Source organism: Spinacia oleracea, chromosome 1 (genome assembly GCF_020520425.1).
Source record: "Spinacia oleracea cultivar Varoflay chromosome 1, BTI_SOV_V1, whole genome shotgun sequence".
Taxonomy (NCBI): domain Eukaryota; kingdom Viridiplantae; phylum Streptophyta; class Magnoliopsida; order Caryophyllales; family Amaranthaceae; genus Spinacia; species Spinacia oleracea.
In genome coordinates, this window is record NC_079487.1 from 119,132,505 (window position 1) to 119,276,683 (window position 144,179).

General features: G+C 36.3%; 14 protein-coding genes across 21 annotated transcripts; 12 read left to right on the forward strand and 2 right to left on the reverse strand.

Annotated features, from left to right (window-relative positions):
- Positions 1-486: 486 nt before the first annotated feature.
- On the reverse strand, positions 487-4,675 carry LOC110800204 (cytoplasmic 60S subunit biogenesis factor REI1 homolog 1). The gene is made up of 5 exons (XM_022005501.2): positions 4,393-4,675; positions 2,706-3,287; positions 2,434-2,603; positions 932-1,150; positions 487-838 (listed from the first exon to the last, which is right to left on the reverse strand). Exons 1-5 carry the CDS (start codon positions 4,495-4,497, stop codon positions 667-669), a joined length of 1,248 nt encoding a protein of 415 aa, XP_021861193.2. The 5' UTR covers positions 4,498-4,675; the 3' UTR covers positions 487-666.
- Positions 4,676-19,639: 14,964 nt separating this feature from the next.
- Positions 19,640-28,990, forward strand: LOC110800193 (protein KAKU4). 4 transcript variants are annotated; one of them, XM_022005488.2, is made up of 11 exons: positions 19,640-20,014; positions 23,211-23,278; positions 23,849-23,922; positions 24,300-24,364; positions 24,462-24,592; positions 25,103-25,273; positions 25,823-26,003; positions 26,241-26,293; positions 27,348-27,399; positions 27,830-27,911; positions 28,389-28,990. In XM_022005488.2, the coding sequence occupies exons 1-11, from the start codon at positions 19,753-19,755 to the stop codon at positions 28,705-28,707; spliced, it is 1,458 nt and encodes a 485-aa protein (XP_021861180.1). In that variant the 5' UTR covers positions 19,640-19,752; the 3' UTR covers positions 28,708-28,990. The 4 variants fall into 4 exon arrangements, with proteins under 4 accessions (XP_021861180.1, XP_056697955.1, XP_021861178.1 ...); XM_056841977.1 differs by having other exon boundaries at positions 24,300-24,355; XM_022005486.2 differs by having other exon boundaries at positions 19,642-20,014; positions 26,241-26,320.
- Positions 28,991-33,697: 4,707 nt separating this feature from the next.
- On the forward strand, positions 33,698-35,234 carry LOC110800196 (F-box/kelch-repeat protein At3g06240-like; the record flags this gene model as incomplete). Its single annotated transcript, XM_022005491.2, has 1 exon — positions 33,698-35,234. A coding segment is annotated over one exon (1,128 nt), but the record flags the coding sequence as incomplete, so codon positions are not given.
- Positions 35,235-35,875: 641 nt separating this feature from the next.
- Positions 35,876-37,069, forward strand: LOC130465644 (putative disease resistance protein RGA3). Its single transcript, XM_056834484.1, has 2 exons — positions 35,876-36,379; positions 36,440-37,069. Exons 1-2 carry the CDS (start codon positions 35,876-35,878, stop codon positions 37,067-37,069), a joined length of 1,134 nt encoding a protein of 377 aa, XP_056690462.1.
- A 79-nt stretch (positions 37,070-37,148) lies between these two features.
- LOC110800208 (putative disease resistance protein RGA1) lies at positions 37,149-41,772 on the forward strand. The gene is made up of 3 exons (XM_056841988.1): positions 37,149-39,099; positions 39,201-39,393; positions 39,591-41,772. The coding sequence occupies exon 1, from the start codon at positions 37,156-37,158 to the stop codon at positions 39,073-39,075; it is 1,920 nt and encodes a 639-aa protein (XP_056697966.1). The 5' UTR covers positions 37,149-37,155; the 3' UTR covers positions 39,076-39,099; positions 39,201-39,393; positions 39,591-41,772.
- A 4-nt stretch (positions 41,773-41,776) lies between these two features.
- Positions 41,777-43,200, forward strand: LOC110800197 (F-box/kelch-repeat protein At3g06240-like). The gene has a single exon (XM_022005492.2). It carries the CDS (start codon positions 41,780-41,782, stop codon positions 42,857-42,859), a length of 1,080 nt encoding a protein of 359 aa, XP_021861184.2. The 5' UTR covers positions 41,777-41,779; the 3' UTR covers positions 42,860-43,200.
- LOC110800209 (disease resistance protein RGA2-like) lies at positions 42,732-48,093 on the forward strand. 2 transcript variants are annotated; one of them, XM_056841980.1, is made up of 3 exons: positions 42,732-42,871; positions 43,660-43,773; positions 45,055-48,093. In XM_056841980.1, exons 1-3 carry the CDS (start codon positions 42,865-42,867, stop codon positions 48,081-48,083), a joined length of 3,150 nt encoding a protein of 1,049 aa, XP_056697958.1. In that variant the 5' UTR covers positions 42,732-42,864; the 3' UTR covers positions 48,084-48,093. The 2 variants fall into 2 exon arrangements, with proteins under 2 accessions (XP_056697958.1, XP_021861201.2); XM_022005509.2 differs by lacking the exon at positions 42,732-42,871 and having other exon boundaries at positions 43,654-43,773; positions 45,028-48,093.
- A 209-nt stretch (positions 48,094-48,302) lies between these two features.
- LOC130471720 (F-box/kelch-repeat protein At3g06240-like) lies at positions 48,303-50,961 on the forward strand. Of its 3 annotated transcripts, none has more exons than XM_056842000.1 (2): positions 48,303-48,440; positions 49,488-50,959. In XM_056842000.1, the coding sequence occupies exon 2, from the start codon at positions 49,488-49,490 to the stop codon at positions 50,316-50,318; it is 831 nt and encodes a 276-aa protein (XP_056697978.1). In that variant the 5' UTR covers positions 48,303-48,440; the 3' UTR covers positions 50,319-50,959. The 3 variants fall into 3 exon arrangements, with proteins under 3 accessions (XP_056697978.1, XP_056697971.1, XP_056697974.1); XM_056841993.1 differs by having other exon boundaries at positions 48,332-48,440; positions 49,438-50,961; XM_056841996.1 differs by lacking the exon at positions 48,303-48,440 and adding an exon at positions 49,248-49,381.
- A 5,123-nt stretch (positions 50,962-56,084) lies between these two features.
- Positions 56,085-57,245, forward strand: LOC110800206 (F-box/kelch-repeat protein At3g06240-like). The gene has a single exon (XM_022005503.2). The coding sequence runs from the start codon at positions 56,085-56,087 to the stop codon at positions 57,243-57,245; it is 1,161 nt and encodes a 386-aa protein (XP_021861195.2).
- Positions 57,246-75,462: 18,217 nt separating this feature from the next.
- Positions 75,463-77,001, forward strand: LOC110800205 (F-box/kelch-repeat protein At3g06240-like). The gene has a single exon (XM_022005502.2). It carries the CDS (start codon positions 75,618-75,620, stop codon positions 76,782-76,784), a length of 1,167 nt encoding a protein of 388 aa, XP_021861194.2. The 5' UTR covers positions 75,463-75,617; the 3' UTR covers positions 76,785-77,001.
- An 8,325-nt stretch (positions 77,002-85,326) lies between these two features.
- Positions 85,327-85,737, forward strand: LOC110800199 (putative F-box protein At1g31072). The gene has a single exon (XM_022005494.1). The coding sequence runs from the start codon at positions 85,327-85,329 to the stop codon at positions 85,735-85,737; it is 411 nt and encodes a 136-aa protein (XP_021861186.1).
- Positions 85,738-85,751: 14 nt separating this feature from the next.
- Positions 85,752-87,872, forward strand: LOC110800200 (F-box/kelch-repeat protein At3g06240-like). Its single transcript, XM_056842007.1, has 2 exons — positions 85,752-86,524; positions 87,543-87,872. Exon 1 carries the CDS (start codon positions 85,782-85,784, stop codon positions 86,430-86,432), a length of 651 nt encoding a protein of 216 aa, XP_056697985.1. The 5' UTR covers positions 85,752-85,781; the 3' UTR covers positions 86,433-86,524; positions 87,543-87,872.
- A 223-nt stretch (positions 87,873-88,095) lies between these two features.
- LOC110800201 (uncharacterized) lies at positions 88,096-91,189 on the reverse strand. The gene is made up of 2 exons (XM_022005496.2): positions 89,821-91,189; positions 88,096-89,714 (listed from the first exon to the last, which is right to left on the reverse strand). Exons 1-2 carry the CDS (start codon positions 91,187-91,189, stop codon positions 88,096-88,098), a joined length of 2,988 nt encoding a protein of 995 aa, XP_021861188.2.
- A 45,718-nt stretch (positions 91,190-136,907) lies between these two features.
- Positions 136,908-138,546, forward strand: LOC110795128 (F-box/kelch-repeat protein At3g06240). Of its 2 annotated transcripts, XM_056842014.1 has the most exons (2): positions 136,908-137,665; positions 137,767-137,942. In XM_056842014.1, the coding sequence occupies exons 1-2, from the start codon at positions 137,169-137,171 to the stop codon at positions 137,792-137,794; spliced, it is 525 nt and encodes a 174-aa protein (XP_056697992.1). In that variant the 5' UTR covers positions 136,908-137,168; the 3' UTR covers positions 137,795-137,942. The 2 variants fall into 2 exon arrangements, with proteins under 2 accessions (XP_056697992.1, XP_021855802.2); XM_022000110.2 differs by having other exon boundaries at positions 136,910-138,546.
- Positions 138,547-144,179: the final 5,633 nt, after the last annotated feature.

Below are 144,179 nucleotides of genomic sequence, written 5' to 3' on the forward strand. Positions count from 1 at the left end.
GTAACACAAGAATCCTTCACTTTGACATCAAACCAAACAATATTCTCGTATGAAATATGCCAGAAAGTAGATAACCCAATTTTGATCCAATTGAGAATTAAGCTAACCAATACTTGGATGACTAATTTTACAAAAGTAATTGTTTTTGTTACTTTACCCTAACAAAATTATGCAACCTAAAGCTTACAGAAAATAGATAACCCGATTTTGATCCAAATTAGCAACCGAAAAACTAATTTTGCTAAGTGCAGAGTAATTGTTTTTCTTATAATTATAGAATAGACTATTGACACGTATTTGATTCGACCTAAAAAAACCCAAACCGAACTTTTTAATGACTTGTTGCCTGAATAATCCTGAATCATAATTCATCCTTGATCCATATGACCCATCCATTAGTACATGCACAAGAAAAACATAAAGCCAATAAAACTCTAGGAATACTCTCTACACATCTGCAAGCTTCATCGCAACACAGGTATGAAATGACATCTAAGTACTCTGTACTCGTATTAAGTAGTTCTTATAAATAAATCCACCGCTATAGAAGTCGAAAAATTACACATCAAAGGGACTTGCGAAATCACTGAATTCATAATCAGGATGTAAAAATATAGAGCATCTTTTAACAAAATGCTACAAAAGTATGTCTTCAACAAACAAAGACTAATATGGAACATTGTTTGGAAGATTACGAAGTTTGTTGCTCTTCATGCACATCTTAGTCCGCATAGCATCCACCCCAGATTTGCTTAAAGATCTGTTTATCTGTTTCAACACCTTCATTCTTATAGTTCGCTCCTTCGATTGCACAGTTGTCAGACCCATGCTCTTGTACCTGGAAAACGAGAAAAGGAGTTTCAGGGAGGAACGGAAAAGAGAAGTAATCTATGAGAATCTCAATTGATTAAAAAGGTTTTGACAAACAAACCTTGCGGCTAGCGCCATGGTAATAGCCATATCATTTGCAGGAGCAGGACGTGGTTTTTGCTTGTAGTAGCGCAAGAATTCTCGTGATCCGAGTATCTTTGCAGATACACCACTGTCAGTCTTGCTTTTGATGACAAGCTCAGCCCCAGCACTTCCAAGTTCAATAGAATCAGCTTCATCATCGACTGCAATGAGCTGTTTCCCATCCACATCCATGAAGCTACCAAAAACGAATAAACTAGATTAGCATTTAGCAACATGAAATAAAGGAAAACTAATTAAACAAAAAACAATGCTAACAGAATCTATGACAGTTCTTGATCCACAAAGTGACACTGGATGGAAGAAGATGAGGGAAAAACATGGAAGAAGTGGGGTTCTTAAGCAAAAGGTACAGTCGAAAGGAGTGGGACTTAGAGCCCTTGTAAAAATATTTAAAAGCATTTGAACTTTCAAAATCCACCATTAATTTTTCCTGTCTTAGATCCCGTAACCTTCCTCCTCTGTCTTTCCCTACACTAGTTCAGTAAAAAAATTCTTTACGTATTAAGTCCCCTTTCTCATAAAATATTACATCAACTGTAATGACAAGTGGTTGTTGCCTTGTTGGACATAGTTGTCTTATGGCAACAGGGCCAGTTCACATATTTTAAGGGTTTTGATCCTACTCCTCCTTAATCAACAGAGCCACTAAGGATCATTACAGAACTTTTAATGACAGCACAATAAACTTGGAACATAGGGTGATAAGTAGATAACCAGTCAACCACTTTAGAGTCAACATTTTCATGGAACACTTTTGCCTCCCTCTCTGTCCTCTTTCCTCCCTTGGCTCCTATCTCTAAGTCACCCACTTCTTCATACAATCATACACACCTGCTGCGACCCAGTGATCTCTCAGTCTTGAATTCATTTCTTTCTAGGAACACACTCAGCATTGCAGTAAAATTACTAGGAACACACTCAGCATAATTTAGTATCAAATCTTTATATTCCATCTCATAATCTAATTCTCCTTCCTTTAAGCCACCAGTTTTCCTTCCTTTCCAGGTATTTCATTATTGCTAAATTCAGTATCTTCTTCCCATAAACTTCTCAGTGGCCTAACTGGTCAACTTTTTAAAAGATGTTCCTTAGAAATTGTGAATATAGTCACATTTTTTGCTCATGTTTGATAAACTGGTGTGTTTCTGCTAACGATATCTACTTAACTACACATTTTTTTGACCCATACCCTTAATGACCCCTTTTAAACCGCCCTTGACCTCCTCCTAGCCTGCATAATCCTTACACTAACGATTTCCAGATGCCCGCAACCAACTTGCCCTGTGCAAATCCGTCCAAAAATGAGGCCTACGGCCTACCTGTAATTTCTTTCTTCTCTAATTCTCCCTTCTTTTTACCTTAGATAAGTTTCTACTTCTAGACCTCAAAAACCCACCGGTCAATCTCAAGTGACAGTGGTATTGAAAATAAACTAAATGCTGCTATAGTACGGAGTACCTGCTGCTATAGTCATAAAATTCTTCTAATTCCACCTCCTCCTCATCACCTCCATCGCCATAACGGACTTTGCAGTGACTTTTTGCTTCCATGTGCTTCCTAACTGCCTCCAAGCTGCTAAATGGTTGACATCTCTCATTGCAGTACAAGCATAGGAAATCCCTTTTCACCTTACAGAACAGAACAAATAGGTCAGTAAAAGTAAGGTAAGAATTAGAAGAAAGAGAGAAATATTTGTGAAAAGCCTTGAGAAAGTTGTAGCAGCTTGTTACCTTAATCCCAAGATATGTAAGGAAACCCTTAGGATCTTTCAAATACTCGATATCAGGAACGAAGAATCCATGTTTTTTGTGCATATGAACCATACAACTTTCTACGGATTTGTTATCCAAGTCACACATAAAGCAACAAGCTGGGTCCAGCTCTTCAAACTCATCTTCTTCCTCACTATCAGTATCAGCCGCAACAGCGGAATCCCCATTCATATTCATAGTTGTCCGTGAATTAGTAGCCTCATCAACCATGTCGTCTTCAGAATCAACCTCTTCCCACTCACTTTCATCACTCTCCTCCAGTCGTACATCTTTTACAGGAGGAGGTCGTGCTGGGACACGGCGTGTCAGTGGTCTAATTATGGCATTGTCTTCATTTTGAACATTATTCCCCTGGGGAACTCGCATGATGTGACTCTTAGACTTGAGGTGCTGAGCATGAGCCTTAGAGCTTCTATAACCCTTGCCACAAAGTCCACAACTGTAAAGCATGGGGGTCTCAGTTAACTTTTTCTTTTCTTCAGCAATTGCAGACAGCCTTGCCATAAATAGTGCTTCTGTTACCCCTGGAACCCCAGCAATCTGCAACATAAAATTACCACACAACAGAAGATAAATAATTAGTCAGAAATATACAAAGAATTGCATGAAAATATATTATCACTAACTTCCATCAATAAACTGGACATCATACAACGACATTGCAATCTATTGCTTCTATCATGGAGCTGGCAACCTAACGCAAATTCACATAATAACAACTTAATAATCTGAGGAAAGTTACCTCCTTTAAGTATACAACAATATTTAATATAACCTCTTATGGCTGCACGGATGTTCCACCAAAAGAATCACATGACATAACCACATAACACTATGGTTCCTATAAAATCAGAAGGGTAATTAAATCCCGGCCCATGCTATGACGAGTTTGGTAAGGTGAAGGTTTACCCAGGGGATAAGGGACAAAAAACCCCAAAGATGAGGCAGGTGAAATCGACACAAGGCCTAGCTAGAGAAGTGGCCGAGTGGGTAACTGCTAAAACTCCACCTCTCCTAAATGAGAAGATATAAACATGATAAAAACACATCCTAAAATCTCCGTCACGCCACGGGAATCGTGTAAAACTTAAACCTCAAAAACATTTTTCTTACCTATGCTGATCATAATCATGGTAGTATTTCCACCACTTAAATAAAAAAAAACTTCATGATTGTGGATTACTTTATCTTGTGAGTTGTTTAATTCAGCTTAATAATAATAACTGGTGCTGGAGCTGGAGGCCTCTAATGTGTTTCAACCCAGAATAAAACACTAGAATAAAAGCAATAAAACCCTAAAATTGAAGCAAAACTGGGAATATCATATTTTCTGACTGCCAGCTAACATAAACAGGTCCAGTAATCTCCGATTAACCAGACTAGGTTTCGGTTAATCGAACAAGCAACTATGTGTAACAAGTCTAAATCCATGGACATGGGTAATAGTTTGATTCATCTAATATTTATTCAACTAAATTAACCCAAAGCAAGGGCCAGAAACACTCGACATATATTACAACAATTCACCAATTCAATCACGCAAACAATCAAATTAAGCAAGAACCCAGTAAAATCCATCAAAAAAAATTAAATAAACCAAAAGAGAATCAAAAAAAAATTCAAAAAAAGGTGAATTGATTGATACCTTTCGTTTGAGGTTGTAACGGTGCCATTCAGATTTGTAATGAAACTTCTGATCCAAATCATCGTCGAATTCTTTGTTGCAAGCGTTGCAGGTAAGGCCAGGCATTGTAGATAAAGCTAAATTTGTTGATTTAGGGTTCCAAAATCGGTGATTTTTCAGATGGAGGCCGCTTATATGACTATGTAAAGTCGTGAGAACGATATAAATAGATGACGACCTTGATTCATGTAGTATTTGAATTTCTAGTTGTGTAGGAAAGCCAAGGACTAGTCGGTCTAGACTCTAGTGTTTGTAGTCGGCTATTCGACTTAACGTCCAGATGTTCGCAAGCGCAAACATCAGTCTATGTAACGTGTAATTATTAATTAACTATCCTTCCTTTCTTGCACAAATTCTTATTTTTTTTACAAGTGGTGTATAATAAATATTGTACACTGGAGTAAAATTGACTCAAAATTAATATTGTACATCGGAGTAAAAGTTGACTCAAAATAATTAAAAATTGACTCAAAATTAATATTGTACACCGGTGTAACAAAAGTATTTTGAGTCAACTTTTACTCAGTGGCGTGTCCAGGAATTTTACTTAGGGTATGCAAATTATGAAGCCCAAAAATTAATGGTTGTTTTTCGTTCTCAAAAAGTACTACAGAGAGGAATAAAGAGCAAAAAGGAAATTAAAATCAATTTATGGTTATAGTTGGGTTTGAACACAAATCACTTGGCCACATAAGTATTGAAATATCACCTTTAACCATCAAACCAAATCAATTCTATGATGCATAGCTGCTTCGAAATATGTTTAACCTGATGCAATCAGGGTATGCAGGTGCACACCCTTGGTGTATGTTAGTTTCGCCCCTGCTTTTACTCCGGTGTACAATTATTATTTACACCACTTATAAATAAGAATTTGTTAGCTTACTTTTAATGTCTTTTGAGGGGTATCGTACTTCCTGTTTCGGTTGATTAACATAGTAAAACATATATAGTGTGAAATGTTTTTATTGGAAAATAAATTTTAATGAAAGTCTCTTTGGTGACAATGAATTCTTGCAAATTCTTAATACGTAGTAGTAATTTTTTTTATATATATAAAGGGTCTTTTCTTCTTGTTTTGCTTAGGACCCATAAAATGTTAGGACCGGACCTGCATGTGCTATGTGAATTTAGAGGAATAAGATGATTTTCTAGGCTGTCAAAAAAAAAAAAATGATTTTCTTAAAGTCAAAGATGGAGATCAAGAAGCTATCATGATTTTTAGATTTGGTTATCGTAAATCAGATGTAATGAAATATTTTGTGATTACAAGGTGTAAACTTGCCTTACTACGTGAAGACTGAAGAGTTTGATATTTCAACCTGCCTAAAACATATGAAAGATTGATTACTACGGGTGTTTGGTTAGGAGAGGTTTGAGTGAAAAAGAGCTTTTTGGGTGAATTAGAGGTTTGACCTTTAGAAAAAGCTAATTGAGAGTGTTTGGTTAGAAGAGGATTGGAAGAGAGTTTTGGGGTGAAAAAGCTAATTTTAAAAAAGTTCAATATAGGAGCTTTTTGCAATTAGAGGTTTGAGAAAGTGGATGAAAATGACTATTTTGTCCTACATAATTACAACCACTATCAACCTTGGTACCCTACATATTTTTCTCATAAAAACATTACTCACACTTTCTTTTTCATTTCACCCTATTTACAAGATTCGTTTTTTGTTGTAATAAATTTTATAATAGTACTTTTAATCAATTGGAGTATATTGCAATCATGCTTAAAATATCACTAGTAATATCTCTCTAATTGAAAATATATATTATTAAAAAAATTAAATTAAGATTTTTTTTTTAAAACTGTTTATTTTATTTAGTCAATGTTTATTAGAAAAATATAAAGAGAAAAAAAAATTAACACAATAAACTATTTGTCTAATTTTAATAAGAAACAAAGTATGTCAATGTCCTTAATGGTCATTTTACATATTAAACAGCTAACAGCTATCAACTAATTTACCAAACACTTTTACACAAACAGCTAATGCAACCAGCTAGTCAAAATCAGCTAATGCAAACAGCTAACCGCTAACAGCTAGTCAAACCAGCTAACAGCTCCTAACCAAACAGGGTCGTACTTCTTTTTTTTCTTTCTTTTGGTAAACCAGATTATGTGGTTTTGTTGCTAGCTTTGAATTAAATGGTCATATTTCTCATCTTTTTATGATAATTAAAATTTTATAAATAAAGACTATCTTAAAAACAAATTGACGAAATTTGTAATTTTTATTAGGCAGGTCATTAGACCAAATGCATCCTTGATAAGTCAAGTGTAAAATAATTTATCTCGCGTTCTTCCCCTTCTTCCACATCACTTTCCACTAACTTGACATACCTTCTACTTACGGCCTATTACCCTTCTTTTCTCTACTACAATGTTAATATGATGTCATACTCTATTTACTACATTATCAACAAATTAATTAAATAAAAAATAATAAAGCACGATGTACACTACATTGCAGCAAGACGCAATCAAATTAAATACAAAATAATAAAAAAATGTGAAAATTATGTTGATATAGGGGGGAAATATCTGCCATGCGGTGGAGGTCGGACAAGTGTTGACCCATACTTATGTCAATTTTGTAGAGCTTTGTTCCAGGCAATTGAAACTTGCCCCTCCTCGTCGGTCAAGGTTGGTGATGCTCTTAGAATCAAAATTTCAAAACAAAATTGAACATAATTAAAGGGGTTGTTTCCAATATCTATACGAATATTTAATAACATGCCAATTTAAAAGAAATCTAGAGTGCCACGTGACCCCCTCTAGAATTTTTATTTTTTTTAAACAAAAAAAAACCTTTGTTTCCTCCACCTTTTTACCCGTCGTTTAGCCCAATCTTTCTCCTGGCATTTCATTCTTTTTGTAGTGAAACAAGGAGCAAATATGTAAATTCTATTGTATTTTTTAATCGTTCCCTATTACAATTGTAATCCCCCGTAAATTTATAAATTTTATAATATATATTAACGTACATTATTTATATTTAAATAGAATTTATGAATTTTAAGTAATAAATATATAATTAACGTATATTTATTTTAAATCAAATTACGTTCTAAATATTTAACGATTTTAGAACTTTATTATATATTTAATGTATATTTAATTTTATTTAAATATATCCTAAATATTTTAACGGTTCGTGCAATCAAGAATGATTTTAGAATTTTATGTTGAAAAGAATTTGAATTACGAAATACATTGGAATTTGGAAAATAATCATAACCGGTTTTGGATTCAAACAAACTCAATTCTAATTCCTAGCCCAAGTTGACAAAGCCCAAATAGATAAACCCAAAACTCCCCACACTTGTTGAGTTCACGTAAAACAAAAGAAACAAAAGCCAAAACCATTCCCTTTTCAATTTCACGTGAAAATCAAGCACCAAAAACCCTCAACCCTCATCCTCCCAATTTCGTGGAACCTGCTTCCTCTTCCTCCCTTTGCTCAGCCGCCAGCCAGCAGCCTCGCTGGACCACCGTCACTGCCACCAACCTCCTGCCGCCAGTCCCCTTCGCCGTCGGTACCTCTCCTTCTCTTCTCTTTCGTTCTCCTTTCTCTTCTCTCTCTTTGCTTCATTCTTTCCTGTTATTGAATTGCAGCAACCACCGCAACGACCCCCGCTTCCCACCAGCGACCAACCGCGCCACCACCGACTGCCCAGTACCGGCCCCTGTTGCCGCGTCGCGTCGCCCAGTGGCTGCAGCCTCCCTCCTTTCTCTGTCACGCACGAAATCGCAGCTCCCTCCCTTCTTGCTTCTTGCGTGCACAACCACCACCACCCACAAGCGTCGCCAACCTCCGCGACCGCCTGCCGCCGCCGTGATCTACCCGCCGGCCAGCCTATCTCTCTTCTTTAATTCTTGGTTATTTCTTAAACCCTAAGTTATTTAAATGTTTTAATTAAGTTTATTGATTTTTGTTTATGTTTCTTGAATTAAATTATTAATCTTTATAGTTAAATTATAATTTTCAGATTTGGTATTGATATTATAAATTAATTATTTTCAGTTTTGGTTGATTAATACATAAATTAGGGTTTAAATTAGTTTAGTGATTTAATTCATGTTTATTGAATTTAAATTATAAGTTATTATGATTAAATTATATTTTCAGATTATATAATATGTTTAAATAATAAATTCAATTTTCAGATTATGCGATTACATTGAAGTAATGATTTCTAATTATTAAAGCATGAATTTTTAAGGTTTTAATAGTTTTAAAATCATGGTATGATGTTTATGAGTTATTAAGGTTATTGTTTTTATGATTTTAAGCATATTAATTATGGTTTGGCAAAGTTTTAAACTATTTTATATTGCTGGAATTTTGAAAAGGGATGCTTTATTGGACTTTATGATAATTGGTGATCATTAGTGTAGTAATCACTATTCTAGGAAGTTAATGAATTAAGTTTCGATGTTGGGGAATGTTCAAAATATGTTTAGGATGTATTTAGAATACTTTAGTATTGCTGTAAATTGTTGGATATTGATTGGGGAATTTTATTGGTTGTTTTTAGGCGGAGAATTCTTTGTAGGCGATTTTTGAATTCGTTAAAGTGGCCTATCAGTTTGTTTACACAAGGTACGTACATACCTGTGTGCTTGGATGTGTGTTGTATTGAGAATATGATGAATATATTTATGAACTTGTTTATGTTGGAATTTCATGTTCAATGTCGTTGAATTAATGCGTTGAGCATAGAACTTTATTTATAAGAATTGAATCATGTTAGCATGGAATATGGATGCAAGCATGTTGGTTTTGTGGAACTTCATATTATTTAATATTGGTTTAGATCTTTATTGATCGTTGTTCCTCTTTAGATTTTCACTACTTTATAAGGGCCGAGGACCTTGTTTGGTAGTTGAACCTTATACCTAATAAAGGTTTTTAAATATGGATGAAGGAAGGATTAAAATAGTTGGAATTGGCTCTTGGTTGAATGTTGTGATCACTGGTTTATTTCAAAGATAAAAGAAGTTGTGTTTACTTGTTGAATATAATATTTATGTTTGATGAGTCATAACCAAGTATTAAAAGTTAAGTCATGTAAAGTGAAACTGAGTAGCAATAGCTTTAGACAGTGCACGTCTAAAGTGACGGACAATCAGGAGTTGGGGTCATGGGTCGCCTATGGCTTTTTCTGGGGCCGGATTGATCACCGGTTCTATTTTTATTCAAAAGTCCCTCGATATCGCAGGTCATTGGGGTTTACGGAGTCGCGCCCGTACCTCGTCTTCCTTAGTGAAGAAGAAGAAGTTTCTAGTAGACAACTCAGTCCATTGACTATTTCAATTAAAATAATGTTAATGATACAAAGGTCTAGTTCAGTCAAATATAGTTTTCAAGTCAATATATTTTGATTATCCTTGCTTATGTTTTATTTAGTATCATGTTAGGATTGTTCGTTTAATATAGAATCATGTTAGGACTATTATTGATTTAGTATGTAGTACTCAGCTTTGCTGATTACGTGCTTTTGCTTGTGCATGTTGATCATGGCTATGCCTTATTGATCCTGTGATGACCCAATCTTTGGTGAGCAGTCTCTAAGGATCAATAAGCATTGTCCATCTGCAGGTTTGAAGATGTTGCATCATTGGGATCGGGAATAGAGAGCTTGTATTTAGTTTTGTTTTGCTAAGTTGACTTGGGTTTGTTTAATCGGACTTTAAACTTGTCGTACTATTTATATTCCCTTATTTTCTTTTATTGGTTTTTGGGATTAAACCTGTAATCGATTATTTATAAACCTAAAGTTAGTTTTATGTTTTCCGCTGCAAAATTCTGAATAAGCCGTTACGTTTTCACACGGGCGATAATGCCTTGATAATTCTCTACGTTTTATATAAAAGGTTATTTTAGAAAAGAGAGAATTGTCGGGGTGTTACAACAATTTCCTCTGATCTTTCATAGTTCTCCTCCTTCCTCTTACGATTTCGCTTTAAGGTTTTTTGCTTATATATTTTTTTGCAAAGCATCAAATTAAATTGGATATGTTTCTCTGTTAGTTTGGATCCAACTATATTTTCAAGTTCTGCAATTTTTATTTCCTTTTCTCTCGTGAGTGTTTGTGATTCTCTCCTCTCATGCTTGATGTTTGCTAAGTATTGCTTTCATTTTAGAAATTGGGTACGGTTTAGAGTAATTATTACAACTATCATACTTCTCAAAATTGGCAGTAATCCTGAAACTTCCTGGCTTTTCTTCTATGATTGTTTCAGGTAATTGGCTTGTATTTGTAGGGGGGAAACATAAGGTTTGGTCGAATTTTCTTTTTCCTTTCCGATTTCAGGTAATTTTGATATTTTCAAAAATAAGAACTTTGTATTTGTTACTCTTGAATTCATATATTGAGGAATATAAGTATTATTTTCCTCTTCACTTTTCCATTTTTCTGAAGTAATCATGCATGTGTTTCTGGTGTAGTACTCATCCGAAGTGAATTGAAGTTCGAAAGAAATTCATATGAGGTAAGAGGCCATGTTTTGTTTATGGGCTAAATTCAACAGTGGATTAGTCACTTCATATTTGTCTCGTTTTGCTTTATTGAAGGAAGCCCAGCAGTCTAGGAAATAGAATGTTTTCTATTTATTTCAGTATATTAGCCTAGCTGTCAGTTTTGTCCTGTTATAGCTAGCTGTCCTGGGAATGTTGTCTTTCTTTCATTGGTTAGGTAATGAGTGGCTGATATCTCTTGGGATTAGGGTTGTCCATGCTATAAAAGGACCATGTACTTCTATATTGTCGTTGATCAAAAAAATGAATGAGAATGACTGCTGAGCCATTGCCGAACAAAATATCAGATTCTGTAGATGTCCATTATGCATAAATGTTTTCTTGGTATCAGAGCCAGGTTCGTTTTAAGCTCTCAATACTTTCCTTTTTTTCTGGTAAAATTAGTGCATTAGTTGTAACATCAAGCATATGTCATCTTGGGTAGAAATCTGCAACTTTTCAAAACTTGAAGCTTTATGTCATATTAATATTACAGTAATTGTTAGGTATAAAGTCTGCATCTTTATTGTTGTTTACTGTTAAAATAGTAGTATTATGGCTACAACAATAGAAACAAATAGTCCTTTATACCTACACACATCTGATGGAAATAATACCATCACTGTGGAAAAGCTGCAAGGACCAGCAAATTTCAGATCTTGGAAAAGGTCATTTGAGATAACATTAGGAGCCAAAAGAAAACTTGGTTTTGTTACTGGTGTAGTAAAAAGACACTCAACAGATAAGGTGAAGCAAGAAGCATGGGATACATGTAACGACATGGTAATATCATGGATAATAGCAAATGTGTCAGAACCTATAAAGAAATCTATTATGTTTCTGAAAGTGGCATCTCAGATATGGAAACAACTCGAACAAAGATTTTCTGTCACAAATGGGTCAAGAAAATACAAGCTTAGTAAAGATCTCTATGAAACTAAGCAGCAAGGAAAGTCTATCACAGACTATTACACCAAGATGCAGGGTTTGTGGGAAGAACTAGAATCTCTGAACAACTTTCCACCAATCACTGCTGGAACAACATAAATAGATGCATTCTTCTCTGCCTTGAATATGCATTAGGAAGAACAGAAATTGTTTCAGTTTCTAAACGGCCTTGATGAGGTATATGGACCTCAAAGAAGCCAGATGCTTATGATTAGTCCATTGCCTACAGTTGAAATGATTTGTAGCATTCTGCAACAAGAAGAGTCACAGAGAGAAGTGTTAAAAAATGTGAAAGAAGAAAGTGACTCTCTTGCTATGTTTAGCCAAGGGAATGATAGCACCTGTAGTGCTTGTGGTAAGCAAGGTCATAGTAGAGAGAAATGTTGGACTGTAATTGGATATCCTAGTTGGCATGTGAGAAATCAGAAGGATATAAAAGGAAAAGGAAGAGATTTCTCAAACAACTTTGGTAGAGGAGGAAGAATAACAAAATGGAATAGAGGTGGTAGAACTGGTAGAGGTGGTGGAAAGATGGCTGCAAATGCTCAAGGCGCAAGTGAGTCAAGCTACACTGCTCCAGTTACAACTCAACAACTTGAACAATTATTGAGAATGTTGCCCGTTTCATCCAGAAATGCAAATGCAGGTTCAGATACAGAATAAGAACTTGATATGAGTTATGCTGGAATTGTTAGTTGTTATCATGCTGACACCACAAGTACGGAGTGGATAATTGACTCGGGAGCTTCAGAACACATGACAGGGTGTTTTGGTGTACTTATCAATCCTTTGAGTATGAAAAAAGACTCAAGAATCAACTTACCTACTGGTGAGACATCCATGATATCACACAAAGGAACTGTTGCACTCAAAAACAACATTGAATTGAAGAATGTCCTTCATGTCCCTGCTTTCAAGCATAACCTGCTATCAGTACAAAAATTAGCTCAAGATAGTGGTTACAAGGTGGATTTCCATGCTGGATTTTGTCTAATTCTGGAACAAGGAAATGGAAAGGTAAAGGGAATAGGCAAGGCTGTGAAGGGTCTTTACTACTTGATCAATGAACCATTGAACAACATCTTGGAGTACCTAAAGAGCTGCATACAAGATATAGAGAAAAAACGCAGCAATACTCAGAATGCAATGAATGCAAATGTTCAAATAAGTCTTCCTGCAACAATCAATGCAAGCAAAACTGCTTCAGATACTACATTGTGGCATCACAGGTTGGGGCATGCACCTTTGGAAAAGATCAGTAAGATTGAAGGCTTGAAGGGATTTAAAAAGGAGAAAAGCACCATTTGTCTCACATGTCCCTTGGCAAAATTTACAAAACTTCCTTTTAAGATGAGTGAATCTAGAGCTAGTCAATTGTTTGAATTAATTCACATTGACATATGGGGCCCTTATAGGATTTCTACGAAAAGGAATCACAGATTTTTTCTTACGATCGTAGATGACAACTCAAGAGTGACATGGGTTCACTTGTTGAGGTACAAATCAGATGCATTTGAAGCTATCAAAATTTTTGTCAACATGGCAAAGAATCAATTTCAGAAATCAGTAAAGACGATTAGATTAGATAATGCTCTCGAGTTTGATGATAAACATTGCAAACCTTTCTTCTCAGAGTTAGGAATCACCCATCAGACCTCGTGTATAGACAGGCCTCAACAAAATGGTAGGGTGGAAAGAAAACATCGGAACATCCTGGAAATGGCAAGAGCTCTAAGGTTTCAGGCATCTCTTCCTCTGAGTTTCTGGGGGCATTGTGTGATGGCAGCAGTTCATATCATCAACAGGCCTCCTATTCCTCTACTGCAACATAAAACTCCATACGAGGTACTCTATAAAACTAAGCCTAAATACGATCATTTAAAGTCTTTTGGTTGTCTTGCAATGGCTAGTAATCCTAGTAGAACACATGATAAATTCTGTGCTAGAGGTGTCCCATGTGTATTTCTTGGATACCCTCAGAATCAAAAGGGGTATAAGCTCTTGAATCTCACTAACAATGTGACATTTGTTAGTAGAGATGTGAAGTTTTATGAGTCTATTTATCCTTACAAAACCTTTAATCCAAATTCGAGTAAGGATATAGTTGACTCTAATAAACAATCAAGTATTACTCATGCTAGCACTTGGGTGGATGATGAACAACATAATGTGTATAGGGATCGGATGAGGAATCTGAAGAGCAAATCCCTGACCCCTCTCCCACCTGTTCAAGTCCTAGAAACTTCATTCCTAAAGGTGCAGGACAACACTCGAGCCCTAGAAATATCAGTCCTGTTCAGATAGAACACACTGATAACATAGAGCAACCTATGAATCCTGTAAATGAAATAAGAAAATCTAACAGAAATCACAGACCACCTGCATGGCATGGTGATTATTACACTGCAACTTTTGCTAGCCTCGGTTACCCTCAAAAAATAGAGAAAGTGGTCTCAACTCTAGCAACACAAGAGTTTTCTTGTTCTATGACAGAACAAGTTAAGAAAAAGGACCCTAAACACTTTAAAGAAGCTGTGAAGCACTCAAAATGGGTTAAGGCAATGAATGAAGAGTTAGACGCACTTGAAGAAAACAACACTTGGGAAATAACTGATCTCCCCAAAGGAAAGAAGGCTATAGGAAACAAATGGTTGTATAAAACCAAACTACATAGAAATGGAACAATAGACAAGAACAAGTCTAGACTCGTAGTTTTGGGAAATCATCAGAAACACGGGATTGATTATGACCAAACCTTCGCTCCTGTTGCTAAAATGACAACTGTGAGATCTTTGCTTGCTGTTGCTTCTCTTGAGGATTGGATAGTACATCAAATGGATGTTAAAAATGCTTTCCTCCATGGTGATTTGCAGGAAACAGCCTACATGAAAATGCCAGCAGGATACAGAGGAAAAGGTCAAAGAATTCAAGTCCGACAAGAGGGGGAGGAATGCTACATGCCTCAACCTAACAAGGTCTGCAAGCTTATGAAATCTTTGTACGGCCTGAAGCAAGCGCCTAGACAGTGGTTTTCTAAACTCAGCAATGCTTTGAAAGATTGTGGGTTTGAGCAATCCAAGTGTGATTACTCCTTGTTCACTAAAACAACAGGAGATGTCTTCACTACAGTGCTAGTGTATGTTGATGATCTTATACTAGCAGGAAATAACATGGAAGCTATCAAAGAAACAAAGCAATTTCTGTCTACTCAGTTTCACATGAAAGATATGGGAGAGCTAAGGTATTTCCTTGGCATTGAAGTAGATAAAACATCTCAAGGATTCTTTCTTTCTCAAAAGAAATACGTGATGGAATTGCTAGAGGAATATCACATGAAAAATGTCAGGCACTTGAAACTACCTATGGACAGTCACACCAAGCTTACAGCTGATCTTGGAGATGCTCTACCAAAACCTGAAGTTTATCAAAAGCTGGTGGGGAAATTAATATATCTCACTATAACCAGGCCAGACATCTCATACACAGTGCATGTACTTAGCAAGTTCATGCATTCTCCCACTACTGTTCATCTACAGGCTGCCAAAAGGGTGCTTAGATACCTCGCAAGCTCTCCTGGTCAAGGCATTTTACTGGAAAATCAAAGCAGTGCAAAGCTTACTGCATTCTGTGATAGTGATTGGGCAGGTTGTCACACTACGAGAAGGTCTACATCTGGCTTTTGTATCCTACTCGGGAAGTCTCCTATTTCATGGAAGTCAAAACGGCAATCTGTAGTTGCAAGAAGCACAACTGAAGCAGAATATAGATCCATGGCATTAACTGTTTGTGAGGTTTTGTGGATTAAACAACTCCTGAAAGACCTTGGAGTCTCTAATTTGGGGTCTATTCCTATTCATTGTGACAATCAAGCTGCTTTGTCAATTGCAGTCAATCCTGTTAACATGAAAAAACAAAGCATGTGGAGATCGATTACCATTTCATCAGGGAAAAAGCTACTGAAGGCATTATTTGTCCTACATATGTACCATCTGCACATCAAATAGTAGATGTGTTCACCAAACTTCTTTCCACTCAACAACATCAACACTTATTGTCCAAGCTGGGAGTTCAGACTCCAACTTCACTCTCAGCTTGAGGGGGAGTACTGAAGGAAGCCCAACAGTCTAGGAAATAGAATGTTTTCTATTTATTTCAGTATATTAGCCTAGCTGTCAGTTTTGTCATGTTATAGCTAGTTGTCCTAGGAATGTTGTCTTTCTTTCATTGGTTAGGTAATGAGTGGCTGATATCTCTTGGGATTAGGGTTGTCCATGCTATAAAAGGACCATGTACTGCTATATTGCCGTTGATAAAAAAAATGAATGAGAATGACTGCTGAGCCATTGCTGAACAAAATATCAGATTCTGTAGATGTCATTATGCATAAATGTTTTCATGCTTCAATTCATTACTTTACTTACGGGTTAATCTGGATTACTTCATAATCGTTTTCAATTATGCTTTGGTAATCACTATTTCCTAAAAAAATTAACTCGGAGTTAAGAGATCTCATCTTAATATTTCAACTTTGTAGTATATTGAGTAACGTGTATTGAGTATGTTTAATTACTGTTGATGATCTTGATTGGTGATATTGAATGAATCATAATGATATTTGTTTTCTTTTTTCTTTTCATGTGACAAATGATTGGAATAAGTTAAAAATGTTGTACATAGTACAGTTGGAGCGTTGGACTTGTGATGTCAAAATAAATACGGTAGAACCAGTGTGTATATACGTGTATTATGTGATGAGAAATTAAGTGGGTTTCCTAAACTCTGTTCTAACTTTTGAGTATAAGAGAAAATTGTAGTGTAACTTCACCTGCATTGTCCCAATTCATAGATCACGATAGAAATTGACCTGTTGGACTCTATTCAACAAGCTTCATACTTATTTTGTTGCATGCTACTTAGTATGTAATAATGAGTTGTTCAGTTGTTCTACCATCAAACAAGAAACGATATGAAAGTTAACCTATGTCTAGTAAAGGCAAAGGATTCTACCACCCTTTTCTTGGGTTCAATTAATTAATTTTGAATGAATCATTTAATTAATTGAAATTTATTTTGTTCCTAGGTAACTCACTGTCTCCCTTCACTTACCTGATTCATTTTATATTAGTATCTTTATTTTAGTTTATTATCACCGTGAATCAATGTTAGGTAAAAGTTCAAGAACAAGAAAATTAGCGCTCAAAACCATAAAATTACCATATGGTCTGGCGAAGCCGATTCGATCTGGAGGATGTGGAAGCTCAAACCGTTTAACGAACCGGTTTATTTTTGGGTTAGTTTGATTCAGTTGTGTTTGTTTCCCTTATTTTTTTTCCCATGATACAAAATATTGTCTACTACAGAGAAGGTGACTTTTCAGAAAATTTGTGTTTAATTGATGAAATATTGAAATGGATAACTGTCACTTGTATAATATAATACATAATGTGTCAATAGAAATATGAAAGAAGAAGAAAAATTCACTTCATTCTTCACCACTTGATAACGTAAGTTACTCCATTGTAGCGTAAATATTGGATTTTATTCTCATTCACATCAATTGTAATTCTCAGGTATGTTTGTCATGTTTGTTGCTTTCGTGCTTGACATTACATGATTTCTTAAAAACTTATAGGAGCCATAGAATATGTGAATTCATCAAGTACAAATAATTAAGTAATTCATTAATCAATTTCGGGTGATTTCTAATTGGTCTATCTTAGTGTGATAAGTATTGCTTATGTGAATCTGTGGTTCACCTTCAATCTTTACTTCATAAATTAGTGTCAGGGTCGGGTTTTAAATCTTTATATTTTATAAGAACACGACTATTGATTGGCTTTGATAGTGGTTATCATTTGTAGAGTTTATAAATGCTTTTGGCTATCTTGGCATGATAAATTGTCTGCAGAATGATTATTCCAAATTTTTTTCTTTCTAAAAGTTACTTTGTACTCTTTCTCTAACCAAAAAAGAGTCTCATATTTTTGTTGTCATTTTTTTTAATTTCTTTCTTTTGCATGGCATTCTTTCTCTATCGGTCCAATCTCCAACCTTCTTCCCCTTCCCTTTCTCATCAATTCACACTTCCATCTTCATTATCAATTTTTTTTTTTGTCAGATTTAAATTCCCCTTTCCTAAACTTGAAATTCTTTCCATTTATTTCCGCTTCCAATTCATTCAGGTTGTGATAGTTCAATCAAAATTAGATGACATGCTTTTCACATTGAAGGTGAATTTATCTGTTTCTTTCTACTTACGAGTTTTTGTAATGTTAATGTGTCATCTTGTGCTAAATGAACTGTTCAAATTACTAAAGTTTCTGAGGGTTTTTGAGGGGTATGGTGTGATCTTCATCATCAAGGGGTTGGTCATTGTGATTAAGCATCGTCTAAAACTTTGTTTCTAAATGATCTTATTTGGTAAAAAGTATATTTCCACTGCCTCTTATATGGGCACCCGTCTTGGATGACGTTGGAGTTCTAACGAATTAGTATAATTTCTGGGTATATGTTTGGTTTATCGATTCTTGGTATTTTTGATTTGTTGCCTTCTTATTTTCAAATGAAAAAAATGAGTGCAGGTGAAGAGAAATGGTGATGTTTCAATTTCGAAAATATTTGTGTTATAAATCTTAATTCCAATTGTAAGTAGCAATGTTGGGTTTAGTGGTAATTTAATCTTGGAATACTATTAGAATGTGCGGGTATATGACTTGGAATACTATTAGAATGTGCAGGATATTATGACTTTGTTCAACAGTTTTTGTAAAGAATAATGATTATGCATGAAGGAGTTAAGGTCTTTTGGATCCTCATATCCTATTATTGATCTTTTCATTATTTTTAGTCCTGATTGTTGTCAAATTATACCCGTGATACCTTTTTGTTTGAGCCTTGGCCATGAAAACTGTAATGTGCCGTTAATATAATAGGGTGAATTAGATTGAGAGGTTAAATTAGTGATTGTGTTAAATTAAATACCCACTCTTTTTCCAATAATGGTTCTCATTTCTTAAACTTTTAAAATGCTGAGTCATTTTGCAGAAGTACAAGTACAAAATTGAAAACTAATACATTCTTTTGCAGATTAAAGGGAAAAGAATAAGAGTCATCAACAACATAGCAAATGAATAGGTTTGTGAATGTGGAATGCAAGACATCAACAAGACAAGGATGAAATAATTTTTATCTAATGTTGGATATTGTAATCACATTAGAGTTTTTTAAAAATAGTTTTTCGATTGTACTAATCTGTTTGATTTTACCTATTATGTTAGGGATCACTTTTAAATAATGTAATACTCTGTATTAAAACTCTAATTATGTATTATACAAAGAATTTAGCTTTGATGTACACCTAACTATTAGACATATTAAAGAATTCTATGTAAATACTACAAATTATTACTCCGTATTCAATATAATGAAAAATTTCAAAAAATACCACTGTCTTTCATAGAGTTAATTTTTCCAACTTTTTTCTCCAGCAGTAAATTACAGCTTTTTATCATACAATTTGTATCACGAAAAATCGTGCATTACACGGGTATAAAACTAGTTTGCTGCATACATCGACCATACCTCCCCTTCCTAACTCCAAAATTACAAACAAGCCCCTTACCCCTCCACCCAAAAAATAAATAAATTCATATCCACCTCATAGTCTCACACCACACGCTCACCAACGGCTACATCAAACCCCCTTTCCAAAAATAAAATAAAAACAAACAAACAAAATAATTAAAATAAAAAAAATTAAATCTGAACTCCTGTTTTTCTCTCTCATCCAGAACCGAAAACCGTTGCATTCCGCAGTTGTGTTGTTTTTGTTAAAATTTCTCTCCTCCCAAAAATGGCGACCACCTCTTCCCGGCGAACCGCCGCCGCCGGAGGAGGCGTCGGCGGAAAGATAGTGAAGAACAGGCGAGTTCCAACTACTCCATATGCCCGGCCTTCTCCTGCGCCCCCTCCTCCGCCTTGCGACGACCCTGAAAACCCTAATTGGCTTTCCGGTTTGATTTATCCTGCAAAAGTTATTGCTTCTGGTGCTGGAAAGATTCTTTCGTTTTTCGGCAATGATTATTCGTCGTCGTCCTCCGACGGCGATTCTTCTGGTAATTTGATTTTGTTGAATTTTGAGGATTTCTTTTATTGATTTTATAGTAACTTTGTTTTGCTGAGATGAGGTCTCAGAACGGGGAAGTGAAGGTGGGGAGAGAAATTTGGATGTTTTGATTGGTTATATTTATGTTGTTTGATTTGCTTTTTGAGATGGTGTAATGTAATGTAGGAGTAGTATGATCTGGTGGTGCTATGATTGAAAATTATTGATTGAACATTGAGCAAAGAGATGCTACTATAAGATATAATGACTGGATATTGAATGAATTTATAATTTACTTTTGCTATTAAGGATTTCCATGAATTTTGAAAGGTTGTTTGTGGAACGTTTACATTACACCATGAATTTTGAAAGGTTGTTTGTGGAACGTTATTTATAATGAAAGGTTTTTTTGTTTTGCTGAGATGATTTCCATGAGTTTAGGATTTTTATTTAAGTGGTTGGGGGTTGTGATGCTCACGACATAAATTCAATCAAGATAGTGACTTTGCTAAGGTTAAGATTGGTTTTTTGACATTTGTGAAATGGGGCTGCTTGACTGTAGAGGTGGCCGCCTTGTCCAGTGTGTGGTTGGCTTGGCACAATGGCATGGAGTTGAGATTTTCAAACTTGGGATTTTTTTGGAGTGCATGCTCCTGAAGCTTAAAATCATGTACAACAAGAACTGGCTAGTGGGGATTATTATCTTTTAGGCGCAGTAAAGTGTGGATGGGAAATAGAAAGCAATGGAGAAGATAAGTATTTTGAGTAACAGAGTTAGGTATTAGATTTTCATTGGAATGATGGAATCTAGCAGGTGTAGTGCTTTATTTATTTATTTAAATTTAAATGATCAAACCTTTAGAAGATATAATGAGCTGTAACTTTTCCTTATTAGAGGATTAGTTTCACATAACTATGAAATTTGCATACTCAAAATTACAATGGATGCCCTTGGCTCTTGTGTGTAACTGTAAATGGGTTGAGTAGTTTTCAGCTTAGATAAAGAAGCAAGGTTGCGTTAGTTGTCAGTTTATCTTGCTACCTGTTACAATTCTGTAAGATTAGAGACCACAAAATTGCGTAAAGACACTGCACTTTACATTTATGTTTAATTGTTTTACGGAGTATTTATCATGAGAATGTTTTGGAGCCTGTGATGTTATTTGGAAAAGATTTGTCCCAAGCTCAAATTTAGAGCTGTCTTCTACTTTCTACTCTTTTTTTTTAAAGGCGGGTATATAGTGGGCTTTCCCCAGAATTGATCCCCTGACCTTGTGGACCAGGAGGGGGGGGGGGGGGGGGGGGAAGGAGGGGGACTCTTTTGTTTATATTTTCTCCCACTATATTTTCGTTTATATTATGCGGCTGAAGCTGTTTTACTCGAGATAGTCACACCACTAAGGGCCGTGGATCACATTCCATGCTTTGGTCAATGTATTTTATGAGAGGAGTGAGACATAGTTAATGAAAAAATTACGGATTTCACAAATCTAAAATTAGTATCCCGTTTGTTATATGGTAAGTATTTTTTTTGTAGGTTTTTGTAAACAGATCAAGGATTCAAAAAAGTAAAAACCTTCTAGTCCTTCTACCACCCCTGTTAAATGTATAACTGGGAAATTCTCATGTCAGGGGAAAAGATAAGGGTATAGTTGAACTAAAGCATATTAAAGACTTCATTGATTTTAAACACACTTGGCATAAATGCAAAAGAGAACTTTTAATCAGCTTATATGTTTTTCTGGAGTACAGATTTTGTAGGCATTTGTTTTTTTGTTTTCATTATAAATAAGTTGTTTGTTCATTTTCTTTATACTTGGGACCCAATTTGAAGTATTACCCGTATGAGATTATAGAAAAATCGTCTTTTTAGTTTTTTTTTCCCTAGCTTTCTGCAGTTTTTCTAGTCTTGTTCACAGCATGCTTCAACTTTCTTGGTGGTTGAGCAATCTTCGGGCAGGGGGTGGGGGGTTTAAATTGTCTAAAAGGTAGTAGTTGAATGTATTGATCCTGGTGAAGGTGAGCTCAGCATTCACCACAGTTAACTGCTCATTGGTTTGAAACTGGTTTTCTTCATGCCTTCATGGCAAATTGAATGTTTGATGGGCACTGGCAGAGATAATTCAAGTGTTCAGTCTTTTGGAAATTATGAGCAGAAGTTTGTTAACTGTTTGACGAGAATTTGGGTTACTTACGTGGGAACTTGACTTATTTATGTCGAACTTTTTTTCTTAGTTTGTGTGTGTGTGTGGGTGGGGGGGGGGGGGGGGGGAGATGTTACTAATATATTGTAATTTAGCTATGTATGACACACGGCTGCGCGTGGTGAACTAGACAATTTGCACTTTTAGTTGTGAGGTACTTTTTTATCTGTTTTTTGTGCTATTGGTGAATGTACGAGTAAAAATATGCATCGATGTTTCTCGTCAATGGATTTCTGGAAAACTGGTTTACTTGACTTATTTCACTAGCTTGTATCATCTGCTCTTTCTATTGACTACTTATGAAGATCTTTCGTACAATCAATAAGTGGCTGGTTATGGGTAAAATGTAAGTACAACTTTTTTTTTTAATTTTAATTTTTAGCTGAAAATTCTGGTGAGTAGGCTACTCTAGTGGTATGTCAATTGTTTTTGATTTGATTCCATTCTGCTGAAATGTTGACCTTTTATTATAATGTCAAGTGTTTGACTACATCGATTAATTTTGGCCAAAAGCCAATACTAACAATGTTAAGTGTATCTTTTTATTCTGTACTCAATAATTCTTTAGGTTACTCAGTACTTTTTATTTTAACTTTGGTTCTTTTGGCTGAAGTTTCTTGTATATTGTTGAATTGACGCAAGAATGTGCATTTCCTATTTAAGTGCCATTGATTAAATTCCATCTGATGCTTCCATAAGTTGATTGCTTATCACATTTAGTTTCTTCTGAAGGTGGATGGTTTATCCAGTTCTATTAATCTTGGAGCCCATTATCTTACATTTATATATGTTATCGTTCAAGTATGCCAGGGTATATTAGCATAAGTAAGAGTTAGTTTTTATTCTTCATTTACCATCATTGCTGCAGTGATCCATGTGGGATCTATTTTCCCTCTTTTAGCCGCTACTCAGTAGTACGATTGATTCTGAAGTTTGTTACGGTTGGATTCTTTTCCTTTGACTTTGTTTTGTAATTAAAATCATGACGTTTGTTTGATTTAGAAAATGATGATGACGAAGAGGACATTGAGAATGATGTCCCATTTCAAGAGGATGATCAATTAGATAAGGTAATATTCTGTTTAATTCTTTTGATTTTCATATCATAAGCTGTTAATTAGTTTGATCTAGTAATTTTATTTAGTTATGCTATGCAAGTTGTGTTCATGCTTGTTCATGTCCAGCTTTCGTTTCATCCGCAATTAAAGGTGTTTTTTTAATTATCGCAGCCTATGAGGGAGGGTTGTGAGGATTTAACCTTTATCAAGAACCCGCTAGAGCTTTGATTTGGTATACTTCCTTTTAAGGGTTTGATACTGTGTGCCATATTTCTTATAAGGTTTCTAAATTGATACTTGTGTGTGTGTGTGTGTGTGTGTGTGTTTGGTGGGGTGACGTTTGGGATATGGTATACGACAGTTGGTGATCAAATTTAGGTAAGTTCTAGCTTTAAGAATTTCTTGCTTTGGACCTGTCCTATGCTTTGCTGACTAGATCTATAGTGTGCAGCTTTGGATTTGAGTGGGTGCATTCTTTCTGTCAATTTTTTTTTGCTGCCTTTCATGAGTATTTGGCTACCTTTAGTGGTACTAAAATCTAGAGCTAAAATGAGAGCTGACATGTTGATTTTTGTTTCTAAGGTGCCGTCACCATCCAGCAAGAGTGATAGTAAACTTGCAATAGAACAGTTGGTGACCCAGGAGATATATTCAAGGTACTAAACATTTGGCGAATTTTGCTAATCTTTTCAATATGAAACTTGCTTGCGCAGAGCTGCACATGTACAATGTGTTTGGACTGGGTAATTTGGAGGGAAGGGAGGAAAAGTGAGGGATTCATCTTCCCTTGTTTGGATGACTTGGGGGTAAAGGATGGGTATGAATTGGGAAGGATCCATTTTCTTACCTTTTTTAATTAACCAAATCGTTCCAGTCGCTCTGGCATTTACAGCAGGATTATGTTGACTTTTGTTTTTGTCTTTTAATCAATTTGTTCAACTATTCTTTCTGTGATGGTAGGCATACCATCTGATTTTCTATAGTTCAACTTGGTGTTGTATGTTTTTGTCTGTTGATATTTTCCTCTGACCAGGAAAGAAGCAAATGAACTGATAAAGCTTGTCAGGTCTCGTATTGTGGGTAGCAATGGTACTTTCGGTAAACTGCTTTGCAAAATCTTTTATCCTCATAATTAACAGCAATTACTGAGATTTATATTTTTGTTTGGTATTCTCCTGATTTGTTTTCCTTGAAGGTGAAACCACTCCTAATATGCGAACCTCAGCAATTATGGAAGCGAGGAAATGGCTGCAAGAGAAAAGATCAGGCTCAAAGAAAAAGTTTGAGGATGAGCTTGATGCGTCAAATGTGGCGTCACCATCCCAAGTCAGTACCTCATCTTACAAAACTTGTTAATGGCTTACCTTGAAATGGTTGCACACTTTTACTTGGTTTCCTGGATGTTCAGCTTTTGTTTGCTGATTTTATAATTTAAATAAACATGTCTGCTTCTTGTGTATTTATGATTACTTTGCACAAGCATGCGTGTGATGTATGTGTTCTTTAGTGTCCTTAACTTAGATTGTTATCAGGTAACGAGTTACTATGTGGGCGTAGGTGGTTTGGTATACTTTTGCTATTTTGATGTTCCGGAGGCTGGGAAGTGCTATGGCGGATTGTTGTAGGACAAGTTACTCATTTAAAATGTTTAAGAGATACTAAAATTTGAGCACTTCAACTAGTTCAAGACTTGTTATCATGCTTTACTATACCGTCTATCTATATGCTATTACTTTATGTAAGAATTGAAGAAGTCGTCGTAAAATTTAAGTACTATTGATAGACTAATATCTTATTTTTGGCTAACATGCTGTTATTTTCTTTCCATTGAGCTAGATTTCCAGAAATGAGAAGGGCTCCCCTGTGGATATGGCAAGGTCATATATGCAAAATCGTCCTGCCTGGGCATCTCCAACTTTGAAGCAAGCTGAGGTTGGATCTTCATCACCATTGGGCAGGCTACATTTCAAGGAAGGAACTCCAATGTCAAACTTCCGCAGTTCTGAGGTATATACTAGAATCTTGTTAAACTCCTGTTTCCTTCAAAAGGAACTCACTGTCCCTCTTGTACGCGATTCCAAGAAGAATTCACTTATCTTAAACTCTCCGTTTCTTTTTTACACAAACCTGGGAAACTTTCTTCTGTATCCAATTATTTTCTGTTGCCACTTTGACAATCATAATTCGAGGATGTTGTGTGTAAATGTGTTTTCTTGAGTTTTCTCTGGATTCTTTAGGGGTGACTTTTTGCTTGAAGGGATAGATAGAGTTGTCAGGATTTTCTTTTTGGCTATTTTTTCATCAAGTGGCTACGGATCTTGTGTATCTTCTTTTCTCTTTAATGTCGGAGGCCAACAGGTTTTTGTTGTTGGGTTTCTAGTTTTTCTACATGATTGTTCTGTTGTACTGCTATTTTGAATTTTTCTTTTCTTTTTTACTATTATCAATTCCTAGTTCAGTTTTCAATTTAACAGAATTGCTATAATTTCTATTGAAAGCCAAGTTAGTGACATATAGTTTCTTCTGTTCTGTTGTTTTGTGGTCTATCACATGCAGCTGAAAAAAAGTTCTTTTACATCTGGTTCATGGAACTTGTTGGAGGAAATCCGTAGAGTGCGCTCTAAGGCTACTGAAGAATTATTAGCTGCTGCTCCGTTGACAAAGACCATTCTGTTTTCTCCTGAAAGTACTCTGCCTCGAGATTCCGTGTTGAATAAAGGAGTTGGGGAAGGAACAGGTCAGTTGAAAAACCTGTATTCTCTGGCATCTGAATATAGTGAAGCATATAAATTGGCATTAACTGCAATGTGATTGAATGTGAAATGTTTGGTTTTTTATCATGTAAGGAGTACCGTATTGGACTTTGTCTTTTGGACTGAAATAAATGTTTGGATTGATTTAAAGTTACAAAATCTGCTTACTCTGCTTTCCAAAAGAGATTTCAAGTTATACATAATTTTGACTCCATTTTCAGGCCCTGCGGAGTCTACACATGATAGGCCAGAAAATGTTTTGCCAGATGTTGAAGTGAGTACCCGTTACAGAGTCAGTCAGGTGTGTGTTTGATGGATCATGTGATAGATTGTTTTTTTGTTTTGTTTCCCCTTAAACAACTTTTTGGGGTGTGTTTGTGGGGTAGTGAAGGTGGTGTTGGAGTCTTTTGAGGGAAGATATTTGGCTTTCGAGAGAACTTATTCCTCTGTTGTACGAAGTATAAAATTGTCAGCTTCTGACGCGTTACACAAGATCTGGGAATTTTAATTCCATTTTTCTTTGATTAACACTCTTTAGATTCTTTAGATAAAGAAAGATTCATTTTGAAGGATCAATAGTCTCGAGCTGCTGTTGGAAATGCTCCCAAAATTATAGTTAGTGGGTTAATGGATCATGGGATCATGAGATCATGATTAATTTTAGGTACATGAATATTATTAGTGGGTAGTAATGGGTTAGTGGGTTATTCCATATAATGTAGTATGTTTTATGAGCCTATAAAAGGTCGTTTAATGTAACTTAATTAATTGGATTGAATGAAATAATAGTATAATTTTGCTACATTTCTTTCCCCTCTCTCATCTCCATTATAATTTCAACAGCTGCTGATTCCTAAAGATTAAAATGGAACTCTTGTCTCACTCTCACAATACATCACACTTTTCTCTCAGAGGGGAATATTATAAGATCCCGTTGTCTACCTACAACCAAACCACATGTAGCAAGAAAAGCATACTTCTATTGCACATTGGCCAATTCCGTTTTCTGTTCGTGCTTAGACTCACATACACTCTCTGTAAAACTTTAAAATGTTACGGGATCCATGCGTCACACCTCAACAATGCTAAAGAAATGGTTTTATGCAAAACAAGCAAATTTTTAGTTTAAAAATGTGTGGTACCCTGTGGCTGTCTTCCCATATACGCATCACCAATTGTATATGTGGTGTGGCAATATGATTTTATTACTCTTGTAGAAAGTAAGAGGAACTAATTTGACATAAGATTTGTGGAATTACATGTTCAAGATATGTTTAGATTCATGTACTTGTATAATTTTTAATTTTTATAAAAATTGTGTCCTGAAGGAGGGTGAAGCTCTTCAATCTGTGGAGCGTCAAGGATCCCAGGAAGATGCTGGTAAAAATTTTCTCTCTTAATTAATGTATTAATCATTACTTAGTAGAACAAAAACACTGTTGGATTATAAGGAAGGAAATAAATAAATGATGGGAAGAAGGCTTTGTTGGCTTGACAAGAAGAAAAAGGGTTGAGCAAGTGTTGTTTTTGTTAGGAAAAGATTACATAGCTGCTCATTTCGTAATCGTTATGATGATTTTAATTTTAAGGATCAACGAAATATAATACGTTTCAAGATTACGGAGTATCTTTTATCAAATATCATACCCTAGTTTCTTGAGTTTTCTCTCTCTACATTCAAACTGTGTCAGCTTTTAGAAGCTGCTCCCACTGTTCAAACTTTCTCCACCAGCCTTTTTAAAGTAGAGGATTATTGATAAGATGTATTGTCTGATGTCAGCTAACTCTTTTGTTATGTTGTATGTGTTAGAATTGGCACATGACTATGATGATGAAGTGAAGCATTTGAAGAGCACGACAGTAGAAAATGGTTATGGGTGTTCTGCATCTGGGTGAGTCAGGCTTCAATTTCTTGGGATAAACCTTTTATTAGTTCTGAAAATATACTTTCCTTCTCAAGGGGTAGCTCAAAATAGACTAAGGCACTTTGTTTGGTAGAAAGGAATTGGAAGGAAAAGAGAAATATGGTTTCCTGAATTTGGTTCCAAAAATTAAATGGGATTTGATGGGAAAGGAAGGGAAATGGAAAGAAAATATCATTAATAATTTTTCACTTTCTTTTCCTCCCATAATTGGGGGAATTTGGAACGAAAGAGAAAATTAAAAGCTGTCAAATCATTTTCCTTTCTTTTTCCCCTCACTTCCTTCCATCAAACCAAACGACGGAAAATAAATTAAGTTCTCTTTCCCTTCTTTTCCTTTCTCTTCCCTTCTTTTCCCTTCCCTTCTCTTCCTATACTAATGTTGTACCAAACAAAGCCTTAGGAATGAAGTCTTATCATAATACTTATACGTCATATTGTGGGCAGTTTTGCTCAAGGACAGGACACTACCAATGAGGCAAGGCCATCCGAAGGAGAAAACGGGAATCTGGTTGATTCAAGCCAAGTAGAACGGGATATTCATATGGAGGATAACTTAAACTGTCAAGAAGATGCAACTATTGACATCTCAACTGATGTTGTGGTGAATGGTTCTCAGAACAGCTCTAGCATGCAACAAGAGGAACTGTCGCAAAATTTCAGCCAGCCCGTCGGAGAAGATAGCCCGGCATCCAAAGTCAAGGTCACACAGAGGGAGCGAAAACCGAGAGGTTACACACGGAGAGGTAGAGGAAAGGGTAAATGAATCTGTGACTCGAAATTTGTAACTCCATTTGTAACATGTCTTGTATGCTAGTGTAGAAGTAATCTTAACACAGGTAGAGAGCAGAATTTCATAGAGTTTGAACTTTGAATCGTATTTGTAGCAGTAATTTATTTATCAGGCTCCAATCAGTCCAATCGCAGTGGGTTTGTTAGACCCTTTTGTAGGGGTAATTTGTATCGCAGTAGACTGCTTGAATACATGATGGTTTGTGTAGTTATTAGGATAACTTCCCACTTTATTTATTTATCAATTATTAGTCCAACATTTGCAGCTTGATCAACTTTTTAATTCCGCGAAATAGCCCGAGGTAAATATGCAGACAATGTTGAAAAATGAAAACGGGTTTATGTCCTTTGTACTATCAACGCATCTCACACATAAGAGCATTTTTAATGGGTACCTTGGTATGCCATATCAATATTTCAAGTAACAACATTTTCTAGCTATAACATGCTCCAATTGTTAGCAAATAAGATTTTTGTTTAACTTTTTTTTTTAAAATTCTATTCTTACGTTTACATTCCTAATAACTAGGGAAAAAAGTTGTTTTTTTCCAAGCTAATTAGCTTGGTAGAGCTAATTTGCTTTGTCTAGCTAATTTAACAAAATTGCTCCAATGGTTTAGCTGCTTGCTTGAAAGTTTTGGATATTGCAAGCAAGTAACTAAATGTAACCATTGGAGTTACTCTTATGGTAAAAAAAATGAAAGATTGAATTTGCCCTGTAAAAGAACTAATTAATGGTGTAGTATTTCAAGGTGATTTGACTGATTTCATACTGCTCACTTTTTTTGTGTACAAACTTTTAGGAAAGACGGTCCAACGCTTAGACCACTTTTATGCATGCACTTTATCTAATTAGTTAATCACCGAAACCAATTAGTTAAGTTTGAAATTCTATTAATTAAGCAACGAAACCAATTAGTTATGGAACCGAATCAATTAGTTAAGCACTGAACCAATTAGTTAAACAATGAAACCGATTAGTTAAACAATGAGATCAATTAATTAAGATTTTATGAATTTTAGTTATTAATAAGTTTATTCGAAAATAATAACTATTCGATTCAAAAATTTAACTATTTGTCTTTATACCTTAACTATTTTGTTATTTAACTAGTTATGATTTTATTATTTATAGTTATATTTTACACTAGTTTAGTTAGTATCAAAATAGTGGTCTAACTGTTAAACGGTCTTACACAAAAACTTTTGTTTTTTTTGGGACATATGCTAAACACAAGCTAAACTAAGGCAAATAAGAAAAGGATATAGAACCAACATAGAGTTGGCTCAAGTGGTAAGCAGCTTGATGCCGTTTAAGGGAGGTCTCGGGTTCGAGCCTCGCCGTATGCAGAAACTCTTGTGGGGAGACTCATTTCCATTTTAGACATTGATTACTTAGGAGTAACTCTCGTGTGAAGGGGCTCTTAAGTTACTATGCTTCTTATCTTTTCAAATTAAAAAAAAAACATGCATGCAATGTACGTACATAAGATATTTATTTATTCCCTCCGTTTGTTTTAATTGCATCACTTAGACTGATAAACTTGCCAATGCATCATTGACCATTAAATCTCTAATTTTGTATTTGTAATATACGTCCTCCGTTTGTCTCTATTGGCATCGCTTTGACTTTGACACACATAGAAGGGCCATTTAACCAATTTGGTAAAAAAAAAGTGGACGTTAAAATTAAATGGACAAATTGTTATTTACCACCTAAAAAAATAGAAAAATTGTTTTTTACCACCTAAAAAATTAAAACTTGTATTTTACCACCAATTTTTTTTTTTAAAACTTGGTTTTTACCATCTGAAAAATGGAAAAATAGATAAAAATGATATGTGGGGGCCACAATAACCGTAATATTTCTAATATGTTCTCTTATTCCACGATTTCATGTAAACTCTTATCTCTTCCACCGCTTCCTTATTTTCCATTAATTCACATAATTTGTCACCACCATTAGTTCACAAAATTGACAAAATTTAATGGAAATAAAGATAGAAGAGTGAGAAGGTTCAAGAAAATCACACATGGAGTACAAAAAAATGGAGAAAAATTGAATTAGGTAGCTACACATAAAAGTTTCATCTATTTTTTAGTTTTTAGGTGGTAAAAAATAAGTTTTATATTTTTTTTAGGTGGTAAAATACAAGTTTTAGTTTTTTTGGTAGTAAAAAACAAATTTTTTATTTTTATAGGTGGTAAAAAACAATTTGTCCAAATTAAATTGGAGGAAAATGAAGAAAAACACCGAAAAAAAAAATATTAGGGCGTGTGAGTCATGCGATTAGGTTTTCTAAATTACGATCGGTTTTGTGACTTATTCGTCGCCGTTGTGGGGTGAATTTACCAAATTGTCGCATGAGACACTTTTTTTTTTTACCAATTTGTTGCTTAACGTCCACCTTTTTACCAATTTGTTCAGTTGGCCAAAGTTGAAATTATAAAAATATATAATGTCACTTATCCAAGAGCGATTTCCGATAATAATGCTACAAGATTATAAAATTCCTGAAATGTGTTCCATTTCATTTTAATTCCCGTTCTACCGTCTACGTAGCTTGAAAGCCGATTTACTTTTTTTTTTTTTTTTTAAATTGGTCTACACAAAACCGCCAACTGAATCAACTGTTATATAATATAAACCGCTAATTGAATTGACGGTTTCCTTTCCAAGGAACCGCTATTTCAATTAACGGTTTACTTTAAATCATCTTCTTCCCTTCTACTGCTCGAAGCTCACTCACAAAACTTTTGATGAATTTATTTTTTTGGTGTTTGCGCCATTGTTGCATCAGTCATCACTGATAAAATCAATAGTATCTTGGATTTCATGTGATATCACTCACGCATAGGATGAAGTGGGCGCAGGTTCCGACCTTAGCATGCGGTCAATCACCACTAGACACTAGTTATTTTTTTTATTTTTTTTTATCAGAAACATACAATAAAACTTAGGATAATCTTCTCTCAAGACTGTATCCTAACTTATCTAAAGATAAAAAATAAGAAAATTTACTATCTATGTATGGATCAATTTCTTGGTGCGTTTGTATGCGATGACCTAAGGCGGCAACATAATCTGCAGCGCGATTGGCTTCCCTATAAATGTGACGGGAAGAAATACTGTCAAAATTATTCAAAAGTTGTTTGACATCATTCATCAATACTTATATCTTCCACGGGCATTGAGTTTTTCCCTGCAAAATATTTATGATTAATAAATTATCACCCTCAATGAAAACATGTCGTATATTTTTTTCGATGGCTAATAGAAGACTATTACGAAGAGCTGTAGCTTCAGCAAGAATCGGAGAGGATGTTCCAAGATTGTAGGTTCGACTAATAATGTTATTTCCTAAGTGGTCTCTAATTACTGCACCAACTGTTCCAGAGTTGTTACGAACTGACCCATCAAAATTAATTTTCACAATACCAGGGGTCGGAGTTGTCCAAGCAACTTGCATGGTACGTGGAGGCTTTGAAAGAGAATTATTATTAATGTTCACATCCAATGAATCGAGACGTGTACGCATATTCCATTCCGTAAGGATCCTGAAAGCTCTACTGTAGATGAGACAGGAGATTGTCTAAAAATGTGAGCATTACGTGTTTTCCAAATGCTCCAAATGGAAGTTATGATCTTTTTAGCCGGCAATGTTACATTATTACGGAGTTCACGGAAGAGAGAGAGAACAGAAGAAGATCGAAGATGAGTACCAAGCCATCGAACTGAGGCGTTTGCATTCCAATATTCTCTAACAACGGGACAGTGCAAAAATAAATGGTCTTGCGTTTCTCTTGAAATAGCACAAAAAGGCAATTATTATAAATGTTTATATGACGATAGGATAAATTATCCCGGGTAGGGAGGCTGTTATGCAATAATTGCCAAACAAATTTTTTTAACTTTGGAGCAATATCTAGCTTTCATATCCAAGAAAATTCCCACTTAGTGGGGGAACAAAAATTACGTGCTAGCCATGTAGCAGATTTAACTGTAAAATCACCATTACTAGAAAAACCCCAACAAGGTTCATCTGGTAAGTCAGTTACTGGTAAAGGTATTCCTTTGATAGTTTGCACAACATAAGGAGGGAGAATCAAAGAGAGGGCAGGAATATCCCATGTTCGATCATCTGTGATAAAATGATCGACTGTAAGATCTAGATTTTGGATTACAGAAATGTCTAAGTTCAAATGATTGACTAAGTTGATAGAAAAACACCAATTATCATTCCAAAAAAGGATATTAGATCCCTAGCCTATTGGTCCTACAAACAAATTAAATGCTGGTATGTGACGAATTCATGACGATGATGGTTGTTTAATGAAGATTGGTAAGCCTAACACGCCTTCGGAGATATCAAGGAAGACAAAATCGCCCACTTAAATGGCGGTTTTATTTTGATGTAAACAGCTATTTGAGTAGGCGGTTTAGTATGTATAACCGCTAATTCAAATAGCGGTTTATTTCAAAATAAAACCGCCTTTTGAATTGGCAGTTCATTGTTTAATCGGAAAAATAAAATATTTTCTCCGTCCCCTAATATTCGCACCGATTTGATCGGTGCGGAGTTAATACACTTGAATTGACTTATTAATTTAATGGGTGTTAGTTGATAGTGGGGTATTTTTTTTTTAATATGGTTAGTGGGAAATGTGTAAGGGGTGGGGGAGTGGTGAGTGATGAGTGTGAATTTGAATTTTTAAATGATTTTTTTGTAGGGAGTAGAGGTGTAGGTGGGTAAATAGGTAAGGGTGAGAAATAATATAATATTGATAAAAATTTCCATTTATAGAAACCGTGCAAGTATTAAGGGACGGCCCGAAAAAAAAAACGGTGCAAGTATTAAGGGACGGAGGGAATATTATTTTACTAAGTTTTACTTATGTGGACGATAGAACGGAAATTAAAATGAAATTGTGCATATTTCGGAAATTTTAGAATATTGTAACCTCGTAATCTGCTTCCCAATTATCTTGCAATTGGCCGATTTCGTTGCGTCTCAAAGCCATGGAAATCTCTTCTAACCCAACCCCACTTCATCAAAACCCACCTCGATCGAACCAAACATCTCCTCAAAGAAGAACAATCACTAATCTTTGTTTCCGATGATGATGGTTCGCTCTATTCTGCCCAGCTGAACAATGCCCACCACATGTTCGACGAAATCACCGTTTTTGCTACCAAGCTCAATTTTGATGATCACTACTTTTATCCTTCAAAACTTAGTGATGTGACTTCCTGTGATGGGTTGATTTTGATGAATGGATCAGGCAAGTCTGTTTTAGTAAACCCGACTACAATGGCAATCAAGGAATTACCTGTCTCACCTTGTACTCTTGAACCTAATGCTAGTATCACCTTATATGGATTTGGGTATGATACAGTTAATGATGATTATAAGGTTGTTACTGTTTCTTTTGGTGAATTTCAGCCTCATTGTAATGAAGCGTTTGTTAATGTTTATTCGGTAAAAAGGGGTACTTGGAAGAGTGTTGAGAGTTCTCCATATAATCATGCTGTTAATGGTCATCAGGTATCTGGGGTTTTAGTTGATGGATTCGTGCATTGGCTAGTTCGTAAAGTTTCAGATAAATCAGTTGTTATCGCGGCATTTGGTTTTGGGGAAGAGAAGTTCCATGAAGTTCCACTACCTAGTTCGGTTGATAACAACAACTTTGATTTTGCTCTTGATCTTCCTGTGGCGCTCAGAGGGTGTCTTTGTTTGATTCCTTCGAGTTTGTTTTTCGCAATTGGTGTAAGTAATGTCACTGATGTTTGGATAATGAAAGAATATGGTGTCGAGAAGTCTTGGACTAAAATCAAGATCCTTCATGATTACTGGGAAGAGTTTAAGCCTCTGTATTTGCTAGAGGAGAAAGAAGAATTGGTGCTAGTTAAGGTTGAGGAGGAGTCTGATGAAAGATTGGTGATGTACAATATGAAAGAAGGCACATTCAAGGATATTGTTGTTCGTGGAATTCCGTTTTATAACGGAACCCCACGTGCTGTAGCCACCTTCACCGAGAGCCTTGTCTCGCCTCATTGCTGTGAATTTGATGAGGATGCGAGAGAATTTTAAGTTCTACTTAAATTAGTTCCATGCTTTCTTCTTTAGTTCTTACATGGTTGTGTTAACTAAGTTTTTCTTACCGTCATACTAATGCTGTGTTAACTAAGCTTTTCTCATGCTAATGGTGCTAATTAGCGTTTTTCGGGTAGGCTAATCTAACTAGTGTTATGCAATGCTATCAGAAGGAAGTCCCTCCTGCTGCATGTCGAAGTTTAACCTGCAGTTCCTCCATTATGCTTAACTCCTATGATCTGGTTTGTAATGTTTCTTCAATTTCTAAACTATGTCTTGCTTTCAGAAACCAACACAGATGGTGTACGTGTGATCTACCAGTTGGGATATGGCTAGATGATCTATATTATAGGCAGCCATTTGCCCTATTTTGAGTAGTTAGGCTTATGGCGGCTTATCAGTCAGAAGTGGGGACCATGTCATTTTAGAGGGGTGGGGTGTAGTTCTGAAATTATTTGTTTAATAGAGTGGTGGGACATATGATATACTAATATAGATTATTTAATTAGATGGTGGGGTTGATAAGTTACTAAAAATGGCAAGTGTATCTCTTATAATTCACCTACATACTTTTATGAAAATTTGAACATTCAAGTCTTTGAAAAAAAATATTTGCACAAAAATTATGTACTTGAGTACTTCCAGTTAACCGAAATATAAGTTTTCTAATCATTAATTCAAAAGACAAACTTTTGTTAACCGAAACAAAAAAATTCCCCAATTTTCCGTGGCAGCTTGTGAGCCCCAGTGGGAGTATTTTTTTTTTGTATGACACAACTATTATTTAAATCTGGGCTACCTTTCAAGTTTAAGTACAATAGTTAAGAGTACTCCATAATATTTTTGTATGACACTACTAATCTACTACTTGTATTATTTAATTTTCTTTGCTTGCTTTTGATTAAGAATCTTGACATGAAATGCGGACATTCTGTCAGAATGGGTAATTGGTTGTTGGGTCTCATCTTTTTGAATTGGTATCTGCGTGTTCTGAACAACCATTTTCACTCATTCACTCACTCTTTCTCAATATTTGAGCAACTAAAAATGGACGTCGGAACAGTCATATCTGTTGCTCAAACATTGTTTGCAGCGCTTCAATGTACTCAGCTCAAAGAGATTTGCTCCATTGCAGGCTACAAAGCCCAACTTGATGGACTCTGTGCCACCATCACTAGAATCAAAGCCGTGTTCAAGGATGCTGAGTCCAAGCAACAGTTGTCCGAGCAAGAACAGTTGTATATTGAGGAACTCAAAGATGCTGTTTATGAAGCAGATGATCTCTTTGACGAGTTTGTCACTCTTGCAGAACGGAAGAAGCTTACTAAAGGTATCAAGGTTCGTGTTCTTTCTCTTTTTAGTAAGTTTGGTACAGCTTACAATATGGCTCAAGGTGTTAAGAAGATCAAGATAAAGTTGGATGCTATTGCTTTTGATAGTCGGTTTAACTTAAACATTGATCCTAAGCCTATCAGGAATAGAAGGCTTGAAACCTGTTCTTATGTGTATGAAGCTGATATCATTGGAAGAGAGCTTGATTTGGAGAAGATTGTTGGTATATTGCTAGATTCTAATGTTCAAAAAAATGTTTCTTTCCTCTCTGTTGGGTAGAAGGGGTTGGGTAAAACTGCTCTTGCACAACTCGTGTTTAACGATGATCGAGTCACAACTGAATTTCCAATGAGGTTGTGGACTTGTGTCGCCGATGAAAATCAAGGACTACTTGATGTAGAAGGGGTTCTTGGTAAGATTCTAGCGTCAGCAACGGGTCATAAGAAGTATGAGGGATGTACTCTGGATGGGTTGCAAAGCCAGCTTCGAGAACGACTTGGTGGTAAAAAATACTTGCTTGTTTTGGATGATGTATGGACTGAAAATTATGAACAATGGCATACATTGATACAATTTTTGATGGGAGGTCAAAGGGGAAGTTGGATTGTGGTAACTACGCGTTCAATGGAGACAGCAAGAATCATAGGAGACGTTCAAAGGCACGATCTGCAAGGTTTGTCAAAGGAAAATTCGTGGTGTTTATTTAAAAGGGTTGCATTTGGATCCCAACACGCAAGCCCTCGTGAAGACTTGGTTAAAATTGGTAAAGATATTGTTGTTGGATGTGCTAACGTCCCTCTTGCAATCAGAGTGGTGGGAAGTCTTCTTTATGGCCAAGAGAAACATAAGTGGCTCTCGGTTCAGAAGTCGGGATTAGCAAAAGTTAAAATGAAATCTTTCACATATTGAAGCTTAGTTATTATCAGCTTGAGTCCCCACTAAAGTGTTGTTTTGGGTATTGTGCGATCTTCCCTAAAGACCATCAGATTTCGAAGATGAAATTGATTCAGCTCTGGATGGCACAAGGCTATATTCCGTTAGATGATCATTTAAGTATGGAAGATGTAGCTGAGGAATATTTTTCGATCTTGTTGCAGCGGTGTTTCTTCCAGGACGTGAAGAAAGATGAATATGGTAGTATTGAATCATGTAAAATACACGATCTGATGCATGATGTTGCTCAAAAAGTCGTAGGGAAGGAGATTTGTGCAAATAGAGACGTGGATAAAAACGTTCGCCATCTATCTGTTTCTAACAATGAATCTACAAGATTATCTTCTACGAAGACCCACATACGTTCATATCTTTGTTTTTACATGAAGATGGATGAGCTTTCTGTTGGTGTATTACTGGCTAATTGGAAGTATCTAAGGGCTTTGGACTTGCAATGTTTACAAATAAAGAGTTTGCCGAGCTCTATAGGTGAACTGCTACATCTAAGGTATATAGACCTCTCATACAACCATAATCTAGAACTGCTCCCAAGATCAATTACCAAACTGCATAATCTTCAGACATTGCTTTTATTCATGTGTACTGATTTGAAAGAGTTGCCTAAAGATTTGTGTAAATTGGTTAATCTGAGGGTCTTGGATTTAAGTTGTTGTTATGAGCTGAGTTATATGCCAAGGGACATTGGTAAGTTGACTCGTCTTCACACGCTTAATGGATTTGTGGTGGGAGATACGAGATCAAACAGGAAGGAGTTGTTTTCTGGGCTTGAAGACCTGAAAGCTCTAAGTAACTTGAAAGGTTATCTTAAAATCAATATTCCCTTTATGAACACGAGCATAAATGCTGGCAAGAAAAATGTTGAAAGAGAGGGAGGCTGCTTGGCGAACAAGGAAAATCTGAAACATGTGAAGTTTCATTTCAGTAGCACGGAGGGTAAGGGAAGAGAGGAGTATGATGAAGCAATAATGGGAGAGTTGCAGCCAAACCCTAATGTCAAGAGGTTTGAGGTGCATGATTATCATGGTGTGAGAATGCCACGCTGGCCAATGGAAGATAACTTGGCAACCTTTCTCCCTAATCTTGTTCATGTTGAATTTAGGGGTTGTCCAAATTTGCAGTATTCAGGACAATTACTTTTTCCTCTATTGAAAAAACTAGAGGTGAGAATGTGCCCAAAACTAATAGTTATTCTGCAGTGTCCTGCATTGGAAGTCCTTACTTTGCTTGATTTCAATAAAAGATTGAAGATAATAGGAATGAGGAGGATAAATGGTAAAGAATCGGGGAATGAGAAAGAGAAATTATTTGGAGAGGCAAATCCTAGTGGTATTTCCTCATCTTCGTCTTCTTCTTCATTTTCTTATGATGGTCTCCCATTAATGGAGGTTACGATAGACCACGTGGCATGGCTTCATTCTCTGCCGATGGACACTTTTTTGGGTGTTGCGAAGCTGTTCATAGAGAGTGACAATGAGGTGGAGAGTTTGGGAGAAGCTAGTGAGGTGTTCCGTAGCTGTTCCTCTTCCTTGATATCCTTGAAAATTAAATATTGCTTCAAATTGAGGAGTGTTGTGTTTGGAGGATTAGAGCATCTCACTGCGTTAGAGGATTTAGAAATTACTCTCTGCAATAATCTGAGTCTATCAGAAAAAGTAGAGAGAGGGGATGAGATTTGCATGCCATGGAAATCCTATCTCCGCTCCTTGAAGTCGGTATATCTGTTCAATTGGATACAATACTTGACTTCCCTCGAAACCCTTGAGATTTGGGATTGCGAAAGACTGGAATCTGTGCCGAATTGGATGTCCAAACTCACTTCCCTCAAGGAACTTCAACTCCTGGACTGCTCAGAACGCCTCATGGATAGATGCCAACAATCCACTGGTGAGGACTGGTCTCACATTCAACACATACCTGAATTTGATTGCAGGCCAATAGACAGAAATGCATTCTTCTGGTAATAATTGTTATACTCCTCTAATAAGGTAAAGTATACTCACAAATTTCATAATTCTTTTTCAGTCTTTTTATTGTGTTATAGTGATGTATATTCATACGCTAATAATGTACAATAATTTTTCTGCAGTGTCAATTGAATGGCTTCACATTTGCCTGCGAGCTAGGTTTAGGTATTTCGTTATACTTATCAAGTCATCTTCCTGGATATCAAGAATGATTTGCAACAGAGGACTTTGTGATTACCCACAACAGCAGTTATTTCTAATGACTGCTGTAACATTTTCTAGAGAATCTGGCAAAATTCTGATTCATCACATATGGTTTGTACATTAACTTCTTTCCCACTCCAATTTGAAATTATGTATGAAAGATTATACAGATTAGCAAATGCCTGTATTAACTCTGAGTTTTTACAGTTTAAAACAACCAATAGGCGCCAGGTTCCATTGTGTTCTGATGGAACAATTACTTTATACTATAAATGACGTTAATTTCAATTTCATCCATTATTTTGCAGGTAGATTGACATTGGTGTGTAACAAAGCGAAGATTAGAACTACCATACCATACCATACCATACCTTAATTGATACTTCATGTGCAATTTATTCAACTGCGGATGCTGATTTATTGTCTCTGCAAAATATGAACAAGAACATGTACATATATATGTATGCAGGGGAAATAGCAGGGCAAGTCTGCCTTGGCAAAAACAGATACTTTTTCATGCATCAAAATCTTTCTGCCAAAGGAGGCTCGCCCTGCAATTCCTAACCCTGCACCACTCGAACGAGGTTTGATTAATTTGACTCGAGTCTCCACATCCATGCATGCTCGAGTTTCCACATAATTAACTAAGAGACTTAAAAAGCATTATTTATAACCGGATAAGAAAACTCGTGCTTTTGGATATGCTCAAGGAACAATTCCCAGGTACTGATATACTCACTGTTCACTGAATACTACTCAGTACTCACTATATTTCTTACTAATTTATCTTGATTGATCTAGTATTATCTATATCTTGATTATGCACTGAAATTAATTAGAATCTTTTATCATATGTCGACAATAATTTAGCAAATCTGATATCAAACACTTTTTTTTTTTTTTTTTTTTTCTTTTTAATATATATGTTTTTGATACTCATAATCTTTCATATTATTCCTGACTTTAGGCATCAATTAATCTTGTTTAATTACACCAAATCTCTGCCTTGTGCTTAAGGTGGCAAATATTGGAAGAGCCTTTTTGACCCTTAGTTTATTGAATGGCCGAAAAGATTAGTTGCCCAAGCCTAAAACTATGTTAACCTCGTTTGATTAGTTGCCTAATCAGGTATATAACCTTTTGCTTTTGGCTACTCAATATTTAGAAGCATTTTCTTGCGCTGAAATTTTCTTCTGTTGTTATGCTGTTAGCTAGACTTCCTGTTTAGGTTGGCTGTTATGGTTTTGTAAACGTAGTTATCCTATGAGATAGCTAGTTGTTATAACGGATGCAAAGAAAGATTAAATAACGTAATAAAGAACGCAGAGATTTAACGTGGTTCACTAACAATGTGTTAGCTACGTCCACAAGCAGAGGGGAGCAAAGATTTCTTGATATTGAGGAGTACATATTACAGAATACAACTAGATTATGGACTAGAGAGTTTATATACTACTCTGTAGACAGATGCGGAAAAGCCCAGAAACTAGGCCAAAAACAGATAACTCTAGTCCAGAATAACAGATACCGTAAAGCAGCGAGATCTCCATGGTGGTGCGTTGCAGTAAGTGGCTTGACCAATTCAAAACATTATTCTAACACTAGTGTAATGTCATATGATATGAGATAGAAGTTTATATGACTTAAAAAATCTACGGAAGGGTAGGAAATCTAAATTAGATATAAATAGAGGCTTATGCGGTATGGCCATGAATGATATTTCGTATGAGTGCATTGATTCTTGCAATATGTAGGCCACTACTATACTTTCTTTTAAGATGATTTGCAAGATTGTTTTGGTACATTATCACATAATGTGATGCAGTTGTCACCTGTGTTTTGTAATTCTGTGAGAGTTTCGTGAATCACGAGAAGCGTCAGTTGATGACTATTGAGTATTGACCAACAAGTATCATCTGCAGAAATGTCACGAGCATGTAAAAGTTAAAATGGCTTCTTTTGAATTTTACTCGACCAAAAACTGTAGAGAAATTATGATGAACCACGTTAAATCTCTGCGTTCTTTATTACGTTATCTGATATTTCGTATCAGTGCATTGATTCTTGCAATATGCAGGCCACTACTACACTTTCTTTTAAGATGATTTGCAAGATTGTTTTGGTACATTATCATTTATCACATAATGTGATGTGTTTTGTAATTCTGTGAGAGTTTCATGAATCACGAGAAGCGTCAGTTGATGATTATTGACCAACAAGTATCATCTGCAGAAATGTCACGAGCATGTAAAAGTTAAAATGGCTTCTTTTGATTTTTACACGACCAAAAACTGTACCCAATAAAAATTTATAGATAGGCAAAAGTTACCCGACCAAAAACTGTACCCCTTGTGATATTTAATCCAATCTTTTCGTATTCTGATTTTCCCCAGACCCCAATTTACCAATTATGTTTCCAGTTAAACAAACTTCTTCAAATTATCATGAACCCAGTTCAATTGTTAAACTTTGATTATCATAACCAGAAGAATTGAAAATGTTTCCTGAAGAGATTGTAGTTGACATACTCTTAAGGCTTCCTGCTAAATCCATTGGTCGATTTCGTTGCGTATCAAAGCCATGGAAATCTCTCCTTTCCGAACCCCAGTTCATCAAAGCCCACCTCAATCGAATCAAACAACACCCAACAACTGAAGAATCAATCATCTGCCGTCATTTCTATGCGCTGTATTCTACCCGGTTGAACAATGCCCACCACCTGTTCGACGAAATAAAGGGTTTTGCTACCAAGCTAAATTTAGATGGTCACTGCTTTGATCTATTCGATTTTCAATTCGCGTCTTGTGATGGGTTGATCTTAGTGAGGGATGTGGAAATCAAGCTTCTGCTAATTAACCCAACAACAAGGGAGGTTAAGCCATTGCCAGAGATAGACCCGTTGCTTTCTCCCGTCATTTTTGGAATTGGATATGATTCGGTTAATGATGATTATAAGGTTGTTATTGCTGGAATTTCGGATGAAGGTCTGATTTTCTTTATCTATTCTGTTAAAAATGGTAGTTGGAAGAGAGTTGAGAAGAATGTCCCCTTTGACCATAATGCTTCTTTTTTTAGCACGGGGGTTTTTGTTAATGGGTATATCCATTGGGTAGCTTATAAGAAAGATGTGTCTATTATTGCTGCTTTTAATGTCGCTGAAGAAAAGTTTTGCGAATTGCCACTTCCTAGTATAGCTGACATTAAGAAGTATTCAATTGATGATTATGATCCTGAAAAAGGGGAATTAGTGTTTCATATACTGGTTGAGCTTGGAGGGTGTCTTTCTGGGTTTCCTTACCGCATACCAACTAATGTGTGGATGATGAAAGAATATGGAGTCCAAGAATCTTGGACTTTTATCCCTATCAATGACTCTGACTCGGGGTTTAGGCCTCTATCTTTGTTGGGGAAGGAACAAATGGTGATGCTGATGAATGATGAGAAACTAGTGATGTACAATTTGGAAAAAGGTACTTTTAAAGATATCACAGTTCAAGGGATTCCAAGTGATTTTTCTGTTGGAATGAGCTTCATCGAGACCCTTGTCTCGCCTCATTGCAATAACGAAGCTATGTGACAAGTATGCATGGTATTTACATCTTCCTCAGGTTGCATCCTTTTTTACATGATTGTGGTTCCAAAGATTCTTGAAGACAGAGTTGCTGCTATTCTCCCATCAGAAACTTGTCATGTTTCATATTTGTTTGACTCTTTCGAATTTCCTTGCATGCTTTTTTTTTAATTTTTAAAGTAGAACATTGCCCATGGTTTCATGTCAGCTAAGTTATCCTGAAGCAATTTGCTTTGCTTTATTGTAATGATTCAGTTAACATCTGTAGAATGTAATTCTGCTGTAATGTTAGTAATTTGCTTTGAACTCTATCTTATAGTTGATATTGTCTTATGACTTGAAGGTGACTGGGGTTTGTGAATAATTTTGGCTTAGTACCTATGTAGTTCCTGTACTGCCACATGCAAAGCTAGGAAATCCTTTTCCAGCCCGAATATTTTCTTGGTTGGAAAACTGCAGTATTGTACTTTGTACATCAGATTTCTGAGGGATTGATTCTAAAACTGTGAGTGGAAGTATTAAGGAGAGGGAGGGAGGCCATTAGTTACTCTATTACAGGTCTTAACTAAGTATTTCTGCTACCCAGACCAATATTGATGATCACTGTTTTTCTTCATTCTGTGTCGAAATGGCTTCTTGTGATGGGTCAATTTTAGTTAAGAATGAACAAGAGAATTTGCTGCTCATAAACCAAACAACAAGGTAGATTAAAAAATTGTCTTATGATCTTGATGTTCGTACTTGTTTCACCATGGGGACTTAGGTATGATTTGGTCTGATGTTTATAAAGTTTGCTATGATTTCAGGGTTGGAGGGAGCTAAATGGAGATCCTTGTCTCATCTCATTGCAAAGAATGTTAGGTTTCGGCTACTAGGGAGTGCATTGTTGTCACATTGTCCTATCTCAAATTCTTATCAAGGTAAGAAAAGTTCAGATTTCCCATTCAAACCTTTTTTTTGGCAACTTAATCCTTGTGTTATAAGTGGATTGATTCTAGCAATATGCAGGCTACTACACTTTCTTTTAAGATGATTTGCGATTGTTTTAACCTGCTAACATGTTTATCATGTTTTTGTTTTAAGTTAAGGCTTGCAGAGGTAGTAATTCTTGTCCAGCAAATTCTTGCTTACAAAATTAGAAAATTGACTAGTAAAAACAAGAGTAGAAAATTTGCATTTTCATCCCCTGAAAAAGAAAAAAAAAAGTTCTACTTTTACTTTTGTGCTGCTTAAGAATGTAAATTATGAGAACGTTCTAGTTTTAATTTCTTGAATTTAGAATGTGGCCTGTTATATTGGGGTGATCTGAGATAGATATATGTGTCTTAAGTACAAAAGTAGTAAAACTTATAAACGTAGGTATTCCCCTCACTGTCTTTTGTTCTTCCTACTTTAAAAAGTTATTACTTCTCCAACTTTGAATGCGTCTTACAGTCCCTAATCCACCAATTCTGTAATTTTTCCACATTATTTGAACTTTTACATTGATACGGAGTAATACACTAACTTTGACTATTTCATTACTAATATATAAAAATCAAATATTTTTATGAAATATATCGATTATTCTCAATGTACGTATTCAATATTAACTTATTATAATTCTTATTAATAATTAATTAAGAATACTGTTAGTCAAAGATATTTCGATAATAAAATATGAAAAAACGAAAGAAGTGGGGACTATTTTAAGTTTTTAACTATAAACATACTCCATATGCTCACTATTGTGACTATTGTCACGTATACAGAGTACTATTTTGTTTTTATTGACATTATCTACTCTGTATCATATTACATTAAATTGAAAATTTACTTCACCTAACCCAGCAATAATTCAGTACTGTACGGACTGCACTATTGTGGTCTACATTTATCGTCCAAAACCATTAATAATTCAATACTGCATTAGCTAGTGTGAGATGTGGGAATACAATTTGTTGGTGAAATGTCACCAACACCATTTTCAGGAAATAAATTTATGGTAAAACTTTATTAGTTTAAAGACTTGACTCAGTTTGGTATCTTTGGACAGTTAATTAGTTACTTGTGAAGTTGTGAGTAACTGAGTATGCGACCTTTTGACCTATTCAAAAGTTCTCAACTATTAACAACTTACAACTTGATGTATTCAACTTCTTAACTATCTATCTCCTGTATTCTCTGTGTTTCAGTCCTTAATTAACCAAAAATGGACGTAGGAACCGCCATGTCGGTTGCTCAAACATTGTTTGCAGCGCTGCAGCGTTCTGAGCTCAACGAGATTCGCTCTATCGCTGGTTACAAATCCAAACTAGATGAACTCCGTGGCACCGTCTCTCGAATCAAAGCTGTGCTCAAGGATGCTGAGGCCAAGCAAGGGCTATCCGAGCAAGAACAATTGTATGTTGAGGAACTCAAAGATGCTGTTTACGAAGCCGATGATCTTTTTGATGAGTTTGTCACTCTTGCAGAACGGAAGAAGCTTACTAAAGGTATCAAGGTTCGTGTCCTTTCACTATTTAGTAAGTTTGGGACAGCATACAATATGGCTCAAGGTGTTAAGAAAATCAAGAAAAAGTTGGATGCTATTGCTTTTGATAGTCGGTTCAACTTAAACATTGATCCTAAGCCTATCAGGAATAGAAGACTTGAAACATGTTCTTATGTGTATGAAGCTGATATCATTGGAAGAGAGCTTGATTTGGAGAAGATTGTTGGTATATTGCTAGATTCTACTGTTCAACAATATGTTTCTTTCCTTCCTATTGTTGGGATTGGTGGTTTGGGGAAAACCGCTCTTTCTCAACTTGTGTATAATGATGTAAGGGTCAAAACTGCATTTCCTTTGAGGTTGTGGACTTGTGTAGCTGATGAAAATCAAGAAGTGCTGGATGTAAAAGGGGTTCTTCGCAAGATTCTAGCTTCTGCTTCGGGTCAGGATGACTATGAGGGTTGTACTCTAGATGGGTTGCAAAGCCAACTTCGAGAACTGCTTGATGAAAAGCAATTCTTGCTTGTTCTGGATGATGTGTGGACTGAAATTTACGAACAATGGCATACGTTGACCCAATTTTTGATGGGAGGTCAAAGAGGAAGTTGGATTTTGGTCACTACGCGTTCAGGGGAGACTGCAAGAATGATAGGGAACGGTCCGATTCACGAGCTTCAAGGGTTGTCAAAGGAAAATTCATGGTGTTTATTCAAAAGAGTAGCGTTTAGATTACATCACTTGAATCCTCCTGAGGACTTGGTCAAAATTGGTCAGGATATTGTTGAGAGGTGTGCTAATGTCCCTCTTGCCATTAAGGTGGTGGGAAGTCTTCTTTATGACCAAGACAAACAAAAGTGGGTTTCAGTTCAGAAGTTGGGTTTAGCACAAGTTCAAAGAGGCAATAATAGCATCATGCCTATATTAAAGCTTAGTTATTATCAACTTGAATCCCCATTAAAAAGTTGTTTTGGCTATTGTGCAATATTCCCTAAAGATTATGTGATGAGGAAGAAGACATTGATTAGCCTGTGGATGGCACAAGGCTACATCCCATTAGATGATCCTCAAAGCCCGGAAGATGTCGCTGAGGAATATTTTTCGATCTTGTTACGGAGGTGTTTCTTTCAAGACGTGCAGAAGGATGATGATGATGATGACAATGGAGGTGGTGGTGATATTGAATCGTGTAAAATACATGATCTGATGCATGATGTTGCTCAAGAAGTCGTAGGAAATGAGATATGCACGGGCAATACCATAAATGGAGTTGTGGATAAAAAAGTTCGCCATCTCTCTGTTACAAAAGGTCAATCTCAATCTGCATATTTTTCTTCTTGTAACACCCACATACGTTCGTATCTTTATGTTGGGGATTTCTATCAAGGCCAGAAGATGGACCAGCTTTCCGTGGATGCATTACTAGGTAATTGGAAGTATCTAAGGGCATTGAACATGAGTTGGTTACCCATCAAGAGTTTGCCGGACTCAATTGGTGAACTGCTCCATTTAAGGTATCTAGACCTCTCGTATAATGGTAATCTACAAGTACTCCCTAAACCAATTACAAATCTATATAATCTTCAGACTTTGAATTTAGTTGGGTGTGGAGGTTTGAAAGAGTTGCCAAAAGATTTGAGCAAGATGGTTAAGCTTAGGGCCTTAGATTTAAAAGGTTGTGATCAGCTAATATGTATGCCGAGATGCATGGGTAAGTTGACTAGCCTTCACACACTTACTTTGTTTGTGGTGGGAAGTACAAGTTCAAGTAGGAAGGAGCTGTTTTCTGGGCTAGAAGACTTGAAAGCACTTAGGAACTTGAAAGGTTATCTTAAAATCAAGATACCCTTAATGAAGACGGGTGCAAAGGTGGGTATGAAAAAGGATGGACGAGAGGGAGGATGCTTGGAGAACAAGGAAAATCTGAAAGATGTGGAGTTTCTTTTCTGTGGGGATGAGGGTGAGGGAAGAGCGGAGTATAATGAAGTAGTGATGGAAGAGTTGCAGCTACATTCTAATCTCGAGAGGTTAACGATGCGTGGATATCATGGCGTGAGAATACCACCATGGCCAATGGGTGACAACTTGTCAACCTTTCTTCCTAATCTCGTTCAAATGATGTTTACCAGTTGTCCGAAATTGCAGTATTTGGGACACCTACGGTTTCCTCAGTTGAAAAGATTAGAGGTGAGCAGTTGCCCAAACCTAATAGCCATTCTTCATTGTCCTGTATTGGAAGACTTAACTTTATATGATTTCAATAAAAGATTGGAAATCATACCTTCTAGTGGTATTCCCTCAACTTGTTCTTCTTCTTCTTCTTCTTCTTCTTCTTCTTCTTCTTCTTCTTCTTCTTCTTCTTCTTCTTCTTCTTCTTCTTCTTCTTCTTCTAATTCTTCTTCTTCTTCTTCTTCTTCTTCTTCTTCTTCTTCTTCTTCTTCTTCTTCTTCTTCTTCTTCTTCTTCTTCTTCTTCTTCTTCTTCTTCTTCTTTTGATGTTGGTCCTAAACTAAGGGATGTTAAAATAGACAACGTTGCTTGGCTTAATTCGTTGCCCAAGGATCCTTTTCAGGGTGGTGCGAAGCTCCTCATATGGGGGGACATGAAAACGGAGAGTTTGGGAGAAGCTAGTGAGGTGTTCCGTAGCTGCTCATCTTCTCTGAAATCCTTGATAATTATGGAGTCCAATTTGAGGAGTATTGTATCCGGAGGATTAGAGCATCTCACCGCGTTAGAGGAGTTAGAAATTTCAAATTTGTAATTGCGCTGATCTAAGTCTATCTGATGAAGTAGAGAGAGAGTATGGCATTTGTATGCCATGGCAACCCTTCCATCACTCTCTCCGCTCCTTGAAATTGATGTCACTCTGTAAGTTGGTAGTTATGCCGGATTGGATACAATACTTGACTTGTTTCGAAACCCTTTTAAATTGGAATTGCAAAGGAGTAGAATCCCTGCCGAATTGGATGTCCAAACTCACCTCCCTTAGGGAGCTTCGGCTTTGGAACTGCTCGGAACACCTCATAGAAAGATGTCAACAGTTCAATGGGGAGGACTGGCCCCACATTCAGCACATCCCCTCCATTGTAATCTATTAATCCGGCCATGATTGCTCGAGGTAAGCCTTAAGTATTCCTATGCTACTTTGTGCTTAAAATACAATTACTCCGTACTTTTTATATAAGTTACAGTTATTTGCTAACAGTATTTCCAGATTTCCGTCTTTCAGTTTAATTGATTTTTTTTTGACAAGTATGCACGGTATTTACATCTTCCGCAAGTTGCATCCTTTTTTACATGATTGTGGTTCCAAAGATTTCTTGAAGACAGAGTTGCTGCTATTCTCCCATTAGAAACTTGTCATGTTTCATATTTGTTTGACTCTTTCGAATTTCCTTGCATGTTTTTTTTTGAAGTAGAACATTCCCGATGGTTTCATGTTACTATGTTAGCTAAGTTATCCTGAAGCGAAGCAATTTGCTAATTGCTTCATTGTAATGATTCAGTTAACATCTGTAGAATGTAATTCTGCTGTAATGTTAGTAATGATTCAGTTGATATTGTCTTATGACTTGAAGAGTTGAAGAATTGAAGGTGACTGGGGTTTGTGAATTATTTTGGCTTAGTACCTATGTAGTTTCTGTACTGCCATATGCAAAGCTAGGAAATCCTTTTCCACCCCAAATATTAAAATACTCCATCGTGAGGTGTCAAAGAGTTTGGCAAGTATTAAAATACTCCATTACTTAGCTTTCCTATTTACTCATTGGTTAAGGTAACAAAAAAGTCAACTAAAAATTTCCTTTTTCATATGCTGTGTCGAGGAGTATATATATGCCTCGTGAGCTTTCGTCAAAAAGAGAGCCACATAATATTAACCCTATACACAATACCTAAACACAAACCCTAAATCCTATTAGAGATCTGAGCAGTCGAATTTAGAGGAGAATTGCGTTGATCTTGGGGGCGTTTATCACTTGAGAGCACTGGTAGTGTTCGCTTCTAAGTCGTCAGTGGCCTTCATACCACGGCACAATCATTGTAATCATTATCAATCAAGTAAAGTTATTAAATTTATCTTATTTATTTGATTTCAATAGCCTTATTTCTTACAGTGAAGTGGTCTTTAAATCTTGAATATTTCTTGAAAATGTCTGCAAATAAGATGGAAGAGGAAGAACAATCGAAGATGCTTCCAGAAGAGATGATAGTTGAGGTTTTATTGAGGCTTCCTGCTAAATCCGTTGGCCGATTTCGTTGCGTCTCAAATCGGTGGAGTTGTCTGCTAACCGAACCCCAATTCATCAAATCCCACCTAAATCGAATTAAACAACACCCAACAACAGAGGAACCAATATTTTTTTGTTCCCCTGATTCTGGCATCTTCTATTCTACCCAGTTGAACAATGCCATTGCCCACCACCTGTTCGACGAAATGACTTGTTTTGCTGCAAGACTCACTTTTGATGATCATCGCTTTTATTCATCACATCGTCCAGATGGTTCTTGTGATGGTTTGATCTTAATGAAGAATGATCATCTAAATAAGTTGTTTCTGATTAATCCAATAACAAGGGAGGTTAAGGAATTGCCGAGTTTGTCTTATGCTCCCGAATCTCATGTTAGTTGCAACACGTATGGACTGGGGCATGATTCAATTAATGATGATTATAAGGTGGTTATGATTTCTCATAATATGATTTCTCGTAATATGATTAAACCTTATTGTATGTGTGTTGATGTTTATTCTGTTAGAAATGGTACTTGGAAGAGAGTTGACAATTCTTCTTATGATCTTATTCTCGGTGAGGGTGATCCGGGATTTTTCATTGATGGGAGTATCTATTGGATAGCTAGAAAGGCTTCGGATGACTCATATGTTATCTCATATATAATGTTATTGCAACATTTGATTTTGGGGAAGAGAAGTTTGGCGAACTGCCATTTCCGAGTTTGGTTGACAGTGAGAAGAAATGTACCTGTATGGACTGTTTAATTGATGATGAAAAAGAACACTGTTAGAATGGTGGCGCTTGAAGGGTATCTTTGCGGGTTCGCTGATATCTTTGAGTCACTTGATGCTTGGATGATGAAAGAATATGGCTTCCACGAATGGACTAAAATGTTTCTCACTCGTGTCTCTGATCCAATGTATAGGCCTATATGTTTGCAAATTGTGTTGGCCATGCGTGATGAAAATACCAAAGAGAAATTGACAATCTACAATTCAGAAGATGGAACTTTAAAGGATATTGTAGTTGATGGCATTCCAGGTAAATTTGTGGTTGGAGGGAGCTTCATCGAGACCCTTGTCTCGCCTCATTGCAATAATGGAGTTGTGTGACAACTGACAAGTTTAGGCTTCAGTTACTAACTTACTACTAAGTACTAATATATAAGGGGGGAAATATCAGCTTAGTAATATGATGCATACTTGTTGCTTATTTTTGCAAAGTTTCAGAAACTTGTAGTAATGTTTTCGAATTTCCTTTGATGATTTTTTGTTTGGTTTAAACCTTGCCATGAGATTGTGATACTGGGCAAGTGCTGATAAATTTGTTTTATATTCTTCATATTAATGTAGTCATGCTAGTAATTTGGTTTGGTTCTCAGTAAGAATGTTATGGTATAAGAATAAGATTCATAACTCAATTTTAGCGCTGTACTTTGAATGCTTCTGGTAATTTTCGACCTCCTATGCTGCCACAAACCTGCTTGTTTGCAGAATCCCAGAGAAATACTTTAGTCTTTTACCTTTTGATGATCAACCAAACAAATGATCAATATATACAATCGTCGGTCTATTGTTACTTGTTAGATGATACTCCCTCATCCCGCAATACTCGAAACGGTCTGACTTTTTACACTATTCATATTATTCACTTTTACCCTATTTTATGTCAATTATATGAAAATAAATGTTAGTATACAATATATCGTTGGTTTCATCTTAATATGTATTTTCAAAATATTAATATTTTATAAGTTTTTATAATGTTAGTATACAATATATCGTTGGCTTCATCTTAATATATATTTTCAAAATATTAATATTTTATAAGTTTTTATAATATGTAATTAAAGATATTGGTGGTCAAAGTTGTGCATTGGAAAACTGTTCAGTCAAAATATTGCGAGTATACCGAGACGGAGGGAGTATTCACACCATGGGCCGTAAGTCGATCGTTCCCAATTTTAGGTATCTATTTTTTCACATTTCTAGTCAATTTTCTTCTTTGTCTTATCTAATGCTTTATTCATTTTGGGGTTTTATGTTCTATTTTGATGATACATGTTTTTGGAAAAAAACTGACTTTTGTGAGAAATATGTAAAACGTAATCATCATTAACGTTAATTATGTAAGTGGAGCGCTAAAAGCCGCCCCACATTACTCAAAACCGCCCCACTATTTTACTTTAATATCCTTATATAATGAAACTTTTCTCCCAAATTTTACCCCATCTATTTTGAAGAGAGAAAGTATCTTCATCCAAACCACCACCATACACCCATAAAAAAAAAATTATTTAAACCAAGCAATTTTATTTGTCAATAAGTACATTAATCAATAAATTAAAAAAATACTAATTTAATTTTGATTCCACAAACTTATGCATTTTAAGTTTACATCATGGTAGAGACTTATGCATTTTAAGCTCACACCATGGCATAGACTTATGTATTTTAAGCTTACACCATGGCATAGACTTATGCATTTTAAGCTCCTGCCATGGTACGAGCTTAAAATTCATAAGTTTGTACCATGGTACAAGCTTAAGATGCATAAGTCTCTTAATCTTTTCTCCGAAACAAATTACATCAAATTCAACAACAAATCAAAACATTAAATAGTATAGACTTATGAGTTTTGAGCTCCGACCATGGTATACACTTATAAAGTTTAAACTCCTTCCATGGTACGAGCTAGAAATGCATAAGTTTCTGAATATTTTTTTCCGAAAAAAAGTCCTCTTGTGAATTTGATGTTCCACCGGTAGTCTCGGCCATGTAAAAATTATTTCACATTATGTTTAGGGTGGGCGGTAAAAAGGAAAAAGGTAAAGGATAATGATAAATGCTAAAATAAGGGGGTAAATAAAGGGGGTATATGCAGGGCCGGTTCTGGGGGTGTGCGGGGTGAGCGACGGAACAGGGCCCCCAAATTTAAATTTCAAATATAGTGTAATTAGCTTCCTATAATATACAAAACACTGAAAATGGAGTATTGGTTAAGGTGTTGAGCAAATATGGCCACAACTAGGGTTCGAATCCCCTAAGTAATAAATTCTGTTTTGATTTTCCCAAATATGACAGCTGGTTTGACTGACTCCTTTCATTTCTAATATGAAGATTCCTAAATGTTTTTTATACGGGAACGTTAATACTCCGTTTCGTATGAGGATCCTATGTACGGCGCTAGCTAGTAACAATGTTCTTCGACTACTTTTTTTTTTTGGCTTTTTCACATTAAATTATTTTTAAGAATCCCATGTACAATGGAATACGAAAACCACCAATACATTCATGATTCATCCATTCTTCCTTATTTCTCATCCAAATATCGAAAAATCTTTCATATTCAAATTGCTTATCTAATCTCGTTTTCAGCGACTAAATTTTTAATGTTACCATGATATGTTGATAATATTATAGAGTGTTTCTCTCTCTAATTTCATTGTATTTTCAATTTAATTTTGCCAAAAATTTAATAAAATTATGCAAATTTTCATTAGCTTTTGCCCATATTTTTCTTAATTTACTTGTTGAAATTTTCATTAGTGTTTTTCTTTTTTATGTTTATCATTTCCACAAATTTTATTAATCGAGTGATATTTTTTGTTTAATAAAAACTGAATATTCGATTAAAGTGATAAATACAGGGCCCTATTTTGGGAAATTGCACGGGGCCCCATTGTCATGTTGTAATCGTAGCCCCGGCACTGGGTATATGGGTAAAATATTAGGGCGGTTTTGAGTAATATGAGGCGGTAAATAGTAAGCCCCTTATGTAATTAAATTCCATATTGGAGAATACTCCTACACATACAAAGTGAAGGTTATTATCTAACAAGGCAGGCTATTAGTTATATTATTACAGGTCTCAAGGTGATTTGTGATTTTGTTGTAGTGTTCACCCTTTGATTTTTCAAAATTCCATTCCTTTGATTATACTGCTATTATTGTTTAGACATCCATTTACAATTATACTTGTTGTCTTGATTGATTCAAGGTTTGTGATGGAACTTGTCTATTGGTGTACAAAGTATTGATGAACTGATGATTATAAGGTGATTGTCATTTTTGAACCCAATTAAATTGTTTTTAAGAGGTTTGTTTGTTAATGTTTATTTTGTTAGAGATAATACTTGGAAGAGAGTTATGAGTTCTTCATATATCTATGGGAGGGCGTCAAAATCGCAGCCAGGCATGTATTATGAAATACATGCCATGGGCTTGTTTGTAATTTCCCAGCCATTTTGAAATTGTTGAATAGTCAACCCCGTTTGCCAACTTGGATCCCGTTACTGCCAATTTTGTAATATGAATACCATTTTAAAATATTTAGCACCATTTTTGTGATATTAATACCACTTTATAAAATTTAGTACAAAACGAGTACCATTTAAGGAAAATGAATTTCATTTAGAAAAAGTTTAGTACCATTTTTGTAATACCTATACCATTTTTCTAATGAATTGCCAACTCAGCAATGCCAAGTCAGCACCCCGTTTTACAAGTGTACAATACCGTTTTACATTTCCCCCCAAAAATATTTACCATTTAGATTTACCTTTTTATTTGGAGTTGGCATGTTTTTGCAAATACATGCCTGGCATGTATTTGGACTTCCTCATATCTATGGCTCTATAATTTGTTAGCGGAATCTGTTGATGGGTAAACTTATACTTCCTCCATTTTTTTAATACTCGCAACGTTTGTTAGTTTCACGCATGCAATGCACAACTTTGATCATTTATAACTTAAATTATCTTTATGCAAAAATTATAAAAAGTTGATATTTTGAAAATACACATTGAGACGAATCTAACAAGATCCCACATGACTATGTTTTATCTTATATAAAAAACACTACGAATAGTCAAACTAGATTATATGAATAGTGGCAAAAGTCCAAACGTTGCAAGTATTAAAAAACGGAGGAAATATATTACAGTGCTAGAGTCCAAGTAACATAGCCTAGAATACCTTTGGATTCAGCAGCATTTGATTTTGGGAAAGAGAGGTTCACAAAGTGCCCTAGTGGGACTTTTTTGGTTTACTCATGGCTTCTGCAAAATTCTTTGGTTGATTTCGTTAGTATATTTTTCATGGCTATGTACATGAGTACATCTCTTCTAACCTAACCCTAATCCATCAAAACCCACCTCAGCCGTTAACCGTTAAAAGCTATATGTTACTGCGAGTTTTGCCGAACATGACCTATATTAATGTCAAGTTGTAAATCTAATACTCCAATCGTTTCAGATTATGTCACAGTTTAACTTTTTGCACTATTCATATACAACTTTCACTAATTTTTTACTAACCTGATAAAAACAAAATTTATTATGTTATACTAATACAGATATTAAGATATACTTTTATAATTACTTTTTTAAAAAAAATAAATTTTCGAAATATTATTTTCTTATGTTAATGTTCAAACTAGTGTTAATAGTGTACTGGTAGTCTGGTGTGTGCAAAGATTAACTTTGTCAATTGTCAATTTGTCATTATGAATCATACGGAGTACTCCGTATAAAGCATGGATACCACATTTGACCGTTGTACTCCGTATAGGCCACCGGGCATGTATAATTGTATTGTACAACACTCGTACATTATGGGTATAGGAAGGGTCTTTTTTAGGGATGTCAGTGGGGCGGGTTTCGTGGGAGACCCGCCCCGCATCCGCCCCAAGTAGGCGGGGATGGAGGTAGGTTTGGCGGGTGATGGGGCGGGGATGGGTATAAAATTCGTACCCGCCATGGGTGATGGTGCGGGTGTGAATTTTGTGTTGAACCCGCCCCATCCCCGACCGCCCCGCCCCATCCCCACTCACCCCGCCCCATCCCCACTCGCCCCGCTTTATACCCGCCGTGGGTGATGGGGTGAGTTTGGATTTATTTGCATCTTTAGGTGATAATATAAATTTAGGTGAGATTTTTATGTTTTTTGTTTGGATTTTTTTTGTTATGACGAGTATTTTTTTCGATTATATAGGTTACTTTAGTCATAAGGTATTTTTTTCTATAGTTAACTTTAATTACTCCGTACATATGGCAAATGTTTGCTAAATAAGAAAAATTAGGCGGGTATTAGCGTGGGTATGAAGCGGGATAAGACGGAGATGGATACCCAGTTGGGTGGCGGGGCGGGGATGGATTTTAGCTTACACCCGTTGGGGCGGGGATGGGGATGAATTTTGTACCCGCCATGGGTGATGGGGGATAGAGATGAAAATTTTAGGTGGGGATAGGGGATGGAGGGACCTACATCCGCATCCGCCCCGTCCCACTGACATCCCTTTTTTGTCCAATTTTCTTAACCCACCCAAGTTGGTAGGGTCGGGCGGAGTCGCTCGTAATTGAAATATGACCGAATCGAAGTGAAATTCCTTTTTGCAACTCACTTTAATTACCAGAAGTGTAAAACTTCTATTTTTATTTCCTTTCTTTTACTCATCTCATTCTCAACTCACTTGAATCAGTGAAGTGGTTGTTAAAGCTTGAATTGTACTTGAAAATGTCTGCAATAAAGATGGTACAAGAAGAACAATCGAAGATGCTTCCAGAAGAGATGATAGTTGAGGTTTTCTTAAGGCTTCCTGCTAAATCCGTTGGCCGATTTCGTTGCGTCTCAAATCGATGGAATTATCTTCTAACCGAACCCCAATTCATCAAATCTCACTTAAATCGAATTAAACAACACCCAACAACAGAGGAACCAATCTTCTTTTTTTCCCCTGATTCTGGCATTTTCTATTCTACCCAGTTGAACAATGCCCACAACCTGTTCGACGAAATGACTTGTTTTGCTACAAGACTCACTCTTGATGATCATCGCTTTCATTCATCACCTCGTCCAGATGGTTCTTGTGATGGTTTGATCTTAATGAGGAATGATCATCTAAATAAGTGTTTTCTGATTAATCCAACAACAAGGGAGATTAAGGAATTGCCGAGTTTGTCTTATGCTCCTGAACCTGATGTTAGTTGCAACACGTATGGACTTGGACATGATTCAGTTAGTGATGATTATAAGGTTGTTATGATTTCTATGTGTGTTGATGTTTATTCTGTTAGAAATGGTACTTGGAAGAGAGTTGACAATTCTCCGTATGATCATACTATCGGTGATTGTGATCCTGGAGCTTTTGTTGATGGGAGTATCCATTGGATAGCTAGTAAGGCTTCGGATGACTCGTATGTTGACTCAGATGTTATTGCAACATTTGATTTAGGGGAAGAGAAGTTTCGCGAACTGCCATTTCCGAGTTTGGTTGACAGTGAGAAGAAATGTACATGTATTGATTGTTTTTATGATGAGGAGGAAGAGCACTTAGCGTTTGTTACACTGGTGGCGCTTGAAGGGTATCTTTGCGGGTTCCCTGATATCATGGATAAATGTCAGTCACCTGCTGCTTGGATGATGAAAAAATATGGTTTCCAAGAATCTTGGACTAAAATGTTTCTCATTAGTATCTCTGATCCAATGTATAGGCCTATATGTTTGTTTGGGAAGAAGCAAATTGTGTTGGCGATGCGTGAGGAAAATACTAATGACAAATTGACAATCTACAATTCAGAAGATAAAACTTTAAAGGGTATTGTAGTTGATGGCATTCCGGGTAAATTCGTGGTAGGTGGGAGCTTCATCAAGACCCTTGTCTCGCCTCATTGCAAAAAAGGAGTTGTGTGACAAGTTACGCTGTAGTTACTAACTTGCTTTTGTTTTTTTGCAAAGTTTCTTGAAGACAGGTTGCTGGTATTCTCTCATCAGAAACTTGTAGTAATGTTTTGGAATTTCCTTGCATGCTTTATTGTTTGTTTGGTTTAATGTAGAACCTTGGCATGAGATTGTGATACTGCTCAAGTGCTGATGAAGTTGCTTTAGTATTCTTCTTCATACTAATGTAGTCATGCTAGTAGTTTAGTTTGTTTCTCAGTTTGAATGTCATGCTATAAGATTCATAACTCATTCTTCATACTAATGTTGTACTTTGAATGCTTCTGGTAAATTTTAACCTCCTGTGCTGCATGCCACATACCTGCGTGTGTTTGGAAAACCAGAGAAATACTTGAAAGTCTATACCGTCTGATGGTATGGTTTCGGTTTGCACATCTCATACTTCTCTATTGCTTTTGTCCCAACTATATATCATTATCCAGGAATCAGGACAATCTGGTTATAATGTTCACATTATGTCAATGAAACATAAAAGTTAGATATGCAGTTGTGTACCATGTATCCAACTTACCACCTGCTGCATCAACCCGTTAATCAGTTTTACTTGGCTGCATCGCCTGGATCTGCTAAGGCCATTTTTTTTTTTTTTTTTCCTTTTTCCTTTTTCCATTTTGTTCAGATTGACTGACAGATTCAGATGAGTTAAGTCTCACTACTGGCAAACAAGAATTCGATTAGGTCAGGCAGCTGGGTTGTTTTTACCGCAGGAGCAGCATGGTTAATACTTCCTCCGTTTCATTAAAAATTGCAATACTTTTAGTTTTGCCACTATTCATACACCAATTTCGACTATATATTTTTACTAATTTATTTAAAGCAAATGTTATTAAGTAAAATATCGTTGAATTGATTTCATTATATACTTTCATAATATTAAATTTTACGGTTTTTTCATGAAATGCCCCTGAGGTTTGCAATAATGCACCAAATACCCCTGCGCGTTTCAAAATTCATAGAATACCCCTATTTTTTCCAACTGTTCATAAAATACACTTGGACTTAACGTCCGTTAGTCCTCCGTTAGTATGAATTTACGTTGTTACCCTTATGTGGCTTAAATCCCATTCATCTGTATACTTTCTCTCTCTCCCACCCAACCCACCCAAACTTTCTCTCTCCTCCCACTGAACCAACACCACTCCTCACCCCGTCACCATTTTCGCCCCCGCTACCGTCGCCAACCTCAGCCAGGGTTTGATTTTCTCTGGTGCACCGTCGATGGCATCGGTGACCCGGTCAACTCTCTATCTCCTCCATTGGTGTTGTCGATGAGTGAGATTTCATCAAGGTGAGAGGCGTTGATTAAAGGGAGGAGAAGACGGCGAGAGGAGTTGATCCCGAAGCGGAGGAGAGAGAATTAGGAAAAATCGGGTTGCAGAGGAAGAGGAGCTTCCACCATCGTTGGGCGGAGATGGCGGAGGAGAGACAACACCAGAAACGTCCATGGTTGGCGTGGTCATGGTGGGTGAATTCGGCGGCGATTTCGGTGGGAGAAATTAGGGTTTGAGTCCGGGAAGTTTCGGTACAGAATTTCGAAGCTCTCAAGTAATAAGGCGGTTTTCGGATGTTGGAAGATCGCTTTCAATATATTGCAGTTTGCTTCGGAGGAGGAACTGTCGATTGAGAATTACACTGAACGAGGTGTCATTGGTGTCACAGAAGAGGTGGTGTCGTTTGCTAGGGATGTTGCTATCATGCTATGCATCCTGAGACTTGGATTGATTTCCCTTTGCCTGAGGATGACGAGGATGAAGGTTTGATTCAACTTTCCTTTATTTTTTATGTTAGTTATTCAAGTTGTGAGCTGCTAAATTGCCAATTGTGTTTTTATCTTTGGTGAAGAATTGATTTATTAGTGTGCATAGAAGTGATAGAACACTAGTGTTATAGTTGATTGAACTCCTTGCTGGTTGTGATATCGATTGCCATTTCGTTCGATACAATAATGGTGAAGAATTTATTTCTTTATTTCATAGATGAATTGTGCATCTCAAATTCCTAAACATCATTATATCATGTCTCTGAACAACACTCTGAAGCTCAATATCAGTTAAAGCTCTATTGTGAAGCTGGTGACATAAACACGATTCAGCTGCAATAGATTATCAGATGAAGGTTAAAGGCGGAATATTTGAAGTTATTACTTTGGTTTGCTGTTGGAATTGGGACTGCAAAACTAATTTGCGTTCTACTGGTGTGGTTGTTTCTATTTAAGGGTGGAAATGGCTCAAGCAAGGTAACCAAGAATGTGATGCATTGTAGTACAAGAGTGATTGTAAATGTTCATTGCAAGGGTATTATTACCGGCTTACTTTGAATTTTCAAGAGCTTTTATAGACTTTCAAATGTAATGGCAATGGCAATATAATCAGAGTTTTTGTAAAGCTACTCTGCAAATTAATCGGCTTTTTATGGAATTTAATTCCTATTTATTGCTGGAAATTTGTTACAAACTGTACTACTTCATTGCTAGGAAAATTAGAAATTCAAACTAGCCGTTGAATTCAAATTCTGCAGTTTTAAAGGAGTTTGGGTATTTGGTGCAAAGAACTTTATAAATAGGTGTATATTATGCAATAACTTTATATGTAGGTGTATTTTATGAATTATAAACATGACTTAACGGAGGACTAACGGAAAGTCATAATAGGGGTATTTTATGAACAGTTTGGAAAAATTAGGGGTATTCTATGAATTTTGAAACGCGCAGGGGTATTTGGTGCATTATTGCAAACCTCAGGGGCATTTCATGAAAAAACCGTAAATTTTAAGATTTTTTTAGAAAAAGATAATTAGAGATAATTATGGTTAAAGTTGTGTCTTGGCAGGACGTACTAGTCAAAGTGTTGCAATTTTTGTTGGAATAGAGGAAGTATAGTTTTTCAGTTATTGCCTTTTAGTTGAGGCCGTTGAAGGCTGGACGGCATGCTGCTAGGCTGCTACTATATAATCTCTTCCGTGTGTAGTGTTAGTGTGTGACTGGTATATATGTAGCTTAAAAGTTTGCTTGTGCATTGATGAGTTCCATAGAGAAATGCGTATGGACTGTCAAACTCGTTTGTTTCCTTTTCTAGTAGATGAAGTCTTAAAACTGATAAATGTGATGTGAAATTTATGCAAATGCAGTCTGCATTGGAGAAAGAGAAATCTGAGAGTTCTGCACTTGTGTCAAATTCAAGGAAGTGTTGCTAGTAGACCTGGTAAAACTGACCGGACCCGAAAAACCGACCCGATTGACCCGAACTGTAACCCGAAATTGATCCGAAACAACGACCCGAAATTAACCCGAAAACCGAATAGACCCGACCCGAAACCGAAACCGACCCGGAAGAGATTTGACCTGAAATGACCCGATACCCGAACGACCCGAACCGAACTTCACCCGAAACCGAAATAACCAGAACCGAAAATAACTGTAAATTTTAAATCAACCCGAACCGATCCGAACCGAAAATCTAAAACCGACCCGAACCGAAAAACAACTAAAATTTACCAATTAGTTTAAATATAAGTTCCTATTACTTTTTCATATTATAATTATTTAAATTTTTTATTTTTATTATTATTATTATTATTATAGAAGCGATTACACAAAGTTGGATGGGAGCCTAGCCACTAATTGGGCTCCGACACCCTTAATCAAAGCAAAACACAAACGATGAAAAAGAAAAGAACGAATGTTAGCAGCAGCCGTGTTACTTTGAGCAACCCGTGAGACCCTAGACATGAACTCGATGGCATCACTCCCTAGTTCTCCAAAGGTGGAGAAAGCAAAAGCGATAAAACCATATCCGTTGCCTATGCACTTCGCTTCATACTTCTTCTTCTTCCTGGCAACAGCATTAGCGACAGCAACCCCAGGAGCAAAAGCATCAACTCCTGGCCCGGTGAATGGAGAGATACATGTGACATCTAAGCATAGAGTAGACGAGAAGGTCTGCAGGACGGAGATCTCTCCCTTCCTCAGACAGAAATCCCAAAGGCACCTCCTTCTGCACAACAACCCCAGCCTGTGAACAGATATCCCCTAACACATCTCGAACCAAGTTATGGCAGAATTTCAGGCCAACATCATTACCACAATGCACTGCGTGATCCCCGAAACGATCTATGATTTTCGAAGAGCAGCAAGGACAAGTAAAGTCAGGAGGGAACATAGGAATCGCAAGGCGATAACACAAAACACACCTGAATTATCTTGGGTGCATCGTCTACCCTAACCCCTCAATAGGGAGGGCTCTCAAGAAGTCTAAGGAGTGTGTCGCTCGGTTGCTAATGAGTATAGCCTTTTCTCTGGAACTCGGGTTGTGCTGTCCCATCATCTTCGTCTCTACCATATCAAAGTACACTGTAGCCAACTTTTTCATAAATGGGGGGGCTGGTACCACACGGTAGAGATCGAGAGGATCGAACTGACACAAATCCCGAAAGCTATTTAAAGCTAAATCACAAGCAAGGCCCAAAACAGAGTCACCACCATATATGCCCAAACAGTCTGTTCTGGAGACCATGAGACTGGAGACGCGAGGCAACAAAAGCATATGCGGAAGAATCCTGCGCGGTGTAAACCCCGAAACCACCTAACAGAAAAGGTAGAGTGGCACACCGCCACTGCCAATCTCCAAAACCCGCACCACCATCCACAATAATATCCTGAAGAACCCTCCTTAAGGCGAGATCCTGAAGAACCCTCATTATTATTATTATTATTATTATTATTATTATTATTATTATTATTATTATTATTATTATTTTCCTTTTATTAATTTATACTCTTTTGTGTTACGGGGAAAAAGTTTCAATATTATGATAATGTAAAAAAAAACATAGAATAACGATATGTTAGTTTCGTAATTCTTATCTTCTTTTTGGCTCATATAAAAAAGATCATTTAACAAATGATAAGAAAATAATGGAAATAAAATCAACATTAGCACATGGTAAAATAGATTTAAAAATCCTATCTTCAAAAATTCAAGATTTCCATTTTGACATAAAATATAACTTATCAGATAAAAATTGATAAGTAACTAAGCAAATGGCCAAAGTCATAGGCAATGTTCTATTCTAACTAGCTTATATCAAAATATTATGTCCAAAAGTGATACTAGAGTAATTAGGGAGTATTATATTTGTACATGTCTCAATTCTCGCATTCTCGATCGTAAATTAATAGTAGAACTAGTCTCGTGTTCAGAGTATTGTTTACTATAACTCTCATACCATAAACCATTAACTTCGAACCGTATACGCTTAAGTCTAAACCCTTAAATTTTTTTAAATAATAATAACATTATAAATAATAATAATAATGTTTGACCACCAAAACTAAAGAGAAATAACCTGATCAAAACTCGAAACCCAAAATATATGTTCCAACCCGAAAAACTCAATCTAACCCGAGAAACCCGATCCGATATGAACCGATCTGATACGACCCGATCCGATATTGAGCCGATCCGATATTGACCGGGAATTTTGACCAGAACCAGACCCGACCCGATTATAAAAAACCAAAGTGACCCGAAACCCGAAATTAACCCGACCCATACCCGAAACCGACCCGGGAAAAAATAACCCGAAAATGACCCGACCCCAATGGACACGACCCAAATCCGATCCAAACGACCCGTTTACTAGGTCTAGTTGCACTACAAGAAATTGATTAATTACCAACCGCTAAAATTGGTTGGTAAAACGCGAAAAACGGTTGGTAAAAGATGTTGCGACCGCCAACGGTCGCAAAAAAGCGGTCAGTTTTCACCTGGACGGTAATTTAGGAAACTCCAACTGGAAGGCGGTCGCTAAAATTTACCGACAGGATTAGCGACCGCAATAAACAGTCACTAAATTAGTGATCGTCAAGCAGTCGCTAATTTAGTGACCGCTAAGGCAGTCGCTAATTTAGCGACCGCCTAGACGGTCACTAAATTAGCGACTGCTTTGGCGGTCACTAATTTAGTGACTGCCTAGGCGGTCACTAAATTAGTGACTGCCTTGGTGGCGGTCACTAATTTAGTGACTGCCATAGCGGTCACTAAATTAGTGACTGCTTTGGTGGCGGTCACTAATTTAGTGACTGCCTAGGCGGACACTAAATTAGTGACTGCCTTGGTGGCGGTCACTAAATTAGTGACTGCTTTAGTGGCGGTCACTAAATTTGTGACTGCCTTTGCGGTCGGTAATTATGCAAATATCATTTGCAGCCAATTTTGTAAAATCGCATATATACCTGTATTATATGCCTGTATAACTATTATATATGTACCTGTAAATATTATATATGCCTGTATATATACGAATTTATATAAATTCTGTAAAATCGTATGAAACCTGCTCGATGTTATAATATTAAACCTGTTCAAAGTCATACAACAAAGATTCATAATACACATAATGTTGTTCAAACATGTTAATACGAAAAGTTATAACTAGTTCAAACTAATACAAGAATACTAACTACCTAACACAAAGGTGTCCCGCCGTTGGTTGGATCTCGAGGGTCCTGCGACTGCGAGAAAGGAAAACCAGTACATTGACTGAACATCCGCTCGTAAGACTCCATTGCCTTTTTCATCTGGGCGGCATGTTCTTCTCTTTCTTGTCTCTCCCTTTCTCTCTCTTGTCTCTCCCTTTCCATCTCCCTTTGGTGCTCTAGTCGCTCTGCTTCTCTTTCTTCTCTCTCCCTTTGCCTCAAAAGTAGATCGTCCTCCATAGCCTTTAACATCTGATTTTTTGTTGTTTCAAGCTCAATGGATTTTTGGGTCAACTGTTGTTGAGTCTCTTCCAATCGAGATGACATTTGAGAATAAATAGATGGGGTGTATGAGCTAGAAGAACTACCACCCCTTCTAGATGGTGCAAAGTATAGAGAGTCTCCACTCCCCAGCCCGGGGACCTTTCCCTTCTTTCTCCCACCTACTGTCTCAAAGTAGATTTGGTTGGGATCTTTAGCAATGCCTTTTTCAACACATTCAGCAACATTTTTTTCATAGTTTTCCTACAAGAATTAAAATGATTATCACCCATGCTTAACAAATATATTAAATTGAGCACATTTAAACTTAAAACATATATAGGCTAAATAAGCATTTTCGCTCCCATTTTTCAAAAAAAAGAACTAAGGGCTGATTTTAAACTTAAAACATGTTTCATAAGCTTTGTTTTCACTTGCTAAGTCACATTCAAACGTAGTTACTCACATCTAAGGCCTATTTGGTCGTTATACGTCATATATTGCCTAAAATGTCATTTTCTCGCCCAACTTTGAGCTAAGGAACCAAACTTGTCATTTCAAACCATTTAAATGTTTTATGTGGCATATTCAAGGTTTCTAAAACCGATTCTAAGCAATTTAAGCACATTTAAGTCATATTTGGTCGATATAGGTCATATATAGGCTAAATAAGGCGTTTTCGGTCCCATTTTTCAACTAAATCACCTAGGGGCAGATTTTAAACTTAAAATGTGTTTCATAAGTTTAGTTTGAACTTGCTAAGTCACATTCAAAGGTATTTGCTCACATCTAAGGCCTATTTGGTCGTTATAGGTCATATATTGCCTAAAATGTCATTTTCTCGCCCAACTTTGAGCTAAGGAACCAAACTTGTCATTTCAAACCATTTACATGTTTTATGTGTCATATTCAAGGTTTCTAAAACCGATTCTAAGCAATTTAAGCACATTTAGGTCATATTTGGTCGATATAGGTCATATATAGGCTAAATAAGGCGTTTTCGGTCCCATTTTTCAACTAAATCACCTAGGGTCTGATTTTAAACTTAAAAAGTGTTTCATAAGCTTTGTTTGAACTTGCTAAGTCACATTCAAAGGTATTTACTCACATCTAAGGCCTATTTGGTCGATATAGGTCACATGTAGGCTAAATAAGGCGTTTTCGGTCCCATTTTTCAACTAAATCACCTAGGGGCTGATTTTAAACTTAAAACATGTTTCATAAGTTTAGTTTGAACTTGCTAAGTCACATTCAAAGGTATTTACTCACATCTAAGGCCTATTTGGTCGTTATAGGTCCTATATTGCCTATAATGTCATTTTCTCGCCCAACTTTGAACTAAGGAACCAAACTTGTCATTTCAAACCATTTACATGTTTTATGTGGCATATTAAAGGTTTCTAAAACTGATTCTAAGCAATTTAAGCACATTTAAGTCATATTTGGTCGATATAGGTCATATATAGGCTAAATAAGGCATTTTCGGTCCCATTTTTCAACTAAATCACCTAGGGGCAGATTTTAAACTTAAAACATGTTTCATAAGCTTTGTTTGAACTTGATAAGTCACATTCAAAGGTATTTACTCACATCTAAGGCCTATTTGGTCGATATAGGTCACATATAGGCTAAATAAGGCGTTTTCGGTCCCATTTTTCAACTAAATCACCTAGGGGCTGATTTTAAACTTAAAACATGTTTCATAAGTTTAGTTTGAACTTGCTAAGTCACATTCAAAGGTATTTACTCACATCTAAGGCCTATTTGGTCGTTATAGGTCATATATTGCCTATAATGTCATTTTCTCGCCCAACTTTGAACTAAGGAACCAAACTTGTCATTTCAAACCATTTACATGTTTTATGTGGCATATTAAAGGTTTCTAAAACTGATTCTAAGCAATTTAAGCACATTTAAGTCATATTTGGTCGATATAGGTCATATATAGGCTAAATAAGGCATTTTCGGTCCCATTTTTCAACTAAATCACCTAGGGGCAGATTTTAAACTTAAAACGTGTTTCATAAGTTTAGTTTGAACTTGCTAAGTCACATCCAAATGTATTTACTCACATCTAACGCTTATTCGGTCCCATTTTTCAACATGTTTCATAAGCTTTGTTTTAATTTGCTAAGTCACATTCAAAAGTATTTAGTCATATTTTAGAAATAAGAATAATAGTAAGTTACCTTGATTTGCTTTGCTTTGCTACTACAAGGGACTTTCCCTTTACCCGGTACTTCCTTGGTGTGTGTCCTCAAATATAAGTCACCGGCTGTAGGCATCACACCTCCACTTTCCTTTGCCTAATCATACAAGTAATTTGTGTAAATAATCAAATTACTAACAACGTTAAATGAAATTAAGTTACATTATTAAACTTACCATTTTCTTTGCAGCCTCAGTTGTGGAAATGGAACCTTGGAAATGTGATGGTTCAACTTTGTTGGATAATGAACCCCCTCTTCTATTTTTCTTAGCCTGCTCAGATATTTTCTTGAATTCATCATCATCCACGTACTTCATCATTTCTGCATGCACTTCCTCAGGCATCCAATCTGGTTTCTTTCCATTACTCTTTCTTGTTATTTGGTAGTGGATGTACTTAATTCGTTTATATGCATTTGCATGGTAATCATGCACAGCAAGGTGATCAACTCAGGCAACCATTTATACATCCAACTACGCTCTCTTCTTTTCATGATACCAAATTCTACACATCTCACAAAAAACATGTTACTAACCAATCTCTACACATCTCACACTAATCATGTTACTAAACATACTATATAGTCTAACTACCGCTCGAAGTTTTCTAAATAAACAATCAAATAATTGATTTTATTAATTATATAAAAATCAATACTTATTAATGATATAAAGTTAAATAATTTATTAATGATATAAAGATCAATAATTTATTCAAACGCACTTATAAATTATATAAAGTTCAATAATTTACTTATAATTAGCCACCCGGCCACTAAAGTTGGTCTTAGCGTCTGGGAGATTCTCTATCATGTAAACCAACTCTTGATTAGTTTGGCATTATTCCCTGAAATATGTAAAATGCCCTTATTTTTTATGTAATTAAGCCTTTTTAAATATCAAGCATACATCACGTGCATTTAGATCTAGTCTAAAATGATACAACTAGTTAGTAACTATGATCTTGCTCCAACTTTTTTAGGAATTGTGAATAATTAATGATATTTTGAATTACTTTTTTAAAATCGTACGTAGTTACTCTATTTTTTTTAAGGTAAAAATTAGTTCATTGATAAAAACGTAGTTACTTATAATTACTTAAAATGTATCATTCTTATCCCTAAATCAACCTTATAGTCGATCAAAAGTCATAAACTTTTGACATTAAAATATGCTTATATTTCATTAGGATAACTCCCCTACCCCTTTAGAACTTTCCATACACTAAAAGGTTGAGAACGAATCACAAATATCTTCTTGAAATCTAACACAAAAATCATGCATACTCCCGAATTCACGTGGCTTCATATCATTTTTCACGCCTAATCTAAAATCTATTAGGACTATTTTCATCAATTGGCCTATTATTCTTTACTAACTTTCTCTTAGATTCTTATTACTGCGTAGAATATATACTACAAGTCAGTCATTACAGCTAACATCAACTGAAAAAACATCAAATCATTATATAAGGGGCCAAATTAAACGTTTCTCGATCATCCTTAACGGCTACTTTGACTATTGCTCATCATTTTCAAGAATGCCAGACAATTAAGAGCACATGAAATGAACACCATCAAGAACTAAAGCAACCTCTTTCACAAAATTCCAGAAATTCAACCTAAAACAAGTACACACCACACAATCTAAAAAGAAAATAAATTCATAAAAAAAATAACATATTTAATTTCAGAGAGAAAAAAAAAGCAGAAATACAACTCACCAGATTTAGTTTGTGCGGTAGTGCGGTTGTGCGGTTGTGCGGTAGTGCGGTTGCTCAGATTTTACGGTAGTGCGGTTGTGCTGGGAAGGAGCGTCGGCGGGTGGCGGTAGTGCGGTAGTGCGGGCTGTGGCGGGTTTTTGGAAGTGCGGTAGTGCGGGCTGGGAAGGTGCGTCGCCGGCAGGTGGGAGGGGCGTCGCCGGTAGTGGTAGGTTCGTCGCCGGCAGCCCAAATCGCCCAGCAGGTTCGTACTACGATTCTGAGAAATTTCTTAAACCACCAATGTTGAGTCTTTCTTTAAGGGTTACTAGTATAGTACCCGTGTGATGCACGGTTTGTAATCTAAATATAAATTTATATGAAATTTAAACTATAGTGGTAGATAATAATCATCATAATAGAGGTCATAGATATTCTGCTAATTAAAATTAGGAAAATTTGGTAATATTAATCCAACCTTTGACCGATTTTCTTTTATTAAGTCCACCTACGACATATTTTTTAATAATCCCACCTTTATTACCCAACAACTTTTATTGGGCCCAACAGGTCATAAAACTGTTGTAAGCGGCATTATTTCTCTACATGGCAGTACTCTCTCTCGATATATTCAGTCATCATCATCAATTCATCACCATCTCGTTGACTTTTTCACCGATTACCGGCCACTTAAGCCCAATAAAAGTCGTCGGGTAGTAAAGGTGGGATTATTAAAAAATATGTCGTAGGTGGGATTAATAAAAGAAAATCGGCCAAAAGTTGGATTAATATTACCAAATTTTCCAATTATTGAAAGGTTTGTTTTAAATTGTCAAGTTGCAAATTAATGATGGATAAATTTTGTGTTAACCTATCTGTCGTCTTATTTATTGAAAAAATAAAACAAAAAAGGGTACATGGACAAACTTATATTCATCATCTCATCACCTCTATCAAAATTAAATTTATTTTTATCCACCATTCCCTTCGATAGTTACCTTAATACTCGTCCCATCTGCCTCATTATCCGACCACTTAACACATAACCCCACCATTTACTTTATTTATCTAGAGATGACGTTGAGACGGGGCGCGACCTTTACTTCGTACCCGTCTAAAAAATTTCATCCCCATACCCGCCACCACCAGTGATAGGAACGATAACCACCCCTCCCCATCCTCGTCTCGAGGGGGTAAAAAACAAAATCCCTCTCTGCTCTACCACCCACCCGTGTATCCCCATCCACCTCAAACCCTCCCCTAGACTCACCTATTTTTTTTCGGTAAGAGTGTTTTGAATTTTAAATCTTTTTTCTAGAGAATTCGACAATTTGGTTATCTGATTAATTAGAGTAATTGAGTAAATAAACAAAACGTTATACTACATAATGTGTAGGATAGTATCATATCCCTCCCAATTTAATCGTCACATTAAGTTTTCACGGAGTTTTATATGATAAGTAGCTTTTGGCTTATCTAATATGGAGTATATTTAAGCACAAAAGTAGTTGAAGTGAATGAGAGAATAAGTGAGACCTTAAATTTTGATAGTGAGAAGAGAGATGTAATATATTAGTGAGTTCATGCCATAAAAGAAGTATGAAAATTAAATTGACTGTCGAAAAAAGAAAGTGTGACGATTAAATTGGAATAAAAGGAGTGTAAAAAAATGTTGATATATTTATTTATAATGAATTAGATGAAGGAAAATCAAGGAAGGCAGGTCCAATCTAAAATCTATTACCGCTTCATCACCCGCGTTGGATCATACATTTTTTAACCACATCACCCACCAAACTTTCCTCCATCCCTGCTCGGCCATGAGATGAATCCGCGGGAGGGTCTCCAAAAGAACCCGCCCCGTAAACAATCTACATCCCTATATTCGGTACATAATTTACTTTATTTTTCAACTAACTTTTGAATATATTGACATAAGGTTATTACGGGGTATTAAAATTGATTGTGTTGATAAAATTATTTAAAAAGTGACATACATGGTTAGGATTTAGTGAGTGTATTCAAATCCAATAAATTCAAACTCACTCCATCTCCAAGGTGGGTAGATGATATCCTCAAACCCGCTCATCAACACAAAATCTCTATTTATTAGTCAATATTAGTCAATCATCTATGTCTATCTTCGTCGTCGGCCCAACCTAAAACCAAACTCGCCCGATCATAAAGTGTGATGCATGCATAAAATATTGCAATCCTTTACATAACATATTCAAAATATTTATGTAGTGCAAACTTATTAATAATGTAATAATTTTATTATAATACTACCATCATTTTTTGTCAGCCTCACAATTTTGACTAATTGTTTTGGTTTGAGAGGAATCTCAACATTAATTTTGATCTATTTTTTTTTAGAAAATTTTATCATAAGTTGTTTTTCTTGATCATTTCCTTAATTTCTTATTTTCTAAATTTTCATTTAAACTTATTTACTTTGCTAAATTTAAGTCTATTCCTTAAATAAATAATTACTTCTTAACAATATGATTTTGTTTGAAATTGAAATTTTATTGAATAAAATTTATAAACAACTATTTTCTTAATTAGTTTCATTCACATTCAATTACAATTAATAGTCAATTCAAAATTTGCTTGAGTCCATACATGTTAGGTTCTTGCATTTTTGGTTTTGTGACAAAATGCATGTCCTTTTAAATTTATTGTTGGTTCTAAATTGCAGAATTTGAGGGATAAACTAAGTACTTTATCCCTTAATATTTACACTGCAATTTTGACTCTTAGATAATTAGTTTTACCATGTTTTTGAATTAAAGAAAATGTAATACGTATTAGTTTTATCAACTTTTGTCAACAAATTAATAAGTGAAAATTGAGATGAAATAAAAGAATTTTGAATTAAATTAAATACATAAAAAAAATTAGTAGAATTTGAAAGGAATAAAAAATTGAAAATTATTCTTATGCCCTTATTTTCATGAATTTGTGTTGATTTTTGACTGTACATTGCTTTTTTAGCTAAGATTTTAATGGTATATTCTATGCTTTAATGTATGGTATACAAAATGACAAAATCAATCAAAGAATTTAATTTCAACATTTGATATTACTCTAATTTTTTTATGGGGGGTTTTTGTAAGTATTATTGATTATTTTCCTCTTTATATTGTCGGCATGCTTATTTGTTTTCCCTATATTCGGTACATAATTTACTTTATTTTTCAACTAACTTTTGAATATATTGACATAAGTTTATTACGGGGTATTAAAATTGATTGTGTTGATAAAATTATTTAAAAAGTGACATACATGGTTAGGATTTAGTGAGTGTATTCAAATCCAATAAATTCAAACTCACTCCATCTCCAAGGTGGGTAGATGATATCCTCAAACCCGCTCATCAACACAAAATCTCTATTTATTAGTCAATATTAGTCAATCATCTATGTCTATCTTCGTCGTCGGCCCAACCTAAAACCAAACTCGCCCGATCATAAAGTGTGATGCATGCATAAAATATTGCAATACTTTACATAACATATTCAAAATATTTATGTAGTGCAAACTTATTAATAATGTAATAATTTTATTATAATACTACCATCATTTTTTGTCAGCCTCACAATTTTGACTAATTGTTTTGGTTTGAGAGGAATCTCAACATTAATTTTGATCTATTTTTTTTTAGAAAATTTTATCATAAGTTGTTTTTCTTGATCATTTCCTTAATTTCTTATTTTCTAAATTTTCATTTAAACTTATTTACTTTGCTAAATTTAAGTCTATTCCTTAAATAAATAATTACTTCTTAACAATATGATTTTGTTTGAAATTGAAATTTTATTGAATAAAATTTATAAACAACTATTTTCTTAATTAGTTTCATTCACATTCAATTACAATTAATAGTCAATTCAAAATTTGCTTGAGTCCATACATGTTAGGTTCTTGCATTTTTGGTTTTGTGACAGAATGCATGTCCTTTTAAATTTATTGTTGGTTCTAAATTGCAAAATTTGAGGGATAAACTAAGTACTTTATCCCTTAATATTTACACTGCAATTTTGACTCTTAGATAATTAGTTTTACCATGTTTTTGAATTAAAGAAAATGTAATACGTATTAGTTTTATCAACTTTTGTCAACAAATTAATAGGTGAAAATTGAGATGAAATAAAAGAAGTTTGAATAAAATTAAATACATAAAAAAAATTAGTAGAATTTGAAAGGAATAAAAAATTGAAAATTATTCTTATGCCCTTATTTTCATGAATTTGTGTTGATTTTTGACTATACATTGCTTTTTTAGCTAAGATTTTAATGGTATATTCTATGCTTTAATGTATGGTATACAAAATGACAAAATCAATCAAAGAATTTAATTTCAACATTTGATATTACTCTAATTTTTTTATGGGGGTTTTTTGTAAGTATTATTGATTATTTTCCTCTTTATATTGTCGGCATGCTTATTTGTTTTCTTAATTTAAATCATTTTCTTATTTATAATAGAGGTAACGTAGTTTAATTAGTAACCAAATGGGTGCATTTTAATCTTTTTACATGGACACCAAATCATCTCATATTCCCTTATAGAATAGAGGTCAAAATTTGGTGATATTGGTAAATGGTGTAGATACAAAGCTAAGTAGTATTTGGTAATTCAAATATCTTTAGATAGTCATATGGGAAAGCTAAGCAAATTTTAGAAAATAGTCGTGCGAATACTTTAAGATGATCATGATTATTCACGGCAATATATGAATTATCATTTTAGGAAATGTTTTACTTTTAAATAATTTGATATTAATTACACACTTAGCTTATGTAAAAAAATATCTTAGTTACACATACTATTGCAATGTATGTCATGATTGCAAATTTACGCATATAAATGCCCTAAATATGCATGTTTAGATGGTTAATAGTAGATGATTAACATTGATCATAATTCACCATATACGAATACTACACCAAAAATCTACTGTGTATATATAACTATGCCATAATTCGATTACTGCACACGTATCACTTATATTAATTATATTGGAGACCATTGTTTTATCTTATTATGTATGATAAACGACATTAATAAAAAAAATTGTTCGCCAATATTGTAATTTCCAATTTCACAGCTTAAGTAACCAAGTAACATATTAGAATTTTATTCTTTGCAAGTTAATTTCCATAAGTTATTACGTGGTATATAATAGCGTAGATAATCGAAACATTCGTGCAATAATTACTTAAGCTTCTGATTACGTGCATAAATATATGTCCATATATTTTACATAGCTAAGTGAAAATAATATAATGACATTAATATTTTTTAACTAAATAACAATATAGTCAGTTTTTTAGGTTTAGGAAAGATTATTTAGCATAATATATGAATCTTTAAGAACGGAATATTCAAAAAATCTTTAAGTTTTATAATGGCAATCAATAATATCCTCTCTGATTCTTCCTCAATAAGACAAAATAAATTTAGATTAATAATTATTTTTTAAAATTAAAAAAGATGTCAATCAATGAGTGACATTTGTCATCACCACATTGATTTCCTCTCTTTTAGTATATTATATACATAACTTATAAGAGGTTTCAAAGGAACATGCAAGTTTCTTGAGGATTCATATAAATGGTTGTAATAAAAATAAATAAATAAATCGGATTTCAATTCTATAGGTCAGACGCTAGATTTCAATTCTATAATTCAGTTTTTGTTATACATAATGTAAATTTTATTTAAGATATTTGTTCAGAAATGATCTTTATAGTCAAAAAATCGTGATAAAAAACTTTTTTTAAAAAAAGTTATGATATAGGACCATTTTTTTTTTTATGAATATATTGGGACCAACACTCATTTCCGATGGTCAACTCAATTTCTCCGGCGTTGACCCGCGCTTGCGTGTCACGTGACTAATAATATATCTATCTATTATTACTATATACTAAAAGACACAACATGAATGATACGTGTCACGTCCTGGTGAGTCCTTAGTATTTTTTTCTTTAAAAAAAAAAAAATTAAAAATCTTTTAAAATATCCGATGTCTTGATTTTTTTCTTATTCTTTCCTTCTTTTTAATATAATAGAAGTATATATGAAAAAATAAATTATGATTTCATGTATTACGACAAGGATAAAAAAATATATGTTGTTACTGATTTGAAAAACATACGAAGTATATGTTATGAATGGAAAAAATACAAATATGTATTGTTACTGTTTCTATAATATACGTAGTAAGCTATTACAGAAACTCCATAAAAAGCAAAATGGCAAAATATTTTTTTGATTTTCATATAAAATTTTCAAAAAAATGCATTATACTCTTAGCCTATAATAGTTAATAAATACATAAAAAAATTATACTGAAATGTGTTATTATACGACCATACTTAAACAAAAAATAATTTTTTATTTTTTATTTTATGTAAAACAAGTGTTAAAAAATGGGTCCAACAAAATTACTTATAAACCTGAAAGTATGTTATATACTCAATCTAGAAAATAGGGTATTGTAAATGATATGGTCATCCATCATTTTGTTTTTTTTTTTTTTTTTCAATTTTTCTTTATTGTTTCTATGATTTACAACTTCTAATGCCTCTTCCACTACATTTTCCTTATTCAACATCAAATTATGATTAGTCTAATATAGTCATTAGTTTCTTCCATTCCACCCCTTTAACATCCAATATTTATTCAACATATAATTTTTATATTTTTCCAACCTTCAAATTACACCTCTATTTAATTCATATATTACCAAAAGTCAGAAGTACTCACTAACTAAAACTTCAAAAGACATCTGAACAACCACTATAAATCGCCTGTTCTATGAACGGGCTTAGGGATGTCAATGGGGCGGGGCGGATGCGGATGTAGGTCCCTCCATCCCCATCCCCACCTAAAATTTTCATCCCCATCCCCGCCCCATCACCCATGGCGGGAACAAAATTCATCCCCATTTTCGCCCCAACGGGTGTAAGCTAAAATCCATCCCCGCCCCACCACCCAACTGGGTATCCATCCCCGTCTTATCCCCGCTTCATATCCGCGCTAATACCCGCCTAATTTTTCTTATTTAGCAAACATTTGCCATATATACGAAGTAATCAAAGTTAACTATAGAAAAAAAACCTTATGATTAAAGTAACCTATATAATCGAAAAATACTCGTCATAACAAAAAATCCAAAAAAAGAAAAAAACAATCTCAGCTAAATTTATATTATCACCTAAAGATGCAAATAAATCGAAACTCACCCCAACATCCATGGCGGGCATGAAGCGGGGCGAGTGGGGATGGGGCGGGGCGAGTGGGGATGAGGAGGGGCGGACGGGGATGGGGCGGGTTCAACACAAAATCCACACCCGCCCCTTCACCCATGGCGGGTACGTTATTTTTACCCATCCCCATCCCATCACCCGCCAAACCTACCTCCATCCCCGCCTACTTAGGACGGATGCGGGGCGGGTCTCCCGCAAAACCCGCCCCACTGATATCCCAATTACGGGCTCAAAAGCTAGTTGAATATGAATAACCTTATGACCGAATAAGAACCAAGTGGAAATTCCTTTCTTCAACTCACTTCAATTATCAAAAGTGTAAAATTTCCCTTTTATTTCTTTCTTTTGCTACTCACATGAATCAGTGGAGTGGTTGTTAAATCTTGAATTGTACTTGAAAATGTCTGCAAGAAAGATGGAACAAAAAGAACAATCGAAGATGCTTCCAGAAGAGATGATAGTTGAGGTTTTCTTGAGGCTTCCTGCTAAATCCGTTGGCCGATTTCGTTGCGTCTCAAATCGGTGGAATTATCTTCTAACCCAACCCCAATTCGTCAAAACCCATCTCAATCTAACCAAACAACACCCATCAATAGAAGAACCAATCATCCTTTATACCCCTGATTCTGGCGCTCTCTATTCTACCCATTTGAACAATGCCCACCACCTGTTCGACGAAATGACTTGTTTTGCTACAAAACTCAATTTTGATGATCGTCGCTTTTATTTAACACATTATCTAGATGGTTCTTGTGATGGTTTGGTCTTGATGAGGAATGATGATCTAAATAAATTGTTGCTCATTAATCCAACAACAAGGGAGATTAAGGAATTGCCGAGCTTGGGTTATGCTCGAGATCCTAAAACTTCTAGCACTACTTATGGACTTGGATATGATTCAGTTAGTGATGATTATAAGGTTGTTATGATTTCTATGTGTGTTGATGTTTATTCTGTTAGAAATGGTACTTGGAAGAGAGTTGAAAATTCCCCATATGATCATATGATCGGTGATTGTGAACCAGGAGTTTTCATTGATGGGAATATCCATTGGATAGCTAGTAAGGCTTCGGATGACTCATTTGTTATTGCAACATTTGATTTAGGGAAAGAGAAGTTTCGCGAACTGCCATTTCCGAGTTTGGTGGACAGTGAGATAAAGTGTACCTGTAATTATTTTGATGATGATGAGGAGGAAATTGAACACTTAGCGTTTAGTAGACTGGTGACGCTTGAAGGGTGTCTTTGCGGGTTTCCTGATATCTTTGATAGATGTCAATCACCTGTTGCTTGGATGATGAAGAAATATGGTTTCCAGGAATCTTGGACTAAAATGTTTCTCATTCGTGTCTCTGATTCAATGTATAGGCCAATATGTTTGTTTGGGAAGAAACAAGTTGTGCTGGTGATGCGTGAGGAAACTACTAATGAGAAATTGACAATCTACAATTCAGAAGATGAAACTGTAAAGGATATTGTAGTTGATGGAATTCCAGGTAAATTTGTGGTTGGAGGGAGCTTCATTGAGACCCTTGTCTCGCCTCATTGCAATAACGGAGTTGTGTGACAAGTTAGGCTTCAGTTACTAACTTACTGCTAAGGGGGAAAATATCAGCTAAGTAATATGTTGCATACTTGTTGCTTATTTTTGCTAAGTTTCAGAAACTTGTAGTAATGTTTTGGAATTTCCTTGCATGTTTTTTTGTTTGGTTTAATGTAGAACCTTGCCATGAGATTGTGATACTACTCAAGTGCTGATGAACTTGCTTTAGTATTCTTCTTCATACTAATGTAGTCATGCTAGTAATTTAGTTTGGTTCTCAGTAAGAATGTTATGGTATAAGAATAAGATTCATAACTCAAATTTAGCCCTGTACTTTGAATGCTTCTGGCAATTTTCAACCTCCTGTGCTGCACGCCACATAGCTGTGTTTGCGGATTACCAGAGAAATTACTTCAAAGTATATACGGTTTTGATGGTTTAGGTTTTTTTGTTTTTCAGACTGACTGTCACTGACTGAGATTCAGATACAGTTAAGTCTCAGTACTGGCAAACAGGAATCCGATTAGGTGCAGCATGGTTGTTGGTTAATATAGTTTTTCAGTTATTGCCTTTTAGTTGAGGCCGTTGAAGGCTGACATTATAGGAAAGATTCTAATCCAGGAGACTGTCAATTTGGCGCACAGATTTATCTTCAGCTGTAGATAACAAAAAGTGTATGTTAGCAGATTCAGATAGATCGAGTAATTTAGATGATATTTCTCATACCATTAAAAGCTAAGCTACCATTTTAACTGTCAGCTGATTGCCTCTGAAAATATTTAACTAGTCGAGGGAAAGAAGTGAGAAATTATTGCAGAGCGTAAACTTTCTGGTACATGTCACCATGTAAGCTAAAACAGATCGTGCATTACATAAAGCAAGAGTTCAGCTGTTCAGTTATGAAATAAGAGGTAATGCTCATTGAGATAGCACAACCTGTACGGGATACTCCCGTGGCCCAAATGAAATACAAGAATGGCTTATTATAAAGTATGTGCCCAAAGTGCAAAAGGGCCAAGGCCCAAATCAAATAACCTAATATCACTCAAACCCCTATAAATACTGTTTTATGGGGGAAGGTAAAGGGATTCCTACACACTCTCTCCTATCTCACTGCTTTATCTCACAATATGATACTAATGTTGGGCGTCGGAGGCCCTAATCCGGGTTCGGGTTCACCTTGCAGGCACTCATCTCCACGCTCAAGATATGAAGATCCGACCACACCACCCAATTCCGATACCGGAACACAACCGATGATTACTCTCACGATAATGATGGAAGATACGAGTAGTTGCAACAAGGACGCTCAAGTCATATTGCGCGACTCCAATTGATTGCAACCTGAAATAAACGAAAGAGACTAAGCAATTTGTTACAGCAAAAGAGAACATGTCTCAACAAATTCATGTTGTGTGGCATCCTCCTATTGAGTATTGCCTGGTACTAGAGGTGGCAATTAGGCTGGGTTCAGCTCAACCCAACCCAACCCGACTAGTGGGTCAAACCGGTCTGGCCTGCTCAAAAACCGGCAAGACACAACACAATGCACAAATGATCAAACATATTAACCCACTAGCTCAACCCGGTGATCAACCTAGTTAGTACGCGACTACGCGGTAAGAGAGAAACAATCAAACAAGTACGCTTGCCTAAATCTATCTTAATTGGACCATCTAAATTCCAAACCACCCGTTTTCCTCTCCGGATTTGGCCCGAATTCAAAATAAACCAGAAAGTAAATTTTCTTCCTCAAGAACCCAGAAAAAACTTCTCACCTCATGAATTTCTCACCTCTATTCTAGTTATTCACTATTACTAGTTACTACTGTATATGCACCCCTTTAACTCATGCCAATTTGTATTTGAAATCAATGTTTGTGTATTAGGAGCCAATAAAACAATATGTTTGGAAATGGCTTTGGCATTTTTCTATAAGCTAGGTTATATATTAAGTAATAACTGCAACCTTTTTAATTGTTTACTGTATGCCTATTCTTTAGTATCGTGCTGTTCAAGGTAATCCTTAAGTACTACGATCTACTTTGTGTTTCTTTGACTTGTATGCTTAAAAGTGAAAATACAGTATGTGAGTTGATTCAGCTCTGTTTTTCGTGGCACTTTGCGTTTGTATATTTTTTTGGGGCGTGTCCTGCCCTGATGATCCCCTTTGTTGCTTGAAATTGGAATGTTACTTAAAAATTATTACTAGGAGTCTAGGGTACTTGTTTTAAACTCTCACTGAAGCACATTCGCGATATTCTCTTTGCATACATGGTCGACTCGATCGATTATTTTGAGATTGTTCCATGAGAAGTAATGCAATTTTGTATTCCATCAGATGAAGATGGTCCTGCCTTGTTGTAGTGAACTGGTGATGACATATTGACATTTGTATAGAAGCCTAATGATACATCAGCTTGCAGTTCAAATTTTGATTCAATTTGATGGATAGGCGTACTACTTATGTCCTATCTCAAAAATCTAAGAGAAGCTGCTACTTCATTTTAGTATCAATTGTAAGTAGTTCTGCTTCAGCTCAAGTTTTACCTTTTCACTGTATTTCAGTTGTACTGACTAACAACTTGCAACTTACAAGTAAAAAGAGTTTCAATACCAGGGCTCTTTGCTTCTGTCGCAGCTGCTGCTTCTGTTTCAGTTTCAGTTTCAGTTGCAGGTTGTGCTTCCTTTACTGATGTTTTGTTGTTTCTTTGTTTGGAATTTCGGATGCTGTTTTGTTGTTTGTACTATGCCTTTTGGTAATCCGTATCTCAATTTTCGGGGTGCTAAACTGCACATTTTTCTTCAAAGAACTTGTATATCGGAGTAAATTTCCTCATTTTCTATCTAATCTTCTGTTTTAATGAGAAAAGTTAACCACAATTTAAGACTTCTGTATTTCACTTTTTCTTCAGCTTTGTGTTTTGATTTTCAATATAGTGTTGTGAATCTTCACTGAATGGTAACAGGGGCGTAGCTGGGCCACGGGCCCGTGGCCCTGTCACAATTCAGGAGTTTCTATATACCTATATTACTAGTAAGAATAGACATTGAAATAAGGTCATGAGTCTCCTTCTAAAGCGGCTCAACTCCCAGTGCACACACACTTTCAGATTTTGTTCTTTTCTTCTTTGTTTCAAAGATCATTTCCTTCGTAATATCTTTCACAAAGAATACTTACAAAAATTATCTATCTTAAATTCATTTTTTATTATCTTTAGTTATATTATTTTCGATTTACCATTTCTACTTTTTCCATAGTTGTGATAATTTGATTATGTTCACAAAATAGTTAATACTACAAAAAATAAAAAATAAATGAAATTGTCTGGTCCCTGTCAAAATGGGTTCCTGGCGTCGTCCCTAAATGGTAAAAGTTTTTGTTTGTTCATTAGTGTACAGTCAGAAAATATTGAGTTGTGCTGAAATTCAGAGCATGCTTGGAATGGGGGTAATATATTAAGAAAAGGGTAATAAAAATCAAAGTAAAAAAAGGTGATGACAGGATAACTTGGTAACTGATTAAGTCATTGTCCTAGATATTAGGACTGATCGGCGGCAGAGAACTTAATGATCATCCAGTAAAATGACGATATTGTAAGTTTGTAACATTTTCTACCAATCTGACAGAATAGTGATCCAATATATGAATATGGTATGCATTAAGTCTAAATATGATCACTTGCGTTTAAATACACTCCCTTGTTTGTATTTTTCCACTCAAATTTTGTTTTATTGCACATAATAAGTTTCAAAGTTTAATTAAACATTTTGCAAGTAGATTGACTGACGTTGGTGTATAATGTTTTTTTGGTGCAAATGAGTCACAAGGGCGGGGATGAGAATCGATACTAGGATCACCTAGAATCGGGATGGAAGCTCTAACCAACTGAGCTATCCATCACTCTCACGTTGGTGTATAATGAGGTAGCTAAGAAGCTGTGCTCGAATCCAACAACATTTTTCCCTTTCTACTTGCTTTCCTCTTCCATTTTCCCTCTCTGGTGAAGGGCAGCGAAGTTATTAAACTATGTATAGTGAGACTTTGGTATAATGGAGTCGTTCCGAGTTAATCTCATTGATCGGAAATTTCAAATCAAATGACATTTTCGTAAATAATGGATGATTTTATTACGAAAATGTCATTAAATATGGGTTAAAGTACAGTGACATGTCATCAAATGTGGGCCACATGTGCGGTCATTATTGTATTTTCATAAATCATAATACATCAACAACTATATAATATACAATCAACAGCTCACAATGTACAGTAAGCTTCTAGTAATAAACAATCTACAACTATAAATATACAGTCAATCACTTACCAATACAAAATATTGCATTTTAGTAATTCATTAGCAATCATAAATTATACAGTCAACGAAAAACTGGTATACAATCAACACCGAGTAATATGCAGTCAATAACTACAAATATACAGTCAACAATTAACGTTATACCACCTATAGTTTTCAAGCAAAATATTTACGAAAATGTCTTAAAATATATTATGGTGGATTAACTCGGAATTTCCAATCAATGAGATTAACTGGAATTTCTCTATTTAATGTTTTTCTTGAAATATATTATGGTGGAAGATACTGCAGCTGTTTACAGTTTGAATCTTTTTATTTTTTTCTTGTTTTTTAAGATCATGGTGGTTGCTTTGACTTTGGTCAGGCCCCAATTCAGCCCGTTTGTATGTAAAGCCATTTGAAGATCATATAGACCCAAACAAAGCCCAGCCCGGCCTAACTCGTTTAATTTTGGCATCGTCCCGGTCTGACAAAAAATATGCTAAACCCAACCCAACCCGTTTACTTCCGGCCCTTTGAACAAGTCTAGTAAAAAACAATTAAGTACAACACTATGTTATCATGAGTATTTTCCATTGGGTTTGAGAATTGGTTTATCCCACACTCACAAAAAGGCAAAGAGAAGTGAGGTTGAGACTTGTAATATGGGGTATGGCCATAATCCTTAGAAGGGGTCTATAAAAGATGAGTGTGAAAAAAAGGGTGATTATGAGTCAGCTAAGGATGAAGATGTAAAATCAAAATTTTTAGATATGGAGGATGGGGAGTTGCAGGATTGTGGAAGAAGACAATCAAATGAGTGAGGATATGAAAAGAGATAGAAATGAGATGATGGAATATTGTGAGAGTGTCAACAAATTTGAAGGATCACATATGATAGAGCCCAAATATCGGTTTGTTAACCGAAGAAGGTCGGGCTCCTATATTACTATTTCACAAAAGGATTATGTTCAGCTAAAGCAAGGGAAGTTGGTGCAATACTACAACTCCAAGTCCCAATCTCCTATGACTGTTAGAGTTATTGCTAGTTCAAGGAGGAAACATGAGAGGCCAAATGAAAATCGGGAACAAAATTTGTCAACTTCTACCCTGTCAACCATGGGGGATACATGTCAATATGCAATGTCCGAGGATCAAAACAAGGATGATAAGTTGGAGAGGGAGATGGAGATTGGGTTGCCTGAACCCAAGGAGAGTGAAGACCAGAGTGACTCTTCAACCATTGTCTTTGGCATGTTTAAAGACAACCATAGTCAAGTTGGGTGTATAGCTAGGTCGTCTTTCAGCAACAAGCATGATCGCATGGTTTCTTCTCCTACAGGAGGAAGAAAAGTCATAGCTCAGATTCATGGAAAGGGAACTAGAAGAGTGAAATTGAAAAAACTAGAAAAATACTCATATCATTCTCGTGGTGACGGTGATTGCAGGTTCAAAGTGGGAATGAAGAGAAAACTTGATGGCCCTCCAGCTAATTTGGTTCATCGTCCATTGAAGAAGCCCCTTACATTGTTGCATTATTGCATACCGGTAGTAGTATGTGTGGTAGTTCTGTGTCATGTTTAGCTACCTCTGTTAGGAGAGTTGAGTCTTGTTACTTATGTTATTCTGATAGTGTTAGTTGTATCTCCCATGAATCAGCTGTAGGCTGATAGGAATGGGCGATGTTGTTGTTTTTTATCGTTTTAATGCATGTTTGAAATTACTGCCAAAAAAAACACTATGTTATCAATTAAATTCCATACTCCTACAAACATCGATCCTGAGTTTTCCCTATGAATCAAAGCTAGCATACTCATCAAATATAAATCCATCAAATTACATTTGGCCATTGGATCCGTAGGGAAGTGTAAACAACTAGCAGCAACAAACGCATCTTTCCATTGACAACGTTTTTTTGAAGGATAATGCATGTGAATTGTTAACAAACATCACAGTAAAAACTTTTTATTACCCAAATTTATGAAATAGTGTAAATCACAAATATTTATGAAAATATGTAATTCAACAATTGACGATAAATGAGAAAGATCCATAACTGGTTTAAAATTAGCTATAAATCTATTTGGAAGCACGTGGCCCGGTGCAAATGAATGTTTGTAGAGGGGTGACACGTGGAACAAGAGGGGAAATACTCTAGAGGGAAGACACGTGAATGCAAATAGTTTCGGTTTTTAAATATTAGGTATAAAGTAGGTACTCCAACTGTTAATGGTTTTGGTTTTTAAGTACTCGGAATAAACTAGGTATATTTTTTTTAATCAAATTAATTCATTGATAAAAAGTCGTACGACATATACACAAAGATTTGAACAATAAAAACTTCTTTTTTTTACCATAGCAACGATCGTACTCCAATATACCAAATATTTTGTATACCCTCGTTTATATCGCTGTGATTTACAACCTTCTTTGACGAGGGGGTCTATAGATCTGGTGTAGCCTCGAAAAATATGATTTTCGTCTGATTTGTACGATTGTAGTCTAAAGATTAACCTTCTCTTTGAACCCGCACAAATCTTTACAAAGAAACAACCTGAACTAAACTAAACACACAAAACTTAACTAGAATCAAGCTCACCACAGAGGTATTTACTAAACTGAAAATATTTTATTGAGAATCTAATGCAAAAAAATATATATATAAATATATAAAAAAAGTGAAATTAGGGGAAATAATCAAATTTTCGGTCAAATTTGGCTATATCCACCCTAAAAACCCTAATTTTGTAAATCCTAAGAATACCCTAGTTTTGTAAACCCTAACAATAGAGAAGAAAAGAGGAAGAGAGGGTGACAATCCACTAGGTATAAATGTATGTTAATTCAATTGAAGTTTCACAAAATTAACTCGTTTCAACACCAACAGACACAAACTCGGTCCATTTTTCCGAATCCACACCCCTAGGTAATAGGAAATTAGGAGCCGAATTAAATTTCATACTCCTACAACCATCGATCCTGAGTTTTTCCTATGAATCAAAGCTAGCATACTCATCAAATATAAATCCATCAAATTACATTTGGCCATTGGATCCATAGGAAAGTGTAAACAACTAGCAGCAACAAACCCATTTTTCCATTGACAACGTGTTTTTGAAGGATAATGCATGTGAATTGTTAACAAATATCACAGTAAAAACTTTTTATTACCCAAATTTATGAAATAGTGTAATTATATATAAACATTGATGCCAAAAATGTAAATCACAAATATTTATGAAATTATGTAATTCAATAATTGACGATAAATGAGAAAGATCCATAGCTGGTTTAAAATTAGCTATAAATCTATTCGGGAACACGTGTCCTAGTGCAAATGAATGTTTGTAGAGGGGTGACACGTGGAACAAGAGGGGAAAATACTCTAGAGGGAAGACACGTGAATGTAAATAGTTTCGGTTTTAAATACTAGGTATAACTGTTAATGGTTTCGGTTTTTAAGTACTAGGAATAACTAGGTATATTTTTTTTTAATCAAATTAATTCATTGATAAAAAGTCGTACGACATATACACAAATATTTGAATCTAACAAACGCATAACAGTCAAATCAAATAAAAATTCTTTTTTTACCATAGCAACGATTGAGTATACCAAATATTTTGTATACCCTCGTTTATATTGCTCTGATTTACAGCCTTTTTCGACGAAGGGGTCTATATATTTGTTGTAGCCTCGACAAATATGATTTTTCGTCTGATTTGTCAGATTGTAGTCGAAAGATTAACCTTCTCTTTAAACTCGCACAAATCTTTACAAAGAAACAACCTGAACTAAATTAAACACGCAAAAGTTAACTAGAATCAAGCTCACATAGAGATATTTACTAAACTGAAAATATGTAGCTTTATTGAGAACCTAACACACACACACACCAAAAAAAAAAAAGAACTGAAGAGAAAATAGGGGAAATAACCAAATTTTAGATCAAATTTGGCTATATCCACCCTAAAAAAACCTAATTTTGTAAACCTAATTGAAGTTTCACAAATTAACTCGTTTCAACACCAACAGACCCAAACTCGATCCATTTTTCCGATTCCACACCCCTATAGAATAGGAAATTAGGAACCGAATTAGGTGACTCGTAATTCGCAAATCATACTCCATACCCCAGACGAATTGAAATTCCTTCCTTCAACTCAATTCAATTTGCAAAACTGTAGAACTTCCCTTACTTTCCTATCTTTCTCATTGAATCAATTAAGTGGTCAAATCTTGAATTGTACAAAATATCTGCAAAAAAGATGGAGCAAGAAGAACAATTGCAGATGCTTCCAGAAGAGATGATAGTTGAGGTTTTCTTGAGGCTTCCTGCTAAATCCGTTGGCCGATTTCGTTGCGTCTCACATCGGTGGAATTATCTTCTAACCCAACCTCAATTCATCAAATCCCATCTCAATCTAACCAAACAACACCCAACAACTGCGGAATCACTCATCCTTGTTTCCCATGATCCTATGAACTCATATTCTACCCAGTGGAACAATGCCCACCACATGTTCGACAAAATCACTTGTTTTGCTACAAAACTCACTTTTGACGATCATCGCTTTTATCCAGCAGATTCTCTATATGGTTCTTGGGATGGGTTGATCTTAAAGCGGAATTATAATCGAAAGAAGTTGTTTCTGATCAATCCAACAACACGAAAGTAAAGGAACTGCCGAGCTCGCCTTATGCTGTTGATTATTGTTTCACCATGTATGGACTTGGGTATGATTCAGTTAGTGATGATTATAGGGTTGTTATGATTTCTCATAAAATTCCTGGGATTGAACCTGGTTGTATTGAGATGTTTGTTGATGTTTATTCAGTTGGAAATGGTACTTGGAAGAGAGTTGACAGTTCTCCATATAATCATACTATTAGTGATTTTGAAGCAGGCGTTTTTGTTGATGGGAGTATCCATTGGCTGGCTAGAAAAACTACAGATGAGTCATGTGTTATTGCAGTATTTAATCTAAGGGAAGAGAAGTTTCGTGAATTGCCACTTCCTAGTTTGGTTGACAAGTATGTGGTGGGTGATTTTGATGATGAAGTTGAGGACTTAGTGTTCGATAAACTGGCGGGGCTTGGAGGGTATCTTTGCGGGTACCTTGAATTCTTGGATAATTGTCAATCAATTGATGCATGGATGATGAAAAAATATGGTGTCCAAGAATCTTGGACTAAAATCTTTGTCAATGATGACCCATACTCATCGTTTAGGCCAATATGTTTGTATAAGAAGAAACAAATGGTGTTGTTGATGCATGAGGACAATATTGATGAGAAATTGGCAATTTACAATTCAGAAGATGGAACTTTAAAGGATATTGAGTTGATGGCATTCCAGGTAGTTTTAGTGTAGGAGTGAGCTTCACGGAAACCCTTGTTTCTCCTCATTGCAGTAACGAAGCTATGTGAAAAGTTAGCTTCAATGGAGCAAATTGCAGCTAAGTAGTATGCACCTATTCTTACATGATTGTGCAATTTTTGTTGTTGAAGTTTCTTAAAGACAAAGATGTTTTTCTCCCATTAGAAACTTATGATGCTGCAGTTTTCATACTCTGCTAGACCTTATATATATTGCTTCTTTTAGTTTTGCTTTTTTTTTTTTTTGAGTTAGGAGTTGCTAAGCGAAGTAATCTTTTTTCCGGCTAAATCCTCGTTTTTCAACAGTAGAAAAACTAAAAAATTGTAACATTAGAATCCCCTCTAAAATTCTGCTCTGTGGTAAAAGAAAACCATGCGTTTGGTTTTGTATAGGAAACCTTATGTTACAGTGTGTATATTTTGTTAATAGATTGACTCTTGAGGTGTTTGTCCATTTCCGATGGAGCCAAAGATTCATGGCTCTTAAAACCTCTTTGTTTACTTTCCATCAAGTAGAAGATGTCGTCCTGTTGTCGTTCCGTTATCGCTTTTGGGTCAATTGGAAACAACCTCTCTGCAATTGCAGGGGTAAGGTTGCGTACGTCCGATCCTCCCTTACCCCGCTTCTTACGGGAGCCTCTTTGAGGCAATGGGGTAATGATAATGATGATGATGATTGACTCTTGAGGTGGGCAGTCCATTACCAGTCGAATATTGACAATTTTTGAGGTTAATACTTAACTGGTTTGATGACATGGGCAAAGGACTGTTGTGCCAGAATCCAAGTCAGATTCTTACTCCTCATATTGACAAGTTGTTTGGACAGGATTGTGTTAGGTAGTGATTGTGTTCGATTGAGGCTTAATTAGAGTGCTCTTTTATTGGTTTTGCTCGTGGCATCCTGGTATATGCCTCGGAAATCGGAATTGTAATATTTGACTCACTTTTGGATCTCAATAATGGGCTCTCTCCAAAAACCAGTTTTCTCCTACTAGAATTATTGGGATGCTAAGTTCAACATTTAATTTGTTCTTCTCTTAATTTTATATATTGTCTGGCTGTGTGTTAAGCTCAAGATTGCATCATTTGCCTGATTGCTTTGCAGAAGCTTTACTTCAGAGGAGAAAAAGGATTCTTAGCATGTTCTAAAAAATTCTATAATGGAGGATTGATACAAAGGTTGGATTAGTTACCTATTGTTAAAGAATGAACTGCTTAACCCACCTGGGCAAGTATAGTGTTTGCTGAAACCAGTTAAAATGAAGAAGAGACCGAGTCTTCACTTGTATAAGAGGTCTTGTATAAGAGTTTTAGTCTGTGTTTGACTGTTTGTGGTTACTCTTCTCATATCTTTGGATTCGTGCTACAATTTTATGATCTTTCCTTTTATGTTCTTCGCTTGTATTTCAGTGTTAGTTTTAAAGTCGATATTCGATTCCAGCATTATATTTTTGTTGTTGGTTGATTTTGTTTTTGGTTTTCATTTATTCATTATGCTGGATTAGCTGGAAGCCGAGAATTACTATTTTAGGTTAAACTTTTTTTTTTTTTTGGCAAATAATATATTATTATTACCAAAGAGGAAGCTAGCAAACTAGCTTACAAACAGTACAAGCTCCAAAACCAACTGAGCCACTGAGAGCAACAGAAAGATGGGCTCAGTTGTAGCCCTTAATGAGCTCAGTAGCAAGCAGAATATTGTCAGAAATTTGCCTCTCAGGAATAAACCCAGATTGACATTCACTAACAACCTGTCCAATCACCCCTTGCATTCTTGTAGTTAGAATTTTTGAAACAATTTTGTACACCACATTACAGCATGCAATTGGTCTGTACTCTTTAACTCTTGTAGGATTAGGAACTTTTGGAATGAGAGTAATAGATGTACAGTTGTACTGGGGAAGCATGAAATTGGTAACAAACACATCCTTCACTGCTCTATAAATATCCTGTTTGATGACAGGCCAAGCCTTTTTGAAAAAGACTGCATTTAAACCATCTGGACCAGGAGCCTTATCATTGCCAATCCCATGTAATGCCAAATCAATCTCATCATCAGTAACATCCCTGCACAGATCCTGTCTAGCATCATTATTTAGCCTAGAGCCATTTCTCACTGTTGGAATGTGAATAGAGGGAAGAGTGTTTGCAGAAGTGACAAGCAGCTTTTTGTAGAAACTCAGAATTTCTGTTTGAATTAGATCAGGATCAACCAATTTAGTGCCATTATCATCATATAGGATGGCAATGCTATTGAATCTAACTCTTTCTTTCACAGTGGAAAAGAAAAAGTGGTTGTTAGAATCACCTAGTTTTAGCCATTGGATCCTAGATTTTTGTCTCAATGCTATCTCATCAATTCTCAGCCAATGCCTAAGCTGTTTAATGCAAACCACCTCTTGGTTGAGAAGAGCAGGAGATCTACCAGTTTGCAAACTCTGTTGAACCTTATCAAGCTCACTTCTAGCAATGGTAATCTTCTCAGTAATACCAGAGAAGTCTTCTCTATGTAACTTCTTGAGTTCAGCCTTGACTTTTTTCAGCTTACACCAGAGCTTAAACATAGGAGTGCCATGGTATACTTCAGTAAAAGCCGCCTGAATAATAGCAGAAAAACTACTATGATCAGCCAAATAATTGAGAAATCTGAAAGGTCTACCTCCCTCCACCTTGTCTGGCAGACAGTTTATCAGTAAAGGGGAGTGGTCAGAGATGGAAGGGTTTAGGTATTCAACCTGAACATTACTGAATTTATGAATCCATTCATCATTTCCCAAACACCAATCAATCCTGCTAGCAATTTTACCTTCACCAGTGCCTTTGTGCCAAGAGAAATAATGTCCTACACTCTTTACAGGACACAGCCCATTACTTGTAATAAACTCATCAAAATCCTTGGTTTCTGTTGCTGAAACAGGAGTACCATTGATTCTATCATCAGCAAACAGGGGAGAATTAAAATCACCAGTAATGACCCAAGGACAACTACCTACACTTGAGGCAAGAGTAGTAAGAGAGTTCCACAAATTCTTCCTAGTGTCAATGGAGTGAAGACCATACACCAGAGTAACATACAATTCCACCACTCCATACCTATCCCTAATTTCACAGTGAATAAATTGTTCATGCACCTGTAACACATGGATATCAACTTCTTGATAAAGCCAGCCTACCCAAATTCTACCTCTGGGGTTTGCAGTGTAATTATTTTCCCATTTCCAATTTCTCCCAAACTTATTGACTACTCTAGAGAAATTGCTTTCCTTAACTCTAGTTTCTAGCAAAGCAACAACATGAATATTATGGGTATGAATAAGGTGTTTTACCTCTGGGACCTTAATAGGATCATTAAGTCCCCTCACATTCCAGCTGCAAAGATTAACCTTCTTCATCAGGGGGTTCAGTAGTATTTTGCATCTCCATATCACCTCCTGTTAATTCTTTGAAACCCAATTCTGCAGGTAACACAGTAAATGGATTGCTAGGGCTCAAAGTCCTCATTCTAGACAATCCCTTAGTCCGTCTTGTCACAATTTTCCATGGAGTAGGATCAGAAACATTGTTAACAGGCATCTCAGGAGTGTGCACAGCATTAGGTTGCTCCTGTTGTTCTGACATTGGATGAGCTTGTTGGACAGCTTTAGGAACCCACACCTTTTTGGCTACAGGTTTTGGTACTGGTGGTTTAGTCTTTTTAGTACAATCATGGCCTGCAGTACAGCAAACTTTACAATATTGTGGCAACCAGTCATAAGTAACAGCTTGCTTGAACATCCCACCCTTTGAATCCTCTATCCAGACACAATCAGGCAATGGGCTAGTGATATCCATTTCTATCAACACTCGAGCAAAAGATACTCTATCTTGCCTAGTAGTGCATTCATCAGCAAAGAGTGGCACCCCTAACAGACTACCAATCCTGCTTAGTGAATCACACCCCCAACAATTGAGTGGCAGATTAGGAAATCTCACCCACAAAGGTATAACCCTAAGTACTTCTTCATAGAAATTAAAGTTTGCTGTCCAGGGTTTAATGATAACTGGTTTCCCATAAAATGTATAAGGTCCTCCTGCAATAATCTGGTTTCTGTCCTTCATGTTCACAAACTTGATGATGAAGTAACCATCATCATGGTAAAACACTTGAGGCTGAGCAACAGAATTCCACATCCCTTCCATATATCTTTTCACAGAAGCTATAGTAGGGGAATCCCCTACCACATACATCACCATAGATGATTTCCATTTCTCAGTGAGTTCATTCATTTCATCCTCCTGCAATTGAGCAATTTTCTTCCCATCCTGCAGCACAGGTGTAACAAATGATAGGGACGCCCCTTTTGAAGCCATTTTAGATCCAGTGAACAGACTTTTCCATGGTTCTTTAACAATCGGAGGTTCAACTACCCCAGGTTCAGTGTTATTTCCCCCAATATCCCCAATATCAACAGATTCTCCATTCCCCTGAGGGTTAGTTCCACCCACAGTATTATTACGACCAACCCCCAAATTCTGATCCAATAACAAAATAGTATCATGAAGTTTGCGTGGAATCATACCAGCCGAAGGGTGGACTAGAGGAGAATGCATCAGCTCCTCGCCATCTGAGTCAAAAACCAGAGCATCTGGGTTTGCATTTTGGGCATCATTTTGAGTAGTACTGGTGCCTGAAGTGTGAGAACTTACTGAGGGAGACTTCGCTGCAACTTTCGTCGTAGAAATATTCAGTATTGCTTTCTTCTTCCTCGCCATCAATGGAGTTGGTGTACGTTAGTAGTATCCCTTAACGTGCGCCCAGCTCGAGGATTTTTATTGATTTTAAACTTAGAATGAGCAAATTGTAAGATATCTGGATATGGAAATGCCACTAGTTCCTTTGGAAGCTCTGTACCATTTATCTAATCAGGGATCAGTTTCCTTGTTTTAGCAAACCGTTTTTGTGTGCTTCACTATGAATGCTTCTGGTAATCTCCAACCTCCTGTGCTGCGTACCTGTGTGTTTAAGAAATTATGTTGCATATATTGTCTGTATTCCTTCAAAGAAAAGCGAAGAGAGGTTGAATTGAAAATAAGAATAGTAGTAGCTACTCCTAAGATCGTATCAAATTCATGTATTGCGTACGCAGTTCAATTTCTTTCTCCCGCGCACAAACGGTCCTATATTTCAAGTATCAACTATCTTGAATTAAGCGGGCAAACTTAGCGCGCCATTTAAAACTTAGCGCGCCAGTTAAAATCGTGGTTATTAGACAAGTCATCAATTTTACGATAGCTTTCTATAATAGCATTAATATTGTATTCCTCGATTATCGGGGCTATATTTTATTACTCGATTGTACGAGGTATATTTTTGGGCTCATAATTCTTTTAAGGACATTTTAGAAACGGCCTAATATATTTATCGTTTATTGTTAATCGTGGTTATTAGACAACTCATCAATTTTATGATAGCTTTCTATAATAGCATTAATATTGTATTCCTCGATTATCGGGGCTATATTTTATTACTCGATTGTCTGAGGTATATTTTTGGGCTCATAATTCTTTTAAGGACATTTTAGAAACGGCCTAATATATTTATCGTTTATTGTTAATCGTGGTTATTAGACAAGTCATCAATTTTACGATAGCTTTCTATAATAGCATTCATATTGTATTCCTCGATTATTGGGGCTATATTTTATTACTCGATTGTCCGAGGTATATTTTTGGGCTCATAATTCTTTTAAGGACATTTTAGAAACGACCTAATATATTTATCGTTTATTGTTAATCGTGGTTATTAGACAAGTCATCAATTTTACGATAGCTTTCTATAATAGCATTAATATTGTATTCCTCGATTATCGGGGCTATATTTTATTACTCGATTGTACGAGGTATATTTTTGGGCTCATAATTCTTTTAAGGACATTTTAGAAACGGCCTAATATATTTATCGTTTATTGTTAATCGTGGTTATTAGACAACTCATCAATTTTATGATAGCTTTCTATAATAGCATTAATATTGTATTCCTCGATTATCGGGGCTATATTTTATTACTCGATTGTCCGAGGTATATTTTTGGGCTCATAATTCTTTTAAGGACATTTTAGAAACGGCCTAATATATTTATCGTTTATTGTTAATCGTGGTTATTAGACAAGTCATCAATTTTACGATAGCTTTCTATAATAGCATTCATATTGTATTCCTCGATTATTGGGGCTATATTTTATTACTCGATTGTCCGAGGTATGTTTTTGGGCTCATAATTCTTTTAAGGACATTTTAGAAACTGCCTAATATATTTATCATTTATTGTTAACGATGTATTAGTTAATTTGTACATAACTTCTTTACCTGCACATACCTAGTTTTTACAATATATTTTGGTGTAATGGATGTAGGTATTTGACATAATAAAATAAACGATGGTGTTTATCATAAAAATTATTTTTTCTACTAAATTGTGCTTGCGCTGCCTAGTTTCTATTTTTTCTTGTAACTAGCGAGAAGCACGTGCCATGCACGTGTTGGACAAACAACATGCTTTTATGAAATTTCTAAATTTGTCAATGCATGCATATTAGCATATGTCTAACTAATTAAGGTTATAAGTTTATTTAAATTTGCTAATTAGGCAACATGTTTGAAATAATGCCTCAAACTTATCTTAAGAACTACCTACATTACATTGATACTTAATAAATTACAACATCGTGAACTTTTTTGGATGAACTCTTATCTAATACAGAATACACTACTACTCTCACAATCTATCATATCCCCTCCATATTGTTTTAGCCTTTTAGAAGTGACAATATTATTATTTCCGGTCATATATATTTTTTAGGAGTCACAATTACATATTTGTTAACTTTTACACTCACTCCTCAATTGTTTATTATTTTTACTTTCCTATGATCCCACTTAAGTCATAAATAATTCCATTTTTGATAACTTTTACACCCCACTTTTTTTTTATTTCTTTATTATCAACTACCACACTTACATAATTATTCTATCAAATTCAACTACTCCGTATGATTCCTTAATACTTATGCCGATCAAAATATGACACTCCTAAAAAATACGGAGAGAGTATTAAACTTGATTCATGATCAACACTTGATAGTCATAAAAATAAAAATAAGATCTCCGTGTTGGGGCGTTGCAATAAGGGGTTTGACCGATTCAAGACATTATTCTAACATTATGATATACCTGGAAAGGTGAAATTGCATTCCTCTTTTACTTTTTTTGACAAGACCTCTTTTACTCATGAAGAAGAAGCAATAGTGTTAAGTTGTTAACCCGTAACTTTATCAGCAAGACAGCAAATTGCCTATGTTTTACTATGTTGAAAAATAATGGGCAACACCTTTCTTTTCCTTTGTTTTGTAAATGTAGTCACACGGAAGACATGTGTCTTTAAAAACACAAATAAACTGATTTGTACTCCCTCCGTATTTATTTAAGAGATACATTTGGCCGGGCACGGGTATTAAGAAGAAGAATTGATTGAAAAAAAAATCAACTGGGGTTGGGTAGATATTCTAATAATTAAACAAGTGGGGACCATGTCATTTTGTGGGGGTGGGAGGTGGGGTGGGTTTATGAAATTATTTGTTTAATAGGATGGTGGGTCATATGGTAAATTATATGTATTATTTAATTAGATGGTGGGGTTAAATATATACCAATTTCGTTCTACATGTACTTTCGACGTCCGCATACGCTAAAAACGCCCGTGGAATCTAATGTGAAAGTACGAATTTACCCTTATAAAAAGTCACCGTACCCCTCTTCTTCACTTTTCACCTCATGTTTTCACCTATTGTTTTTACTCTCAAATTTTCGGTATCCCTCAATAATTTTCCGGCGACTTTCCGGCAACAATATTTATTGTCCCCAACACCACCTTGACCTGCACCTCCATCACCTGCCGCCCAAGCATCACCAATACCTGCCGCCCCAGCAACACCATCACCTGCCGCCCCACCACCACCATCCCTTGGTTGGTGCTCCACCATCAATCTAACACCACGTACCATAGCTTTCCCGAGCACCGCCGCACCTCCGTCACCATCATGGACGACGACGACGTTCCTTCAACTTCGTGGTCGTCGGCCTGAAGGAAATAATGCCCTTGGTCCAAGTATGCATTCTATGTTAAGTCTAATAAATGCGGTTCAGTATTAATTAACAAGTTAATAATTCAGTGAGATCAAGTGAGCTGAATGCCTAGCTAGAGGCCGCTTCAGTTCAAGTGGAATTAATGATATTAATCCACAGCTTACTCTTGACTGAACCCGTAGGGTCACACAAATAGTACGTAAACGGATCAAGTATTTAATGGCATTAAATACTCCATCTATGAATATTCGGAACCGACGGATCTTGATTTCAGTGGGAGCTAAGATCGTCACAGGCAAGGAATGAATACTCCGGAAACGATGATATTGCCGGAAACGGAAATATGGATCGTATCGGAAATATAAATATTATCCAAGTCGTAGATGTTGCCAGAAACGGAAACATGGTACGTGTCGGAAAATATTATCGGAAATGGAAATATTGCCAGAATCGGAAATATTGCCGGAAACGGAAATATTGTCAGAATCGGAAATATTACCGGAATCGGAAAATAATTCCGGAAACGGAAATATTAAATATTTGTTCGAAACGGAAATTAATTCCGGAATCGGAAATATTAAATATTGTTCGTATCGGAAATGAATTCCGGAATCGGAAAATTTAATCGGAAGCGCATCGTACGAATAAGCATCGGACGAGGCCTGCCGGACGAGGCCCAGCACGAAGCCAGGCCATCGCCCAGCAAGCCAAGCGCGCCGCACAAACAGCCACGCCAGGCCCAGCGCAAGGCCAGGCCCAGCAGGCTGCGCGCAGCGCGCAGCGCGCACAGCGCGCACAGCACGCGCAGCGCGCAGCGCGCGCGGGCGCTGAGTGGGCTGCTGCTCGCGCGCACGCATGGGGCCCATCGTGGCTGCCGTGCGTGTGTGTGCAAGTGTTTGTGTTCGTGCACGTTTCCTAAAACATGCAGAGTTCGGTTAATGATTAAATTCCTAATTCTATTTGATAAATTAATTAAATTAGAGTTCTTGTAGGATTCTAGGTTTAATTAATTTGTATCTGAATAGGATTTCGATTCCCTTTCCATACCGCTATAAATATGAGGCTAGGGCTCACAATTTATAACACAAGTTTCAAAGTATTCAAAGTGAGTTTTTGAGAGAAAAATTCAGTCACACATTTGCCTATAAAGTGCCGAAAATAATAGTACCTTAAGGGCGATTCTAGTTGGTCAATCTTAAGGCGGATCCGGACGTGCTGTGGACTATCTACGGAGGGACGACACTTGGAGTCCTAAAGACTTGTTCTTGTTCGGTTCGGGCGCAGCTAGGGAAGGCACGCAACAAAGAGTATGCATCTAATCTATGCTAAATGATTATGTGTAAATAATATGTTTTCCTGGGTTTATGGTTTTTCCGCATGATTTATGAATTGTCATATGTATCATAACCTAACAGTGGTATCACGAGCCCCTTATTATTTTCATAATCTAAATTGCATGAACATGGTTAAATATTACAAATTTGCAAGAATTAAAAGGGGTGATTAATTTTCGTAATTGTTAATTAATTGCAAATTGCGTTTATTTAATTATACGTACGCAGTTTTTCGGCAGTTTCTTCGTTACTCATCCGAATTGAGTGATTTTTGTGTCAATTCCGCATGTAAAAGGCATTCTAAAATTTTGACAAAAATATTATTTTCCTGCCGAACCCAGAATTCTCAAATTCGAAGCCTAACTATGACTTTTCGAAGGTTTTAGTTTTTCGAATGCAAAATTTCGTAAATTTAAGATGTTAAATTAAATATTTGCGATTCTTGTTGATAAATCTTGAATTTTTGATTGACCTACTGCATATGTTTAACAAGTTTGAATGCCTAGTCTTGTTAATTATGCAATCTAATTATTAATTATGATTAATTTGTTGAAAATTAGAATAATTTAGAATTAATTTGATTTTCATAATTAATTGTAATTTAATTAGAAACCTATGATTAAAAACCACCATAAAAATTGTAAATTTACGATAAATTTTAAATTTTTATGACCTAGACTTGAATCCATAACAATCGGAAATCAATTGGATAATAAATTTTCGATTTTTCGCCCTAAAATTATGAAATTAATATTATTTATTAATTTGTCATTAATTTTAAATATAAATTTTAAATTTTTATGCGATTCGTTCATATAACTTGCACGCACGAAGCAATGGACGCTTCGTGTTACCCTTAAGGGGTGTTGTATAATGCGGACATGCGACGACGAGCAAGGGAGCTCGTCGCCCGTGCGGCACGAATGCAATGAGCAAGGGCGTAGTGCACGAGCACAAGGCAGCAGCCCTGCCTTGTGTCGTGTGCCACGACCAATGGACGAATGGGCATGGGCGTAGGGCGAGCCAAGGCAGTCGCGTGTGGGCAGCAAGCGAGCTGCGCCACAACGCGCGCTGCCTCGCACAAGAGCGCGCAGCCTCGCGCGCAGCGAGCGCTGCGCCTAGCATTGCTCGCGCGCACAGCGAGCGATGTCGCCCGCCCAGCGAGCGATGTCGCGCGCCCAGCGAGCGATGGCTCGCGCGCCCAGCGAGCGATGTCGCGCGCCCAACGAGCGATGTCGCGCGCCCAACGAGCGATGGCTCGCGCGCCCAGCGAGAGATGTCGCGCGCCCAGCGAGCGATGTCGCGCGCACTGCGAGCGATAGCCCGCGTGCGATGAGCGCTGGCGCGCGCAGCGAGCACCAATGCGTGCGGAGGCTTGCGATAGGGATGCAGCAGCTATGCGACGAGCGCATGGGCTGCGCGCACATGGCCAGCAATGGCTGTGTGCGTGCGGCCCATGGGCGTGCAACGCGTAGGGTGTTTGCGTTACGATTAGATCGTTTTGAATGTTTAATTTGAAAATTTCAGTTCACGTAATTTTAATTAATTTTAAAATTAATAATTTAAATTATTTTCTTGGATTTTAATTTTGAATATTATAATTATAATAAATGTTATTTATTCTAATTATTTTACTAAAATTAAAATCATGAATTAATTTAAATGCGACTGAAATTAAATTAAACTTTTTGGATTCAATTATAAATTTATATGAGCTTTAAATTTTAATTAAATTTGTATGTTTCCGGTTAGACTAGAAATACATTTTTATGTTTAAAATTGGTAAAGCATATGAATTTATTGGTTTAAGTGGGAGCGCTTTTTAGTCATAAACTCTTGATTAGGTCTACAAATCCTTAAGGTTAAAACAACTTGATTAGAATTAATAAGGACTGAATAATTGGTATATTATTGGTGCCCTTGATTAATTGCTGCAAATGTTTACGTGATGCATAATGTGTTTTACTAACCAGCTATGTGGGCCATTCATGATAATGAATGGGTGAATGGTATATATTGTATATGTACTGTTTTGCAGGTTATGAAGTGACTAGTATGGCCCAAATAGGATAGAAAATATGGTCTGCGTACCATTAATTTGAATGTAATTGGTCTAAAGTACCAAAGTTATTTTTCAATTCAAATATGGTCTGCGAACCATCAAATAGTTGTAATTAGTTATAGCTTATCCTATTTGAAGAAAATGGTGCCTCCCACGGAGATTTTCAAGACGGACTTTGAAGTCAAAGCTTCAAGATGAAGTCGGGCCATACTAGATCACAAATATCTTATGCATGTTTTAAGTTATTTATTGTTTTAAATATGTCTTAAAATGCATGAGATCAAAAGCTTGATTATGTTGCATGATTAAGGATTTTAGTTCACTTAAAATCTAACCAACATAGTAAGAGCCTTAAGTTCCAAACTTAAAAATTGAGTTAAAAGGTGCCATGCCAAAATATACACTTGCTTGGATATCCTTTACATCAATCTAGTAATAGTTTTCGCTCAGCGAGGTGTTACTTATTGGTCCTAAAGGGGCAAGGTACACAAATAATTGTGAGTACATGTTAGTTTTGGTGAAACTCAACGATATAAGTAAGGAGTCCTTTTATGTCGTGGCAAATTCGATAGGTTTACCTAATAAGTTCTTAGACGTACCTATCAACCAAGAATAGTTTCTAGACTATTAGCAAAAGGCTTTTGCTTACCTAAGATGTTCTAGGATTAAGTCGACAAACTGTGCTTAGTTCTTCAATGATTTTAGGATCTTGGAATCATTTTATTCACACCTGCCGGAACACATAATTTGAATAAAATGCTTAATAAACATTGAATTATGCATGTATGCTAGAATTTAAGTTTATTAAGAGAAACTGTGAATGGTTATTTATTTGTTTATTCTTTTCAATTGTAGTTTTAATATGGCAAACAACAATCAAAACATCATCATGGGTTCTGAGCTTATGGTCAAGCTGAACCTGACAAATTTTCTTGAATGGGAAGCTAAGCTAGTTGAAATAGTCAAACTCAATGGGCTTGAGTATGTACTGTCACATCCCATGCCAAGCTACTATGCCAGAGACATGACCCCTGAGAGATTTTACGCCTGGGATGCGGATCTCAAAAAGGTTATGAGTCTCATGCTGAACAATATCCCTGATGATTGGGCTAGAAGGTTTGTAGCCTATGAACCTTTTACGCTCATCAAAAATCTGAGGGATATCTGTCGTGGAAGTACGGAGGACAGGGACCTGAACGTCCATGAGTTGATTGAATCAATGTCTGGTCTAAAGGTTAGTTCTCCCAACAGGTGTTATAGGATGGAGGTCCAAGAAACACATGTTCAGCTCCTTCGCACTAAACAAAGGGTAGGCGTCCCACTGAGGTTCCATGTGGATCTTATGTGTTCATATTTTGATCGCCTAAGTCTACTAGGAACACCAATAAGCGAAAGGATGGCAGTCTCTGTCTTGCTCAATTCACTACACAGTGGGTTTGGTCGCTTCAAGCAACTATACCTAAGTGAACCAAGAGAAGAAACAGTTGCAGAATTTATTCACCTTGTCAGAAAGGCTGAAATAGTACTGGACTGTGAAGCCAAAGATTTACTCAAGGCTAGAAAGAGACCATTCAAGAAAGGTGGAAAGTCCAAGGGCAATGCTAAATCAAAGCAGGACAAGTCCACATCAAGCTGTCTTTATTGTGATGGAATAGGCCATTACAAAAGAGAATGTCCAAAGCTAAAGGAAGATCAGAAGAACGGAACAGTCGTTCCATCTTCAGGTATTTTCGTTATAGACTGTATACTTGCTAATTCAACTTCTTGGGTATTAGATACAGGTTGTGGCTCACACTTATGTTCCAATCCACAGGGACTAAGAAGAAGTAGAAAGTTAAGCAAGGGTGAAGTCGACCTACGAGTGGGAAATGGAGCACGGATTGCTGCATTAGCTGTAGGAACTTACTATTTGTCGTTGCCCTCCGGGCTAGTTTTGGAACTGGAAGAATGTTTCCATGTTCCAAGTCTTACTAAAAACATCATTTCAGTTTCTTGCTTAGATGCTAAGGGATTTTCCTTTATAATAAAAGACAATAGTTGTTCGTTTTATTTTAAAGAGATGTTTTATGGATCTGCTAGATTAGTCAATGGACTTTATTTATTAGATCACGACAAACAAGTATATAACATAAATACCAAAAAGGCCAAAAGGATGATTCAGATCTCACCTATCTGTGGCATTGTCGATTAGGCCATATAAACTTGAAACGCTTAGAAAGACTTCAAAGAGAAGGAATTCTAGAACCATTTGACTTAGAGGATTATGGTAAATGCGAATCATGTTTACTTGGCAAAATGACAAAGCAACCTTTCTCTAAAGTTGGAGAAAGAGCAAATGAACTATTGGGTTTAATCCATACAGATGTATGTGGACCAATGAGTACAAATGCTAGAGGTGGTTTCAGCTACTTTATCACTTTCACTGATGACTTCAGTAGGTATGGTTATGTCTACCTAATGAAGCATAAGTCTGAATCCTTTGACAAATTCAAGGAATTTCAGAGTGAAGTAGAGAATCAATTAGGCAAGAAGATTAAGGCACTGCGGTCTGATAGAGGCGGTGAATATCTGAGCTATGAATTTGATGACCATCTGAAAGAATGTGGAATTCTATCAGAATTGACTCCTCCTGGAACACCACAATGGAACGGTGTGTCAGAACGGAGGAACAGAACCTTGCTAGACATGGTCAGGTCAATGATGGGTCAGGCCGAACTTCCATTAGAATTTTGGGGACATGCACTAAATACAGCTGCACTCACTATAAATAGAGCTCCGTCTAAAGCTGTCGAAAAGACTCCATACGAATTATGGTTTGGAAAGCCTCCAAATGTGTCTTTTCTTAAGATTTGGGGATGTGAAGTATACGTCAAACGATTAATTTCAGACAAACTTCATCCAAAATCTGACAAATGTATCCTTGTGGGCTATCCAAAGGAAACAAAGGGGTATTACTTCTACAATACATCTGAGAACAAAGTGTTTGTTGCTCGAGATGGTGTCTTTTTGGAGAAGGATCACATTTCCAAAATGACAAGTGGGAGAAAAGTAGACCTCGAAGAAATTCGAGTCGAACAACAAACTCTAGAGAATGCTCAAGATGACATTCAGGATGAAACTCAGAGATCTTTAGAAGAATCTGGTGAGAATCATGGTCAATCTAGAAATGTTACCCCGCGTAGATCGCAAAGATATAGATCTCAACCGAAAAGGTACTTAGGTATTTTGACGAACGAGAGCTATGACGTTCTATTACTTGAAAGTGATGAACCTGCGACTTACAAGCAAGCTATGACGAGCCCTAGCTCCAAGCAATGGCAAGAAGCCATGCAATCTGAATTAGACTCCATGTCTGAAAACCAAGTATGGGATTTGGTCGATTTGCCAGATGGCTACCAAGCCATTGGAAGCAAATGGGTTTTCAAACTGAAAAAGGACAAGGATGGGAAACTTGAAGTTTTCAAAGCTAGATTGGTTGCAAAAGGTTACAGGCAAGTCCACGGTGTGGATTACGATGAAACCTTTTCACCAGTTGCAATGCTAAAGTCTATTCGAATAATGTTAGCAATCGCTGCATATTACGATTACGAAATATGGCAGATGGATGTCAAAACTGCTTTCTTAAACGGCGTTTTAACAGAAACTGTGTTTATGACACAGCCTGAAGGTTTTGAGGATCCAAAGAATGCTAAAAAGGTATGCAAGCTAAAGAAGTCAATCTACGGATTGAAGCAGGCGTCCAGGAGCTGGAATATACGTTTTGATGAAGCAGTCAGTGACTTTGGTTTCATCAAGAACGCGGACGAATCTTGTGTATACAAGAAGGTCAGTGGGAGCAAAATTGCTTTCCTAGTATTATATGTCGACGACATATTGCTTATCGGAAATGACATTCCTATGTTGAACTCTGTCAAGATTTGGCTTGGGAAATGTTTTTCGATGAAGGATCCAGGAGAAGCACAGTACATATTGGGCATCAAGATTTACAGAGATAGATCTAAAAAGATGATTGGACTTAGTCAAAGCACTTATATCAATAAGGTGCTTGATAGGTTCAAGATGGCGGACTCCAAGCGAGGCTACCTACCCATGTCTCATGGAATGACTCTAAGCAAGACTCAGTGCCCAAAAACACTTGATGAGCGTAGACGAATGAATGGGATTCCATATGCATCATTGATTGGTTCAATAATGTATGCTATGATATGTACACGCCCGGATGTTGCGTACGCACTCAGTGCTACGAGCAGATACCAGTCAGACCCAGAAGAGGCGCATTGGACTGCTGCCAAGAATATTCTGAAGTACCTGAAAAGGCGCAAAGATGACTTCCTGGTCTATGGTGGAGATGATGAATTAATTGTTAAAGGCTATACGGACGCAAGTTTCCAAACCGACAAAGATGATTTCAGATCACAGTCTGGGTTTGTCTTCTGCCTCAACGGAGGAGCAGTAAGCTGGAAAAGTGCTAAGCAAAGCACCATTGCGGATTCTACAACTGAAGCGGAGTACATTGCTGCACATGAAGCAGCAAAGGAAGCTATATGGCTAAGGAAGTTCATAGGAGAACTTGGTGTAGTCCCCTCCATTAAAGGACCAATAGCCCTGTATTGTGATAATAACGGAGCTATTGCACAGGCAAAAGAGCCTAGACACCACCAGAGAGTCAAGCATGTACTTCGTAGATTTCACCTTCTACGAGAGTTCGTTGAAAGAAAAGAAGTCGAGATAAGCAAAATTGGAACTGATGACAACATATCAGATCCATTAACTAAACCTCTGCCGCAGGCGAAGCACAACTCGCACACTGCAGCTATGGGAATCAAGCATATTGGAGAATGGCTTTGATGTCTCTGTTTAATGTTTTAAAGTTTTAGAGTTTAAATCTTTGTAAAACATTATCGGTTAATCATTCACAATAAATGAAAAGAATTCATTTTTCCATTTAATTTGTGGTTTATTAAATGATGAGTCCCTTCAATTTGACGATATATTCAAGATAGACTGTCAGGACCAGTCCTGTGACTAAGAAATGTCTATCAAGTGAACTTGAATGTCAAAGGTTGAAAATGGTCCCTAATCGGAGTTTTCTATAAAATTGGACGCATAGAAAACGTTAGACGATTAGAATGCAAGATGACTAGTAGTTCTGTTTCTTGAACTATGTGGACATGGCAATGTCATAATCATTTGCATAGATACTTACTTTGGGAAGACTATGTTAGGTTATGATACATATGACATTTACATAAATCATGCGGAAACAACCATTAACCCAGGAATCATATTATTTACACATAATCATATAGCATAATTAGATGCATACTCTTTGTTGCGTGCCCTCCCTAGCTGCGCCCGAACCGAACAAGAACAAGTCTTTTAGGACTCCAAATGTCGTCCCTCCGTAGATAGTCCACAGCACGTCCGGATCCGCCTTAAGATTGACCAACTAGAATCGCCCTTAAGGTACTAGAAAATTTCGGCACTTTATGAGCAAGATGTGTTTTAATTTTCTCTCAAAAAACTCACTTTTGAATACTTTGAAACTTGTATATAAATTATGACCCCTAGGCCTTTATTTATAGAGTTATGGAAAAGGAATCGTAATCCTAGTAGGATGCGAATTAATTGGAATTAGAATCCTACATGAATTCTATTTAATTAATTTATCCAATTAGGAATAGACATTTAATCATACACTGACTCTTGCAGATTCAGGAATCACGCATGAGCACAAACTCACACACACACGGCAGCCACAAGGACTGCCCATGCGTGCGAGCAGCAGCCCGCGCAGCACGGCCCACGCAGCCGTGGCCCTTGGCGCGCGCTGGGCCTGCCTTGCGGTAGGCCTGGCCGCTGCCTTGGCTGGGCTTTGTGGCGCGCATGCTTGCTGGGCGATGGCCCCGGCTTCGTGCTGGGCCTTCGTCCGGCAAGCCTCGTCCGATGCTAATTCGTACGATACGCTTCCGATTAAATTTCCATTTCCGGAATCTATTTCCGATACGAACAATATTTAATATTTCCGATTCCGGAATTAATTTCCGTTTCGAACAAATATTTAATATTTCCGTTTCCGGAATTATTTTCCGATTCCGGCAATATTTCCGATTCTGACAATATTTCCGTTTCCGGCAATATTTCCGATTCTGGTAATATTTCCATTTCCAATAATATTTTCCGATACGTACCATGTTTCCGTTTCCGGCAACATCTACGACTTGGATAATATTCATATTTCCGATACGATCCATATTTCCGTTTCCGGCAATATCATCGTTTCCGGAGTATTCATTTCTTGCCTGTGACGATCTTAGCTCCCACTGAAACCAAGATCCGTCGGTTCCGAATATTCATAGATGGAGTATTTAATGCCATTAAATACTTGATCCGTTTACGTACTATTTGTGTGACCCTACGGGTTCAGTCAAGAGTAAGCTGTGGATTAATATCATTAATTCCACTTGAACTGAAGCGGCCTCTAGCTAGGCATTCAGCTCACTTGATCTCACTGAATTATTAACTTGTTAATTAATACTGAACCGCATTTATTAGACTTAACATAGAATGCATACTTGGACCAAGGGCATTATTTCCTTCAGTCTCCCACTTGTCCTTAGGGACAAGTGTGCATTTCCTAATTCCTTTGTCGCTCGATGCTTGCTCTTGAACATAAGGTAAGAGTTGTCATCCTTATTATGTCCAGAGGTGTTCCTCGGTTTCAGAGTTCAACTGATCAAATAAACAGATAATCATAGCCTATGATTCATCCGAGCACGGCCATGCATTTCACAGTTTCTAGCTCTCCGAGTGGCCTTGTACAACTTTTAAGCATCTCATCCCGATTTATGGGAGGACAATCCCAATCTTGCGATCTTGAGATTAGACTTCGTTTGATAGGTGATTACCTGAGCGTTGCCTTTATAGCCTCCTTTTACGGTGCGACGGTTGGTCAACGTCAAAGCAACCAGTTCTCAAACAAGTAATCTCAAATCACTCAGGTATTGAGGATTTAGTGTCTAATAATTTAATGAAATTTACTTATGACAGACTTTCATCTCTTACAGTAAAGTTTCATAGGTCTTGTCCGATACTAGTCTTCCCAAAGTAAGTATCTATGCAAATGATTATGACATTGCCATGTCCACATAGTTCAAGAAACAGAACTACTAGTCATCTTGCATTCTAATCGTCTAACGTTTTCTATGCGTCCAATTTTATAGAAAACTCCGATTAGGGACCATTTTCAACCTTTGACATTCAAGTTCACTTGATAGACATTTCTTAGTCACAGGACTGGTCCTGACAGTCTATCTTGAATATATCGTCAAATTGAAGGGACTCATCATTTAATACTAAACCAAGATTAAATGGAATATGAAAATACATTTCATATATGATAAATGTTCAACCCCATGTTTTATAACCATGGGCCTCAAACCCATCTTCTAAAACAATTCATGGAATTCAAAGCTATGCTTGATTTCCAGTGCTACAACGTGAGTGTTGCTTCTCACTTGTTGCATAGGTTTAGTTATCATGCTTTGCCAATCTTAATATCCTTTTCATCGAATGTTCTTCGAGATATGATGATAAGATCTTTTCGAGTTTGTTTATTATGTGATCTAGTCTTTCTTACTTCGATGGTGGTTTTACTCACTTTGCAATGAAGAACCATCAAGTTAGCAGACGTTTTTCTTGCTTCAAGAGTGGTTCTACGCATTTTTCAATGAAGAATCATCAAGCCAGCAGATAGGTGATCTACCCAAGTTCAGTGAAGAACTTTAAACAACCCTGTTTTATTGCTTCTTAGGCAATAATTACTTTTACTTCAACTTTATAGGTTGCTAGTGATGCTTTGTTTGGATTTACCTATCCAAGCAGTTCATAGATATGTGGAAGACTTTCCAGCTGTATCTTAGAACATAGAAATTAATATTTTAATTTCCCACGCAACAACTCATGGTCTCCAACCCATGTTGCCATTTCAAAACACGATGCTCTATAGCTCGTCCTTGTCAATGGTTAACTCCAAAGGGGTCTTGCTTGATCCTTTGCCAGTGTTTCTGCGTGTAGCATCAATATTTAGCATATCTTTATTTCCTTGAATCAAGAACTATTCCTATGTACCTTTTCAAGTACCATAAGTATTCTTGATCTCAATCTAGTTGATCTTCACTTAGATCAATAGAGATTGGTATATGTTCGTCATGGCTAAAGTCATACGATACGTTTTTGGCGATCCTCATATTATATCATACATGATAAATTCTTTTGCAGAATAATTCCCAATTGAATTCTATTCATGTAACTTTAGCTTATTCAATTTCAGCAGATACTGAATCCAGCTAAATTCTTTGACATATAATATAGGTTAAGAATCTCATTTAGACTCTTTGATGTTTAACTTAGTAAATGCTTATACATAGTTCAAACATCCTTTACTTAGATTTATTCACATGGGTCGAATATCTCCAATGGAGACTTTCGTGTTTGATTTAGTAAATGCCATTACTTAATCCAAAACAATATCATAAGATTTTTGCAAATAGATCTTAATACCCAGTATGTACTAAGTTTCGCCATGGTCCATCATTGATGAATTATTTCAAATCTAAGTCATTAGCATTTGAATGTTATTTCACAATAGAGAGATATGTGTGTAATACACATAGGACCAATTAAGTTTTAAGTACTCCCACTAAACTTCTTATATATCTATAAGAATCATGTACATTTTATGAAACTAAAATACTTATTAGCTTCACTAAAATACATTTCTAATTCCCAATTGCTTGCTTAAATCTGTACTTAGATTTCATAAGCTAGCTTTCCTTTTCAAGCATTTATTTGGATCCACAAATCCTATGACATACCATGTACATAGTTTATTCCAACATTTGATTGAGGAATACGTTTTGTCATCCAATTGCCATATGTACCAATATGCAATCATTGCTTGAATTATAGACTTAAGCATTACGATTTTGCATGAGGTTTCAACACAATCCATGCCATGAATTTGATTGTAACCTTTAGCAACTAATCTAGCTTTGTGTGTGAACACAATTCCATGTTTGATGGTTTTTTATCCTTAAAACAAACTTGCAACCAATAGGTGTGAAACTATTCTTGCAAATCAACAAAATTTCAATTTTGTCATCAAAACATTGAGTATGTTTTATGGCCTCTAACCATTTAAAACATTTGAGTCTATATATGGCCTCTAACCGTTTTAGGGAATCTAGGTTTCGTCATAGCTTTCTTACAAGTCATAAACTCATTAATCTACATGATAATAGTTTGACTGCAAGTTGTAGGTTTCTTCACTATCGAATAGAAGAATCTCATAGTTTCATTGACCAGAACTCTATGTTTCCTTACTATCTAATAGAAGAATCTCATAGTTCCAGTGACTTGAACTCTATGCCTACTTGGGTATAGAACATCAAACAATAGAACATCAACAGGCACTTTGAGAGTCCTTTGAATATTCTATTCTCCTTGAAGCACTTGTAAAGTCTTCTAAGAGATGTCTATTCTTTAAAAGCTACTTCTAAAGTCCTTTCAGAATAAGTTCGGATTTTCTGAAGCACTTCGAAAAGCCTCCGGAATGTCCGTTTATGTTTGTTGTTCGCCTCGAAAACTTTCGAGGTCTATTTTCTCCCACTTGTCATTTTGGAAACGAATCTCCAAAAGGACATTATTTCGAGCAAACAAACATTATGTTCTCAAAAATTCGTGGTAGAAACAATACCCTTGTGTCTCATTTGAATAAATCACAATGAAACATATATCTATTCTTGGGCCTTAGTTTGTTGAATAACAAACACTAAGCTCCCACTGAGTTTAGCAACTCTTTAGATATATATAATTGAAAAGATATCCTGAAATTTCTTTTCAATAGCTTTGACGAATTTAGTTTAGTTTGGTGGTAGTTGAGCATTTTGTTTTAGAAATTATAGGAAAAGTCTTTATGATTCATCATTGATCGAATCAAGTACTAATTGACTTCGATCATTCCAACGTAGATATGCCATATCTTATGGAGCTAGATTGTGAAATTACAACACACAATCATTGATGATCATATTTGGTTTCAAGTAATCAACATGATCTAACCTAGATCTTTATGATTTCTTGCCGAGTGGATTTTATACTTCTGAATCTTTGAACTAGCCAAACAGATTCAACTTATATCACATTTGAGTAAATAAACCTATATTCACTCAAATCCATGTGAAATAATAAAGTCATAAAACCTTTCTTTAGCTTTGAACTCTATCGTCTAGGCGTTCTAACAATAGTTCATATTCTTTGTTACTTTCAACAAGTAAGACTAGCTTGTCTTAAGTTGATCTAGAAATCAACCAACTTTCAAAAGTCCATCAAAATAGAGCTTATGAATGTTAACTTGTTGATATGGTCTAAGCAACAATGCCAAAGATTTAATGGAACTCAAATCAAGGGTTTGATTTGAACCTAGTAAAGTTCTTTAAAGAGTTGTTTGTTTTAATCAAGCATATTGACTCAACCAGTAATTGACCATTTCATTCAAATAAACAAACAAACAAGCATTGTTTTTGTTCTTCTGAATGTGAGTCTTTCTGTGTTTGAAGCAGAAATTTAGGTATGCTGATTATGGAACAAAATAGCCATTAAGTTCCAGCCTTTGAAAGGTCTTAAAACAAACTAGATGACCCTACAACTAATGTAGCATTGCCATGCTTCATTTCCCACTTGTAGGTCATTAGTGTATCCTAGCTTCCATTGTTTGAGTTATTACCGAAGTAAGAACCTCAAGCGGTATATGATACCAAGGAAGTTTGATTGCTAGGTCACTTCTCTTTAAACATAATTTATAGGTAGAAACGGAATCGTAAATTCCTTTCATTTGTTCCTCGTTTTCCTATTTCTTGTACCCTTTCTTATAGTCTTAAGAATTGAATTCTTTAGTGTTGACTTTTATACTTTGTTAGACATGTCCAATGTCACCAACAAGGTTCTTTACCATTTTAATTTATGTTGAATATTCTGTTTCAACTAGATGATCTTACCAGAAGCTTCTAAAGTTCTCTAAGTATCGATCTATTCGAATGTCTAGGGACTAGACTCATTCGAGAAATAAATGGACAAAGATATTAGGTTGTTAACCATTGGTAAGGCTGAGCGTTTAAACTCAATGCTTTATGATCTCAAAACTACATTGTATTTTGAATTCACAAGCACCAATTGGTTTGCCATTCGACTTTGATATTCGAAAACAACCATAAAAGTCGATATAAGAAACGTACATTTTAAATTGCTCACTTTCTCTCTTTTCCGTGAATCGTTCTTGGATTCACTACCAATCGAGGAAATTTACTGTTACCTTTCTAAAAGGATTTATTGCAGTGCAAGATATTTAATTATAAACAATAATTAAAACATACATTGAAGCATGCAAAGTCTAAACATTTATCATGAATAATAACTTGAAATTAAAGCAACCATGCAATTCAAACAAGTTATTAGCATTTTATTCGATTATATTGTTCCGGCAGGTGTGAATAAAATGATTCCAAGATCCTAAAATCATTGAAGAACTAAGCACAGTTTGTCGACTTAATCCTAGAACATCTTAGGTAAGCAAAAGCCTTTTGCTAATAGTCTAGAAACTATTCTTGGTTGATAGGTACGTCTAAGAACTTATTAGGTAAACCTATCGAATTTGCCACGACATAAAAGGACTCCTTACTTATATCGTTGAGTTTCACCAAAACTAACATGTACTCACAATTATTTGTGTACCTTGCCCCTTTAGGACCAATAAGTAACACCTCGCTGAGCGAAAACTATTACTAGATTGATGTAAAGGATATCCAAGCAAGTGTATATTTTGGCATGGCACCTTTTAACTCAATTTTTAAATTTGGAACTTAAGGCTCTTACTATGTTGGTTAGATTTTAAGTGAACTAAAATCCTTAATCATGCAACATAATCAAGCTTATGATCTCATGCATTTTAAGACATATTTAAAACAATAAATAACTTAAAACATGCATAAGATATTTGTGATCTAGTATGGCCCGACTTCATCTTGAAGCTTTGACTTCAAAGTCCGTCTTGAAAATCTCCGTGGGAGGCACCATTTTCTTCAAATAGGATAAGCTATAACTAATTACAACTATTTGATGGTTCGCAGACCATATTTGAATTGAAAAATAACTTTGGTACTTTAGACCAATTACATTCAAATTAATGGTACGCAGACCATATTTTCTATCCTATTTGGGCCATACTAGTCACTTCATAACCTGCAAAACAGTACATATACAATATATACCATTCACCCATTCATTATCATGAATGGCCCACATAGCTGGTTAGTAAAACACATTATGCATCACGTAAATATTTGCAGCAATTAATCAAGGTCACCAATAATCTACCAATTATTCAGTCCTTATTAATTCTAATCGAGTTGTTTTAACCTTAAGGATTTGTAGACCTAATCAAGAGTTTATGACTAAAAACGCTCCCACTCAAACCAATAAATTCATATGCTTTACTAATTTTAAACATAAAATTGTATTTCTAGTCTAACCGGAAACATACAAATTTAATTAAAATTTAAAGCTCATATAAATTTATAATTGAATCCAAAAATTTAATTTAATTTCAGTCGCATTTAAATTAATTCATGATTTTAATTTTAGTAAAATAATTAGAATAAATTCCATTTATTATAATTATAATATTCAAAATTAAAATCCAAGAAATTAATTCAAATTATTAATTTTAAAATTAATTAAAATTACGTGAACTGAAATTTTCAAATTAAACATTCAAAACGATCTAATCGTAACGCAAACACCCTACGCGTTGCACGCCCATGGGCCGTACGCACACAGCCATTGCTGGCCATGTGCGCGCAGCCCATGCGCTCGTAGCATAGCTGCTGCTGTCCCAACGCAAGCCTCCGCATAGCGCCCATCGCACGCGAGCTATCGCTCGCAGCGCGCGCGCGCGACATCGCTCGCTGGCGCGCGAGATCGCTCGCTGGGCGCGCAAGCTCGCTCGCTGCGCGCGCGAGCCATCGCTCGCTGGGGCGCGAGATCGCTCGCTGGCGCGCGAGATCGCTCGCTGCGCGCGCGCGAGCCATCGCTCGCTGGTGCGCGACATCGCTCGCTGGTGCGCGACATCGCTCGCTGGGCGGGCGACATCGCGCGCTGTGCGCGCGAGTGATGCTGTGCGCAGCGCTCGTGGCACGCGAGCTTGCGCTCGCTGCGCGCGAGGCTGCGCGCACTTGTGCGAGGCAGCGCGCGTTGTGGCGCAGCTCGCTTGCTGCCCACACGCGACTGCCTTGGCTCGCCCCTCGCCCATGCCCATACGTTCATTGCTCGTGGCACACGACACAAGGCAGGGCTGCTGCCTTGCGCTCGTGCACTACGCCCTTGCTCATTGCATTCGTGCCGCACGGGCGACGAGCTCCCTTGCTCGTCGTCGCATGCCCGCATTATACAACACCCCTTAAGGGTAACACGAAGCGTCCATTGCTTCGTGCGTGCAAGTTATTTGAACGAATCGCATAAAATTTAAAATTTATATTTAAAATTAATGACAAATTAATAAATATTATTAATTTCATAATTTTAGGGCGAAAAATCGAAAATTTATTATCCAATTGATTTCCGATTGATATGGATTCAAGTCTAGGTCATAAAAATTTAAAATTTATCGTAAATTTACAATTTTTATGGTGGTTTTTAATCATAGGTTTCTAATTAAATTACAATTAATTATGAAAATCAAATTAATTCTAAATTATTCTAATTTTCAACAAATTAATCATAATTACAAATTAGATTGCATAATTAACAAGACTAGGCATTCAAACTTGTTAAACATATGCAGTAGGTCAATCAAAAATTCAAGATTTATCAACAGGAATCGCAAATATTTAATTTAACATCTTAAATTTACGAAATTTTGCATCCGAAAAACTAAAACCTTCGAAAAGTCATAGTTAGGCTTCGAATTTGAGAATTCTGGGTTCGGCAGAAAAATACTATTTTTGTCAAAATTTTAGAATGCCTTTTACATGCGGAATTGACACAAAAATCACTCAATTCGGATGAGTAATGAGAAAACTGCCGAAAAACTGCGTACATATAATTAAATAAACGCAATTTGCAATTAATTAACAATTACGAAAATTAATCACCCCTTTTAATTCTTGCAAATTTGTAATATTTAACCATGTTCATGCAATTTAGATTATGAAAATAATAAGGGGCTCGTGATACCACTGTTAGGTTATGATACATATGACATTTACATAAATCATGCGGAAACAACCATTAACCCAGGAATCATATTATTTACACATAATCATATAGCATAATTAGATGCATACTCTTTGTTGCGTGCCCTCCCTAGCTGCGCCCGAACCGAACAAGAACAAGTCTTTTAGGACTCCAAATGTCGTCCCTCCGTAGATAGTCCACAGCACGTCCGGATCCGCCTTAAGATTGACCAACTAGAATCGCCCTTAAGGTACTAGAAAATTTCGGCACTTTATGAGCAAGATGTGTTTTAATTTTCTCTCAAAAAACTCACTTTTGAATACTTTGAAACTTGTATATAAATTATGACCCCTAGGCCTTTATTTATAGAGTTATGGAAAAGGAATCGTAATCCTAGTAGGATGCGAATTAATTGGAATTAGAATCCTACATGAATTCTATTTAATTAATTTATCCAATTAGGAATAGACATTTAATCATACACTGACTCTTGCAGATTCAGGAATCACGCATGAGCACAAACTCACACACACACGGCAGCCACAAGGACTGCCCATGCGTGCGAGCAGCAGCCCGCGCAGCACGGCCCACGCAGCCGTGGCCCTTGGCGCGCGCTGGGCCTGCCTTGCGGTAGGCCTGGCCGCTGCCTTGGCTGGGCTTTGTGGCGCGCATGCTTGCTGGGCGATGGCCCCGGCTTCGTGCTGGGCCTTCGTCCGGCAAGCCTCGTCCGATGCTAATTCGTACGATACGCTTCCGATTAAATTTCCATTTCCGGAATCTATTTCCGATACGAACAATATTTAATATTTCCGATTCCGGAATTAATTTCCGTTTCGAACAAATATTTAATATTTCCGTTTCCGGAATTATTTTCCGATTCCGGCAATATTTCCGATTCTGACAATATTTCCGTTTCCGGCAATATTTCCGATTCTGGTAATATTTCCATTTCCAATAATATTTTCCGATACGTACCATGTTTCCGTTTCCGGCAACATCTACGACTTGGATAATATTCATATTTCCGATACGATCCATATTTCCGTTTCCGGCAATATCATCGTTTCCGGAGTATTCATTTCTTGCCTGTGACGATCTTAGCTCCCACTGAAACCAAGATCCGTCGGTTCCGAATATTCATAGATGGAGTATTTAATGCCATTAAATACTTGATCCGTTTACGTACTATTTGTGTGACCCTACGGGTTCAGTCAAGAGTAAGCTGTGGATTAATATCATTAATTCCACTTGAACTGAAGCGGCCTCTAGCTAGGCATTCAGCTCACTTGATCTCACTGAATTATTAACTTGTTAATTAATACTGAACCGCATTTATTAGACTTAACATAGAATGCATACTTGGACCAAGGGCATTATTTCCTTCAGACTAGTATCGGACGAGACCTATGAAACTTTACTGTAAGAGATGAAAGTCTGTCATAAGTAAATTTCATTAAATTATTAGACACTAAATCCTCAATACCTGAGTGATTTGAAGATTACTTGTTTGAGAACTGGTTGCTTTGACGTTGACCAACCGTCGCACCGTAAAAGGAGGCTATAAAGGCAACGCTCAGGTAATCACCTATCAAACGAAGTCTAATCTCAAGATCGCAAGATTGGGATTGTCCTCCCATAAATCGGGATGAGATGCTTAAAAGTTGTACAAGGCCACTCGGAGAGCTAGAAACTGTGAAATGCATGGCCGTGCTCGGATGAATCATAGGCTATGATTATCTGTTTATTTGATCAGTTGAACTCTGAAACCGAGGAACACCTCTGGACATAATAAGGATGACAACTCTTACCTTATGTTCAAGAGCAAGCATCGAGCGACAAAGGAATTAGGAAATGCACACTTGTCCCTAAGGACAAGTGGGAGACTGAAGGAAATAATGCCCTTGGTCCAAGTATGCATTCTATGTTAAGTCTAATAAATGCGGTTCAGTATTAATTAACAAGTTAATAATTCAGTGAGATCAAGTGAGCTGAATGCCTAGCTAGAGGCCGCTTCAGTTCAAGTGGAATTAATGATATTAATCCACAGCTTACTCTTGACTGAACCCGTAGGGTCACACAAATAGTACGTAAACGGATCAAGTATTTAATGGCATTAAATACTCCATCTATGAATATTCGGAACCGACGGATCTTGATTTCAGTGGGAGCTAAGATCGTCACAGGCAAGGAATGAATACTCCGGAAACGATGATATTGCCGGAAACGGAAATATGGATCGTATCGGAAATATAAATATTATCCAAGTCGTAGATGTTGCCAGAAACGGAAACATGGTACGTGTCGGAAAATATTATCGGAAATGGAAATATTGCCAGAATCGGAAATATTGCCGGAAACGGAAATATTGTCAGAATCGGAAATATTACCGGAATCGGAAAATAATTCCGGAAACGGAAATATTAAATATTTGTTCGAAACGGAAATTAATTCCGGAATCGGAAATATTAAATATTGTTCGTATCGGAAATGAATTCCGGAATCGGAAAATTTAATCGGAAGCGCATCGTACGAATAAGCATCGGACGAGGCCTGCCGGACGAGGCCCAGCACGAAGCCAGGCCATCGCCCAGCAAGCCAAACGCGCCGCACAAACAGCCACGCCAGGCCCAGCGCAAGGCCAGGCCCAGCAGGCTGCACGCAGCGCGCAGCGCGCACAGCACGCGCAGCGCACAGCGCGCACAGCACGCGCAGCGCGCAGCGCGCGCGGGCGCTGAGTGGGCTGCTGCTCGCGCGCACGCATGGGGCCCATCGTGGCTGCCGTGCGTGTGTGTGCAAGTGTTTGTGTTCGTGCACGTTTCCTAAAACATGCAGAGTTCGGTTAATGATTAAATTCCTAATTCTATTTGATAAATTAATTAAATTAGAGTTCTTGTAGGATTCTAGGTTTAATTAATTTGTATCTGAATAGGATTTCGATTCCCTTTCCATACCGCTATAAATATGAGGCTAGGGCTCACAATTTATAACACAAGTTTCAAAGTATTCAAAGTGAGTTTTTGAGAGAAAAATTCAGTCACACATTTGCCTATAAAGTGCCGAAAATAATAGTACCTTAAGGGCGATTCTAGTTGGTCAATCTTAAGGCGGATCCGGACGTGCTGTGGACTATCTACGGAGGGACGACACTTGGAGTCCTAAAGACTTGTTCTTGTTCGGTTCGGGCGCAGCTAGGGAAGGCACGCAACAAAGAGTATGCATCTAATCTATGCTAAATGATTATGTGTAAATAATATGTTTTCCTGGGTTTATGGTTTTTCCGCATGATTTATGAATTGTCATATGTATCATAACCTAACACGGCCGTGATACACGCTTCGTCGTCGAAGGTATCATTTTTTTTTTGTTTTTTTATAGTAAAGTGTCGCCATCTATGTGAGGCCCCCACATGGTCCGGGCCGCCATCCGTGTGAGACCCCCACGTGGTCCGGGCCGCCATCCGTGTGAGGCCCTCACATGGTCCACGCCGCCATCCGTGTGAGGCCCCCACATGGTCCACGCCGCCATCCGTGTTAGGCCCCCACATGGTCCGGGCCGCCATCCGTGTGAGGCACCCCTGTTCAAACAAATATAAAAAATAAGCAAAAACACTACCTTCCGACGAGCAGTCGGCGCCGGTATTGAAGGAGGGGACATGCTTGACCTCTTGGGCGGCATCATCTCCGGCACGTTCTGCGCATTGCTCCTCCCTTGTACGGTGGCGGCGATTTCTGGTGGGTGTCCCTTATTGATGAGTTAAAAAGTGATACCGCAAGTGCACGGTGTCTGTTGTTAGCAGATACTTAGCAAATACGGGTCGATCCCACAGGGAGACAAGTTCTATTAGTTTTTTCCCAACTATACGAACTATTTCAATAACGAAAGTTGAGTTTGAGTATTAACTACTAAAGCTAAAGAAATAATAAAAATGCGTAATTTATCAATGAATTAAAGGTCTAGGGCGTCTGTTCGGTTCACCATGCTTATACCAATCCAATAACACAATTCAATTCGACAACGAATAAACTAGGCCAAGTAATTAAAGTACATGCTAATCCTACGGTCGGGTCTTAACGCTTTCAATTCAACATATGCAGTACGATCGCTAACATAATCAGAATTGCCAATTGTACAAAGCCTCTAAAAACACGATCTTTCGATTCTAATTCCTATTAGCTAGATAATTAATCCATGAAATTGGCCGATAACATGAATCAACGATTAAGAACAAATCAATTGGAATTACTCAATCATAATCTATAAATTAACGAACTTTAATGCATAACGATTATGGTATAAACATGGCTTCCCTTACTTAGCCCTAGAAAAAGACTACTCGCTCATAATTAATTTGACAATCATGAAACGAATAATAATAATGGAATTCATAATCAACGAACGAATTAATCTAAGGAACGAAAAATAATAAATTTGAATTAGAGAAAAAGAAATTATGAAATTACCTTAGATTGATGAATGAATGAATTCAGAAAAGCGTTCGACAATGAAAAGAGAAAATTAATAATAAACGTTCAAAGAATTCTCAGAAAAAAAATAACATAAGATAAGATACCTAGGAATATAATTCCCTTCAATATTTATAGGCTTCCTATTTCTGAAATAATAATAAATAAATAAATGAGAAAATAAAAATAGAGGTCGTCAACGATTGGTCGATGGCATGAGAGACATACACAATATGGATTCGTCGGCCTGGACGCACTGTGGGCGCAGCACTTCGCTGTGGGCAAGCCAGCAACTGCTCAGTGAAGCGTGAGTGAGATGTGGGCGCAGCAACCCTTGCTGTGGGCGCAGCACTTCTTGCTGTGGGCGCAGCACTTCGCTGTGGGCGCAGCACTTCGCTGTGAGCATGGCAGACGATGTTTAGTGAAGCGACGGGTTGTTGCGGGCTGGGTGCGGCCACAAAGCTCTAGATATGGGCATAAAGCACTTCGATGTGGCCACATTGCACGATTCAAGTACGATGTTGCGACGATGCTTCCCACATCACCAAGATTTTATGGCGAGCATCAGGAACTAGCTTCATGTCATCCAAAATAACGAATTGCCTCGATGGCCGAATAACTCAAGCTAAGTGAACTGGAACTTCCGCAAATCATTTCCGAAAACTTCATTTTCCGATCAAACACGACGTTTTCAATACGAACCATCTGATAGCCATTCGACCCACCTCTAAATCTCCATAAACATCCAAATGATTGTAAAATCACCTGAAATATCAAAGAAAACACAAACGGAGCGTAATAGAGTACGATAACGACGACTTATGCAATAATGACTCTAAATGCAACAAAAATGAGAGAAATGCCTAGAAATGCAACCTAAATGAGCCTAAAATACCCTATATAAATATGATTCATCAAATTCCCCCAAGCTAAATTGTTTCTTGTCCCCAAGCAACACTAGACCGAACACAGAGAAATAAGACGCACATGACTTTCATTGAACTTGAACAAACCTACTCAACTCTCGGGCAAACAATCAAACTAAGTTATTAAGACAGAAATTTAGCTCGGATACAAATAGAACCACAAAGCATCATGATCCACAATTGAAACAACCAAGCTTAGCCACAAACCGTTCTCAATCAAGCTAGTCGTCGCCGCATACCTTGTAGAATATGAATATATGATGCAACGCGGGGTAAGATGACAATAGCAAGGAACAATTTTCGCTCATTCACAAAACAAACATGCCGATCAAGAGGTCTTTATAATAAGCTTGTAATGGGGCTAGGTGAAAAGGAAGGGTAGGATATAATTTGGGAAAAAGTGAGAGTAAAGTCCAACTTGGGGAGCAAATGTGAACTATATGCGTCGGCGTGATAATGCCGAAAATCCAACTCCATCGAACCATGAAACCCGAACAATCAACCAAGTTATATATAACCAAGGGAAAAAAAAAAACATAATATAATGTCAATTTCTTTGTTCAATCCCTTTTCCTTGCCTTCAAACTATATACAAAAAACAAAAGACATATATTTTTATTTTTATTTTCTTTGATATTTCTATTTTTTTTTTTTCTTTTCTTTTTTTTTTTCTTTTTTTTTTTTTTTTTTTTTTTTTTTTTTTTTTTTTTTTGAAAATGAAACTAAAGAATGAAAATCGAAAGTACCTAAATAAATCTAAAGCTAACTGCTACAAGCTTGATTGCCGACAATAATATACATCATTTCCGAACCACAAATCCAAACATAGCCTCGAACCACGAACTATTGGCTTAGTGTGCCAATCAATCAACATCAACGAAACCATTACGAACACCGAAGCTCCCCCAAGCTAGACTCGGGACAAGTAACCAACGGGGCTAATAGGGCTCAATTTGTGGAGTTAAAACAATAAACGGACGAGGCTACAACATGGGTATGAAAGGCAGGAACTGATGTTTCTAAATTCGTCTGAAGGCTTCCTAATAGAATGGCCTCTGTCATACGCGGCATGCGTGAGTTGCAACTAAACTACTAATGAATCTCAAGCCAAAATCATACGATAAAAAGTCACATCAATCACACAAACACATAGTAAGGTGACCTACAAGATAATTGGCTAGCTATTCTCGATACGAGACCAACATCTTACCGCATACCATTCAATTGGTTCACACAATGCCAAGCAGTTATCAATGTATAGCACAACCGACTGAATTTCAGAATCATAGCTAAGTTCGAGAGAAGCTCCAAAGAGTCAAGAAGAGTCCGAACATGGTTTGAAAGTCAAATTCACTATGCAGGGTATAAGGAAATATGAATGCAATGCAAGTAAAGAAAAACAACTAAACTAATCAATAATACTAGGAAAGCAGTACATTTTTTTCGTTGCACGTAAACTCCCACCCCTAATGGATGGTACAAAGCGTACAACACCTACAAAGGCGATAAAATTACACTAAGAAAGCAATAAAGGATAGAATATCCCTCCCCCAAGCTAGAATGATGCAGTGTCCCCACTGCACAAAACACGACAGTAAAACCAAAGTGAGGGGAAGAGAAAACTTACAACTTCACCGATCAGGGGCACCAAACCCGGTGCCTTCGAGTACCGAATCTCTTGTTCCAACTTTTGGACTAGCATCAACTGCATCTCCAGGATTATCATCACCTGCAAACCCTTTCAAGCCAAGTGCATTATTTGAAAGATTTCTAGAATAAGAATTAGGCAACTTAGCATTAAAAGCAATCAAAGAACACGACACTTCTTGCATTGAACTTTTCATCTCATGAGACAAGCTAAAGGCCACCTTGTCATCCCCTACAGTCAAGGTTAGCTTCCCTTTCTTAACATCAATAACTGCCCCTGCAGTATGAAGGAATGGCCTTCCTAAGATTATCGGAATCTGATTGTCCTCTGCTATGTCAAGCACAACAAAGTCTACGGGAATATAGAATTTACCTACTCTCACGGGGACGTCTTCTAAAACACCTAAGGGGTATTTAATAGAATGGTCGGCCATTTGAAGAGTAATGGTGGTACATTTTAATTCTCCCATGTTCAACTTTTTATAAATAGAGAGGGGAATGACGGACACACTAGCACCTAAATCGCATAGAGCCTTATCAATGAATAAAGCACCTATATGACAAGGGATTGAGAAACTACCGGGGTCCTTTAGTTTAGGAGGAGACTTGTTTTGTAACATAGCACTACACTCCTCAGTTAGAGCCACTCTCTCTACACCACCAAGATCCCTTTTCTTAGTGATTAATTCCTTTAAATACTTTGCATACATAGGAATCTGAGATATTAAATCAATGAAAGGAATTGTTACCTCGAGATCCTTGACCATAGCCAAGAACTTACCGAACTGTTGATCAACCTTTGTTTTCTGCATTCGGTGAGGAAATGGTAGTGTAGGTGCAACAGGGGGAGAATCAGTAACCTTCTCCTTCCCGCTTTCCTTCTTCTTTATTTCATTCTCAACACCTGGGATTTCAACCCCTACATCCACAATCTTGCTTTCAACATATGCCTCTTCACCAGACTGATGATCACCCTTTGACTTATATTGTCGATGTGGAAATGGCAATCGAGGAACAAAAGGGAGAGAATCATCAATAACCTTCTCCTTGACTCTTTCCTTAGCCCTTCTAGCCTCCTCTCTCCCCTTTTCAGTATCTATTGTTAGGTTATGATACATATGACATTTACATAAATCATGCGGAAACAACCATTAACCCAGGAAACATATTATTTACACATAATCATTTAGCATAGTTTAGATGCATACTCTTTGTTGCGTGCCTTCCCTAGCTGCGCCCGAACCGAACAAGAACAAGTCTTTTAGGACTCCAAGTGTCGTCCCTCCGTAGAAAGTCCACAGCACGTCCGGATCCGCCTTAAGATTGACCAACTAGAATCGCCCTTAAGGTACTCAGAAAATTCGGCACTTTTGGGGCAAGATGGGTGTTTGAATTTTCTCTCAAAAACTCACTTTTGAATACTTTGAAACTTGTATCTAAATTATGACCCCTAGGCCTTTATTTATAGAGTTATGGAAAAGGAATCGTAATCCTAGTAGGATGCGAATTAATTGGAATTAGAATTCTACATGAATTCTACTTAATCAATTTATCCAATAGGAATAGACATTTAATCATACACTGACTCTTGCAGATTCAGGAATCTCGCATGAGCTCAAACTCACACACACACGGCAGCCACAAGGGCTGCCCACGCATGCGAGCAGCAGCCCACGCAGCGCGGCCCACGCATGCGCGGCCTTGTGCGCGCTGGGCTGTGGCGTGCGTGCTTGCTGGGCGATGGCCTGGCTTCGTGCTGGGCCTTCGTCCGGCAGGCCTCGTCCGATGCTAATTCGTACGATACGCTTCCGATTAAATTTCCATTTCCGGAATCTATTTCCGATACGAACAATATTTAATATTTCCGATTCCGGAATTAATTTCCGTTTCGAACAAATATTTAATATTTCCGTTTCCGGAATTATTTTCCGATTCCGGTAATATTTCCGATTCTGACAATATTTCCGTTTCCGGCAATATTTCCGATTCTGGTAATATTTCCATTTCCAACAATATTTTCCGATACGTACCATGTTTCCGTTTCCGGCAACATCTACGACTTGGATAATATTCATATTTCCGATACGATCCATATTTCCGTTTCCGGCAATATCATCGTTTCCGGAGTATTCATTTCTTGCCTGTGACGATCTTTAGCTCCCACTGAAACCAAGATCCGTCGGTTCCGAATATTCATAGATGGAGTATTTAATGCCATTAAATACTTGATCCGTTTACGTACTATTTGTGTGACCCTACGGGTTCAGTCAAGAGTAAGCTGTGGATTAATATCATTAATTCCACTTGAACTGAAGCGGCCTCTAGCTAGGCATTCAGCTCACTTGATCTCACTGAATTATTAACTTGTTAATTAATACTGAACCGCATTTATTAGACTTAACATAGAATGCATACTTGGACCAAGGGCATTATTTCCTTCAGTCTCCCACTTGTCCTTAGGGACAAGTGTGCATTTCCTAATTCCTTTGTCGCTCGATGCTTGCTCTTGAACATAAGGTAAGAGTTGTCATCCTTATTATGTCCAGAGGTGTTCCTCGGTTTCAGAGTTCAACTGATCAAATAAACAGATAATCATAGCCTATGATTCATCCGAGCACGGCCATGCATTTCACAGTTTCTAGCTCTCCGAGTGGCCTTGTACAACTTTTAAGCATCTCTTCCCGATTTATGGGAGGACAATCCCAATCTTGCGATCTTGAGATTAGACTTCGTTTGATAGGTGATTACCTGAGCGTTGCCTTTATAGCCTCCTTTTACGGTGCGACGGTTGGTCAACGTCAAAGCAACCAGTTCTCAAACAAGTAATCTCAAATCACTCAGGTATTGAGGATTTAGTGTCTAATAATTTAATGAAATTTACTTATGACAGACTTTCATCTCTTACAGTAAAGTTTCTTAGGTCTTGTCCGATACTAGTCTTCCCAAAGTAAGTATCTATGCAAATGATTATGACATTGCCATGTCCACATAGTTCAAGAAACAGAACTACTAGTCATCTTGCATTCTAATCGTCTAACGTTTTCTATGCGTCCAATTTTATAGAAAACTCCGATTAGGGACCATTTTCAACCTTTGACATTCAAGTTCACTTGATAGACATTTCTTAGTCACAGGACTGGTCCTGACAGTCTATCTTGAATATATCGTCAAATTGAAGGGACTCATCATTTAATACTAAACCAAGATTAAATGGAATATGAAAATACATTTCATATATGATAAATGTTCAACCCCAATGTTTTACAACCATGGGCCTCAAACCCATTTTCTAAAACAATTCATGGAATTCAAAGCTATGCTTGATTTCCAGTGCGACAATGTGAGTGTTGCTTCTCACTTGTTGCATAGGTTTAGTTATCATGCTTTGCCAATCTTAGCATCCTTTTCATCGAATGTTCTTTGAGATATGATGATAAGATCTTTTCGAGTTTGTTTATTATGTGATCTAGTCTTTCTTACTACATTAGTGGTTCTACGCATTTTACAATGAAGAACCATTAAGTTAGCAGACGTTTTTCTTGCTTCAAGAGTGGTTCCACGCATTTTTCAATGAAGAACCATCAAGCCAGCAGATAGGTGATCTACCCAAGTTCAGTGAAGAACTTTAAACAACCCTGTTTTATTGCTTCTTAGGCAATAATTACTTTTACTTCAACTGCATAGGTTGCTAGTGATGCTTTGTTTGGATTTACCTATCCAAGCAGTTCATAGATATGTGGAAGACTCTCCAACTATATCTTAGAACATAGAAATTAATATTTTAATTTCCCACGCAACAACTCATGGTCTCCAATCCATGTTGCCATTTCAAAACACGATGCTCTATAGCTCGTCCTTATCAATGGTTAACTCCAAAGGGTCTTGCTTGATCCTTTGCCAGTGTTTATGCGTGTAGCATCAATATTTAGCGTATCTTTATTTCCTTGAATCAAGAACTATTCCTATGTACCTTTTCAAGTACCATAAGTATTCTTGGTCTCAATCTAGTTGATCTTCACTTAGATCAATAGAGATTGGTATATGTTCGTCATGCCTTAAAGTCATACGATACGTTTTTGGCGATCCTCATATTATATCATACATGATAAATTCTTTTGCAGAATAATTCCCAATTGAATTCTATTCATGTAACTTTAGCTCATTCAATTTTAGTAGATACTGAATCCAGCTAAATTCTTTGACATATAATATAGGTTAAGAATCTCATTTAGACTCTTTGATGTTTAACTTAGTAAATGCTTATACATAGTTCAAACATTCTTTACTTAGATTTATTCACATGGGTCGAATATCTCCAATTGAGACTTTCGTGTTTGATTTAGTAAATGCCATTACTTAATCTAAAACAATATTATAAGATCTTTGTAAATAGATCTTAATACCCAATATGTACTAAGTTTCGCCATGGTCCATCATTGATGAATAATTTCAAATCTAAGTCATTAGCATTTGAATGTTATTTCACAATAGAGAGATATGTGTGTGATACACATAGGACCAAATAAGTTTTTATGTACTCCCACTAAACTTCTTATACATCTATAAGAATCATGTGTATTTTATGAAACTAAAATACTTATTAGCTTCACTAAAATACATTTCTAATTCCCAATTGCTTGCTTAAATCTGTACTTTAGATTTCATAAGCTAGCTTTCTTTTTCAAGCATTTATTTGGATCCACAAATCCTATGACATACCATGTACATAGTTTATTCCAACATTTGATTGAGGAATACGTTTTGTCATCCAATTGCTATATGTACCAATATGCAATCATTGCTTGAATTATAGACTTAAGCATTACGATTTTGCATGAGGTTTCAACACAATCCATGCCATGAATTTGCTTGTAACCTTTAGCAACTAATCTAGCTTTGTGTGTGAACACAATTCCATGTTTGATGGTTTTTATCCTTAAAACAAACTTGCAACCAATAGGTGTGAAACTATTCTTGCAAATCAACAAAAAATTCAATTTTGTCATCAAAACATTGAGTATGTTTTATGGCCTCTAACCATTTAAAACATTTGAGTCTATATATGGCCTTTAACCATTTTAGGGAATCTAGGTTTCGTCATAGCTTTCTTACAAGTCACAAACTCATTAATCTACATGATAATAGTTTGACTGCAAGTTGTAGGTTTCTTCACTATCTAATGGAAGAATCGCATAGTTTCATTGACCTGATCTCTATGTTTCTTCACTATCTAATAGAAGAATCTCATAGTTTCAGTGACTTGAATTCTATGCCTACTTGGGTATAGAACATCAAACAATAGAATATCAATAGCTACTTGAAAGTCCTTTGAATATTCTGTTCTCCTTGAAGCACTTGTAAAGTCTTCTAAGAGATGTCTATTCTTTAAAGCCACTTCTAAAGTCCTTAAAGAATAAGTTCGGATTTTCTGAAGCACTTCGAAAAGCCTCCGGAATGTCCGTTTATGTTTGTTGTTCGCCTCGAAAACTTTCGAGGTCTATTTTCTCCCACTTGTCATTTTGGAAACGAATCTCCAAAAGGACATTATTTCGAGCAAACAAACATTATGTTCTCAAAAATTCGTGGTAGAAACAATACCCTTGTGTCTCATTTGAATAAATCACAATGAAACATATATCTAGAGTTGGGCCTTAGTTTGTTGAATAACAAACACTAAGCTCCCACTGAGTTTAGCAACTCTTTAGATATATAATTGAAAAGATATCCTGAAATTACTTTTCAATAGCTTTGACGAATTTGGTTTAGTTTGGTGGTAGTTGAGCATTTTGTTTTAGAAATTATAGGAAAAGTCTTTATGATTCATCATTGATCGAATCAAGTACTAATTGACTTCGATCATTCCAACGTAGATATGCCATATCTTATGGACCTAGATTGTGAACACACAATCATTGATGATCATATTTGGTCTCAAGTAATCATGAACATGATCTAACCTAGATCTTTATGATTTCTTGCCAAGTGGATTTTATACTTCTGAATCTTTGAACTAGCCAAACAGATTCAAACTTATATCACATTGAGTAAATAAACCTATATTCACTCAAATCCATGTGAAATAATAAAGTCATAAAATCTTTCTTTAGCTTTGAACTCTATTGTCTAGGCGTTCTAACAATAGTTCATATCTTTTGTTACTTTCAACAAGTAAGACTAGTTGTCTTAAAATGATCTAGAAATCAATCAACTTTCAAAAGTTTATCAAAATAGAGCTTTTGAATGTTAACTTGTTGATATGGTCTAAGCAACAATGCCAAAGATTAGTGGAACTCAAATCAAGGGGTTGATTTGAACCTAGTAAAGTTCTTTAAAGAGTTGTTTGTTTTAATCAAGCATATTGACTCAACCTGTAATTGACCATTTCATTCAAATAAACAAACAAACATTGTTTTTGTTTTTCTTTGAATGTGAGTCTTTCTGTGTTTGAAGCAGAAATTTAGGTATGCTGATTATGGAACAAAATAGCCATTATGTTCCAGCCTTTGAAAGGACTTAAAACAAACTAGATGACCCTACAACTAATGTAGCATTGCCATGCTTCATTTCCCACTTGTAGGTCATTAGTGTATCCTAGCTTCCATTATTTGAGTTATTACCGAAGTAAGAACCTCAAGCGGTATATGATACCAAGGAAGTTTGATTGCTAGGTCACTTCTCTTTAAACATAAATTTATAGGTAGAAACGGAATCGTAAATTCCTTTCATTTGTTCCTCGTTTTCCTATTTCTTGTACCCTTTCTTATAGTCTTAAGAATTGAATTCTTTAGTGTTGACTGTTAGACATGTCCAATGTCACCAACAAGGTTCTTTACCATTTTAATTGAATATTTTGTTTCAACTAGATGATCTTACCAGAAGCTTCTAAAGTTCTCTAAGCATCGATCTATTCGAATGTCTAGGGACTAGACTCATTCGAGAATTAAATGGACAAAGATATTAGGTTGTTAACCATTGGTAAAGCTGAGCGTATTAAACTCAATGCTTTATGATCTCAAAACTACAGTGTATTTTGAATTCACAAGCACCAATTGGTTTGCCATTCGATTTTGATATTCGAAAACAACCATAAAAGTCGCTAAAAGAAACGTACATTTTAATTTGCTCACTTTCTCTCATTTCCGTGAATCGTTCTTGGATTCACTACCAATCGAGGAAATTTACTGTTACCTTTCTAAAAGGATTTATTGCAGTGCAAGATATTTAATTATAAACAATAATTAAAACATACATTGAAGCATGCAAAGTCTAAACATTTATCATGAATAATAACTTGAAATTAAAGCAACTATGCAATTCAAACAAGTTATTAGCATTTTATTCGATTTTATTGTTCCGGCAGGTGTGAATAAAATGATTCCAAGACCCTAAAACCATTGAAGAATTAAGCACAGTTTGTCGACTCAATTCTAAAACATTTTAGGTAAGCAAAAGCCTTTTGCTAATAGTCTAGAAACTACTCTTGGTTGATAGGTACGTCTAAGAACTTATTAGGTAAACCTATCGATTTTGCCACGACATAAAAGGACTCCTTACTTATATCGTTGAGTTTCACCAAAACTAACGTGTACTCACAATTATTTGTGTACCTTGCCCCTTTAGGACCAATAAGTAACACCTCGCTGAGCGAAAACTATTACTAGATTGATGTAAAGGATATCCAAGCAAGTGTATATTTTGGCATGGCACCTTTTAACTCAATTTTTAAGTTTGGAACTTAAGGCTCTTACTATGTTGGTTAGATTTTAAGTGAACTAAAATCCTTAATCATGCAACATAATCAAGCTTTTGATCTCATGCATTTTAAGACATATTTAAAGCAATAAATAACTTAAAACATGCATAAGATATTTGTGATCTAGTATGGCCCGACTTCATCTTGAAGCTTTGACTTCAAAGTCCGTCTTGAAAATCTCCGTGGGAGGCACCATTTTCTTCAAATAGGATAAGTTATAACTAATTACAACTATTTGATGGTACGCAGACCATATTTGAATTGAAAAATAACTTTGGTGCTTTAGACCAATTACATTCAAATTAATGGTACGCAGACCATATTTTCTATCCTATTTGGGCCATACTAGTCACTTCATAACCTGCAAAACAGTACATATACAATATATACCATTCACCCATTCATTATCATGAATGGCCCACATAGCTGGTTAGTTAAAACACATTATGCTTCACGTAAACATTTGCAGCAATTAATCAAGGTCACCAATAATCTACCAATTATTCAGTCCTTATTAATTCTAATCGAGTTGTTTTAACCTTAAGGATTTGTAGACCTAATCAAGAGTTTATGACTAAAAGCACTCCCACTCAAACCAATAAATTCATATGCTTTACTAATTTTAAACATAAAATTGTATTTCTAGTCTAACCGGAAACATACAAATTTAATTAAAATTTAAAGCTCATATAAATTTATAATTGAATCCAAAAATTTAATTTTAATTTCAGTCACATTTAAATTAATTTATGATTTTAATTTTAGTAAAATAATTAGAATAAATGCCATTTATTATAATTATAATATTCAAAATTAAAATCCAAGAAATTAATTCAAATTATTAATTTTAAAATCAATTAAAATTACGTGAACTGAAATTTTCAAATTAAACATTCAAAAACGATCTAATCGAAACGCAAACATCCTACGCGTTGCACGCCCATGGGCTGTACGCACACAGCCATTGCTGGCCATGTGCGCGCAGCCCATGCGCTCGTTGCATAGCTGCTGCTGTCCCATACGCAAGCCTCCGCACAGCGCCCACCGCACGCGAGCTATCGCTCGCAGCGCGCGCGCGTTACCGCGCTCGCTGGTGCGCGAGATCGCTCGCTGGTGCGCGCGAGCCATCGCTCGCTGGGGCGCTGCATCGCTCGCTGGTGCGCGCGAGCCATCGCTCGCTGGCGCGCGAGATCGCTCGCTGCGCGCGCGCGAGCCATCGCTCGCTGGTGCGCGACATCGCTCGCTGGGCGGGCGACGTCGCGCGCTGTGCGCGCGAGTGATGCTGTGCGCAGCGCTCGTGGCACGCGAGCTTGCGCTCGCTGCGCACGAGGTTGCGCGCTGTTGTGCGAGGCAGCGCGCGCTGTGGCGCAGCTCGCTTGCTGCCCACACGCGACTGCCTTGGCTCGCCCCTCGCCCATGCCCATCCGTTCATTGCTCGTGGCACACGACACAAGGCAGGGCTGCTGCCTTGCGCTCGTGCACTACGCCCTTGCTCATTGCATTCGTGCCGCACGGGCGACGAGCTCCCTTGCTCGTCGTCGCATGCCCGCATTATACAACACCCCTTAAGGGTAACACGAAGCGTCCATTGCTTCGTGCGTGCAAGTTATTTGAACGAATCGCATAAAAATTTAAAATTTATATTTAAAATTAATGACAAATTAATAAATAATATTAATTTCATAATTTTAGGGCGAAAAATCGAAAATTTATTATCCAATTGATTTCCGATTGATATGGATTCAAGTCTAGGTCATAAAAATTTAAAATTTATCGTAAATTTACAATTTTTATGGTGGTTTTTAATCATAGGTTTCTAATTAAATTACAATTAATTATGAAAATCAAATTAATTCTAAATTATTCTAATTTTCAACAAATTAATCATAATTACAAATTAGATTGCATAATTAACAAGACTAGGCATTCAAACTTGTTAAACATATGCAGTAGGTCAATCAAAAATTCAAGATTTATCAACAAGAATCGCAAATATTTAATTTAACATCTTAAATTTACGAAATTTTGCATCCGAAAAACTAAAACCTTCGAAAAGTCATAGTTAGGCTTCGAATTTGAGAATTCTGGGTTCGGCAGAAAAATACTATTTTTGTCAAAATTTTAGAATGCCTTTTACATGCGGAATTGACACAAAAATCACTCAATTCGGATGAGTAATGAAGAAACTGCCGAAAAACTGCGTACATATAATTAAATAAACGCAATTTGCAATTAATTAACAATTACGAAAATTAATCACCCCTTTTAATTCTTGCAAATTTGTAATATTTAACCATGTTCATGCAATTTAGATTATGAAAATAATAAGGGGCTCGTGATACCACTGTTAGGTTATGATACATATGACATTTACATAAATCATGCGGAAACAACCATTAACCCAGGAAACATATTATTTACACATAATCATTTAGCATAGTTTAGATGCATACTCTTTGTTGCGTGCCTTCCCTAGCTGCGCCCGAACCGAACAAGAACAAGTCTTTTAGGACTCCAAGTGTCGTCCCTCCGTAGAAAGTCCACAGCACGTCCGGATCCGCCTTAAGATTGACCAACTAGAATCGCCCTTAAGGTACTCAGAAAATTCGGCACTTTTGGGGCAAGATGGGTGTTTGAATTTTCTCTCAAAAACTCACTTTTGAATACTTTGAAACTTGTATCTAAATTATGACCCCTAGGCCTTTATTTATAGAGTTATGGAAAAGGAATCGTAATCCTAGTAGGATGCGAATTAATTGGAATTAGAATTCTACATGAATTCTACTTAATCAATTTATCCAATAGGAATAGACATTTAATCATACACTGACTCTTGCAGATTCAGGAATCTCGCATGAGCTCAAACTCACACACACACGGCAGCCACAAGGGCTGCCCACGCATGCGAGCAGCAGCCCACGCAGCGCGGCCCACGCATGCGCGGCCTTGTGCGCGCTGGGCTGTGGCGTGCGTGCTTGCTGGGCGATGGCCTGGCTTCGTGCTGGGCCTTCGTCCGGCAGGCCTCGTCCGATGCTAATTCGTACGATACGCTTCCGATTAAATTTCCATTTCCGGAATCTATTTCCGATACGAACAATATTTAATATTTCCGATTCCGGAATTAATTTCCGTTTCGAACAAATATTTAATATTTCCGTTTCCGGAATTATTTTCCGATTCCGGTAATATTTCCGATTCTGACAATATTTCCGTTTCCGGCAATATTTCCGATTCTGGTAATATTTCCATTTCCAACAATATTTTCCGATACGTACCATGTTTCCGTTTCCGGCAACATCTACGACTTGGATAATATTCATATTTCCGATACGATCCATATTTCCGTTTCCGGCAATATCATCGTTTCCGGAGTATTCATTTCTTGCCTGTGACGATCTTTAGCTCCCACTGAAACCAAGATCCGTCGGTTCCGAATATTCATAGATGGAGTATTTAATGCCATTAAATACTTGATCCGTTTACGTACTATTTGTGTGACCCTACGGGTTCAGTCAAGAGTAAGCTGTGGATTAATATCATTAATTCCACTTGAACTGAAGCGGCCTCTAGCTAGGCATTCAGCTCACTTGATCTCACTGAATTATTAACTTGTTAATTAATACTGAACCGCATTTATTAGACTTAACATAGAATGCATACTTGGACCAAGGGCATTATTTCCTTCATCTATAAAATCAGTAGGTACCAAGGGGGCATCATATGTAGTACCACTCCGAAGAACAATGGCACAAGCACTCTCTCTAGTGTGATCTTGAGACGACATAGATTGCCCTGGAAGTTTACCCGGTTGCCTTTTTGACAAAGTATCAGCGAGTTGAGCAACTTGGTTCTCCAACATTCTATTTTGATTCTTCAACTCCTTTATGCTTTCATCGTGGTTCTTTTGAGCAATCTCTGAGGTCTTCTGCATATTCGCTATGAGCTTATACAAATCACTCATGTTAGGCTCTGGAGTGGCATTGCTCTGCGGAGGTTGTTGCTGATAGCCTTGGTGCGGGGGTCTATTAAACCCCGGGGGAGCATTATGTGAGGCTCCTTGTTGAAATGGAGGCCTAGAAACATGTGGTTGAGGTGGATGGAACTGTGGTTGCGACCATTGTTGCTGGGGTTGAGGATTCTGAACATTGTTGCCCCGATATGAGAAATTTGGATGATTCCTCCAACCCGGATTAAATGAATTAGAGTATGGGTCATTGGGTTGTCTCTGTTGAAAAGCATTCACTTGCTCCAATTGCGTAGTATCCTGTAAACTATAAGAGCACTCATGACCAAAGTGACCTTGGATGCCACATACTTCGCAGTAAGAAGTTGTCACTGGAGCTACACTAGACATAGCATTGATACTCATTGGGGGTGTACTAGACTGAGGAGCCTTCAAAGAATCGATCTTCAGGTTCAAGGCTGCCACTTGTGAGGACAATAGAGCATAAGCATCGACATCCAATTTTCCCTTCTTAGATGTGGATCTGGTGGTGCTGTAATGGTTGGCAGCTAAATTGGCAAGAAAATCATAACCTGCATCCACTTCTTTGTCAAGAAAAACACCCCCAGCAGCAGAATCAACCGTGTTCTTTGTTTCATCTTGCAAACCATGGTAGAAAATCTGAACCAAGAACCATTTTTCAATGTTGTGATGCGGACACGACCGCTGCAAAGCCTTGAATCTATCCCAGGCTTCTCGAAGTGATTCACCGGGCTCTTGAGTGAATGTAGTCAGCTTATGCCTTATTTCAGCAGTCTTGGTGGGTGGAAAGAATTCTTCTAGAAAGGCCTGTGAAATAGCACTCCACTCTGTCTCCTTGACATCATTCAACCATGTCTGAGCCTTATCACGAAGGCTAAAACCAAACAACATGACTTTCAATTGGTCTTGAGTGACCCCTTGATGCTTGATAGTACCACACAGTTGGTTGAACCTCTGCAAATGGTTGGTGGGTTCCTCAGATGGATGGCCACCAAATTGACTTTGTGAGACCATGGAGATTAGAGCGGGCTTGATCTCAAAGTTGACTGCATCAATAGTTGGCATTGTGAGCCCAGTCGGAACACTATTCGAGGAAGGAACCCCATATGATTTCAGGGATTTAGACATCGTGTGACTCGGCGGAGTCTGTGAGTCTTGGGACCCTGACTGCTTCTTCTTTTTCTGTTGCTTTTTTAGTTGACGAAGGGTCTTTGCAAGATCGGGATCGGGAGGAACCAAGGTACCCGTTCTGGCAGACCTGGGCATAAACAACAACGAAAGAAAACGCAGTGAGATTTGCCTCAATTGGAACTGAGAGTTCCAATGAGACAATGGAAACAGTTCAAACAATCAAACTAAAACTAATAGAATATAGCCGTCTCCCCGGCAACGGCGCCAAAAACTTGATGAGTTAAAAAGTGATACCGCAAGTGCACGGTGTCTGTTGTTAGCAGATACTTAGCAAATACGGGTCGATCCCACAGGGAGACAAGTTCTATTAGTTTTTGCCCAACTATACGAACTATTTCAATAACGAAAGTTGAGTTTGAGTATTAACTACTAAAGCTAAAGCAATAATAAAAATGCGTAATTTATCAATGAATTAAAGGTCTAGGGCGTCTGTTCGGTTCACCATGCTTATACCAATCCAATAACACAATTCAATTCGACAACGAATAAACTAGGCCAAGTAATTAAAGTACATGCTAATCCTACGGTCGGGTCTTAACGCTTTCAATTCAACATATGCAGTACGATCGCTAACATAATCAGAATTGCCAATTGTACAAAGCCTCTAAAAACACGATCTTTCGATTCTAATTCCTATTAGCTAGATAATTAATCCATGAAATTGGCCGATAACATGAATCAACGATTAAGAACAAATCAATTGGAATTACTCAATCATAATCTATAAATTAACGAACTTTAATGCATAACGATTATGGTATAAACATGGCTTCCCTTACTTAGCCCTAGAAAAAGACTACTCGCTCATAATTAATTTGACAATCATGAAACGAATAATAATAATGGAAATTCATAATCAACGAACGAATTAATCTAAGGAACGAAAAATAATAAATTTGAATTAGAGAAAAAGAAATTATGAAATTACCTTAGATTGATGAATGAATGAATTCAGAAAAGCGTTCGACAATGAAAAGAGAAAATTAATAATAAACGTTCAAAGAATTCTCAGAAAAAAATAACATAAGATAAGATACCTAGGAATATAATTCCCTTCAATATTTATAGGCTTCCTATTTCTGAAATAATAATAAATAAATAAATGAGAAAATAAAAATAGAGGTCGTCAACGATTGGTCGATGGCATGAGAGACATACACAATATGGATTCGTCGGCCTGGACGCACTGTGGGCGCAGCACTTCGCTGTGGGCAAGCCAGCAACTGCTCAGTGAAGCGTGAGTGAGATGTGGGCGCAGCAACCCTTGCTGTGGGCGCAGCACTTCTTGCTGTGGGCGCAGCACTTCGCTGTGGGCAAGCCAGCAACTGCTCAGTGAAGCGTGAGTGAGATGTGGGCGCAGCAACCCTTGCTGTGGGCGCAGCACTTCTTGCTGTGGGCGCAGCACTTTGCTGTGGGCGCAGCACTTCGCTGTGAGCATGGCAGACGATGTTTAGTGAAGCGACGAGGTGTTGCGGGCTGGGTGCGGCCACAAAGCTCTAGATATGGGCATAAAGCACTTCGATGTGGCCACATTGCACGATTCAAGTACGATGTTGCGACGATGCTTCCCACATCACCAAGATTTTATGGCGAGCATCAGGAACTAGCTTCATGTCATCCAAAATAACGAATTGCCTCGATGGCCGAATAACTCAAGCTAAGTGAACTGGAACTTCCGCAAATCATTTCCGAAAACTTCATTTTCCGATCAAACACGACGTTTTCAATACGAACCATCTGATAGCCATTCGACCCACCTCTAAATCTCCATAAACATCCAAATGATTGTAAAATCACCTGAAATATCAAAGAAAACACAAACGGAGCGTAATAGAGTACGATAACGACGACTTATGCAATAATGACTCTAAATGCAACAAAAATGAGAGAAATGCCTAGAAATGCAACCTAAATGAGCCTAAAATACCCTATATAAATATGATTCATCACTTATACGGCGGCCTTTTTGGAGGAAAGAATAAAGGGGTTCGCAAAAACAGGGAAGGAGGAGGTGGTCCGACATAGTGTGGTGGTGGTCCGACAAACGATTTCGCAAAAACAGGGGAGGGAGGAGGTACAGGGGAGGGAGGACGCGTACAGGGGAAGGGCGGAGGTTAAGGACGGTTGAAGGCGATGTGCAGTGTGTGCAGTGGTGGTTGGCGGAAGATGGTGGTGGTGGTCGTCGGCATAGTGTGGTGGTTCAGTGAGAGGGGAGAGGTAAAATGTGAAAGTTGGGTGAGAGGGGAGGAGGAGGGAGGGGTTAATTTTTATAAGGGTACTAATGTACTTTCACCTTTAAAATGAGGGCGATTTTAGCGAAATAGGACGTCGAATAAAAACCCCCACTAAAAATGACATGTGTATCTCTTAAATAAATACGGTCAGAAAAGGCAAGTGTATCCCTTAAATAAATACGAAAGGAGTAATTAGCTTGCAAGATAAGGGGCATATGTAGAATATAAAATTACACAAAAATGAAAGAGTGGTCGGCTTTTTTAGATAAGAAGAGAAGATAAGGTAAGAAAAGGAGGACTACCCTAACTTTTGTTTTTTATCTTTAAAAAAAAAAAAAAAAAGGTAAAAAAAGGAGGAAACTTAGGGAATTTTTTTTTTATATATAACTTAAGAAAAAGTGGACATAATGTTTGAACAAATATCATGCAACTGATAGTGAAAACCAAATTTCAAATAGATGATAGTCAAAACCAATTAAGTACAACGAATCATGAGTTTGTCCCATGAATCAAAGCTAGTATACTAATCAAGTATACATCCATCAAATTACATTTGGCCATTGGATCCATAGGAAAGTGTAAACAACTCTTACAAACATCCATGATATGTATAAATTAAAGTGACTACTCCGCAGTAAACATGACACATCCAATGTAGGTAGATATTTGCTGTCTCTGTCCTAGATTACTCGCATTTTTTCCTTATAAAGTTGTCCCGGAGTACTTGTACCATTTCTATAAATGACATATTTTTTCTAATTTTATATGAAGTATTATTTTCCTCACTTACCTAAGTTCTCACTTATATTCCTAACATCTAAAAAAACACATTAAAAAATCACCCCACCCCTCCACCTCCCTCAAAAAGTTGACATATTTCCCACTAATTATATTAAAAGAAAATACTCAATATCAACCACCACCTACTTAAATAATAAGTAGGGATGAGCAAAACTATCTAAAAATCCGAATATCCGATAATCTGATTTGTATATGATCCGATTTTTTGGATATCCGATCTGAAAATTGAATTCGGATCAGATATCCGATCCGAAAAGTCCAAATATCAAATACCTATTTAGATATTGATTTTCATTATTTCGGATATTCGACATCCGAAAAATAACCGAAATAAAAAAAGTTATTGCAGTTTATCTTTAATTTTTACAATGTGAAAAATTTATGAAGTATATGCTCCGTAACACGTTAAAACTGAGCAACATTAGGATCTTGTTTAACTTCATGTTTACTTTTCTTTATACATACTCCGTAGTTCATATAAATGATTTTCCGTATATATTCACCCTAAGTTTCTCCGCCTCCCTCAACCTTCCTACCTCTCTACCAGCCCCTCTATCTCTATGTTCAACCAAACCAATACCTCTCTCTAAATTCGATTAATCTTCTCTTTCTCTCGCCTAAAATAAAGCTAGAAATATCTATGAGTTACTTTGAGTCATTACTTCACTACTGTTCGCAAATTAAAGAACAAATGTTAGATGATATCTCTTCTCCATCTCCAGAAGGAAGGCGGCTGCGGCTTTGGCTAAACGACAGTGATAGTTGGAGTTTTAATTGGGTGTGTTATTTATAAGAAACGGAAACAACCGGAGTTGCATATAGATATTGTAGATTGTTAGATTTAGAAAATTGGGTATGTGTCGGTCAAACCGATGCGAGTATTTCGGGACGGAGGGAGTAGTTTTTTCCGGACGTATTACATGACGCATATCGGCCAAAGTGACAAACGCATCTTTCCATTGACATCTTGTTTTTGAAGGATAATGCATGTGAATTGTTAACAAACATCATAATATGAACGAGGTTGGCGTAGCGGCAGTCTGTGAGGTATTTATAATACCTCACAGGGTTATTTTCGTAAATTTACACCAATATCAAACAAATTAGGAATATGACAAAATGAGTAGCACAATAGGAAAAGGACAAAATTAATAAATAAAAGAGAAGAGAATGACAGAAAAAGAGGAGAGAGAAAGTGACATGAAGTACCATTTCTCTTTTACAATGTACCATTCTTTAAAAAACAAGTACCATTTTATTTTAAAATGTACCATTCTTTAAAAAACAAGTACCATTTTTTAACAAAACACCATTTGTTTTTTACAAAATGTCATTCTTACTTAAAAAATACCATTTCATTTCATTTTTTGTACCATTACATCATTTGTTCGATCCATAATCGGTCTAAAAAAATATGACAGCAAGCAGTTTTGTCTTTTCTCTATTTTGTCTCTTTGTTGGTGTTATGTTTTTGGTGATACATCACAGCATGGAATTTTTATTTCCTCTAATATGAACTCTTGGTTTAAGCTTACGTGTGAAGCTGGAGTTTCGTTAGAAGCGTGAAAGGATCCTACATCGTCGGATTGATAATTGATTATATCCGAAGGATATAAATCAACGCGCCACATTAAGTGCAATTTACAAGGGAATTGAAATAATAAGTGCATTTGTGCGTGTTAATAAAATTTTATTATTGGCAGCTGTACCCACTTTCTCTCTCCAGTCTCTTCATCTTCATGACAACAAAACTTCAACCTGACGAGAAAACTTAAACCCTAAACATTAGAGAATAGTGAGAAGGGAGAAAAAGTAGAGAGAAAGGGGAGCGGCAATATTGTTAGATTTCTTCTTTCAACTCACTTCAATTAGCAAAACTGTATAACTTCCCTTAATTTCAGGGGTTAAATCTTGAATTGTACGAAATGTCTGCAAATAAGATGGAAGAAGAAGAAGAAGAACAATCGAAGATGCTTCCAGAAGATTTGATAGTTGAGGTTTTCTTGAGGCTTCCTGCTAAATCCGTTGGCCGATTTCGTTGCGTCTCAAATCGGTGGAATTATCTTCTAACCCAACCCCAATTCGTCAAATCCCATCTTAATCTAACCAAACAACACCCAACAACAGAGGAATCACTCATCCTTATTTCCCATGATCCAATGAACTCATATTCTACCCAGTTGAACAATGACCACCACCTGTTCGACAAAATGATTTGTTTTGCTACAAAACTCACTTTTGAGGATCATCGCTTTTATCCATCAGATTCGCTGTATGGTTCTTGTGATGGGTTAATCTTAAACCTGGATTATAATCGAAAGAAGTTGTTTCTGATCAATCCAACAACACGGGAAATAAAGGAACTGTCGAGCTTGCCTTATGCTGTTGATCATTTTCTTTGTTTCACCATGTATGGACTTGGGTATGATTCAATTAGTGATGATTATAGGGTTATTATGATTTCTCATTATGTTCCTGGGATTAAATTTTGTTATAATGAGAAGTTCTTTAATGTTTATTCAGTTGGAAATGGTACTTGGAAGAGAGTTGACAGTTCACTATATCATCATACTATAACTTATCCTGCAGCAGGCGTTTTTGTTGATGGCAGTATCCATTGGCTGGCTAGAAGAACTGTGGATGACTCATACGTTATTGCAGCATTTGATCTTGGGGAAGGGAAATTTCATGAATTGCCACTTCCTAGTTTGGTCGACACTAACAAGTATGTGTTGGGTGATTTTGATGAAGCGTTCGGTAAACTGGTGTCGCTTGGAGGGTATCTTTGGTTTCTTTGCGGGGTCCCAAAATTCTTGAGACGCAGGATCCCAAAATTCTTGGATGAATGTCAAACAATTGATGCTTGGATGATGAAAGAATATGGTGTCCAAGAATCTTGGACTAAAATCTTTCTCAATGATGAGCCAGACTCATTGTTTGTATAAGAAGAAACAAATTGTATTGGCAATGCGTGAGGAAAATACTAATGAGAAATTGACAATCTACGATTCAGAAGATGAAACTTCAAAGGATATTGTAGTTGATGGCATTTCGGATAAATTTGTGGTAGGTGGGAGCTTCATCGAGACCCTTGTATCGCCTCATTGCAGTAATGAAGCTGTGTGAAAAGTCAGCTTCATGGACAGCATTGCAGCTAAGTAGTATGCACCTATTGCTTGATTTTGTATCTTGTCTTACATGATTGTGGAAACAAGGTTGCTGCTTGTAGTGATATTTTAGATTTGTATGACATTACTTTTCAAAATTGCTTAAATGTTGATCAGATCGCTTTGGTTTTCTTCATACTCATGTATTCATCTGTCATGCTAGTAATTTGCCTTCAAACTCAACTGTATTATTGCCTGCAATAATCCTTGTTTAGACCAGAGTTCCCATAAAAAACTTTACTCTATTAAAAAACTTATTTTACAGTATATTGCGTACATGGTAATAAATGGTTTAGCAAAAGAATAAGAAAGAAAGATATGAAATGAATCAGTTTTATCAGAAAAAATGGAGTTCAATTAGAGAAGATATTGTTAGCATTTTCTGTAAAATTTCCAGGGAATGAATATTAGTGTGCATTAAGAATTTGATTAATTATTAATTATAAAAGAGCAAAATCAATGGCATTATCTACATTTAGAGAAAAGAAAACCCTTGAAATCACCTAGTTGCTGTCAGGGGCAACTCTGAGGGTCAACGACTATTTCTTGCAGAAACTCTTGTAAAATTTGACATGGAAAATGAGCAAGGTAAATAATGTAAGTAATTCAGAATCATATATTGTGAATTACTTTAACAACTTATAGAACCATATTTGTATGCTAACTTCGTAGTTAATGACTAATTTACTCAATAACTTGGCTATCTTCAACGTAACTTGATGTAGTTCTTGAACAAATTGGACAAACCCAATTAGTTATCACTTCAAATATGAAGCTTTTGGATATCCAATTCTAAAGTAAACGGATCACGCATTATAGAAAAGCCATCGGGTTCACTTCAGCATCAAGAAAGCACGATCTTCAACCAGATTATTGTTATGGTTATGATAGATAGCACTAGTACACATTTTAATATAAGACAATCTCACAAAAGACCACCTTGATGTCAAGCACTAAAACCAATAGTAAAGGAATGAAAATAATTAGTTAAGCACTAGAACTAATTAGTTAACCAATAGAACCAATTAGTTAAACAATCAAAGTGGTTTTTTCGATAAGACGATCTTACACAAAAGTTTCCGTAACACTAGTGTGTGGTAACAAACTGGAATTCAACTGATCCAAGAAACAAGGACACTTACGACACATGTTTTTTTGATTAAATAATTTGGATACAAAGTAATACGGAGTAGAAGCCTCAAAATTCTTTATTTGCATAAATTCTTAGAAATAATAAAGTGATATGTTTGGTCGCGAACTTGAGAGTCACTCGATCCATAAAACACAAAAATATAAGTCGAACCCAAACTAAACTCGAACCACAAACTCAATCCGTAATTGACCCGAATTCAAGATACCTCCGATCCGAACTTGATCCAAAAACTAGACTGACCGATCCAAATTAGACATGGATTCCAGACTTATCCGATTTCGAACATGCCTCGAATCCAACATACACCTAAACCAAATCACACCGGTACAAAAATTGTTTTAAAACTCGAACCAGTTCAAAACGAATATGGGATTGACTCGAATCCAAGATAGCTCCTATCCGAGCTTGACCCAAAAACTAGACTCACCGATCCAAATTAGACATGGACTCGAGACTTATTCGATTCGAACATGTCCCGAATCCAACATACACCTGAACCATATCACACCGGTACAAAAATTGTTCTAAAACTCGAACCAGTTCAAAACGAATATGGGATTGACCCGAATCGAAAATATCCGAACTGAAATCGACTCGAACCTAAAACATATAGGACCCGCCTTTATCTGAATTCAAAGTTACCCCCCGATCTGAATAAAAACATCGACCCAAAATATCCGATTCCGACATGACCTAAACCGTATAACCGACCCAAAATCGGTCCGATTGGACAATCCTTGTGCTTCTTGAATCTCTCGCACCACAATTAAATTTTCGGTTTTTATTTGGATCTTGCAGGTAGAAATCTATTAATTAGGTCCGTTTGATACAATTCCACTTGCATGGACCCGGTCCACCATAAGATTACCATGGACCAGGGTAATTAGGTAATTTTAACTGTGAGTAAATTATAGAAACTGTAGGTTCTGTAAAGTAACTATATCTCCAGAATAATAACTATGAACATAATAATGATAAGAATAATTATTCTATCCAAAGAGTAACTATATTATATAGAAAAGTAATTTTAACTGTAAAACAATTACTACTATATATTCATTCTTGCAGACAAAAAGAGTAAATTATAGAAACTATAGGTTCTGTAAAGTAACTATATTTTCAGAATAGTAACTATGAAATAAATAATAATAATAATAATAATAATAATAATAATAATAATATAGTAATTTCGATGAGAACAATTATTCTATCCAAAGATTAACTATATTATATAGAAAAATAACTTTAGCTGTAAAACAATTACTATATTATAAAAATAAACAATATGATATAGATGGTTTAGAGGTCATATAATAATTTTTTCTATTATATATCACATAATTACTGAAAATAAAAGAGTAACTATATCAAAAGTAACAGTAATTATAACTCTTGAACAATAATAAAGAAAACATTAAATTAACTACTTGGTTAGTTGTTTTAGCTACGACATTCTAATTCTTTGCATCTATTAAATAAACCATGTTAAACTCAAATGTTTTTTGAACTAAAAAATACTAATCGACACGTCCACGTGGACCACGTCTCTTTTTTCCACCAACACATCATGTCCTTCCTCTACCACGTTCTTGGTTTCCATTGTTGTCAGGATTTTCTTCTTCTCCTCCTGCTTTTGTTTTTCTTGCAGAATTTATTCTTCGCACGATTTCAATTCTGGGTGCATCATCTTTGTATTTCTGAATCAATAATATTTAAACTAAGTTAATAATTTAACATTTAAATATGAAAAAATAACATAGTAACTATGTAAAACGTGTAGTTTCTATTATGCATCATATAGTAACTCTTACAATTAACGATGGTAAAATACTTGCAGAATTGCATATATAGTTATTGTTATTGTTATAGTCATATAGTTACTGTCAAAATAATATAGTCACTATTATTAATAATAACATGGAGTACAAAGAAAGATCATAAAAAGAACATAATGATAAGATAATAACTATTAAAAATATATAGTTACTATATACATGATATAGTAACTCTTAATATTAATGATAGTCATATACGAGTAAGGTTGTAGATATAGTTATTGTTATGATCATATAGTTGTTGTGATCATAACATAGTAACTCTTATTACTAATAACATAGAAGACAACAAAGAACATGAAAAGAACATTATAATATACATAAAAAACTATACCAAACATATAGTTACTATAATACAAGATATAATACCTATAAATATTATTGATGGTCATTTAGTCACAGAGTTGCAGACATAGTTGATGTGATAATAATATAGTAACTCTATCCATAATACAGTAACTATATCATTAAAAATATAGAATAACATAAAAACATGCACATAACATAATAAACTAACATAGTACCTATTTCAAAAATATAGTAACTATATAAAACGTACAATAACTGTTAAAGAAAATAAACATATGTTAACAAGTCATGATAAAATAAACATAATATCTATTTCAAACATATAGTAACTATATAAGTAATATAGTAACTATTGAAGAAAATAAACATATGGTAACACATCATGATAAAATAAACATAGTACCTATTTCAAACATATAATAACTAATATAATAATATAGTAACTATTGTACACATATAGTAACCATTATAATCACACAACAACTAGCTTAACACATAGTGACTATTATTATAATATAGTAACTATTGTACAAATATAGTAACCATTATAATCATATAGTCACTATCTTATACTCGAAATAACATATTACATAATGTAATCGTATAGTAACTATTATTTATCAAAAAGTCACTATAAACTGTTCTTAACATAGTAACTATCTTAAACACATAGTTATTGTTTTAAATTTGTAATAACTTTCTAAAAAATATAGTAACTATTTTAAACACATAGTTACTGTTTTAAAGTTATAGTAACTTTAAAAAAAATATAATTACTCTAAAAACTACTACTAACATAAACACAATGAATATTCCAATGATTATTAAAAACATTATTTCGCAACATAAATTAAAGGTAACTATATCATTTATATACTAACTATATGAAACACTAACCCTAATTTCACCCAAACAACAAACACTATTTCTACCTCTTGTGTTTGCTGCATCAATTCTTAAAGTTCATAGCCTTTGTCTCTTTTTTCTAAATTTAAGGCATTATTTCTTCTTATACAAATGATATTGTAAAGTATTTTTGGAGTCACTAGATAATGCAACTTTAGGACCTGGAATAACATGTGATTGATACTTCGTATTATTTTCTTATACAAATATCAAATATATAGTAACTATATAAACCATGCATATAGTAACTATATAAACCATATAGTAACTATATAAAACATATAGTGACTATTATTAAAATATAGTAACTATTGAACACATATAGTAACCATTATAATCATATAGTCACTATCTAAGAAGCGGACAAATACATACTCTAAATAACATAGTACATAATGTAATCGTATAGTAACTATTATTTATCAAAAAGTCACTATAAACTGTTCATAACATAATAACTATCACTACAAGAAAGCGCTTGATTACCAACTGCTTTTATCGACCGCCATAAAATTAGTCAGTAAAAAAAAAAATTAGCGACCGGGAAAAAACCAGTCGGTAATTTACCGACCGAAAATTGAGCGGTCGCTAAATTTTAAGTTTACCCACCGCTTTTAAAGCAGTCGGTAATTTATCGACTGCTTTTTCTTGTATTCCGACTAAAGAGCGGTTGGTAAAAATCCGACTATTTCCAAAACTCATTCAAAATTTTAATTACCGCCTATTTAATATCTCCAACCATATAAGCGGTTGGTAATTTTTTAAAGGAAAAAAAAAGAGATTTGAGTACAATTTGCGACCAACTTCATTCAGATCTACATTTCAAAAAAAAATAAAATAAAACGCTTCACACCCAGCGAAGCACCTCCCACCTGCTGGGCGATTTGGGCTGCCGGCGACGAACCTACCACTACCGGCGACGCACCTCCCACCTGCCGGCGACGCACCTTCCCAGCCCAGTCGCACTTCCAACATCCCGCCACAGCCCAACAACCCGCCGACGCTCCTTCCCAGCACAACCGCACTACCGTCGGCGAAACTAAATCTGAGCAACCCTAAAATCTGGTGAGTTGTATTTCTGCTTTTTTTTCTCTCTGAAATTAAATATGTTATTTTATGTTATGAATTTATTTTCTTTTTAGATTGTGTGGTGTGTACTTGTTTTAGGTTGAATTTCTGGAATTTTGTGAAAGAGGTTGCTTTAGTTCTTGATGGTGTTCATTTCATGTGTTCTTAATTGTCTGGCATTCTTGAAACTGAGTGGGTTTTGAATTGTGGGGTGACCTTAAATTTAATAAAGATTGTATTTTTCATGTATTTTTGATGAAATTTAAAACATGTGATTAAGTAGAGTAAATGTAGCACAGTAGCTGCAAGCATAAAAAATTAACAGCCTCATTCCTGTAAGAAGAATTTATCAAGCAGCATCAAAATTAAAATGATTTGATAATGATTTGGCCCCTTATATAATGTTTAATTTGGCCCCTTATATAATGATTTGATGTTTTTTCAGTTGATGTTAGCTGTAATGACTGACTTGTAGTATATATTCTACGCAGTAATAAG

Bases quoted from the DNA above. Each gene is read 5' to 3' on its own strand.
- LOC110800204 (XM_022005501.2), bottom strand. From the start codon at position 4,497: ATGCCTGGCCTTACCTGCAACGCTTGCAACAAAGAATTCGACGATGAT. The intron at 3,288-4,392 runs GTATCAATCAAT...TTTATGTTGCAG, and splicing joins GTTACAACCTCAAACGAAAG to ATTGCTGGGGTTCCAGGGGT. The intron at 839-931 runs GTTTGTTTGTCA...CTCGTTTTCCAG, and splicing joins ACCATGGCGCTAGCCGCAAG to GTACAAGAGCATGGGTCTGA.
- LOC110800193 (XM_022005486.2), top strand. From the start codon at position 19,753: ATGGCGACCACCTCTTCCCGGCGAACCGCCGCCGCCGGAGGAGGCGTC. The intron at 23,923-24,299 runs GTACTAAACATT...TCCTCTGACCAG, and splicing joins ACCCAGGAGATATATTCAAG to GAAAGAAGCAAATGAACTGA. The intron at 27,912-28,388 runs GTGAGTCAGGCT...TATTGTGGGCAG, and splicing joins TATGGGTGTTCTGCATCTGG to TTTTGCTCAAGGACAGGACA.
- LOC130465644 (XM_056834484.1), top strand. From the start codon at position 35,876: ATGGACGTCGGAACAGTCATATCTGTTGCTCAAACATTGTTTGCAGCG. The intron at 36,380-36,439 runs GTTGGTATATTG...TCTGTTGGGTAG, and splicing joins AGCTTGATTTGGAGAAGATT to AAGGGGTTGGGTAAAACTGC.
- LOC110800208 (XM_056841988.1), top strand. From the start codon at position 37,156: ATGAAATTGATTCAGCTCTGGATGGCACAAGGCTATATTCCGTTAGAT.
- LOC110800197 (XM_022005492.2), top strand. From the start codon at position 41,780: ATGTTTCCTGAAGAGATTGTAGTTGACATACTCTTAAGGCTTCCTGCT.
- LOC110800209 (XM_056841980.1), top strand. The intron at 43,774-45,054 runs GTAAGAAAAGTT...AAATGGACGTAG, and splicing joins TATCTCAAATTCTTATCAAG to GAACCGCCATGTCGGTTGCT.
- LOC110800206 (XM_022005503.2), top strand. From the start codon at position 56,085: ATGGTACAAGAAGAACAATCGAAGATGCTTCCAGAAGAGATGATAGTT.
- LOC110800205 (XM_022005502.2), top strand. From the start codon at position 75,618: ATGTCTGCAAGAAAGATGGAACAAAAAGAACAATCGAAGATGCTTCCA.
- LOC110800199 (XM_022005494.1), top strand. From the start codon at position 85,327: ATGGAGCAAGAAGAACAATTGCAGATGCTTCCAGAAGAGATGATAGTT.
- LOC110800200 (XM_056842007.1), top strand. From the start codon at position 85,782: ATGTATGGACTTGGGTATGATTCAGTTAGTGATGATTATAGGGTTGTT.
- LOC110800201 (XM_022005496.2), bottom strand. From the start codon at position 91,189: ATGGCGAGGAAGAAGAAAGCAATACTGAATATTTCTACGACGAAAGTT. The intron at 89,715-89,820 runs GTTAATCTTTGC...TTGCTTTGCTAG, and splicing joins TGAACCCCCTGATGAAGAAG to AAACTAGAGTTAAGGAAAGC.
- LOC110795128 (XM_022000110.2), top strand. From the start codon at position 137,169: ATGTCTGCAAATAAGATGGAAGAAGAAGAAGAAGAACAATCGAAGATG.